Source organism: Puma concolor, chromosome C1 (assembly GCF_028749965.1).
Source record: "Puma concolor isolate L17-30 chromosome C1, mPumCon1.1.hap2, whole genome shotgun sequence".
NCBI lineage: Eukaryota > Metazoa > Chordata > Mammalia > Carnivora > Felidae > Puma > Puma concolor.
The window spans coordinates 52,454,671-52,567,104 of NC_141674.1; the positions used below are offsets into that span (position 1 = coordinate 52,454,671).

At 43.0% G+C, this 112,434-nt stretch overlaps 1 protein-coding gene across 3 annotated transcripts; it reads left to right on the forward strand.

Moving 5' to 3' along the window:
• Nucleotides 1-9,109: 9,109 nt before the first annotated feature.
• On the forward strand, nucleotides 9,110-72,996 carry PGM1 (phosphoglucomutase 1). Of its 3 annotated transcripts, XM_086717190.1 has the most exons (12): nucleotides 37,142-37,288; nucleotides 37,526-37,906; nucleotides 43,286-43,448; nucleotides 43,795-43,941; nucleotides 45,411-45,536; nucleotides 48,851-49,041; nucleotides 50,332-50,486; nucleotides 53,261-53,376; nucleotides 63,204-63,339; nucleotides 66,868-67,051; nucleotides 69,530-69,664; nucleotides 72,356-72,996. In XM_086717190.1, exons 2-12 carry the CDS (start codon nucleotides 37,607-37,609, stop codon nucleotides 72,443-72,445), a joined length of 1,743 nt encoding a protein of 580 aa, XP_086573316.1. In that variant the 5' UTR covers nucleotides 37,142-37,288; nucleotides 37,526-37,606; the 3' UTR covers nucleotides 72,446-72,996. The 3 variants fall into 3 exon arrangements, with proteins under 3 accessions (XP_086573317.1, XP_086573316.1, XP_025788592.1); XM_086717191.1 differs by lacking the exons at nucleotides 37,142-37,288; nucleotides 37,526-37,906 and adding an exon at nucleotides 9,110-9,565; XM_025932807.2 differs by lacking the exon at nucleotides 37,142-37,288 and having other exon boundaries at nucleotides 37,425-37,906.
• The last annotated feature ends 39,438 nt before the right edge of the window (nucleotides 72,997-112,434 follow it).

Genomic DNA, 112,434 nt, shown 5'->3' on the forward strand with positions numbered 1-112,434 from the left:
TGCAACCAATCCCTCAGAGATACAAACAATTATCAGGGAATACTATGAAAAATTATATGCCAACAAATTGGACAACCTGGAAGAAATGGACAAATTCCTGAACACCCACACTCTTCCAAAACTCAATCAGGAGGAAATAGAAAGCTTGAACAGACTGATAACCAGCGAAGAAATTGAATCGGTTATCAAAAATCTCCCAACAAATAAGAGTCCAGGACCAGATGGCTTCCCAGGGGAGTTCTACCAGACGTTTAAAGCAGAGATAATACCTATCCTTCTCAAGCTATTCCAAGAAATAGAAAGGGAAGGAAAACTTCCAGACTCATTCTATGAAGCCAGTATTACTTTGATTCCTAAACCAGACAGAGACCCAGTAAAAAAAGAGAACTACAGGCCAATATCCCTGATGAATATGGATGCCAAAATTCTCAATAAGATACTAGCAAATCGAATTCAACGGCATATAAAAAGAATTATTCACCATGATCAAGTGGGATTCATTCCTGGGATGCAGGGCTGGTTCAACATTCGCAAATCAATCAACGTGATACATCACATTAACAAAAAAAAAGAGAAAAACCATATGATCCTGTCAATTGATGCAGAAAAGGCCTTTGACAAAATCCAGCACCCTTTCTTAATAAAAACCCTTGAGAAAGTCGGGATAGAAGGAACATACTTAAAGATCATAAAAGCCATTTATGAAAAGCCCACAGCTAACATCATCCTCAACAGGGAAAAACTGAGAGCTTTTTCCCTGAGATCAGGAACACGACAGGGATGCCCACTCTCACCGCTGTTGTTTAACATAGTGCTGGAAGTGCTAGCATCAGCAATCAGACAACAAAAGGAAATCAAAGGCATCAAAATTGGCAAAGATGAAGTCAAGCTTTCGCTCTTTGCAGATGACATGATATTATACATGGAAAATCCGATAGACTCCACCAAAAGGCTGCTAGAACTGATACATGAATTCAGCAAAGTTGCAGGATACAAAATCAATGTACAGAAATCAGTTGCATTCTTATACACTAACAATGAAGCAACAGAAAGACAAATAAAGAAACTGATCCCATTCACAATTGCACCAAGAAGCATAAAATACCTAGGAATCAATGTAACCAAAGATGTAAAGGATCTGTATGCTGAAAACTATAGAAAGCTTATGAAGGTAATTGAAGAAGATTTAAAGAAATGGAAAGACATTCCCTGCTCATGGATTGGAAGAATAAATATTGTCAAAATGTCAATACTACCCAAAGCTATCTACACATTCAATGCAATCCCAATCAAAATTGCACCAGCATTCTTCTCGAAACTAGAACAAGCAATCTTAAAATTCATATGGAACCACAAAAGGCCCCGAATAGCCAAAGTAATTTTGAAGAAGAAGACCAAAGCAGGAGGCATCACAATCCCAGACTTTAGCCTCTACTACAAAGCTGTCATCATCAAGACAGCATGGTATTGGCACAAAAACAGACACATAGGCCAATGGAATAGAATAGAAATCCCAGAACTAGACCCACAAACGTATGGCCAACTTATCTTTGACAAAGCAGGAAAGAACATCCAATGGAAAAAAGACAGTCTCTTTAACAAATGGTGCTGGGAGAACTGGACAGCAACATGCAGAAGGTTGAAACTAGACCACTTTCTCACACCATTCACAAAAATAAACTCAAAATGGATAAAGGACCTGAATGTGAGACAGGAAACCATCAAAACCTTAGAGGAGAAAGCAGGAAAAGACCTCTCTGACCTCAGCCGTAGCAATCTCTTACTCGACACATCCCCAAAGGCAAGGGAATTAAAAGCAAAAGTGAATTACTGGGACCTTATGAAGATAAAAAGCTTCTGCACAGCAAAGGAAACAACCAACAAAACTAAAAGGCAACCAACGGAATGGGAAAAGATATTTGCAAATGACATATCGGACAAAGGGCTAGTCTCCAAAATCTATAAAGAGCTCACCAAACTCCACACCCGAAAAGCAAATAACCCAGTGAAGAAATGGGCAGAAAACATGAATAGACACTTCTCTAAAGAAGACATCCGGATGGCCAACAGGCACATGAAAAGATGTTCAGCGTCGCTCCTTATCAGGGAAATACAAATCAAAACCACACTCAGGTATCACCTCACGCCAGTCAGAGTGGCCAAAATGAACAAATCAGGAGACTATAGATGCTGGAGAGGATGTGGAGAAACGGGAACCCTCTTGCACTGTTGGTGGGAATGCAAATTGGTGCAGCCGCTCTGGAAAGCAGTGTGGAGGTTCCTCAGAAAATTAAAAATAGACCTACCCTATGACCCAGCAATAGCACTGCTAGGAATTTATCCAAGGGACACAGGAGTACTGATGCATAGGGGCACTTGTACCCCAATGTTCATAGCGGCACTCTCAACAATGGCCAAATTATGGAAAGAGCCTAAATGTCCATCAACTGATGAATGGATAAAGAAATTGTGGTTTATATACACTATGGAATACTACGTGGCAATGAGAAAAAATGAAATATGGCCTTTTGTAGCAACGTGGATGGATCTGGAGAGTGTGATGCTAAGTGAAATAAGCCCTACAGAGAAAGACAGATACCATATGGTTTCACTCTTACGTGGATCCTGAGAAACTTAACAGGAACCCATGGGGGAGGGGAAGGAAAAAAAAAAAAGAGGTTAGAGTGGGAGAGAGTCAAAGCATAAGAGACTGTTGAGAACTGAGAGCAAACTGAGGGTTGATGGGGGGTGGGGGGGAGGAGAGGGTGGGTGATGGGTATTGAGGAGGGCACCTTTGGGATGAGCACTGGGTGTTGTATGGAAACCAATTTGACAATAAATTTCATATATAAATAAAAAAAATAAAAAATAATATTATGGTTAAAAAAAAAAAAAAAAAAAGAAGCTTTTCATTTTGATGAGGTCCCAGTAGTTCATTTTTGCTTTTGTTTTGCTTGCCTCCAGAGACGTGTTGAGTAAGAAGTTGTTTGGCCAAGATCAAAGAGATTTTTGTCTGCTTTTTCCTCAAGGATTTTGATGGCTTCCTGTCTTACATTGATGTCTTTCATCCATTTTGAGTTTATTTTTGTGTATGGTGTAAGAAAGTGGTCCAGGTTCATTCTTCTGCATGTCACTGTCCAGTTTTCCCAGTACCACTTGCTGAAGAGACTGTCTTTATTCCATTGGATATTCTTTCCTGCTTTGTCAAAGATTAGTTGCCCATACATTTGTGGGTCCATTTCTGGTTCTCTATTCTGTTCCATTGATCTGAGTGTCTGTTCTTGTGCCAGTACCATACTGTCTTGGTGATTACAGCTTTGTAGTATGGCTTGAAGTCCGGGGGTGTTGTTTCTTCTTTAAATGTTTGTTTCAATTTGTCTTTGAGACCATCTGGGTGTGGAGATTTTTTGGAAGTTTTTTAAGTTCAGTTTTCATGGGGCCATTGAATTTACCTATTTCATCTGGTGGGGGAGGATTGGTCGCGTGTGGGTTTTGAGGAATTTGTCCATTTAATCTAAGTTGTCAAATGTATGTGTAGAGAGTTTTATGAAACATTGTTTATGGAGGCTGTAGCGATAATTCCTTTGTCATTCCTGGTATTAGTAAAATGTATCTTCTCTTTTTTTGTCAGCCTTGCTAGAGGTTAATCATTTTATTGATCTATTCCAATAACCAATTTTTAGTTTCATTGATTTTTCTCTATTTTTGTTTTCAATTTAATTGATTTCTGCTCTTTATTATTTTCTTCTGTTTGCCTTGGGTTTATTTGCTCTTTTTCTAGTTTGTTAAGGCAGAAGTTTGGATTATTGATATGAATTTTTTTAATTCTAATACTAGCTTTAAAAATCAATACCTTGGGTTGCCTGGGTGTCTCAGTCAGTTAAGCAACCGACTCTTGGTTTGGGCTCAGGTCATGATCTCACAGTTTGTGAGACTGAGCCCTGCACCTGACTCTGCACTGACAGAATGAGCCTGTTTAGGATTCTCTCTCTGCCTTTCTCTCTCTGCGCCTCTCCTGCTCATGTTTTCTCCCTCTCTCAACATAAATAAATAAACATTAAAAAAATCAATACCTTTGGGGCACCTGAATGGCTCAGTCAGTTAAGTGCCCGACCCTTGATTTTTGCTCATGATTGTGAGATAGAGCCCCGAGTCAGTTCAGTGCTGGGCATGGAGACTGCTTAAGATTCTTTCTCTCCCTCTCTCTCTGCCCCTCCCCTGCTTGTGCTCTCACTCTCTCTCAAAAAAAAAAAAAAAAAAAAAATCAATTACCTTCTTGTGGTTCATACTTTGTTTCTTATATATTAAAAAAACTTTTTTTAATGTTTATTTATTTTTGAGTGACAGAGAGAGAGAGACAGAGCACGAGCAGGGAAGGGCAGAGAAAGAGGGAGACAGAGAATGCAAAGTAGGCTCCAGGCTCTGAGCTGTCAGCACAGAGCCCTATGCAGGGCTTGAACCCATGGACCGTGAGATCTTGACCCAAGCCGACGTCGGGTGCTTAACGGACTGAGCCACCCAGGTGTCCTTGTTTCTTATATTTTATATGTATCTGGACTGCTCTGTTTTTAACTCCTTGAGTACAGGGTCTTAGGTGATTAATCTGAGCCTAAGTGTCTTGTACTACATGTTTAGTGTTTTATAGATGATTTGAATGGAGAGATGTGTGGATAAAAGGAGAGTGAGGGCAATGAATATAAATTATTTCAAGATAGCTTCAGCATTAAGAAAAATATATAACAGGGGCTATAACAGTAAGGTAAAAGGAAGGAATAAAAATTCACTCATCAGGAAGAGTTGGTAACACCAGTCAAAGCTAGTTTTGATAGGGACTATTCAAAACTTCAGGGTGTTGTACAGAATACTCACTATTGCATTCAATTTTACACAGTGAATGAAACAGAATTCTGTTTCCTAGCCAATTCAAGAAAGAAAAAACCTTTTAACTTATTCAGGTAATTTGAGCAAAATAATTTGGAAATAATTATCTCCATGATTTCTTGATTCCCTGTTTTACTTCTGCTATACCTGATATACTTTCCTCTGTTATTTATTCTTTAGTAGAGACTTAGGATATAGCCTACTTTCTCTTACTCCATCTCTTACTGAACACCTGAAGTCACACTGTAGGCCCCTAGGGAATCAGGCAATGAGTTTGAGCTTCCTGGCTTATCCTCCTCCATAAAATGAAAGCATCTGTATTAGTTTCCTATGGTTGCTGTAACAAATTACCACAAACTTGGTAGCTTGAAACATGAATTTTCCCACAGTTCTGCAGGCTGGAAGTCCAAAATCATGTCACTGAGTTAAAATCAAGGTGTCATCAAGGCTGTGCTCTCTTTAGAGGTTCTAGTGGATAGTGCATTTCCTGCTTTTTTCCAGCTTTTGGTGACTGCTGGCATTCCATGGTTTGTGGCTGCATCACTCCAGTCTCTGCTGCTATGGTCCTATTGTCTTTTCTTCTGTAATGAAACCTCCCTCTGTTTCCCTCTTAAAAGAACACTTATGATTGTATTTAGAGCTCAAATAATCCAGGCTAATCTCCTCATCTCAAGATCCTTAATTATGTCTACAAAGTCCTTTTCTTACCCTAATTCACATATTGCAACGATTAAGACATGGGTATCTCCTAGGGAGCCATTATTTAGCCTACCACAGCATCCTGATTCCTTAATCAAGAACATTGGTGAAATGGGATAACAGAAGACATTCATTATCTCTTAAAAAGTGTCCTTCCTAATCTGTATTTTTAAAAATCTTATCTTTTTGCTATTTTAAATATTAATATTTGCATATAAAGTATTCATAGAAATTAATTCAGGCTGATATCCTTTATAGTAGATTCCAAAAATGAATTCTAAGGAAAAAGCCCAATTTATTATATATCAATCTTTTTCACATATAGCTTCATGAATAACCATTTGACACTGAAACATGAGCTCCGAAACTATTATTATTTTGGCACAGGAACAAACTTAATTTCAGAATCAGAGACTCCAGACAGCCATTAACTTTTATTCAAATAAAAGTTTTAAGCACCTGAATAACTTAATGGATACAAATAGAAAAGGCATTAAATGGCTTCATATTGCTTCCATATGTAAGAACTAGTCATTACAGCAAGTTAAAAATAAATCAAAATTTAACATAATGAACAAAATCTGCAGCCAGGAAGATTTAGGTTTAACACATGAACTAATATGACATTTACAGTATTGCTCAGCATTAACTTGTATGGATTCATATGGAATCATCATTTAGTTATTCATCAGCCCCAAATAATTGAAAATTCTTGTAGGAGATTATCTATCATTTACCTATCCTGTCAGAAGTCTCTTAATTGAGACATCACCTTTCAGGCCTTGTAGAACTCTTGGGTAGGACAGAGATTTGGGCGACCATTCTAGGCCTAAACTAGAGACTATCCTAATACAGATTCCTCAGTACAGATTCTTCAAGCATCACTTGACACCACCAGACAGGAAGTTGAGTGTATACAAGTAATAACTGTGTTTTGTTTTTAACAATATAAGTACTTTCTAAGGCTTTATAGATTCCAAAAATGAATTGTAAGGAAAAATACATACATGTTAGTGAATTACTTTTCAAAATTTTTTTTAAATTTTGATAATCAGTTTCTGTATAAGCCATGTTAATGGCTAATACCCCTAGATTACCCACATCACCACCCTGTTTTGTTTCTTTTTTCGTTTTCTTTTTTTTTTAAGGGAGGGGAGGAACAGAGAGAGAGAGAGAGAGAGAATCCCAAGCAGGCTTCATGTCCAACGTGGAGCCCGATGTGGGGCTCAATCTCACAACCATCAGATCATGACCTGAGCTGAAATCAAGACTCAGACGCTTAACCGACTTAGCCACCCAGGTGCCCCTCCAACCGACTGAGCCCTCCAGTGTTTTCATTATAAATTCCATACATGTCTTTTTCATTATCAATTGCATATGCACGCCATTTGTTATTTGTTGCATTCAGCAGAGATTGATATCCTATGATAAACACATTTCTTGAAATCATTATAGTTGGAATGCAAATGATGATTTGTGAAGGGTGAAGTTAAGCTGTCTTCAATGAACACTGTATTTGGAAATGGTATCGATTGACCAAGTCTTGTACATTTATCTAGCCAGTACTTAACCTACCTCCCATTTATCCACATTTGTATATGTAGACAGAGAAATCATTAAAACTTTTCACAGAATTGCAAACCTTTTTTGTTTTTATTTAAACCTAGATCAAACCTAACAAAATTCTGGATAACTTGACCTCTAGGAAGGCTCCTAACTGGCATATTAATAACTTGCTGAAGTAGATCCTCCTTGCCTTTGAATGTAACCTAGTAGATTTGAGCTCAGGATTATGGAAAGCTGGATAGCTTATGGAAGAAACACATCTAAATCTTCCTGCTGGGTTGATGTTCCTAAAGAAATTCTCTTTCAAAGGTAGAAAAGCCTAACTTTTCAACTTCTTTTCCACACTGCAGTTACTGGCCTTTAAATGTTGGGAGTTTCTGAGCTTGGTGTCAGACTCTTTTTTTTTTTTTTTTCCTGCACTCTGTATTCTCTCCTAGTGATCTCATTCATTTTCAAGTTTTCAAATACTATCTATATGCTAATGGATTATAAATTCATATCGCTCTGCCAAGTCTCTTTTCTAAGTTCTAGATCTCTGTAACTAACACTTTTTTCCGTACCTCCTTTTGGATGCATGACAGAAGCCTCAAACTTTACATGTCGCAAACAACTCAGAATCATATTGTACCACCTCCAACCCCACACTTCTTATAATAGGAGTGGTATCTCCTAGCAATTTGAGACTGGAACTATTCTAAGAAGTGTGGGGTTGGAGGGTGGTACAGTATGATCCTGAGTTTGGGACATGTAAAGTTTGAGCTACAATGCTAAATGAGTTACTTACATCACCTGATTATTATTTAATGTTTGGACTGGAGCCTGGGTACTTTCAAAAGTGTCTCAGGTGATTGTATTGTGTATCCATGATTGAGAACTATAGACATACAAAACACCATTAATTCTTGCAGAAACTCTTTAAGGTAGGTTTTCTGTTCATTTTATAGTAAAGAAATGGATGCTCACAGATACTAATTAACTTTCCCCATGTCACACATCTCATAAGCGGGGGCAGGGAGAAGCTGTGGCTTTTCTACAAATGACACATTTTCTGAGCAGAGAAGACAATCACTCTCACCAAATCAAGGGGAATGCTAAACCAAAAGGAAAGAATATTCCTACTTAACAGTCAAGGGTCTTTTGTTCACTCTGTATCCTCCATGAACTCTTTCTGGCCACCTCAGTTCTTCTTGGTCTCTTCACCCAATTTTTATTACACAAATAACTGACTTATTTTGATGATGAATTATGTTATACTCAGCCTTACCTTATATTTGTACCTATATTAAGGCCTCCCTGTACATTTCCTAGTTATGAAATCTGGTGACTTAGCAGGCGAACCAGGTTAAGAGCCCTGGTTTTGCAGCAACACCCACCTGAGTTGGCCTCCTGCATATAGTTATCTCCGTGGCCGTGACAAGCCATTTAATTTTTTAAATCTCGTTTTGTAAGCATAAAATAGGGAAAAATAAAACTTGTACTTCAGCAAGGATTAGAAACATTCTATTCAATAAACTTTAGTTCTTAGTAAAGGCACCCTAACCAATGGGAAGTAAAGGGTTTGGTCCATCAGTAAATACATGGAAAGTAGTAGGTGGAATACGACTTTTGGAACTGACTCCTTTTTCTGACACAAACTAGTATTTGGACAGAGAATATAAAAAAATAAGGAGTCATGAAATCTACCTAAGGCTGCCATTTCTATCTCTCAGGTTTCCAGAAAGCTATTTACATAAGATACTCTGGCCAAACCACAGGAAATTATTATACTCTGCAATTTTCCCACCCTGTCTCCAACACTTGCCCTCTGACCAAGTCCCTACCCCACGTTCTGCCCTTCCCTGTAGGGAAGGAGTTGCGGATTTCATTTTATAGTGGATTGGCTGACGGGGTGGGGTGGGAAGGGGATATCAGAGAGGCTCCACCCATTTCACTGGAGGCCTGGAGGTGGGCGCTCTCCTTTTCTCTACCCGCCCCCCTGTACCTGCAAAGTGGGCTGGCCACGGAGGGAGGGCCCTGTCCCCTGTCCCTTTAAGGAGGAGGGCCGAGCGCAGGCGAGAGAGCTGGCGTTGCCCCTAGCCCGTCCGCACCCTCACCCCAGAGCAGCTGCAGCCACAGCTCCGGCCTCCCCGCGGTTAGCAGAGTCCGCTCCGGCCCCAAGAAGCGAGTCGCCACCATGGTGAAGATTGTGACGGTGAAGACCCAGGCGTACCCGGACCAGAAGCCGGGCACGAGCGGGCTGCGGAAGCGGGTGAAGGTGTTTCAGAGCAGCGCCAACTACGCGGAGAATTTCATCCAGAGTATCATCTCCACGGTGGAGCCGGCGCAGCGGCAGGAGGCCACCCTCGTGGTGGGCGGGGACGGCAGGTTCTACATGAAGGAGGCCATCCAGCTCATCGTGCGCATCGCCGCCGCCAACGGGGTAAGGGACGCGCCGGCTCCTCCGCGGCGTGCGCCAGGAGCGGGGCCGTGCGCGACGTGCCGCTGGAGTCGCCCGCCCGCCCCCTGCCGCGCTCGGCCCGGCCACTTCCGCGTGCCGCCCTAGTCTCCACCCAACTTCTTTGCTCTGGCTTTTCCTGGCCCGGAGGCCCCGCGGAGGTCGCGGGGTGCTGAAGGGTGGCCTCGGGGCTCCGCGGAGCTGCTTTGTCGACTCTCCGGGGACGGGCGAGCAGGGCTTGACCTTGGGAGGCCCGACCCTCCGCCTCTTGCCCCGCCCTTCTCTCGCCTCCTCCCTTCCCCACCCCTCCGGCTGAGGCCTCTGACATTTACATTAACCTTTCCTGTGGTTAAAGATACAGTTACAACTCTGAGTGCAGTCGCCTTCACCCGGAAAGGTTAGACGGCCTCTGCCTTGCTCAGAACCCCCTCCCATCCCTCCCAGTTGCTTGCTATTCTGGTCTGAGACTGGCGCTTCCCACTGGCTGGGAGCCCGACGCCGTGGGGCATGGTTGGCGGGAGCGCCCGCCCAGCTGGTGCGTGAGACCCGCAGGGCTGAGAAGAGGTTGCCAAGTCTTGCTCTCTCTCCACATCCTAGTTTGCGTTGGGACTGAGCTCCCGCCCTTCCACGGCCTGGTTGCTGGGACGCAGGCTTTTGAAAACGCTAGTCTTTGCCAGATGGTGCTTCTAGATCTGTTCGTCGAGGAGTTGGGGCTGAATTTTCATGAGAACAGAAACTGCATACCCAAGGGTGCTCTTATGCAAGCCTTCGTGGCTGGCCAGGAAATTAATGCAACCCCTTGGCTTGCCCCTCGCCGCACCCTCCCCACCAGCTAAGGAACGTTAACTGACTTCAGGGGCAGGTCCACCCGGATAGGTGAAACTCTGAAAGATTTTTTAGTAAACTTTATGAATGAAAAGGTGGATTTATAAAACAGGTAACTTGGAGCTGATTATTCATTCACTTTTATAAAACATCTTCTAACGAGTTTCTCTTTCTGTATTTAAAATAAGATTTGACTTATACCTAGCTTTTCTGGAACTCATTTCTTTTATTATGAATATTTATTATGAATACTTTTATTCATTTTAGTAATACTTTATCTTTAACATATAAGTGTCATTTTGCCACGCACCACGAAAAGCACTAAATGTGCAGTATCTCATTTATGCTGCAGCCTTATGAGGTCGATGCTATTATGGGCATCTTCAAGTTGCCAGTGAGAAAACTGAAGCCTGGGCAGGTTAAAGAGGAACTATAAAAGCAGCACCCAGAATCTAATATAGACCTACCAATTACAACTTCTGTGAAGGAAGGGACCCTTAAATCTATAAGGAACTATTATTCCCTAGTCTGTAAAATCTACACTGGGCCCCAATCTACATCTCCCTCCCTGAGTCAGGCATTTATAAGCATCGAGGAGAGAAAGTCCTCTGAATAGAATATGCTCTTGAGTTTTCAGACAACCACAAATTCCCTTAAGAGCAAAAATAGATGTTACCCAGTAGATCCCTTCATTTCCTTATCACCTGTGTTGAATATGTATTTCATTCATTCATTCATTCATTCATTCAAAAAGACTGAACCTATGCCATATACAGAAAATGTGTGGAATAAAAAGACAATTCAGACACAAGACTCGTACTTAAGGAGCTTACGTCATAGTGGGAATTTTTGAGGAAAGTTGTCCATTTGGGAGTAGTGTAGGATGGGAAAGAAAAATTTAGGCTGAGACCAAAAAAAAAAAAAAAATACATGTATGTTTTTAAAACCTCATCCCCTTTTAGCTACTGCTTTCTTGCGTTTCCCCTTTTTGGCCAATTGCCACCACTGATTTTTCACCCATTCACTTACCATCTCCTTGCAGTCTGGCTCCTTCTTCCTTCACCACTTGCCAAGGTTACTAATGACTTTCTGGTTGCTAAATCCATTGAATACTTTTTTTAAGGCCTTATTTGGCCTTCTTATTGCCTTTGGCATTGCTGGTTTTGCACTTTTTTTAAAAAAATAAGTTTTTATTAAGTTTATTTATTTTGAGAGAGAGAGAGAGAGAATATGCATGAGTTGGGGAGGTGCAGAGAGAAGTGGGGAGAGAGAGAATCCCAAGCAGGCTCCGCACTGTCAGCACAGAGCCTGACGTGGGTCTTGAACTCACAAACCACGAGTTCATGACCTGACCCGAAATCAGGAGCCGGATTCTCAACCGACTGCACCACCTAGGCATCCCTGGTTTTGCACTTTTAAAGTCCTCATTCCCTTGCCTTGATCACTCTCCTGATTCTACTCATACTTTTTGAGAGTTCCTTCATGACCTGCTTGCGCTGTGTACACCCTAGCTATTCCTAAGTTTTTGTCCTCAGCTGCTGCTCTCTGATTTTATTCTCTCTGTCTCTGTCTCTGTCTCTCTCCTCACCAGGGATGTAAATATATTCCTCCTGTCTTCTGGTGTGATTCAATTCAGATAACATCTTCAGAAAACTTTCCCCAACAACCTCTGTCTGCCACTTTCATCCCCCCCTATTAAGTGCTCCTTTCTTATAGATACTTCTAGAATAGATTAATGAAATCCCAGTGAAATTATCTTCACATGTGACACTCCCCTCTAGAGAGTAAACTTCTTTAAGATGGAGTCTGCTTTTATCTGTATCTGCAGATAGTGCAGATTTCAGTGAGTCCTGGTTTCAGTTGCCCTGAATTGTGAACAGTATGGAATATACTTCAAGTTAAGTGTATTCCAGCCCTTAAAGCCAATGTATAGTTGGTGAGCAATAAATTTATTCTCTTCAAACATTTATTATGTGCTTACTTTGTATCAGACATTGTGCTGAGTACTTGGGATAGAAAATATTCCTGTCCTCAGCAAAAACAGTATAAAAGGGGAGGTAGACAAGACTAAACAGAGCACAGTGCATTAGGTGTTACGATGGAGGTGTGTGCCAGGTACTGAAGGGGGAACAGCATGGAGGGCTGTACGGGTGTGCTGTCCTTTCTGAAAGTTCGTGTTAGGCCACTTCACCTGGATGAAAGACCTACCTTAATTACCTGCTTTTGCAAACGGCAAACCCAAAGCAATCTGAAGAGGACTTTTGCTCTTATGAAGAAAGGTGAAAACTGAAAGTAGAGGTCAGCATATGGTGTGCAGGGGGTCATTAGAGAGGTAGCAGGGACCCATCCCCAGCAGCAAGAGTGGCTCCACCAAGCGCTTTCCCCTACACTCAACGTCTGCCGCTATAGCTTTGAACTGTGTGAGCTTCTCTGCTTTATCTTGATTTATTCTGTGTATCCATTAGCAAGATGTGCCCTAAGGTATCAGAAAACACTAAGAGGTTTATTTCTGGAGTCTGAGAACACTGAAAGTGGTAGCTGAATTGAGGCTTAAAGTTGGAATTCCTAAGGTGGGTTTGTCAGGGGAAGAATACTAGACAGAAAAGAATAAAGATATAGGAGTTGGACACTGCTGGGCAAGTTAATTAACTTCTGATCCCCTTCCCCCCACTTTTCTGTAAAGGTTGGAAGCAATGAGACATACCCATAGAGGTTCTTGTGAGGATTAAATGAAATGAGTTTAAAAGTACCTGTAGTGTTGGGGCACCTGGGTGGCTTAGTCGGTTGAGCATCCGATTTTTGGTTCAGGTCATGATCTCGTGGTTCGTGAGTTCCAGCCCTGCATCAGCTCACTGCTGTCAGCACACAGCCCACTTCTGATTCCCTGTCCCCCTCTCTCTCTGCCACTCCCCTACTCACATTCGCTCTCAAAAATAAATAAAACATTTTTAAAAAATTAAAAAAAGTACCTGTAATCTCTTGTCACCTGGAAGCTGATTGACACTTTGGGGAAACCTTACGATGGGCCTGGGACAGGACTTTGTGTTATCAGTGTTCTGTTGATCTGGGGACACTAAGCTAATCAGGCCCAACCTGATGCAGATATTAACATCTCTTCCCCACCTTTCATAAATACTATCATTGTCCCCCACCTTCCTCTACCCTCAGTGGCCCCAACCAATATAGAGGGACTCCATGTTAGAAGCCAGTGGCATGCAAGTGGCAAAGACCTAACTCAGATTAGCACGGTGAGAAAGGAATTTACGGGCCTCTGTAACTGAGACGTCTTAAGAGATACCAGAGCAGACAACTCAGTTCAAACCACTCCTGGTCTCTAAAAATTGCTCTTGGGCCCAATGGTCTGCATGTGACCAGTATTAAGAATTGGGGAGAGTTCAAACTCCCAAGTAAATGAATGTTTGGATATTTTGTAAATTTTTTTTAATGTTTTATTTTTGAGAGAGAGAGAGAGAGAGACAATGCAAGCAGGGAAGGGGCAGAGAGAGAGGGAGACACAGAATCCAAAGCAGGCTCCACGCTCTGAGCTGTCAGCACAGAGCCCGACATGGGGCTTGAACTCACCTACCATGAGATCAGGATCTGAGCCGAAGTCAGATGCTTAACCGACTGAGCCACTCAGGCGCCCCAGAATGTTTGGATATTTTGAACGATACTTCATCATTATCTCCAGCAAAATAAAAAAATAAATAAATGCCTGCGTGGAAACTTGTGAGTAAGCTGGTTTTCTTTCATCAACCCACAGGGGTTCTTGTGTGTTGAATTCCTTTGTTTAATCTCCAGACTCCTTACTAGAATATATCTTTTTTAAAAATAGATAAAACAAAACATACAGGATTACAAAGGAATTATTATATTGAAATTCAATTATCAAAATATTAATCAAATTTGTGATGCAGCAAGATCTGTATGCTTCCTTACTGACACATTAAATAACAATATTTAGTGGGAAGTCTAATACTGTCTTACTTTAGAGTGGTGATAAGTGATATTTTGATACATCTGCAATCTCAGTAATTTTAGATAAGTATAATATGATATGAAAATATCTGTGATTTCTATTGATGATAAAGTCCCTGGTAGTATTTGTAATGGTAATAATAATAATAATTGTATGTTGCCCATATTCATAATTCAAGGAGATGCTAAATTTCATTTAGAGGTTAATGAAAATAAAGCTTTTGTTTGTTTTGCCATTCAAATTCAAGGACACCATTGAATTCTACCCAGGGATTTCTTCTAAGGATCCTGAGTTAAGAACCCCTGCACTAAATAAATGATCCTTTTTATTTTTAATGTTTATTTTTGAGAGAGACAGAGTATGAGAGGGGGAGGGGCAGAGAGAGAGAGGGAGAGACAGAATCCAAAGGAGGCTCCAGGTTCTGAGCTGTCAGCACAGAGCCTGATGCGGGGCTCAAACTCATGAACCGTGAGATCATGACCTGAGCCGAAGTCAGATGCTTAACTGACTGAGCCACCCAGGCGCCCCACAAATGATCTCTTTTTAGGGTCAGGTACTGCTTGCACCAAAATGGGCATCAAATACATGACATAGAGATTAAGGGTCTCAGGTTCTCAGATCAAACCAGTGGGGCTTTGAGAACTTTGTCTTAACTGGAGGAACTCCACTGTCTCCCATTTGGGATGAATCACCCTTTCCCGAACTTTCATGAGACCAGCTGTAAGCACGGGTAAAGGGACATGTTTCTAGATATAGTTCTGAGAAGGAAATGAAAGAATACTGGGGAGGAAGGGGGATGTTTTGGGACTCTGAGGTAACTGGTGTTAGGTACCTTTCCTTAAAATCTGATGTCCTAGGGCAAGGAAGACTTGGCAGAGAACCATCTTTGGGTCAATGTTTAATATGCTATGACTCCCATTAAAAAAAAAAAAAGTCCTTTAATTATGATGGCTTATGAATGATTGTTCTCCCCCTGTTCACACTTTGTTTATTTGAATTGGTATTAAATACCAAGATAAATGAGATACTGTCCTTTTCCATGCAGGAGTGGGGGAAATAAGACACAAGAAATACATATATGTGCAAAGAACAGAATTAGAAAAAGTGCTGAGTGCAGGTAAGGGAGAGAACATTCTGGACTGGGGAAAGAAATGGTGGAACTTGAATTGTGTCTTGAAGAGTGGATAGTGTGCGAACAGAAGAGGGGGGTGCATAGCCGAAAGAGCTAGCTAAGTAGAGGAATGGACAAGACTGTTTTATAGAGCCAGGCGCTTAGCCCTTACACAGCCTTTGTTATGAAAAATATTTTAAGCAATTTGTTCAGGAGCCTCTCTTTCTTGGCTTCACTGATCTAAGTCAGACTCTTTTCCCCTCTCACTCTGTGTTACACTGCACACTCCCACTGCTACTCAGAGTTGCACATTTGAGAAGGAGAGCCATCATAATTCAGCACACGCACTACACAGCATTGTGCCCTGTGGCTTTCTGCTTGGCTCATATCTGAAGTCTCTGTTAGAGTTCCCTATCAAGGCCTGGTGTCCCATCATCGCTCAGTTTTGGAGGCTCTGGAAGATGACATTTAACGGTGCCTTCCAAAGTGAATTTGATGTACACCAGTGGCCTGTATTTTAACTCAAATAATGTGTACAATTACATAGGTTCAACTTGTAACAGAAACTCAAACAGCAGTGGATGAAACAAAATGGAAGTTTCTCTGTCGTGGAATAGTCTAGGTCTAAGCACACCAGGACTAGTATGGTAGAGCCATGGGACCCAACTTCCTTCAATCATATGGCTCTGCCATCTTGAAGGTGTTGCCTTTGCCCACCTGGTTACAGGTGGCCCCCACACCCTTATCCACATTTCAGCCAGTGGGCACAGGAAAAAGGTGGAGCAAAGTGTTTTGTTTTGTTTTTTTTTCCTTCCCTTTAAACAATCTGGAAATTGCACACCTCACTCCTGCTCACAATCCATCGATTAGATTTTTCAGACAGGCCACACTTACCTGCAAGAAGGGCAAAAAGATGCAGACTTTATACTGGGAGCCATGTGGCCAGCTAAAAAGGGGTGGTTCTGTTATCTTAAGAAAGGAAGTTGCAAGTAGAAATCTCTGCCATGGGCCACTTCTTTGGGCATGCAGACAGCCATGCCCACTGTTCTTCCCGCCCATGAAGCACATCACTCTTCCTTGGGTGCGTCACCTCTAATTCCTTCCAATAAATATATAGAGTGATGTAGTTATAGAAGTAGAGCAATCGCCAGCCATAGTATTCACACTTTGCTGCTGGCTGGGAGTGCAGACTCCTTGGTCTGACAATAGAGTAGGTCCATAGGGAGCCCTGATTCTGCACTCCGGGAGGGATTTTCTTCCTTCCTTCCTTCCTTCCTTCTTTCCTTCCTTCCTTCCTTCCTTCCTTCCTTCCTTCCTTCCTTCCTTCCTTCCTTCCTTTTGTTTTTTCTTTCTTTTTCTTTCTTTCTTTCTTTCTTTCTTTCTTTCTTTCTTTCTTTCTTTCTTTCTTTCTTTCTTTCAGTTTATTTATTTATTTTGAGAGAGAGAGAGAGAATGAACAAGCGGGGAGGGATAGAGAGAGAGGGAGAATCCCAAGCAGGCTCTGAACTGTCAGCGTGAAGCCCAATGAGGGGCTTGAACTCATGAACTGTGAGATCATGGCCTGAGCCGAAGTCAAGGGTTGGACGCCTAACCACTGAGTCACCCAGGCGCCCACAGGAGGGACTCTCTTATTCTTTGTCCTCCATGCTCATTTATCCCTAGACCCTAGGCTATAGGTTCTGAGAGTTTGGGATCTGCACAGCTTTTGCATCCTGCTTTCTGCTGATAAAAGTTGGGGGGTGTAGGAAGGCAGGAGTTGCTTTTGCAGACCAAGTTAGTGTGGTTTGTTTCACTATATAATTACTTCAAAAGTTTATTAGGCTTCTTCTGGCCTCTTCTGATCAGTTCCATGTACTGATAACCACAGTGAAAATTCTCACGTAGATAGAATTTTAAGCCTGAAAACTTTGGCTTTTATTTTCTGGCCTCTGTGCTCTGTTCCTCCTCTGATGTCTCCATCATGATAGCCGCCTTGAGACAGGAAAAGCTAGGCTAAATAAGAAGGCGGTATCTTTAATTCAATCTTTGCTGGTGGGCCAGTTTTCATTGTCCAGCAGGGAATCCTGGGAAAGAGTTGAGTCCACAGACCTTTCCTCTACACCTACTGCTTCATGTATAAGCTGCATTAGCTGGGGAACATAGGTAGTGGTCATTTCAACTCTGTAAGGCTACAAATACTGGACTTGGACAACACAGTTTGCAGACCATAGTTAAAGAAAACATCCTTAGCAGAGCTATAACCTCCATTTTTGCCTGTGGACTAGCTAGTCTTTGCCTGAGCTCCTCTCTGTTGTGGCAAGAAGCAGCCAACAAATGCTCCTGTTCTGAATTCTCTCACCTGTTTGCCTGGGTTTGGTTGACCAGTGGTCTGCCTTCCAAGGTAGCAGTGATAATAGTTTTGCCATGGCATAAAAGGTATGCTGATGCTGCATATTTTAGATTCTGTTTTGGTACAGAATATCAGATTTTATCACTAGTTAACATATAGATTTGTCTGTGAAAACAAGTTACTTAAACAAAATAAAAGATCATAGTAATAGAATCCTTTCTGTAATAGACTGAGTGTGGACAGTCCTGGGCTGTTGTGGGTGGCTCTGTTTTGTAAAGGGTCCTCTATTTCTTTTCTTTTATTTCTCAGCCTCCCCTAGTGAATTGCCCTTATCTGCATGATCCAAGATGGCTTCCTACCACCATATGGTCATTCTGGGCAAGAGGAAGGGGAGGAAGTGGGAAGAAGGCACACTTTTTCTTTTTCTTCTTTTTCTTTTTAATTTTTTTTTTTTTTAATTTTTTTTCAACGTTTATTTATTTTTGGGACAGAGAGAGACAGAGCATGAACGGGCGAGGGGCAGAGAGAGAGGGAGACACAGAATCGGAAACAGGCTCCAGGCTCTGAGCCATCAGCCCAGAGCCCGACACGGGGCTCGAACTCCCGGACCGCGAGATCGTGACCTGGCTGAAGTCGGACGCTTAACCGACTGCGCCACCCAGGCGCCCCTCTTTTTAATTTTTAATGTTTATTTATTTTTGAGAGAGAGTCAGAGCATGAGCGGGGGAGGGTCAGAGAGAGAGGGAGACACAGAATCCAAAGCAGGCTCCAGGCTCTGAACTGTCAGCACAGAGCCCAGTGCAGGGCTTGAACCCACGAACTGTGAGGTCATGACCTGAGCTGAAGTCAGATGATTAACTGACTGAGCCACCCAGGTGCCCCAGGAAGGCACACTTTTCAAAGAGACTGCATATCTTCAATTTTATTCATGTCTTCTGCACCAAAACTTAGTCTAAGCCCTCTAACAGCAAGGGGGGCTGGGAAATACCCATGTTATTCTGGGTACTGTGTGTGAGGCTAACCATTGGGGGTGTCAAGCAAAATGAAAGGGATAATTGATATTGGGGGACACTCAATAGTCCTCACTGTCCTAAACATGCTTTCCAAATCTGGTGAAAACCATGCAGTCATTTTCAAGTGATAGAGATATAGAAGAAGACAGAAACTTAATTTTATATAGAGAACTAGATTTTTGGAAGAGAAGCTATCATTTATTCCAACCGCCATATTAGAAAGGAATCAAGGCACAAACATTCCTATCGTGAAGGACTTTTTAAATAAACTACCTTATTGAAATATTATTCACATATCACACAATTCACCCATTTAAAGTGTACAATTCAGTATCTTTTTTTTTGAGAGAGAGAAAGCATGAGCAAGGGAGGGGCAGAGAGAGAGAGAGAACGTGAGCAAGGAAGGGGCAGAGAGAGAGAGGGAGAGAGAATCCCAAGCACACTGCCAGGGCAGAGCCCAATGCAAGGCTCCATATCACAACCGTGAGATCATGACCTGAGCCGAAATCAAGATTTGGATGCTCAACTGACTGAGCTACCTAGGTACCCAAAGTGTACAATTCAATGTCTTTTTAAAATTTTTATTTATTTATTTATTTTTAGCATTTATTCATTTTTGAGAGACAGAGTGCGAGTTGGGGGGGGGGGGGAAGTAGAGAGAGATGGAGACACAGAATCCGAAGTAGGCTCCAGGCTCTGAACTGTTAGCACAGAGCCCGATGTGGGGCTTGAACTCACTGACTGCCAGATCATGACCTGAGCTGAAGTTGGATGCTTAACCGACTGAGCCACCCAGGTGCCCCAATGTCTTTTAATGTGTTTACAGAGTTATGCAACTATCACCATAATCTAATTTTAGACTATTTCCATGACCCTAAATGAAGCCCCTTGTGTTAGTAATCAGTCCCTCTTATTTCCCTATGTTTTTGGCCCTGACCAACCACTAGAAGTTTGGGTGGGTGGATTTTACACAGTCTAGTTTGGGTTGCTAGGCAGAAGAAGTTACATTTAGCAAGTGAAGCTCCAGGAACACAAGAAGCAAAGTCAAAGGATTTGTGTCAAGAATGGTGGAATTAGTGTCTCATGCTTCTGTGTGTGCTGTCCTGAGCACTGGAGACACAGAGTTGAAGAAGTCCCCTTTCTCAAAGAGCCTTTGATTGAATGGGGGAGGACTGATACAAAAAAAAAAGATAATCCTCCATGGATTTTTCTCAGCAGACTCCCTGTCCAAAGCAGACCAGGCTGTCAGTAAAAAGGAGGAGAAATTTCTCCAGGAGAATAGCTTCTTCATTTTCATGAGCGTAAGCAATCAGATTTCTTTTTTTGCAAACATATTTGAACTTATATATCCAAATTAGTATTGTACCCTACCAAATCACCACTCTGGGAACCGTACACTTATTCCAGTGATGCGTCTAGTGCTCAAAGCATTTTGAAACTCCTCTATGGGAATTATTTTTCAGCCAGTCGGTTTATGGGTCACCTAGGAAAACCAGTCACATTATTTTATAGTCATGCCTCATTTTTCACCTAAAGCGATGTAACAAGATTTGATCACCCACTTTATTCATTAGACATGGCTCCAACCAATTTTTGTCTCTTTTCAAAGTTCAAATCTACTCTCAGAGGATTAAATTTGTTATGACTGAAGACTTTCAAAGGAAGTGCCACAGACTGTTAAGACAGTTGCTGAGAGAGTTCCAGAAATGTTAGTGCAATGTGAGCACTGTTTGAATAAATATGTTGCTTCCCAAGATGATTGTTTTGAAGGAGATAACATTAATTTAAATGAAAATACTCTGGCATAACTGTTAAAAATGAGTTCCCATATTTTGTGCTGTTCAAGCATGCTGCCCTGTGGAGAGGGTCTTAGAAGATAGTTCATGCTGAGGAAGATTCTGGCATTATGCTTTCCTTCGGCAGATGCCTGCGGTGGCCTAGGGATATGGTTCTCTTCCATTCTGGTAGGCATCTAAACATGCTTTGGTCAGGCATTTAGAAATTGTGCACAATGAGAAGGTTTGTTAAAACACAAGTAGACCGAATGGCCCTGACCTAGGATGAGAGTCCTGTCAGCTCTAAGCCACAGAAACTAGAGACCTAGATGTTAAGATTGTGCCCGCCTGACTCCAAGAGGTCATCTCATGATTGCAAAGAGGCCAGAAAATGGAGCTGAGATGGCTTGACTGGGTGGGGATGGGGAAGGATCTTTTGCTTTAGTAATGAAACTATTATGTTACACTGCCTCATGGGGATGTTGAGAAATGCATTCTGTGAGCAGAATGAAATGAAGTATGTTTAAAAATGAAGTAAAAGGGAAATGAGTGTAGGAGACCCAAATGGAAATGGGAGTGAGGTTGGCACCTGTTACAAAAGCCAAACCTCCTCTCTGAGCTGGGCCACGTGGTTGGCCATAGTCAAATCTGTGAGAAAAACATGATCACACAGCTCGCCATAACCAGTTCCCCCATGTGTAGATTTGGTATAAAAAGAGTAATAATAATATCTGCCTGGAAACATTTATGTGAGGATGAAGCATAATTTGTGAAGCGCTTACATAGTGCCTGACATTGTCTTTGCTAAACAGAAGACTTGGGTGATTCTAATGATTGTTATGATTATCCCAAACGCTGAGCCCATTTGGGCGCAGAGGGGAGGTCTTCTGTGTCTGCCACCATACCCACCACATAGATGTCTTATTCGCTCTCTATCCATACACTATCCCTTGAGTTTGATCTGTGAGGCAGAGGTTCACAGTGGCTGTGACTCTCCCTCACAGGCTCCACAGGCTCATTGATTTGGGGCCTTTACCTTTTTGAAGTCCTGAGCCAGCAGTGGGTAGTTGAAGATGGTGATCGTAGGGTGGACCTGTGGAATAGTTATCTGGCCCAGGCTAATGTCATGCTGCTGATGAGATGCTGCAAGAAATGTATGCTGGCATTGCTGTGTGCTGCCTATATATGCCGGACTGTATGGATTTGTTCAACAAACATTGTTGAGCCCTCTCTAGGTGTAGGCACTGTGTGAGATGGTTGGGGGTACAAAGGTGAATAAGACAGAGTCTTTATTCTCAGGATACTCATGTAAGTAGAGCAACATCCATAGGTAGTTAACAAAAATATGGTGCAAATGCTAGTATGTTGGTTTCCTATGGCTGCTGACAGTTGACTATAAACTGGGGGGCTGAAAGCAACAGAAATTTATTTTTTTCCTAATTCTGGAGACCAAAAGTGTGAACTCAAGGTGTTGGCTGGTCTTTGCTTTCTCTGAAGGCCCCAGGGGAGGAATACTTCCTTGCCTCTTGCAGCTCTTGGTGGTTCCACGTGTTCTATGCTCATGGCTGCATGAGCCTTCACGTGGCCTTCTCTGTGTCTGTCTTCTCTTCTGTCTCTTTTAAGGGTACTTGTTACTGGATTTAGGGCCAACTCAGATAATCTCTGATGATTTCAAATCTTGATGATTTCATATCGAGATCTTTAATTAATATGCAAAGACCCTTTTATCAAACAAGTTTGCATTCACAGGTTCTGGGTGGACATATCTTTGCAGGGAGAGGGTGGAAGTAGTTACCATTCAACCTGCGTCAGCTGGAGGAGAGAAGTTCGGGAAATCATGAGAGCACAGAGGAGAGCAACCAGCCCCACCTGGAGGGGGACGGGGAGAACCAGGCTGTCTTCTCCCCAATGAGATGATTTTTGGGGCAAGTATGGAAACATGAGGGAGGCCTTATCTGAGAGTAAAGTAAGGGCAGAGGCAGAGAGCAGTCATTGGTTTAGTGGATGTGGCTAATTTGTTGTCCTAGTTTAAAAAGTATACTACTGGGGCGCCTGGGTGGCTCAGTCAGTTAAGCGTCCGACTTCAGCTCAGGTCAAGATCTCGCGGTCTGTGAGTTCGAGCCCCACGTCGGGCTCTGGGCTGATGGCTCAGAGCCTGGAGCCTGCTTCTGATTCTGTGTCTCCCTCTCTCTCTGTCCCTTCCCCGTTCATGCTCTGTCTCTCTCTGTCTCAAAAATAAATAAACATTAAAAAAAATTAAAAAAATAAAAATAAAATGAAAAGTATACTACTGGTAATAGTTGTTGAGAAGATTCCAGAGCTCCATAATCCAAGGTGCTTTGTAGACTTCTGACCTAATGCCAGATGGGAGACAGGCCATGTGGTGGCTCCCAGAATCTTACCAAACAACTTTAGTGCATAGTAGTGGGTTGGAATTGAAAATTTGGGTTCAGATCTCAGTTGTACAACTTACTGTACAATATCATGCAGTCTGCCTAACTACTGTAAAGCTCAGTTTTCTCATTTGTGAAATGGGATTCATTCTAATATCTGTCCTATCGGAGAGTTTTATAAGAATTAAATTAAGTAACAGGCACACAAAGGTTTTGGGAATGGTTAAGATGTGAGCCAAATGTGTGTTATTATGGTTGTTTTGAAATCCACTGTTATTTCAGGAAAGTCACCCCCCTGGACTAATGTAAGCCTCCTGCCAAAACAAATCTCAATATGCAATGTTATCTAGCATCTCTCAAAGTCCAAAACCTAGATGTGCTAAAGGATAACCAGAGAGTAAAGATCTCATGCCATTCTGAGGATCTTAGTGGGATATCAAAATGACCCCTTGTACATTAGAATTTTGTGGCAGTATAGCTTTTCATGTCAGATAGATTGAATTTGATTCTTGGATGTTATTTATTAGCAGTTTAATCTTGGGCAAACTGCTTGAACTTTTTTTTTTTTTTTTTGCTCATGTATAAAATTAAAATAATGTCATAGAGGTGTGTTTAGGAAATAATAAGATATACGTAGGAAGTCACGTAGCATAAAGCCTCACATCATACTCATGATAAGCACATTGCTAGTGGGGATTCTGATCAGAAATACAGATACTTTAAACTTTTCTTTGTTAATGGTCCCCAGCCAGCTCCCACCTTTCAGTTTTACTTCTTAGCTTTGTCGATGACCTATCAAGATGCTCCACACCCGCTGGCCAATAAATTTCAGAACTGAAATGTCTTTTCTTACAGAGAATGTTTCATGCCCAGGGCATGGGGTGGGGGATCTGTTCTACATAACTTTAGGCTTTTAGAAATATGTTATCAGCTTCATACTTAGTTATCTCATATCAAAAGAACACAGAAGCCAGCCCAAATAACACAAATAGCCCGAATAACCCAAGTAACCCCAAATAAGTAAAACTGTCCCTGAGTAGCTTAAGTGCTAGGCTCAGTGTTCGGTGTTTGCACCAGATCTGCTACCCATGAGGGTTTTAGCGTCGCAGTTCTAGTAAGTGGTTGGGTCTGCTTGCTCAAGCAGCCTCTTTTGAATATTTGAGGGGTTGCGTTCTGTCCCTCAGACATTTGCTGAACATTTTGTCGTTGCTCAGTATCCTGCTGTGCATTTGGGACATGCACAGGTGCATTGAGACAGTCTCTGGCACCCCGCAGAGCTCATCATCCAATGGGCATTACCATACAGTGTGACAAGTGCCTCCTCAGGGTGTCATTGGGAGTCCTTGGGAGAGGGGCGCGGAGAAGTGGTCAGAGGAAGCCTCCAAGGGGAGATGTATTCGAGCCAAGTCTTGAAGGATGATGAAAAGGAAGCCAGGAAAAAGTGAAGGCATTCTGCATGGAAGGAGTATGGGCAAAACAAGGAGGCCATTGTGAGAAGTAAGCCCACAGGCTTAGACTTTAAAATAGAAGTCTTTGTGACTCCTGTACTGCAGAAAGGGAGGAGGGTGGCAAGGTGGCCAGTGGTGAATTAAGGACCACATGGATCCTTAACCCCTGATGCTTTCTTTTACACGCTGGCCAACCTAAGATACAGTCTAAGAATTATCTTGTGAGTCTGGTAGGAAGGGAGAATCATGGAGACTTAGGTTAGCAAACCTAAAAAGCTATTTGTTTATTTATTTATTTTAATTTTTTTTAAACGTTCATTCATTTTTAGATAGAGACAGAGTATGAGTGGGGGAGGGGCAGAGAGAGAGAGGGCGACACAGAATCCGAAGCAGGCTCCAGGCTCTGAACTGACAGCACAGAGCCCAACGTGGGGCTTGAACTCACGGACTGTGAGATCATGACCTGAGCTGAAGTTGGACGCTTAACCGACTGAGCCACCCAGGCGCCCCTAAAAAGGTGTTTATGAGGAGGACTGGGCCACAGTATTTGTCCAGTAACACGTCAGAGCTCTGTTTGCTGACTGTCTTTAACCACCAGAATATAAGGCATACAGCAGTCTGTATGTGACCCAATGTTTTCATCAGGGCAAGTCTTTTTTTTTTTTTTCAACGTTTATTTATTTTTGGAACAGAGAGAGACAGAGCATGAACGGGGGAGGGGCAGAGAGAGAGGGAGACACAGAATCAGAAACAGGCTCCAGTCTCCGAGCCATCAGCCCAGAGCCTGACGCGGGGCTCGAACTCACGGACCGCGAGATCGTGACCTGGCTGAAGTCGGACGCTTAACCGACTGTGCCACCCAGGCGCCCCAAGGGCAAGTCTTTTAACTTGGGTTGGTTGATCTAAATCCATATCATAGAATGTATGATGCACAGTTCACTCAGTTAAATCACACATTTACAGACAACAAAAATTTACCAAAGAAATTAGACCTGCACTGTAGCTACACTGTTTCCTATAGATTTCACCCTGATATTAGTGAAGGGGTGGGGTGGGCCATGACCCTCTTTTTCTCTTGTTAGCTTTAGTCTCTGTCTCTCTCTTACCACTTTCCTAGCCTACACTGAAGTTTGCTTCCAGGAATGAGCACCTCTCTTTCTGCCTGTAATTAGACGGGGCTCCTCTTGGAAGAAGCCCAAACATTGGGCCTCAACCACCCAGGCTAACTAGCTCTACTTCCTTCACTATTGCAGTTTCTAGCTCTGTTCCTAATTGTTATTGCACAAGTCTGTGTGCTGTAGAAATTACCTAAGATGCCAGTACGTAGGCAGAGTGTGCTCTGTTGTGGATGCCTTGTGGTTTGGGAAGTTGTCTGATGCTGGGAGTAATTTTATAGTTGAGGTTGGTCTTAGGACAGGAGACCATGTACTGGGTGACTGACTGCCCGGAAAAGCTCACCTCTGTCCTCAGAAACTCTAGTCAGAGAGGTCGCAGGATGCTCTTCCTTTGACAGTTCAGCCAGCAAATATTTAAGCTGCTGTCTGCTCCACTTTATTCCAGGTACCAAAGTTACAAAATGTGCTGTCCTTTTCCTCATCACTGAGCAGGGGAGCAGGCTTATTTGTATATTCCAAGCCATGGTACATACCGTGTTATTTAGTGGTAAGAATCAAACACTTTGGGGCAGTGTGGGGAGAGGTCTCTCCAAGGGCCTCTGGCTCAGACCAGCCGCTCTGATGCAGAGGGATCAGCTGTCCCTGGACCTGGGCTTGCCTTTTTTTGTTTGTTTTTAATTATATTTATTTGTATTTTAAAAAATTTATATTAGTTTCCTCGGGCTGCTGTAACAAAATACCACAAATGGTGTGACTTCAAACAGCAGAAATTTGTTTTCTCACAGTTCTGAAGGCTTACAAGTCCGAAATCAAGGCATCACAAGGCCATGCTCCTTCCAAGAATCCTCTCCTGCCTCTTCCACCTTCTGGTGGTGGCCGCAGTCACTGGTACAACCCAGCTCGTCTCTGCCTCTGTCTTCACGTAGCTTTCTTCCCCCTGTGTCTCTGTCCCCAAATCTCCCTCTTACAGAGATACCAGTCACTGGATTTAGGGCCTACTGTAATCCAGTATGACCTCATTTTAATGTGATCACATCTTCAAAGACCGTTTTTTTTTTTTTTCAAATAAGGTCACATTCACAGGCATCTGGGGTTAGGATTTCAACGTAGCTTTTTTTTTTTGGTGGAGTTTTCAACCTACAACCTACAACCTGTGCTCTGCCTACCAAGTGCAAGTGGGTTGTGCAGTCCACTAAAGCTCATATACTTTGCAGTTGGGCAGTATCCCTTTGACAGTCACCTGGGATCTATTTCCTTTTCATTTTCTACAAGTTCAAATGTGTTTGGTTACCCAAAGGAAACAAACAGCTAAAGCGTCAGCTTTGGCATTAAAGCTGGCATTGAAATCTGCCTTCCCAATTTATTAGTTGCAAGATGTGGAGTAAGTCATTTCACTTCTCCAAGCCTCAGTTTCCTCATCTGTAAAAGGGAAACAGTGAGATTCCCTGCATTGCAAGGTTGTTATTGAGCCTGCATGAGAACCTACATGTAGTGCTCTGCACTGTGCTATAAGCTCTTTGTACGTTCTCATTTAATCTTTTCAACAATTTTTTTTTTAGTTTATTTATTTTGAGAGAGAGAGAGAGAGAGAGAGAGAGCGCTCACGAGCAGGGGAGGGGCAGAGAGAGAGAGAGAGAGTAAAGACAGAGAATTCCAAGCAAGCTCCGCACTGTTAGCACAGAGCCAGACTTGGGACTCGAACTCACGAACAGGGAGATCATGACCTGAGATGAAACCAAGAATCAGATGTCTAACTGACTGAGCCATCCAGTCACCCCAATCTTTTCAATAACTCTTTTTAAAAATTTTTTTTAATGTTTCATTATTATTTATTTTTGAGAGAGTGATAGGCAGAGTGCGAGTTGGGGAGGGGCAGAGAAAGAGGGAGACACAAAATCCGAAACAGAGTCCAGGCTCTGAGCTGGCATCACAGAGCCATCACAGGGTTCAAACCCATGAACTGCTAGATCATGACCTGAGCCAAAGTCCTATGCTCAACTGACTGAGCCACCCAGGTGCCCCCTTTTCAACAACTCTTGGTATTTATATCCCTGTTTCACAGGTGAGGAAATAAAGGATAAGTGATATGCCCAAGATCACTAACATACTAAAAATTATCAAGAGTTGGGATTCAAACCCAGATTTCCACTATGCCATATTCCTCAAGGTAGACATTTAAAAAAAACTTTTATTTATTTTTGAGAGAGAGAGAGAGAGAGAGCAGGGGAGGGGCAGAGAGAGAGCAGGAGACAGAGGATTCAAAGCAGGCTCTGTGCTGACAGCAGAGAGCCCGATGCGGGGCTAGAACCCATGAACGATGAGATCATGATCTGAGCCAAGTTGGACACTTAACTGACTGAGCCACCCAGGCGCCCTGGTAGACATTTTTAATAGAGTTATCTACAGCTGTAGTCTGAGGGTTCCCAAACTTTTTTATGTTGTAGTCCAACTTTTTATTTCTCTGAAGCCTGTTTGCACTTAAGCCATAAGGGCAGGAGAGAGTACCTTGCTGCCCCCTTGAGATGCTGTTCATCCCAGGAATTCCTATAAATGTTCAGAGGGGAGAAAATACCCATAGTTCTTTAGATCGCTGTTTACAAAGCTATTATTTATTGAGTACTTACCATTTACATGGCCACATATTACAGTGAGAGGCAGCACAGCATGATGGTTGAGTGTGGGCTCTAGAGCCAGATTGTCTGGGTTTAAGACCCATCTCCACAATTTCCCAGTTGTTTGGCCTTGGGCAGATGATAAATCTGTGTCCTCTGTGTCCATGTCCGTAAGATACGGGCTGAGAATGACAGCCTTGATCTTACAGTGTTGTTGTGAACATCTCATGAGTTAATGCTTGTAAAGCACTTGGAACACTGCCCAGCACACCGACCTACTGTGATTATTTCCTATATACAACAACCTTTAAAGCAGGTGTCATTGTCTCTATTTTACAAATAAGAAAACTGAGCCCAGAAAGACCATACATAGCCAGAACGTGGCAAAGGCAGGATTCACACCCAGGCCTGTCTGACTCCAAAGCCCTAGAGCAGGGGCTATAAATTCCCCTTCCATCACCTTTTCCCTGGCCCTTATACATATTCACTACCCAGACCCCCCTATAGCATTAATTTTTTCCTGCCTGGTCTCCCTTGCTCTAGATATCAGAGGCTGTATTAGAAGGATGTGATCAGCCCTTATCAATAGGTCTTTCTATTTTTGGTAGCTTAGATAGCATTTATTGAGTGGCTACTGTATTGCCAGGCAATTGTGGTAAACGCTTTACATGCCTTTTCTCACATACTTTGAGAACCTTTAAAGGAAGTTTTACTATCCCCATTTTACAGAAACTTAGGCTCACAAAGATTCCACAGAAAAATTCATCCACTTTTTGTGGTCATCTCCATTTACTTCCTTTACAGCTGGACATCCTCGTTTCGCCAGGCCATGTAATTGGAAAAAACCTTAATGAGACCGAGAACAACCTCACCATACCCTTCTTAAAAGTCCAGAAATTCCACCACGTTTTAGTTATTTCGTAGAGGGCCAACCACTGTCTGCCACAAAACTCCAGGGCGCATGATTCCCATTATATTTGAGGAGAATGGGGTCCCCTAGACTTGTGCGATGCTGCTGGGCCAGCTAGTGCGCCCCCTTGTGAGGTCATGAGAAATCTTGCATGTTTTTCCATTTTCCACCACAAGAGGGAAACACACAACCATGAATGAATTTGAAAATAAAGCAGTTCTTTAGATTGACTTTTTAAATTGATTAATTTTTAATTTTTTTTTTAAACCAAGGGGTTTTCATAAATAGTTTCTGGTAATATCCAGAATATGGAAAGATACTCTTTTAGCTCCAAATGAATACTCTTAAGGGAGTTAAATGAAAATTTTCTTGAGGGTGTTCCAAAAAGGAAATAAAAGATACATATAAAAATTTTATATGAGCCATATAAATGGCCTCTTTTATAGGTCAAAATGGTTGAATACTGGTAATTTCTAATAAAACAGGAGCCCTCTTTACAGTGCAGTATATAGTAAGTAATATGTAGGAAGCCCTGTGCAACTTCAAAGGTTGTTTTTAGGTTTAATCATATGAATTAAGGATGGCATTTGTGGAGGTAGGGAATGCCTTTCTTATATTCTCTTTCTCCTTCAGGAGCTCATAAATCCCTCTTGAGCTCCCAGATTATCACTCATTAGTCCATTTTTTAATTTTAATTTTTTAATTTTTAATTTTTAAAAATATTTATTTTGAGAGAGAGAGAGAGAGAGAGAGAGGGCATGAGCGGGGGAGGGGCAGAGAGAGAAGGGGACAGAGGATCTGAAATGGCCACACGGATAACAGTGAGGCCAATGTGGGGCTCAAGCTCATGAATGGTGAGATCATGACCTGAGCTGAAGTTGGATGCTCAACCGACCAAGCCACGCAGGTGCCCCATCTTACTCCCCTTTTTTTTTTTTAATTTTTTTTCTTAATGTTTTATTTATTTTTGAGACAGAGAGAGACAGAGCATGAGCAGGGAAGGGGCAGAGAGAGAGGGAGACACAGAATCGGAAGCAGGCTCCAGGCTCTGAGCCATCAGCACAGAGCTCGATATGGGGCTCGAACTCACAGACTGTGAGATCATGACCTGAGCCGAAGTTGGACGCTCAATTGACTGAGCCACCCAGGCGCCCCTTACTCCCTTTTTTAAAAAAAAACAATCTGTTGATTTATCTATCTCTCTCTTTAGACCAAAAGTTTTTTAATGACTGGAGTCTGTCCTCCCGTGGTGCACAATGTTTGATAAAATGAATGGAGCAAGTCAGTTTTATAGTAGATATTGGATACGTGGGTGAATAAACGGATGACAGACAGATGCTAAAAGATGTGTACGCTCTGATGCAGTGGTTTTGTTCGTTTTTGATGTCAAAATATGCTTCAGGAGTCTTTTTTGAACCTGAGATTCTGTACAGCTTTGAGCCACATGTCCCTTGGAATTCTTCAGACCTTGTACCTTCTTTATAGTTTAATGTAATTTCTCCATTTCTTTAAAGGACATTTCCTAACTCTGTTAAAACACTATACCCATTGATAGGTATGAAACACTGCTACATAGTTTCAGATGGGTTTGGGGCAGTAAAAAAAGCTAACCCTTATGTAGGGCTCACCACAGCCATGCTAAGTTCTTTACATTTATTAAGTCATTGTATCTTTATGCAAAAACCATGCAGTATATACTAGTTTTTCTTTATTTTTTAAACTCTCTTTAAAGGATGAATTGTTTAAATTTGTTTTAATGTTTATTTATTTTTGAGAGAGAAACAGAGCGTGAGGGAGAGAGGGGCAGAGAGAGAGGGAGACACAGAATCTGAAGCAGGCTCCAAGCTCTGAGCTGTCAGCACAGAGCCCGGTGCAGGGCTTGAACTCATAGACTGCAAGATCATGACCCAAACTGAAGTTGGATGCTTAATTGACTGAGCCACCCAAGTGCCCCAAGGATACATTGTTTAAATTGATGTATAATTCCCAGGTTTTGGCGCGCACACACACACACACACACACACACACACACACACACATTGATGTATAGTTGACCTGTAATATCATATTGCTTGTAGATGTACAAGGTAATGATTCGATATTTGTATATATTGCAAAACGATCACAGTAAGTCTAAGTAAGTACTATTTACAGTCCCTATTTTAAATATGAGAAGGTGGGGCACCAAGAACTTAGGTATTTTGCCCAACGTTCACCCTAATAGTAAATGATATTCTGTCTCCTTACTGTTGACTGAGGTTGCTCAAAGGGAGAAAGAGAGGGGGGCACCTGGGTGGCTCAGTCGGTTGAGCGTCCGACTTCGGCTCAGGTCATGATCTCATGGTTTGTGGGTTTGAGCCCCGCCTCGGGCTCTGCGCTAACAGCTTAGAGCCTGGAGCCTGCTTCAGATTCTGTGGCTCCCTCTCTCTCTTCCCCTTCCCTGCTTGCACTGTGTCTCTCTCTTTCAAAAGTACACTTGATCTTAGCCAAAAGGCCGAGAAGCAATTCTCTCTTTCAAAAATAAATAAACATGAAATTTTTTTTTTAAAAATGAAAGGGAGAAAGAGAAGGACTTTGCTGTCTTCCTCTTCTTGCCTGGATGGGCCAGCCGGTGGAGCCTGCCTCAGAGCTGCCAGGTGGGAGCCAGGCACCACTGAGGCCCACTCAACAGAGTGAAGAGCGGCAAGTAGTAGCACGTGTTAGGAAGCGAGGCCTACTGCAGTGAGTTGCCAAGAGGATGGCTCCATAAGGTTAGAGAGGGGCCTCCTGAAAGCCGGGGGTGGAGTGGACAGTTGGGTCTCACAGGAGCCTGAGGCAGGAGGAAGCCCTGCAGCCATTCTCTGCCTACCCTCTCTGTTTGTCTCAGCACATCTGCTTTGTTTCTTTCTCCTCCGCTGACTCGGTTGTCAGTGTGAGCTGGTGGGTTTTTGTGTGTGTGTGTGCATGTGATCTTAGTTATAAACTCATTTGCTCAAACTCCTATGAACATTTCAAATTTGTAAATCAAATGCATTTATTTACTTTTAACATTCTTTGTCACGGGGCACCTGGGTGGCTCAGTCGGTTAGGTGCCTGACTCTTGATTTCACCTCAAGTCATGGTCTCGTGAACCGTGAGATTGAGCGCCGTGCCGTGTCTGTCTGACAGCTCAGAACCTGCTTGGGATTCTCTCGCTCCCTCTCTCTCTGCCCGTCCCCCGCCTGTGCTTTCTCTCTCTCAAAATAAATAAACTTTAAAAAATAAAATAAATTAAAATTCCTTATTTAACAGGCAAAGCTTGGAAGTATTCAAGTGGAAGTCTTGTACAGGAAGCCAGCTGAGGAACAGCAGGATCCTCAGAGCCACCACAGCTGAGGAAGGAATCCTTTTTTGCGACCTTGGCTAACCTTCCAGTCTCTCCTCTAAGCTATTTGATGTGCCACTGGCAGCCAGCCAACTTTCCAGAAACATATCAGTTTAGATTCCTTTCGCTTAAAAATTTCCATAGCTTCCGGCAGCTACAAAATAAACTTTAGTGTGGTTCATGAGACTTTGTAATCTTGCCCCAACTATTTCTGCAGTCTCACCCCATTCCTGCAACCTCTCAAGAGCCATAGGGCTGTGCGTGCACCTCTGGGGCAGGGCCATGGCTCCCACACTGTGATGGCTTCTCCCTGACATGAACTTGTTAAGAACAAAGGCCCATGCACTTTTTTTCTCTCCTCCTCCACCTCCCAAATATGAAAAAAAAGTTCATTATCTTTACATCGTTTTCTAGTTCACAAAGACTTTCATAGACATTTGATGGGGTCGTTATCACAAAAACCTTGCGAGGCAGGTATTATTATCCCATTTTAGAGACGGGGAGGTTGAGGATGGGAAGGGTGAGGGGTTAACAGTCACTGATAATCTACTAGATGCCAGACACAGCACAAAGTGTTTTCACATATGTAACCTGATTCAGTTCTCAGGACAACCTTGAAAGCTGTCCCCATTTTACAGGCTCAGTTCAGTTAAGGAACTTGCTCAAGATTGAATTTCTCATGCAGTTTAAAGTCAAAGATTTGAGCCCTGGTTGTATCTGGCTCCTAAACCTGTGGTCTTTGCATCGTCCTGCACTGCCTTGCCTGGGGCCGGCATTTACTACATGCTTTCTTACTGTTGGTGGGAGAAATGAATGAGTGTTTCCCATCACTTGGGTCACACACCCCAACCACTCAGGCAGGCACCTGCAGCTGTCACAAGTGCAGGGCTTCAGGCTGGGGGTGTGATGATCCCTGCTGCTTTTAGCCCAATTAGTAGCATTCTTTCTCGTGCTTACACCTAGAGACAGCCTCCACCACTGTGGACAGCCCATCCCCCACGTCCACTACTGTGGCATCAGCTAAAGAAGAGCTCTTGGTGTGAAGAGGTGAACGTGTTCAGGGGCTGGGTCCAGCCCTCGCAGGAAGCCTGGGACATAGTAGTTAGCTACCCAATAAGTACTTAACTGATGGAAAGAAAGAGAGATCGAAGAAACGATTGGCAAGCCAGTCTACAGTCTCTGTTGTGTTCTGCTAGGAAGGTGCCTGCAGATGACAATAGGGGCTGGAGTCTTTGCGAGCCTGGGAGCGAAGGGGTTCATAACTCTGCCGTCGTGAAATTGATTGGACCCAAGACCAGTACGAAAGTTCCTTGTCTGAAGGGAGTAATCCTTAAATCCCCCATATGGTTTAAATGTAATTTGTGTCATTGTGAAGGGAGTACTGGCGATGCAGGCGAATTCATTAGGCCAAATTGGGTTCGCTATGCTCGACAGTAACGTTTCCGAAGATGAAGTTCAACCTTTGCTGGAGAGCTAAAACAAATGAGTTTCTTAATAGCTGCCCCACTTAGTCTGAGCGTCGTAGGAAGCTTCATGTTCTTAATGCCCCTTCTTTTTTTTACCACACTTCACAGTCCATCTAGCATTGCTGCCTCTGGTAATATTTTTATATGGGGTTGAGTTCTACAGTGTCCATAAAATTACGGCTCCGGCCCATTTTTAGAATAGAAGCTTTTCTAGGGCAAGGGCTATGTCTTTTCGCTTTAATTTTGCATATTGACAAACACTGTGCCAGGCATATGTAGTTGCTGACAACATTATTCTCTGTTCTGGGATATAGAACTCTTTCCTCTGGGGGCTTAGCTTCAGCGTACACTTAAATTGCTGGGTATTCGTTGACATGTGCAAGAGCCGTGAGAGAGGGAATCTTCCCCGGTCCATGCCTCGCTGGAAGGCTGGCTCATACACAGGAAGGTAAAAAGGTCCATGTGCCCACATAGATATTTCCATGCAAGAGGGATATAGTGGGTTCACCTAGTGACCGGATTCCACAGGTTCAGCATATATGATCCCCTGGTGCTCAGTCACTTCTGTTTCCTCTGGTGTTAAATATATTTTTTTTAAATATGAAGATGATCTACAGGGGAGGTAGATTTAAAAATCCCAAAATGACATCAACCCTAAGGTGGCGTATCTAGTATGTGGAAGGTTCAGACTGGAAGAACTCCAGCATTACTGGTTTGCAATATTTCTTTCTAAACTACCTTGTAAAAGTTTTTTACTTTTAAGAATCAGAATAGTTACATTTGGAATACTTTCTGTATCAGTTTTTAGATGGTTAGCAACGGGTGCTAGGTGCAAGAGCGGGTTTGATTCTGGAAAAGTGTGGCTTTTAGGACACTTTACAGTGTAAAAAAACATTTTTAGAAACACGTTGTGGTTCCTATGAGAAAACACCTCACTGGTAAGCTGAGGTGTTCTAGCATGTGACGTGGCCATAGCCTTCAAGAAAAAAAAAAACAAGTGATTCCTATCCTTTGAAGCAAGATCTGTTGGATCTCATGCTGTGAACAAACCCACTTTTATGCTTGTAATTTTTGCATTGAACATCTATTTTGAATTTGCATAATTATGCCTTGATTCTTCATAACTTCTCACTTTATGAAATTGATTTGCATTAACCAGAAACGGTAAATAAAATCAATGCGTGGGGAAAAAAAAACCCAGAAGAGTGATACTTTCTTGGTTCCAGTTCAGAAAGAGCTGCACTGAGAGTGGCAGACCACCAGCAGAGAACATGCTGGAATATATGGGCAGAGAAGCTTCAGCTGGGGATGTCGGAGCACCCTTGTGACCAAATGCCCCTAAGTCTACCCTGGGATTTCTTGTTAAGAAAACTACCAATTGTGTGGTTGGTTGCTCTATTATTCCCAATGAAAAGATTATTGGGTTGCTATTTCATAAATCTTGATTTGTTATTAAATATGTCAAGACGCATATGCTGGTATAGTTTGCAAACGTACCTAAAACCAGAAAACTTAGCACCAAACTTTAAAAAAAAAATGAATCAAGCATGCATTTATTTTAAGTTGAAATACAGTAGGTATGTAAACTACTGTTCATACAGCAAGCTTGCCTCATAAATTAATTTCTAGAGAATTTTATTTTTAAAAACTAAGACCCCAAAATAAACTGTAACAAGTGTCTGTTGGCTGACTGGTCTTCAACTAAATAGACACGGTCTTGTGAATTTTTTAATGTTATGTCTCGAGGTCTTCCCTGCACGTGGGCCAGCCCCATTTGTCACGTGAAGGAGACCAGGCTTCCTTGCCAGTGGGCTCCAGCTCCTGGGCCTGTTCATTCTGCTGGCCCTGCACAGAGCAGCCCCTGAACCACAGGGACGTTCTTGCCTTAGGACAGTCTGCTGCTCCCAGTCTTGTTGGCTTTTGGACCTGGCTTGACAAATTAGCAGAAAAATACTCAGATTTTTTTTTTTTATTTTTTTTTCAACGTTTATTTATTTTTGGGACAGAGAGAGACAGAGCATGAACGGGGGAGGGGCAGAGAGAGAGGGAGACACAGAATCGGAAACAGGCTCCAGGCTCTGAGCCATCAGCCCAGAGCCTGACGCGGGGCTCGAACCCACGGACCGCGAGATCGTGACCTGGCTGAAGTCGGACGCTTAACCGACTGCGCCACCCAGGCGCCCCTCAGATTTTTTTTTTAATGTTTATTTTTATTTATTTTTTTTGAGAGGCAGAGAGACAGAGTGTGAGTGGGGGAGGGACAGAGAGAGAGGGAGACACAGAATCCGAAGCAGGCTCCAGGCTCTGAGCTGTCAGCACAGAGCCCGACGCGGGGCTCGAACTCATGAACTGTGAGATCATGACCTGAGCCGAAGTCAGATGCCCAACTAACTGAGCCACCCAGGCACCCCTCGGATTTTGTTTATCAAGGGGTTATTCATGTTTCACTTGAAAACCTGGACTGTAATGCATGTCAGACTCTCCAAACATGTGGCGTAACTGGTGCTGGTTGACTTTTCAAACATCCTTAGCAAGTTCACCAAAACCTTGACAGCGGAGCTCCTTAATTGTCAGCTTCTGCTGAACCAGGTAAAGAACGTGTATGCATTTAAGTAGATTATTAATAAAATCTTAAGGATCAGATGGGGGTTGGATAATAACTTTATTCAGGTAGAATGTTTTCAAACATCTTAGGTTCTTCAAATGCAAAGAAAGGACTTAACCTGCTTCACTGAAAATGTGTTCTTAAAAGCCACGTCTGTGTAAAACTGAGAAAATGAGGACACAAAATGTAATCTTATGTTCATATTATTTTTCCAGATAATAACCTGATCAAACCTCGTGCACTCAGAAAAGTATACGTTTTTCCCCCTCCCTGTTTTGCCCACATTTTCAAGGATTTGGTGCATCTCCATCCCCACATTTCCATAAGGTCAAGGGAATGACCAAGCTGTTGACCATTCAAGGCATAGTTGTAGGTATCTTTTCTTCTTGATAGAAGAGCTGAATACTGTTTTGTTAAATCCTTGGTGGACAATGAATAAATCTGTTTTTCTTCCAATTGGAATTGCATGCAAGACGTAAAAAATTGCTTGGGTATCAAAATGATGCGATGTAAGGAAACCAGAGGTAACCGAGATCCCTCACTTCCATTTTAAGATTGACCTTTAACTTGCTACATGGCATTGAACAACTGTAGCAGCAGATGGCCTTCTCAGTGGTGAGTGCCCAGAGAGACTCTGCTTCAAGGGCTGTAAGGAGCCACACCAGGGTGTCCTGTTCAACAACGAGCCTGCTTCTTGGGACTGGACTTGCTCCATCGCTGCCTGGGCTCTGAAAGTGGAGTCTGGCAGCCATCTGGTGTTTGTGACTGACGTCTGCCACAAGCAGTATCCTTTGGAGCTACCTAATGGGGAAATGAAGCAAAAATAATTGAAGGGTATTTGACGTGGTTATGTGGGCAGAAGTATCCTCACCAAAACAGCTTGGAAGTTGTGCTTTGTGTGTGGGTGTGGGTGGGTGTGTGGCCCTTAACTTTTCTCAAGGGGTGACGACAGCAAGGAATTAACCCAGCTTCCTCATCCAGGCACGACCTCTATTTACTTACTCAGATGACACTGTTGCAGCTTCAGGTTCAGACAGACTATTTTGAGGACCCCTGACTGCTTTCTGGACACTCTCTTTGAGCCAAGTGGTGAAAATGAAAGATGAGTGATTTTGATGAATGGATTTCTGGAAAATACAGAAAAATGGAAGAAGGTCCTCTCCCTCTGTTGACTTTTGCTACTGCTCCCTACTATGACCAGAAACCAGGAACTAGTGGATTACGGAAGAAAACCTATTGTTTTGAGGCGAAGCCATGTTATCTGGAGAATTTCATCCAGAGTCTATTTTTTTCCATAGACCTTAAAGATCGCCAGGGATCCTCACTGGTAGTTGGTGGAGATGGGAGGTATTTTAATAAATCGGCGATAGAAACAATAGTGCAGATGGCGGCCGCTAATGGGGTTGGTATATGATAAGTATTGTTATGTTTCTGGCTCTCCACATATGTTTCTTTCTTCATTTTGCAGAAATATACAAGAGTACACAGATTTGTATGTTATATACACTTCAGTTCTACTAACATCCAGTTAGTGTTTCATTGTGACTGCAGAGAATGTGTTTCGTAATATTACTCCTGAAATTACATTAGTCACATTGGGATATGGGAATGTAAGTTCGGCTCTTTGTTGTACTCTGTGCCTCTTGCTTGAAAAAATACCTGTTGCCTTTTAGACATTTAAAGCACACCCCCAGCCTTAAGCTGTCTTATCTACATTCTAACTAGTCCCGAGGGGTACCCTATCCTATGTTAAGAAAGCTCCAATGAGTAGTAGAGAGAGGAGGATTTTGTTTTCTTTCAATGGCTTCCTTGTTGAAGTTCAGTCACTTGTCAAACAGGAAAACAAAAGCCAGGGCATGCTGTTGTTTGTGGATCCTGGTAGTCATGCAGAAATGCCAGGAGGGGATTGGAAAATGTTAGGTATAAGCCTACCAAGAGGACCTGTTACAGGGGAACCTGCTTATAATGACCTTGGACACAAAGAAGCCCTGTGTGCAGTGAATTTGTGCAGCAGGGTAGAGTTAATAACTCCTGTAAGACTATAATATAAGGAGGCTCTGCTAACAGCTCTGCATTGTGAAAAACTGCCTTGCCTGAATTAACCAAATCAGAAGGAATCTTGTGCCAGAAAGCATTGATCTTGATAATCTAACAATTTGCACAGTCTCACTGATTTGCTGTAAGGTGGGCATCAGGACATTGCTGTTTTTGCTCTGCAGATTCCTCTGTGGGACCAAAAATATATTTTTAGTGTTTTAGGTTATACTTAGCAATAATTTGGAGCACACAGCCCCTCAGAACTCATAAATTTTAAAAATCTGTTGTATTTCCTTTCTGGGAGTGATTCTGGTTCTGAGAACATAAAAATTTAGCATGGCAACCAAATATGTTAGACATTCATCGTCAGTCTGTTTCAATAATACGCCGAGCAGGTATGATTGCAAAACCCAAATTAAAAACAAAAACACACCACCAAATGAAATTTAAAAATGATTGTAGTTATAATGCAAAGTTTCCTTCATACCCACTTTCAGAATCTGAATGCCTGTCATGTAAAAATTGCTGATAAAGCACTCAAATATGAAATTATTATGAAGCATACACATTTTTAAGATAAAATGTGACATGCTATAAATTTCACCTTTGAGGAGAGCTGTGGAGGGAACGGTATTAAGATGCTTTTAATCTTTAGAGAAAGAATGAAAGGAACATTATTTCTCCGCATATATCTAGATTGTTGAGTGGATCTGGTACACTGTCCCCTTTGCTGTGATATATTTGGCTTCATTTCATTTTTGTGTGGAGCTGAAGGATGTGGAAGAGGTGGTAGGAATGTGTAATTCAGGCAGACCCTATAGACTTGCTCAGATTTACGATCTGAAGGTTTGCTAAATAATGCATTTAAGTGATAATAATTGACTAAATATGGCAACTGCCTATTTGTTAGAGCTGTGGCAGCCCAAGCAATATTTTCAAATCTTCTCAAGGGCATTCTTTATTTAAAATAGTATTGCATTTAAAGCACTCATGCAACTGAACTGGATTACTTAAAACATGAGTGGACCAATAAAGCACTTTGATCTGATAAAACCTATCAAATCCTAGATAGTTCGATTTCTTCTTTTTCTAACATATCCTCATTTCTGACTATTTTAATGTCCCTTTGATTGTGGACAGAGCGTTAGGGGGGAAATGTAAAGGAAAGATAATGTATTGCCACAGATTTTGGTAGGAGTCAGTGTGCCTTCCTCACCTCTGTCGATACCCACTTCCCCCTTGGGCTGATTCTCGGAAGACTTTTCAGCCTTGTGAGCTAAAATGGAAATCATATCATTTTTTTCTCTTTATTACACTTTCATTTTGTGCATTTATGGATTGTAAAATATAATTTGCCTTTGTTAGAAGTTTCCTTTTGTTTTTATTTACATAGAGCTGTCTGCATTTACAAGAGAGTTTTTTTTTTTTTTCCATGATGCTTCTGGGAGCTAAGAAGTATAGGAAATTTTAATGTATAAAATAAGACATTGGTGGGGCCCCATTTACAATACTGATATCTCATTTGGCTTCCAGAGCTTTAAACTTAGAGATATGTTTAGAAATAAGAATATGTGTATATGACTAGCAGGGCAAAGAAAATGGAACTTGTTTTTGTTTTTGTTTTGTGAAACATAGGAAAACACCAGGCCCTATTTTAATTGCAAGGAAAATTAAGTTTGCTCCTGTTATGTTTGACTATCAAATGCTGGGCAAACAGTGAGGTATCCAGCCTGGCAGTGTGAGTTCTGTTATTCAGGGAGAGAGTAGCAAGAAGGGGAAGGAAGGGCAGGAAAAGCTGTTTGATGGGGGACTTTCAGTACCGGGTAGACGGAGTGATCTCTAAGTTGGTAGACACTGGGAGCCAGGGAAGATTTTTTCTGTTTTTAAAATTTTTTATTTTTTGTGGTAAAGTATACATAACACAGAATTTAGTGTATCAACCATTTTTAAGTGCATACTTCAGTGGTATTAATTACACTCACAATATTCTGCAACCGTCACCATTATCCTTTTCCAGAACTTTTTTCTCATCCCATCTGAAACACTATACCCACTAAACAATAACTTCCCATTTCCCCTCCCTCAGCCCCTGGCAACCTCTGTTCTACTTTCTGCCTATGAGTTTGCCTCGTCTAAGTACCTCATGTAAATCGAATCATCCAATACTTGTCTATATGTGTCTGGCCTATTTTACTTAGTATATAGTGTTTTCAAGGTTCATCCATATTGTGGCATGTGTCAGAATTTCTTTCCTTTTTCAGGCTGAAATATTCCATTATATGTATATACCATATTTTGTATATGCATATACCATCATTTGTTGATGGGCCTTTGGCTATTGTGATTAATCCTGCAATGAACATGGGTGTGCAAGTTGTCTGTTTCAGTCCTTGCTTTCTTTTGTGTCAATAGTTAGAATTGGAATTTCTGGATTGTATTCTACAGGGAAGGTTTTTGAGTAGAGGCAGGACATAGTAAGAACTATGGTTTAAAACAGATGAACTAGGTGGTCCTGAGTTGGAAGGATGGATTCAGCCAGAGCAGAGTAAGGGAGGTACAGGTGGGAGAGAGAAAGGGGGGATTGAGTCAGGAGCTGTTGCAATGCTCTAGACATTGTTAAAGGAAGGTGGGTAATATCTCCTCAGTATCAGGTTGAGGATTAATATTCCTGAGGGTGATTCACAGGAGAGGGTCTTCTCTGGAAGGAGAGACTTTGACCAGCCCTACCTCTTCTTGGGCTCAAGAGAAAGAAGGTACTGCAGACCTCCTTTCTGTCTCTTGACTTTCCTACTCTTACCCCTGGTATTATCCCCTCAGTCTTGGACCATTACTGACTGCAGATCTTACCATACAGAATGGTAGAATAAGGGGTGACCTGGGTGGTACAGCTTAAGATTCATTTATCAGTCTCCCTTTCCACACAAAATACATATAAACCCCTAGTAAAAGTCAGTATGCTTGATGCGCAAGTACAATTTCTAGATAACTCCACCAGCCACTCTGACTGATTAAATTGCCTTTCTTAATTAAGGCCCTCCTGTTAAAATTACACAACTACTCCACCATAAACTCTCACTTTATCAGAACCACACCTGGAAAGTGCTAGAAGGGTGAGTTGTTACTCTTCTCTCTGTATTGAGGCAGGTTTCAGTGCTTCTCCCAGCTATGGCCACTAATTTGCCATGTGACCGTGTCCTGTCGTCTATCCCAGTGCCTCCCATACCACCTTTCCATAAGCACTTGTTATGATTGCTTTTGGATGGATGGAAGAATCGACAAATGGGCAGCATCATAACTCTGGATCTCAGCTTCTTCATCTACACAACAGTACTAGGGAACATATATGGGAATTAATTGAAAATGCCATGGGTTTTTAGAAAGCACTCTGCGCCCAGTGATAAACATTAATATTGATTTCACACCATCTGCTGGTCCCTCTAGTCTATGGAGGAGACTAGTTATAGCACCTACCCTGGTCATTACCACTTCCTGAGGGAGGCAGGGCATAACAAATGTATTAGTGTAACAAAAACTGTTCTGAGATGGACAAATGAGAGCCAGGCTACTTCCTGGGAGGTGGTTGACAGTGGAGGGGTTGGTGATAAGGCAGTCAAGTTTTCAGTAACTTATAGTGTGGCAAAGGTAACAGTCCCAGACAAACTTTACCAGGGATTCCAGGTATCATCAGACACATCTTCCACCATAAGTCATTTCTTCAAGCATGTTTATTTAGGTGGGGCCAAAAGAAATAACAAATGGAAAATTCAAAAACATTCCTGTCCCTTCTCTCAGAAGGGAGAATGGAAGGAGGGCACAGACTCCTCATTTTATAAATCTATTTATGTAGTGGCTGCATTTTCTCCAAGTATGTTCAAGGAACTGATAGAACTTCTTCCTTCTTTCCCAACGTGGGTCATGTTGAAACAAATATAAATTACATTTTAGTGAAGGAAGATTTAGGAGCCATGCTGATAGCATCTGTGAGAGATAAGGGAAGGCAAGTTAAGAATGCAGTGAAGTGCCACCTGTAGCCCTTCCCTGTGGGTGGTTCTGGCCGGTTTACTCAGTAATAACCCCCAGCACCTTCTGCCTTAGGGTCAGCAGGCAATCCACATACACCCTCACATAGGTAGGTGTATCCTGCTTTGGGGAGACCACCATATCAAAATCAAGTCTTGACAGGAAAGATAATTTATGAGACAGATTTTGTAAAACTCTTCAATGTAAAGCTTGCCCTTTTTACTTAAAATTTTTTTTTTTTTTTTTTTTTTTAGTTTACAAAAAAGGCTTCTCTTTGGGTAGGATTTCTTTAACTAGCTAAATTTATATCCTCCCCCAGTGTGGTTTGAAAGTATGATTGAACTGGATAAAAATGTGGGTTTTCTAACAATGTTTCAGGGAAAATTATGAACCTGGTCTGGAAAGACTGTGTTTCAAATACTCTGTGTTTTCTTGCCAGAGCCTTATAGCTCCCCCAGACCATATACTATTTTAAAACTATAAAGTCCCCAAAAACTATCTGAAGGGATGGTCTTGTTCAGCAATGCTGATTCTACTTCAATAATAATGTTATTCAACACGGTATTCTACTTTGTAATAAAATAATAGTAATCCAAGCTGTGGATGTTGATTAAAGAACATCTTTTCTGGTTCACTTCTTTGTTCCTCTGCCTATTCTGTTGTTTCTGTGCAGTAGTTCTGGGTTTATTGGTGTTAAAGTGTGTGTCTGGATTTCTTCTCTTAGATTGGTCGCTTGGTTATTGGGCAGAATGGGATCCTCTCTACCCCTGCTGTATCCTGCATCATTAGAAAGATCAAAGCCATTGGTGGGATCATTCTGACAGCCAGCCACAACCCGGGAGGGCCCAATGGAGATTTTGGAATCAAATTTAATATTTCCAATGGAGGTGAGTTTGCTGTCATTTTGAAGGATAGTCCATTTATGTTCATTAGGATAAACCAATAACCAAGGCCTTGGAAGGGCAGTGTTCTGGTTCTGATCCTTAACAAGGGGGTTCTTTGTTTCATTTTGGTGAAAGTGGAATGCTTCTCATCCTGTCGTCCCTGAATATGAGAAGCCATGAACAAATCATCATTAACATGGTATTTTTCTTTTAGACAATTTTGATACTTTGCTGTCTAAATGATGAAATGGCAAATGTGTGAGTGAAAAAGAGTTGACGAGCTCTGTGTTCTTTGTATTTTCATGTCAGTCCCACAAAATGACCCTATGGTTCGCTGTTTGATTTCCAGGTCCTGCTCCAGAAGCAATAACTGATAAAATCTTCCAAATCAGCAAGACAATTGAAGAATATGCAATTTGCCCTGACCTGAAAATAGACCTTGGAGTTCTGGGAAAGCAGCAGTTTGACCTGGAAAACAAGTTCAAACCATTCACAGGCATGTTGACTTTCCTCCCCTCTTGCCCCCCTATTTCCACCTTGAGCAGTTGGACTTTCCAAGTTTTAATAAAGTAGATCTTCAGTTTTGGAAAGACTGTGGTCACTAAGCTTTGCATGCATTGTTTAGCAGGTCTGGAATTGGGTCTAGGAGCCTAGAGACCTGGGCTCTCTGGGCCCTGCCAGGAATCAGCCGTGTGACTTTGGGTGCAGCATTTCCAACTTTCGAGGCCTTGCCTTCCATACCTATTAAATGAATAGCCTTGACTAGAAGACCTGTAAGATTACATTCATAGCTAACTTTTATTGAGCTTTTGTTACATGCCAAACTCTCAACAAGCATTATCCCACTTTGTTCTTAGAGAGCCCTGTGAAGGCAGCACTATCTGTATTCACTTTTTCCATATGAGGAAACAAAAGTTGAGAAGAGCTTACATCTCAGGCTCAAGGTCCTATAGTGAGTGAGTGGCAAACCAGATTCAGACTCAGGTGTGAAGGATTCCAAAGCCTGGGCTTTGATTCTTCATTTTTCCTGCCTTAATATTCAGTGAAATCAAAGTAAGCCATTCAGGGGGCTAAATTGAAACTCCCTGCATAGGCAGCAGGGGTAGAATGCCAAGGTATTAATAATTGTTGGAGTAAAGGTTTGTAACATTGTTCATATCAACACAACAAGGGTGAGGTGGTTAGTAATGCGACTTACGTTTTGACTGTTCCAACATGTACTCTCTCCTCTGGATTGCCATTTTATGGCAAACATTTCTTTGTTTGAACCTACCCATCGAGAGCTGGCAGTCGCGTCCTAACAAAGATAAAACGGTGCCTTGGAACATCTTGAAGACATTCTTAGGGCTTGGAAAACACCAGTAGGAAATTTCTTAAACTCTTAATATTTTGAAAATGTTCAGATGTGCCGTGACATCCAACGAGGGCAGCAAGACTAAGTTCTTATATTTGTCTTACTCCTTTAGCAGTGCGTGTGAAAAGTGGTTTGTTAAAAAAATTTTTTTCTGCTTTTTACCATTAATAAGTCTTATGGCAGTGGGCCTAGAAAAAGGAAAGAAAAGTGGGCCTTACATTTTCTGTTATTTATGACACCAAAATACACTTCTCATGGTGATGGGCAAAGAGTCAATGTGGCAGCATAGCTGAGCTTCTAGCCAGGCAAACCCCTGTCCAAATCTCTTGTGTGCCCCATCCCAGCTGTGTGGGCAAGTTACTCAGCCTTTCAGAGTTTAAGCTTTCTCATCTTCTTGTCTATAAAATAGAACTAATAACATTTACCTCTCAGGAAAATGCTTGGTACTGAGTAAGAGATCATGTGACAGCCCGGGCACATTGGAACACATTCCTCGATAATTGTCCTTTTAACATAGCTATTGTGGGTTTACAGCAGTAGAATCATTTCAGAGGATACTATTTCTTCATGTGTTTGGCTCCCCCATCTTTTAATGTTGTTTGTTCTCACAGTGGAAATTGTGGACTCTGTGGAAGCTTATGCTACAATGCTGAGAAACATCTTTGATTTCAACGCACTGAAGGAACTGCTTTCTGGTCCAAACCGACTAAAGATTCGTATAGATGCCATGCATGGAGGTAAGGAGCCAGTTTTCTTCCCTTCCCTTCTCTCAAAGATATGGAGCTGCTTTTTACCTTGCATATCGTGATGTTTTAACAAGCCTTTTCTTGACTGTTTCACGGTTTTTATTGATTTTCTTTAATGTTTATTTATTCTTTTTTTTTTCAACTTTTTTTAAATTTATTTTTGGGACAGAGAGAGACAGAGCATGAACGGGGGAGGGGCAGAGAGAGAGGGAGACACAGAATCGGAAACAGGCTCCAGGCTCCGAGCCATCAGCCCAGAGCCTGACGCGGGGCTCGAACTCACGGACCGCGAGATCATGACCTGGCTGAAGTCGGACGCTTAACCGACTGCGCCACCCAGGCGCCCCAATGTTTATTTATTCTTGAGAGAGAGAGAGAGAGAGAGACAGAGTGTGAGCAAGGGAGGGGCAGAGAGAGGGAGACACAGAATCCAAAGCAGGCTTCAGGCTGTGAGCTGTCAGCACAGGACTTGACGCAGGGCTCGAACTCATGAACTGTGAGATCATGACCTGAACTGAAGTTGGACACTTAACCAACTGAGCCGCCCCTGTTTCATGGTTTTTAAATAGTGATTTTGCAACCATTTCAGAGCATTATTCACATAGATGAAAATCTAACTGTACACAGCAAAAATAGGAGAGACATTCCTCATGGTAAGGTAGTGCGAAGGTCAGAGTTTCCACATTAAGTATCAGGCCTTGAATAACATGCAACTGTTTTTGTGGACTCTTCCTTCCCCTCAGAAGATACCTTACATTCTTCCTGCACACCCCCATCTATTCTGAGGGGGAGGTATCATTTGCTAGATGAAGTAAACATGCTTGTGAGTCCCATACCCCACTCAGCTGCCCCCACATGTACCTTTTCTTAGAAGAGCAGAGCCTACAAGAGCAAGCTGAGGATTAAATTCCAGAACAACAGTTGGGTATCTCTCCCTCTTCTTCCTCCCTGGGTGCATGGCCAGGTCAGCAGAGATAGCAGCCATCATTGTGAATCAGAACCATGAAACTGTCTCACATGTTGGAATATGGGAATTCCAAGCACTTAGGTTGTATATTTGTTTTGTAATAAATTTAGAATTTTAGAATCTTTGAGTGGGAAGGATTTTCCCTAGTGGGGAAAACTTTCTGTCTGTGATTGAACCCTCTCAATGATGTTGTTCAGGGCCTCCTGTTACCCTGTAAAACCACAGAAAACCTTCTTCTGTGGCAGTCAGTTGAGCATCCAACTCTTGATTCCTGCTCAGATCACGAGATCAAGCCTGGCATTGGGCTCTGTGCTGGACATGGAGCCTGCCTAAGATTCTCTTTCCCTTTCCCCCCGCCCCTCCCCCACTCACTCTCCTTCCCCCTTTCTCTGTAAAACAAAAACAAAAAACCTTCTTTCAGTGGGCTGAAATCTTCTATCCCTGGAACTTTACTGTTGAGTTCTAGCTTGCCTCTGGAGTGTCACAAATGGGTCTACTTCCTTATTTAGACAAAAGCTATTCTGTCATTTCAAAGTATTCAACAAGTATGTATTGAGTACCTACTACATGTGTGCATAGGGGGGTGGTGGGCTGGGACTCAGCAGAAGACTTCCTTCAAAGAGCTTGCAATGCCTGGGGAGATGGGATGGGTCAAAAACTACCGCCAGGCCAACAAAATGAGGGTTAGATAAAATTTCAAGTATTCTCTTTGGGGTGTGGAAGAAGGCATAACTTGACTAGCCGTATCAAGAAAGGTTTCCTGGAAGAAGTTGGCAACCAACTCTTTCATAAAAGAAGGATCTAGGGTAGTCATTTCCAGCTGAGGCAATGGCTGTAGCAAAGACATGAAGGCTTAAAAGATGATATGTTAGAAAAATGAGGAGAATGGCTTAAGAATAGGCTTTATATGTTAACTAACTGAAGCTTGAATAAAAACTTGAAATAAAAAAAATAAATAAAAAGAAAGGGCTTGTGCTGGTAGATGGGGTAGGAAAAGCTGGTCATGAAGTATACTTCATTCTCCTGGCCATTCAGGTATTCCTTTAACGCCTCAGTTTCTATATCCTTCACCTCCCTTTATGCCTTGACCTTTTTCTGTGGTGTGTCCATAGTATCCTTAACATGTGGCCCCAATCACTGGAGAAGCATATTCTCCACTGTTCTGACCTCTGTGGCTTCTATGGGTGTCAGTACCTTCCTTGATGAAAACACATTCTTAGCATATTAGAGATGAAGGTTCTTGGTAGTTGTATAAAATGTCACCATAAAAGTATGTGACCGTTTTTTTCCTGTGGTTGGTAGTTCTGTTTTTCTTTCTTCTTCATTTTTTTAAATGTTTTATTTATTTTTGAGACAGAGAGAGATACAGCATGAGTGGGGGAGAGGCAGAGAGAGAGACACACACACACACACAGAATCTGAAACAGGCTCCAGGCTTTGAGGTGTCAGCACAGAGCCCAATGCAGGGCTCGAACTCGGGAACAACGAGATCATGATCATGACCTAGGCTGAAATCGGATGCTTAACCAACTGAGCCACCCAGGCACCCCTCTTTTTGTTGTTGTTGTTGTTGTTGTTGTTTTGGTTTGTTGTTTTGGCTTATTGTTTTGGTTTGTTGTTTGTGTTTTTAACCAGTTTGTCCTATAGCTGGATACAGTTAAGAGATTAGGGCTCTGAATCCCAGATCCTACTAGATATGTAAGTTTGGGCAAATGGCTTCATCTCAGACCAGTTTTCTTATCTATAAAGTAGAGGTGATAATCATAATGCAAACATTTATAACCTACGTGCCAGGTACTGTTCTCAGGGCTTCATATTTATTAACTCATTGAATCCTCACACCAGCCCTGTTAGGTAGCTACTGTTATTATCCTCATTTTGCAGATAGGGTAGATGGAGACACACAGAGATTAAATAACTTTACCAAAGTTGTACAGTCAGTGATTAACTGAGCTGGGAGTTGAATCCACGCATTCTGATTCCAGAGTCCAAGCTCTTAAGCACTAAGCTCTACCACATTGTGAGCTTTTTTTGTTTTTGAAAGAGTGAGAAAATGGTTGCAAAGGGTTATAGTAGGGCCTTCATAGAAGTTAACTTCCCTCCCTTGCCCCATTCTCCTTCATCAACTAGCCCCACCTTTTCCAACTGAATCTCTCATTATTTCTTTTTGCAAAACCTTCTATCCTAGTGAGTCTTACCGTTCCACTGGCCCCTGAATATAGTTTTCATGTTCTCATTGTCCATGCCATTCTCCTTAGAACACCTCCACCTCCTCCCCCAGTCTTCTAATACTTTAATAAGTTCTATTTTCTGATTCTTCATTTCACATTTTACGTAGTCGTGGGACCGTATGTGAAGAAGATCCTCTGCGAAGAACTCGGTGCCCCTGCGAACTCAGCAGTTAACTGTGTTCCTCTGGAAGACTTTGGAGGCCACCACCCTGACCCCAACCTCACTTACGCTGCTGACCTGGTGGAGACCATGAAGACAGGAGAGCACGACTTTGGGGCTGCTTTTGATGGAGATGGGGTGGGTACAAGTGCATTGAAGTGAACTCTGGTATAGGCCAGTACCCTTTGTTCCTACAAAGGAGGAAGAAGCAGGCTGCTTCTGTCAGGTCTTGTGGGCTCAGTGAATGAGTGATAGTCGAGGAGTCCTTATTGCACCACAGGGTCAGTGCTAAATTGTTAGAAGACCCTCTTGAACATAAATGAGTCCTTGAAATGTAACCCATGTGCTTAATTTTAGACATTCAGATTTTCTAAGAGTGGCAGGGTGATCAGGGCTCAGTTACGATGGAATGGTGCTTCATGAGCTGGTCTGGTTCTAGAAACCCATCCTAGGTTTATTCAACCCCTGGAAAGCATTTTGGTCTTATAATATATCCATTTGTTCATTCTCACAGGTTGAATGATAAAACTATAATGAGAGAATAAACCTTTTATTCCTCCTCTACAATTAATACTTTTACTAAGCAGGCTGTTTTATTTACATTGGTGAATACATAGCAGACAAAGGATAGATGTGATTTAAGTGGTTTTGTATTCTTGGTATCTCAGAGAGAGGCACTACATGTATTTCCTTAGCTGAAAAAATATTTTTACTGCTCTTGTCCTTTAAATTCAGCTAGAATCCATTACTTCCTAAAAATCAAATTTCTCCATATCAAAATTTTGAAAAATGAAAAGGATCCCTGGAGAGACTATTTTGCAATGCATCTTTCTGCAGCAGTGTGTGATGAGAGTTTTTTCCTCCATATGCTGAGTTACTTGAGTATTTCCTGCATACCAGGCATCAAGGAAGCAGTGAAGGTGGCAGCATGTTTTGCTGGGTCCTGTATCCAATGGCGGGACCGTGATTTAGGTGCCCTTTCCTGAAGAAGTCTGCTTTGTTCCTCAAAAGATGTCTGGTAGACCCACCAAACTATGTGAATAGCCAACATTTTCTCTCTTGTTTCGATCTCCTCTCTCCTCTGGGAGAGAGGTGATGGATTCCAGAGTTTGGAAGAGGTCTGGGAGGTTAAAGTCAGCTGGCCTCTGGAGGAAGAACAGAGTTTTTGTTCAGAAGGAGTTTGTGCATACACTTAATTGAAAACAGTTTTAGTTTTTTGGCATGGGGATGCCTTTGGTGCAGTGGCACTGTATAGATCCGTTAGAAACAAAGTCCAGTGTTTAGAACCCAGTAGGAATAAAGGTATCGGTTTTAAGTTTTATAAATTAGAGTTTTATTACCCTTCCCCATTCCCTCCCTCCCCATGTAAGATTGTTTTTCCAGCAGTTTGATTAAAAGCTCTTCCTTTGAATCCCCCATCTCTCAAAGGATCGAAACATGATTCTGGGCAAGCACGGGTTCTTTGTCAACCCTTCAGACTCCGTGGCTGTCATTGCTGCCAACATCTTCAGCATTCCGTATTTCCAGCAAACTGGGGTCCGAGGCTTTGCCCGCAGCATGCCCACCAGTGGGGCACTGGACCGGTAGGTCTCTCCAGTCCCTTGGCCCTCACCAGGCTCTTCTGTGTCTGGAACTGTCTTCCTTCCCTTGCATCCTGGGCATCTGATGCATAGTATGTGCTAAATGTTTGTTTTATTAAATTTTTTAAAATTGAAGTATAATTAGTATGCAATGTTTTGTTAGTTTCAGGTGGGCAACACATTGATAGAACAGTTTTGTATATTACTCAATGCTCACCGCAACAAGTGTCATCCCCATCTGTCACCATGCAGTGTTATTATAGTAGTACTGACTATAGTCCCTATGCTGTACTTTTCATCTCTGTGACTTGTACCTCTTAATCCCCTTTACCTCTTTTACCATCCCCCCACCACCCTCCCCTATGGGAACCGCCAATTTGTTCTCTCTATTTAAGAGTCTCTTTGTTTTGTTTTTATATTCCAGATATAAGTGTTTGTTTTATGAAGGAATGGGTGGGCTTTTTCTGGATTAGATATCCCCCTCTCTGTGCTTCCTTACTACACTGCACTTCTTCCATTCCAGCACTTACCACCCTGTTCTGATAGCTTGTTTGCTTGACTGTCTGCCCTGCTAGACTGTAAACTTCTACAGAGAAAAGACTGTCTTATTCTCTGTCCTAAACTTTGCCTGTCCATGGTATGCCTGGCACATAGTAGACCACACACGCCCCCATACAGACACCTTTTTAGGAAATGAACCACTGAATGTTAATGAAGAAATGCACAGATGGCAGCCCCGTTGTACCAAAGACATCGTTCTGGAGAATCATCACTGTCCTTTAGCAGGTGTGCACACAGTTAGAGTGAGAGAGCAATCTGAAATAAGATCAGTGTATAAAGAAACATTCCCCATCCATCCCTGGCTGGATGCCCATCCATGCACAAACACAACAAATGTTCATTTATCCCAAATCCAAATAGATAGAAAGCTCAAATAGTTAAAGAAAATCAAAGAAAATTCAGTTTTTATGAGAAAGAAAGGACCCAGTGACAATAAACACTTGATATCTCTGATTTGCTTATTTGTTTATCTATTTATTACATATCCCCTCATTTACAAAGGCTTTGAGGTGGCTTGTGAGATCACATCTAAAACAATTGAAAAATATAAGAAATAATAAATGAGGACTAGGAAGAATGTTAATTAGAACATGTTAGATGCCCAGCAAATGTTTGCAGAATGAATGGATAAGGAATGAGTGATTGAATGAAAGGTCAAGGCCAGAGAAGAAAGCAGAATGGATACATCTAGGTTCTTATAGTAATAACTAGTATTTATTGAACATTGCCTTGTGTGAGACACTAAGTATTTTATGTTTGAAGTCATTTAATTCTCAGAACAACCTCACGAGGTCAATTTTATCTATAGCCCTGCTTTACAGGTGGGAAAACAAAAGGACAAAGAAATTAAGTAACTTGATCAAAGTCACCCAGCTAGTAAATGGCCGAGTGAGGATTTGAACCCAGAACCGTGGCTCCTAATTGGCCCAGCTGGGCCATGTAGTAGTTTCCCACTGTGTGTGTGTGTGTGTATGTATGTGTGCGTGCACGCATATGTGTGTGTTACAGAATTAGTGCTGACTTCCCTTCAGCTAAGAAGAAGGTAATGACTAATATTCATAGAGTGATTTCTAGTCTGCACAGAGCCACAGCAATCCTTACCCTAAAGAAGAGGGACCTGAAGGTCAGAGAGGTTAGCTGTCTTGTCGAGGACCCCACAGCTAAATCAGAGCTAGAATTAGAGGCTGGTGCTTCTGCCTCCACATCCTGCATCTGAAGTTGTGAGCTGATCTCGGCCAGGCTGTTGTAATTAGACCTAGCAGATCCTGAAATCACGTCTGTGTCATCCAAGAGCAGCTTAATTCTAATTTTTGGAAAAAATCAATAATACACATAGAACCACAATGGAAATATCTCATTACCCAGGTAAAGGTTTATTGTACTTTCACTTTCAAAATTATGGATTTAATTTTCCTCAGATGTTAGAATCTAAACATGACATTACTTTGCTAGTAATAAGGCAAGCGTTCTGGAAGGCAGAACTTATTAAAACAGTGAATGAAATGTAGATTAGTCTTCCTTTTCAGAGGGAAAGGGATCTTTTAAAAAGAGATCGCTTAAAGGTTTTAAATAGTCTACAGGTATATAGGAGTAAAAGATGTGTTAGAGGCGAGAGAGGACCAAGGAACAGTGTGGGAAAGTCACTACAAATGGGAGACCTACTGCACCCTGTCCTTTCTGGGCCTCTGGTGAAATGAAAGGAGCATTGACGGGGCACCTGAATAGCAGGCCATTGGTCATCCTGGCTGTGTGACCTTGGGCTGGTCACATAACATCCTAGACCCTGTTTCCTTTTCTGTAAGATGGTGACCCCCTAAACTCAATATTCTATGATTCTGTGATTATAAGTGCATCAAAACGTCATTCTTTTGTTCTTTATGGAATGGGTATAGATGCAGTCTCTAACCAAAACATTAAATAGCCTAAAAAAATAGCCTTGCACATTTCGCTACTGTTGCTTCTTCTAAAATATTAAACTTAGTGACCTGAATTAATTCTTTCTCCTTCCTCTTTTACTCCCTCCTCTGATTCCACATATAATAGTCCATTGTGCACAAGTTTTCTCCTACAATTTTCCACCAATCTTAGAATTATGTGTACCTCTGAGCAATGCTAAATGGGACCCTTGATTACAATAACGGTTGCTATTTTCCATCCCTCACGTGGCTAAGCTAACAGTCCTGCTGTGATGTAACTTTGATTTCATGCCTTTGAAGGGTGGCTAATGCTACAAAGATCGCTTTGTATGAGACCCCAACTGGCTGGAAGTTTTTTGGGAATTTGATGGATGCGAGCAAACTGTCCCTTTGTGGGGAGGAGAGCTTTGGGACCGGTAAGTGCGTGGCCCTGTGCTACCATTTTCTTTCCTGTAAACATTACTTGCAGGGAAAGCACAGACTTGCTAAGGCAGGACTGAAATAGCAACGGTAGCTGATGTGTCCTAAATCAAGATGCAATTTATTTATAACAACCCTGGTGAAGTGTACACATTGGAAAAGCAGTGAGCATGCTTAGCTGAGGAGGGCTAATTTTACTTTCAGAGGATCACATCCACCGTGACAGGAAGTTTGGGGGCCTCCCCGGCAGCATGGTCACTGAGTCTGTAGAGATTAAACAGAGTGATAAACATGTGTTTCTCCCCTCCGTGGTCAAGGAAACTTTTATAAATGTTTTCATTTCTGGGAAGAAATATGGTGCAGCGAGTCAGTTTTTCGTCTTTCTGTAAGAGGAGGTGTCAGCATGGCATTAAATCTTTCTCTTTAATGGGCCCGAGTTTTCTATAGCAACAAGTTATGATTTATTAAGGTTAAATGAGAGGAGATCATTAGGGTGGAACTAAGTTGCTAGGTGATCAAGAAATTAAAAATATGTCCTTGTCCATGAAGATGTCTGCATAAATTGTAGTATGTTGGAAAAGGGGAGCGTGGTAGGCTGGGGGATGTTTCAAGACCCTTAGACCCCACTTTTTGTGCTCTCCCTCCTCCTCTTTGTCTGTCCAAATATTATCCTGAAGTCCCACTTACATGACCTTCTCTACTACCTCATCCAACCTACATCAATTTCTCACCTTTCTAAACACCATTCAGGCCTATGGCCCTTTTCCAAGTGTTGGTCTCCAGTCAGGTTACAAGGTACTTCACTGGCTGCATTTCTTCTCCTCTCCGTCTCTTTATGCAACATTGTGAAACAAAAGGACTAATCTTCTTGGTCCTTCAGTACCAAAACAAAGCAAAGATCAAAATCTGGCATTCTATAAGCCTTCCAATTGAGTTGCAATTCATACTGGGTTAAAGAGAATAAATTGCTGATTTTATTTCTTTTCCTACAAGTCCTGGGGTAAGTAGATAGAATGAGCTGGTAAATTTGAGACACCTATTTACAAAGATCTAAGAAATTTAATATCCTTGAGTGAGTGGTAATGCTCCTTGGTAATGAATTGACTTGATAGAATTGGAGGGTATTAAGAAAGATGGATGAGTCTTGGGGTTGAACAGCCGTCCACAGAGAAGACTTGATGGTTTACTATGTTCTACATCTTTGGTCAGAGAAATCAAGGCCACTGGCCTAGTTTTTTCCTACTTCATAAATATGGACGATGCCACATTACTCCATGGGATACAGAGGAATGCCCATGAACCTGTGAGGTGGTCTTATTCTATGAAATTCCCACCCAGTGTTATCAAGTGCAGGCTTGCTTTCAGCCATTCTTCTTTATGGTTAAAGGTGTCTTTGAAGGCAGGGACCACATCTTAACCTTTGGTTTCCTAACACCCTGTACCTATACCAGTGCTGAGCATTGTGAGAGTGAGAAAAGTTTAGAACAAGGGTTTCCAGGGTGTTGGGCTATGTGGAAGGTTACTAATTTCATGAGAGGGCTCTGAGTTCAACAGAGATTGGAAAACTTGGAATGCAGCTCTGTCTTGGATATTCATAATGATATTAACATTTGAAGATTCCAAAACATTTTACTATAAGGAATCCTGTTTGTACAGTTTTATCTAAACATAGTTAGCTGCATCTCTCTCTCCCTCTCTCTCTCTCTCTCTCTGTGGTATATCCAGTAACATCTTGCCCCACAGACCCATGTGGGAAGCACTGGGCAAGGTAGGTCTGAGCCCTGGACCCACGTAGGAGTCCCTGATATAGAGTGGCTGGGAACAAACCTGGAGACAGCATGGCACAAGTGGCTTTTCTCATGTGACAGGGCTGCACGTACTGGAAGGCAGCTTGCTGGTCCTTTCCTCTCCAAGTCACCCATCCTCAGTTCCCCTGGTCGTTCCTCACTTCACATTGTTTACATACCCAGCACCAGCTTCTAGATGCTTCCAAGTTCACGAGTGCCTCTCTTACATCATGTCCAGAACTGAGCCCAAATCCATGTGTGACCTAACTGACAAATAAAGATTAGAGTAGGATGATTATTTCTAGAGAACTGGGCCCTGGCCTTTTTTTTTGGAAACAACTTTCATTTATATTAGCTTTCAGGTCATTTCATAATACTATTTAGCTCATATAATGTAGATAATTCAACCTCTTTAAGTTTTTACTCAGGAGAATTTGTCAAGAAAATTCGTCTTTCATGTTACCTTTGAGGGATTGATTTCTTTGAACACATTAGACTGTAAATGATTTCTTGCTAAAGCTTGTTCGTTTATTTATTTATTAACCCATTCAAATGCCAAGGGCCAACTGTGATTTTATCTTCTCTTTGATATCTTTTTTTTGCAAAGAGAGAATGCATCATGAAGATAATCCACAAACTCTCTTTCTCTTTGAAATAAAGAAAATTGTAATGTTTCTGAGATAAACGTTTTAAAAACCAACCTGCATAGCTATGGGTCTCCACTGCTGTGAATGAGTGGCAGCTAAAGTTATTTCACTGAACTTCTGATCTCCTTGTTTATAAAGGAGTTAATTTCCACCTGCTAGTCCCTCTCTGGTGAATGCTTCCAGCAGTTTCTTTACAGAGTTTCTTAGGGCGGACATTAGTGATTATACAAGCTTTGCAGTGTTTAAATTCTGTAGCCTCATTGAGTACAGGGTCATTTATTTTTGTTTTTCCAGGCGAGAGCAGAGGCAATTTCTTAGGAAAGCCTCCCTAACCTTCCATTGTGGGTCACAACCCCTTCTTCTTGGCTCTCATGGCGCTACACATTTCTCTCCTTTGTTGCACATATTGCAGCTGTAATCTTTAAAAATATTTACAATTACTTGATTAATATCTAGTCTCCACTAGACTGTAAGTTCCATGAAGACAGGAATTACATGTGTCTTATTGTCCATCATATCCCCAGAGCCTTCTATAAAGGCTAGCATGGAATAGGCACTCAGCAAACACTTGTTGAATAAATGAGTGACTGAGCACATAATTCACTTGGCATCCTCCATTTAGACAAACAGAATCCTGGAGGTGAACATGAAAAGACTTCAAAAGCCATCCGATGTGATTTCCTATCTGTTGGAATCATAACTGGCAGTCGGTTCTCTTCTGCTTTAACACCCACCTCAGTGGGGAATCTTCACCTTACCTATTGAAGCAGTCTGTCACTCTTGTGGGAACTTAACACCATTCCCACTCCATAGTCCAGAGTCGGGGACCCAAGGTCTTTGTGAGAACAGATGAGCTCTTATAAAAGAAAAGAGGTTTGCTTGCAAAGAGGCACGAAGGAGTTCAGAAGAACTGGCTCACCAAATAAAACAAGCCACCAGCATTTCAGAGCACAAGCCATAATATTACTAATGTTACCAAGCATATATTAGCCTGTCCATGGTGGAGAAACAGCAGCTGTCTCACACGATTATCATAGCCACAGAGGCTAGAACACTTCCTCAGTCATCAGCATTACAAATGCCTGGGATAAAGGGACTCAGAAATGGGCACCAGCGGAAGACAGCATCAACCTATTGTTTTTGGTTGATCTCATGATGCAAAGTTGTTTTTCCTCCTAACTGAGGATGATGATATGCACGTTTATACACAATGGCAGAGGGCAGAGTGGTCAGTTCTGTCCCACCTTGAATTTGTTCGGAAACTGGGAAGGAAATAGAAAGTGAAATCACCAAATAGAATAGAATGTCACTGCTTTTGAAACTCTTCTTCAGGAAAATGGGGGGCTTGGGAAACAGGGATAGGAAACCAGCTGAAGATGAACCTGGTATCATAAGGAAATATGCCAGTCAATTATGATCTGGCCAGGTCTAGAGATTAGACATATTTTTTTCCTCTTTCATCTTTAAAAGGTTCTAGCAAAAAATAAATAAATAAATAAATAAATAAATAAATAAATAAATAAATAAATAAATAAATAAAAGGTTCTAGCAATGATGCATCCTATGGGAGTGATAACTAGAAGTACAACATTGTACTTTGCTTTGCAAATTTCTTTTAATTTTAATTTCTTATGAAGAGTTTTTCATGTTTGTGCTTCTTTTCATCAACTCATTCCTCAGATGTTTATTGATCTTTGTGAACCAGATACTGAGTTAGGCTAAAGGGTCACAATGCCGAGCACGACCTTGTACAGGGCTCTGAAAAGTCTGCATTTGGGGAAGGAAGTCAGACTCTGGCCACGTACTTACAAGTGTGCAGAGTGATCAGAGGTGAAGTACAGGGTGCCCTGGGAGCTTTTAGTCAGGGCACCAACCTGTGGTAAAGGAGATCTGATTTTCTGTCTGGTTCTCAGCATATTCTAATTTGCATAGCTCTGGAGTACATTTTCCTGTAGGTGAAGTCCCCGTGGGAAGGTTAGAACATCCCGTCTCTGGAGATTTGCCAGATCAAGTACCCTACTAAAACTAGGCTGATGCCCTAATTATAAGTAACTCAGTTACACTATTACCTGCATGTCTATTTCCCTCACCTGTATGTCTGTGCTTATTTGTGAGGGCAGGTAACATGTCTTATGCATCTTGGTATTTTCCTTGGACTTGGAACATGATAGGCACTGATTCATATTCGTTGAGCATAAAATGGAGTTTGGGTTAAGACACAGTTCCTGCCTATCAGGCACATTCCCCCAAAGGAAATAGTTCCAGGGACAGTCACAAGGCAGAGAGGGTTACTTGCTAAATGGAAAGTCTGTGGGCTGCTGGAGGAGAGCCCCCACAGGCTCAAGCAATCTGGAAGTGGCTTCCTGAGCAGCTTAGCAGCCCTTTCAGAGTAAATTCATTTGTGCCATAAAAAAGACAAGATGGAGCAGGTCTGCTGAACCTCCCATCCAGTCAACGGGGGTCTGAGCATTCTTTGGGCAAACCCTTACTGAGAACTGGCTATGTACCAGGCACCAGCTACGGATACAACTCATAGTCCAGGTAGGGTAAGAACAGACAAGGTATGATAGACTAGAGGTGAGCCTGAAGGGCAACAAGAAGGGCATCCTGGTTTTGGGGGAAGTTGAAAGTCATTGCAGGCGATGTTAGCCAAGCTGATAGGTATGTTTGGAGTGGAGATTTTCAGGCAGAGAAAATAGCGTGTTTAGAAGACCAAAGGGGAGATAAAGATGGGCAGAGAGAGATAAAGAGAGACATGAGACAGATGCATGTGTTTTCAGACAACTCCACGTAGCTCTTTTTTATTTGCCGCTTCCCCGTCCTCAGACCCATCACCAGCCAGAAGCAGGAGGAGCCCAGCACTCCTGAGATGCCTATACTGGTAGATGGAACCTAATCCCTAAACTGTTAGCTTTTGGCTCCCTCGGCAAGGGTTGACATTTTTCTTGGCCGAAACCTGGAGTCTGCTCTGACTGAGCTGAATTTATACTTATCACAAGGTGCTGATTAGGCCGAAGTTAAGTGACAGGTGTTTGAAGATGCTGAAGGGGCAGAATTCCCATGCACTCAGTTGGTCTCTGAGCTGGACCAAATACAAAGAGACCCACCACTGCTTTTGTGTCAGCGAGGACTAGTGGTGCTTGCCGGTGGTGTTTCCCTTGTCTCACAATTGTGGGAGCTTGGCTTCATTTACTTTTTTAAAAATGAAACAAATGATACCAGTAACTCACATTCATAATCGGAAAATTAGATAAGGAAGAAGAGAAAAACACTGTGATCCCATTGCCCAGAGAAAAAAGCATATTGGGTTCTATTCCATTTTCTTCACCAGTATGTAGTTAAGAGACATTTTTGAAAACTTAATAAGGTAGTGGAAAGCATTCATTTTCCCCAAAAGTTTTTTATATTTCCCTTATCCATGATGGTATTTTGCATTTATTTATATAGTATTCAACAGTTCATAGACCAGTGCTACTTTCTGTCACACTAAAGTCTTACAATTGTGTGAGAAAGGTGACATTATCCCCATTGTACAAAGAAACTGAGGCTCAGAAATGTTATGTGACTTGTTCAAATGCAAACAGCTAATAAGTAGCAGTGTTTCAGATTCTGGTTTTGTGACTCTTAAATATAAAGCATTTTCCATTGAAATATAACCTCCATGACTGCAAAAGCAACAGCTTTAGAAACACACACACCTGCATACCCACCCACACATCATTGTCTTTTTTTTCACTAGGAGCTTGTCATCATTCATTAGAACCCTAAAGAAAATGAATGTGCCCAGATTTTCTGAGCATTAGAGTTACTTAGAGTTATGTATTTAAAAAAAAAATTTTTTTAACATGTATTTATTTTTGAGAGACAGAGAGACAGATTGCCAGAGGGGGAGGGGCAGAGAGAGAGAGGGAGACATAGAATCTGAATCAGGCTCCAGGCTCTGAGCTGTCAGCACAGAGTTCGATGTGGGGCTTGAACTCACGGACTGTGAGATCATGACCTGAGCTGAAGTTGGACACTTAACCGACTGAGCCACCCAGGCACCCCATAGAGTTACCTAGAGTTTTGATTAGATAAATATGATTAATGAGAGTAGTCAGAATTTCCAGAAAGACCAGGGAGCGTGCAAATGAAATACAATAATTGTGTATGTTATCAAAGGCAGATCTTTTGTTGATAATGTTAGGTATGTCATTTAGTTATCTCCAAATAACTAAAGAGTTGGGTAAGATTTTTAGATTTTATTTTATTTACTTAGAACAGGAAAAGCACAAAGGAACCCTATGCTTTTAGGCTAGCCTAAATAAATAACTAAATAAATAAGGAAAAGAAAAGGAAGGAAGAAAAATACCCCCTGGAAGCATAGACAAATAATTGCAAAGCTGTATACTTTTGTCATGAATTCTAAATGTATAGGGGAAGCTGCCAAAATCTTGCTGCTCAGGGTGAGCAATTACCATAACATCATTTGCAAATGCTGTGAGGGCCAGAGAGCTAATTTCTGTTCCTTGAAATAGCAATACAGGTGAATAAAAGTCCATAGATAATAAAATTAGGTAAACGAAAAATTTGTTACATAAAGCGCTAAAAGTATTGCCTAGTGTCTCTGGTTTTGTCAGCATCCAGCTTCTGAGAACTATTGTTTCTAAAAGTGGTTATCTTATTGAAGAGAAGATCTTTTGGGAAAAAAAAAAAAGTTGTGTGTTTTTATGATCCAAAAAGAGAAAGAGAAAGTATTGGAGTAGATTAATTAATTAACTCATTCATGCACTCCTTCACAGTTATTTACCTATTCCATGTGCTGTGCTAGTCACCAGACTTAGTTTTAAGGGTAAATAAGAGATGTCTCTAGGATATACAGGAAAAGTGGGGTGAAAGGCTCATAAATAGATTAGCAAGGAGTATGTCCCACAGCAGAGGTTTTGAGCAGGTCGCTATAGGAGAAGAAAGAGAAAGTAGCTCATAACTGCCTAGGGAAGCTGGGAACTAGTCCCAGAGAGGAGAGGACATTTGAGTTGAGTCTAAAAGGATGAAAAGGGGAAGGATATTCATGCCTACTACATAGTTAGCATTGTGAGATACTCTTTTTAAGAATAAGTCTCAGTGGGAAATCAAGGACAGACAGGCACATAAAGAATTCAAGGCATGATAATATGCAAAGCACCATCAGAGAGGGATTGTATTGAGTCCTATTCAGAAGTCAGAAAGTAGCACTTAATATCTGTGAGTGGTGTTTTGTTTTGTTTTGGTTTGTTTCATTTTATTTTATTTATTTTATTTTTTTTTTAAATTTTTTTTTAACGTTTTTTATTTATTTTTGGGACAGAGAGAGACAGAGCATGAACGGGGGAGGGGCAGAGAGAGAGGGAGACACAGAATCGGAAACAGGCTCCAGGCTCTGAGCCATCAGCCCAGAGCCCGAGGCGGGGCTCGAACTCACGGACCGCGAGATCGTGACCTGGCTGAAGTCGGACGCTTAACCGACTGCGCCACCCAGGCGCCCCTTGGTTTGTTTCATTTTAGAATAAGGAAGTTAAAGGCTAAAAAGGAGACTTGTGTCCCACATCGGGCTCTTGGAAAGGGTCTCCAGAACACATGCAGAGGAAACAACTTGTTGGTTTCAGAAAGATTTTAGCAAGTACCTCAGAAGGGGACAGATGTGCCACAGTTGATTTAACCAAATCTCTGTTGGTTAAAGAAAGATGTCCTAGATTGGAGTTGCTGGATCCACAAGTAGGTCCATTTTTAAGGCTTTCATACTTTTTGCCAAATTGCTCTCCAGAAGATTGTACCTTTCCCTGTAGCAGCATGCTGGAATCCCATTTCCCTTAAACGTCCCCTGATACTAGGTATTCTCATTTTGAAATCTGTGGCATTTGCCAAGCAAGCAGCAGTTTCTCATTGTGGTTTTAACTTTAATTTATTTTTTTAAAAAATTAATGCTAGCTTCTTATGTGATTGGGTACCTGTATTTATTCTTTGGTGAATTGTTTATTTATATCCTTGGTCTGTATTTCTATTGAGGTTTTACTTTTTTCTTGTTAATATATAATTTTTTTTCTATATTGAATGTATTAAACATCTATTTTATATTGCAAATGTGTTTTTTTTTTAAGTTTGCCAATGGCCTTTTGCTTTTATCTGTAGTGATTTTGCTGATAGAAATGGCAACTTTAAAAACTGTATGTATGTATGTATGTATTTTCAGAGAGAGAGAGAGGGAGGGAGCATGCATGCGTGCACACACGAGCTGGGGAGGGGCAGAGAGAGAGGGAGAGAGAGAATCCCAAGGAGGCTCTGGGCTGTCAGTGCAAAACCCTGTGTGAGGCTTGATCTCACAAACTGTGAGATCAAGACCTGAGCCAAAATCAAGAGTCGGACACTTAACTGACTGAGCCACCCAGGTGCCCCTGAAATGGTAATTTTTTTTAGTAGACACATACGTAGATTTTTTTTTTCCTTTATGAATTCTGAATTTACCTGTATTTGCTATCCCTAAGACTTTAAAATATATTATATATATTTTATATTATTTACATTATATATTTATATCTATATCTCTATGTATCTTTATATATATATATATATATATATATATATATATATATATATATGTATCTTCTAGGATTTAAAGGTTTTCAAGTTTTTTTGAGAGAGAGCATGAGTGGGGGAGAGGGGCAGAGGGAGGGAGAGAATCTTAAGCAGGCTCCATGCTTAAGTGTGGAACCTCATGCGGGCTTAATCCCATGACCCTGGGATCATGACCTGAGCTGAAACTAAGAGTTGGACGCTTAACTGACCTAGCCCCCCAAGCACCCCTAAAGCTTTTCCAATTTTGTATTTGAGTATCTAATCCATTTGGAAATCTTTTTGGTATAGTGTTTTATAGGGAAAAAAGCTGAATTTTTCCCCAACTGTTTAGTTACCGAAATATTATTTAAAAAGTAATCCATTCTTTTCCTACAGACTTGAAGTGATACCTTTATCATATATTCAAGTTGCATATGTGTATGGGTCTCTTTCTAAATACTCTCTTTTGTTCCATTAAGCTACCAGACTTTTAATTATTGAATATCTATAATGGCCATGTTCTTCCATTATTTGTTTAAGATTTTTTTTTCTGCTCACATTCATACTTTATAAATGATATCTCAAATTCTACCAACTATTCCGCTGACATATTTATTGGCATTTGCTGTAAATATCTAAATTACTTTGGGAAGCATCAACTTCTTTTCAATATTATGTTACTTTGTTCAGTATGTATTCAAGTTCCTCAGTAAAGTTGTGTGACTGTTTTGGTTCGGTCTACATGTTTATTATTGAGTTCGTTCCCAAATGTTTTAGAGAAATCACGTTTCTCACAGCTGTTTGCTGTCCTCCCACCAGGTTCTGACCACATCCGTGAGAAAGATGGACTCTGGGCTGTCCTCGCTTGGCTCTCCATTCTAGCCACCCGCAAACAGAGTGTGGAGGACATTCTCAAAGATCACTGGCAAAAGTATGGCCGGAATTTCTTCACCAGGTAAGTCACAGCCTGGCTGGAGTACAGAGGTAGGGTGGGGAAGTGGGTGGAGAGAATTCTCATGTGTACACATTTTTTCCTGTCTCAAGTGATAATAAAACCCAAGTTCATCCAGCCTCTGCAAATTGAAAGGACTTTAAAATAATTCAGAGTCCAAAGAAATTACATCTTTTATGTTAGCCATAAAGAATGAGACTTAAAAAATTTAATTAACATATTCAAAAGAATGTTTTCTAAGCCTTTTAAATGTACCTGCAGGTATGGGGTGCCTGGGTGGCCCAGACGGTTGAGCGTCTGACTCTTGATTTTGGCTCAGGTCATGTTCCCAGTGTTATAGGATTGAGGCCTGTGTCAGACTGTGTGCTGAGTGTGGAGCCTGCTTAAGTTTCTCTTTCTCCCCCTCTGCCCCTCTCCCCCACTCATGCATGCTCTCTCTCTCTAAAGAGTTTTTAAAAATTATTTTAAATTGGGGCGCCTGGGTGGCGCAGTCGGTTAAGCGTCCGACTTCAGCCAGGTCACGATCTCGCGGTCCGTGAGTTCGAGCCCCGCGTCGGGCTCTGGGCTGATGGCTCGGAGCCTGGAGCCTGTTTCCGATTCTGTGTCTCCCTCTCTCTCTGCCCCTCCCCCGTTCATGCTCTGTCTCTCTCTGTCCCAAAAATAAATAAAAAAAAAAACGTTGAAAAAAAAAATTTAAAAATTTTTTTAAATTAAAAAAAATTTTAAATGTACCTGCAGGTAGACATGACAATTGCATTGAATTTGAATTCAGAAGAACGGATTAGAATTTTATTTCTGCCCCTTAGTGCACTGGGAAGTCACTTAGCCTCTCTCTAACAGAATACTGTACTCATTTCTTTCGTTTGTAGAAATGGAAATAACAGTCTGCCATTGAGTAGGTTAAATGAAATAGGAGTCAGAAAGTGTTTTATAAACTCTGGGGCACTCAAAGTATGGCAACTTTATTTTTCTGAAATTATGGAAACAATTATGCCTAGTCTAAATCAACTTTTCTGACTCATTAAAATAGGTCCCCAAAGGTTGCATACCTGTCAATACTTCTTTCATTGATTCAATAAATATTGACTGTGTACCTACTTTCCTCCAGGCACTGGGGATTCAGCAGTGAACAAAATACTTTGAATACTTAGTAATTCCTCTTTGCCATGCACACTTCTGTTTTTAAAAAGCATTAATTTTTTTTTTTTTTTTTGAGTAGTGCTTTTCACTAATTCCAATTTGCCTTCCCCTGGTAAGTGTAAAAATCTAACAAAATTTTTCCTAGAATTTCTCATATTTCCTACATAGGAAATATGAGAAAAAGGAGAGTAGATGAATTGTTTATGTAAGAAATGCAAAGATGTAGTTTCTTTGGACCTCAGTTGCCTTTTCTATAAAATAGGTGAGTTAAATTGGAGAATTTAAAAAATATGTCACGGATTGAATAGTCCACGATCTCTGGATAGTCAGTAAGAATTTAACCTTAAGCAATTCAGCGTCCTTAATCAGAATCCTTTATCAACTTTGGAGAAGTTCATTGCTGTCTTCCTAAAGTTATTTGTTTGAGGAAGGTATAAGCAATAGCTGTCACGTGGTACTGGAACAGTACCTGGAAACCAAGGCAAGAATCTCTACTTTCTAACAACCAGAAAAACGTGGTAATTCAGAATGGCAGTCATGAACTCTGTAGAGCCTAGAGTGTCATGTAGACAGGACCATCTCTGTTTTTGTTCTTCATGGTATCACCAAACACCTCACTTGTAGTGACACTGTCAATACGCTTTGAGTTTTTTTTTAATGTTTATTTATTTTTGAGAGAGACAGAGTACGAGCAGGGGAAGGGCAGAGAGAAAGGCAGACACAGAATCCAAAGCAGGCTCCAGGCTCTGAGCTGTCAGCACAGAGCCCGATGCAGGGCTCGAACCTATGAACTGCAAGATCATGACCTGAGCCACAGTTGGACACTTAATGGCCTGAGCCACCCGGGTGCCCCTGTAAATATGCTTTGAATAAATAAATGGATGAGTTAACAAGTGAATAGTAGCCAGAGTGGAATAAGATTAGGAGGGTTTGTTTGGAGAAGGAAGGGGTCACTCTTGAACCAGTTAAAAGTCTCCATCTAAAAACCATTTTAACATATTTTTATCAATGTCAAATAATTGCTATATAAGTATTTCAAATAAAGTCCCTAGAACCTACATTTATGGCTAATTAAGACTCTACTGTACCCTCATTTATTTAACAAAAGTGCCAGGCACCTCAGCTGCATTGTTTCGTATCAGTCTCAAAGCAGTTCTTGATAAGGCAACTGAGATTCTCAGGGATGAAGCAACTTGCCCATAGCTGTACAGTTAGTAACCGATAGGGGCTAGATTCATCGCATGCTCTATGGCCAAAGCCCAGATTCTTTCCATTATACCCCTCTGTGCCTAGGATTTATAGAACACTTCCCTCAAACGCCCAAAGGTCACAGATGTAAAGCACAAACACCTGGCTGTAATTTCTTGCTGTTTATCATTTTAACTAGGGGAAAGAGCTGACTTCAAGATTAAGGAGACTCTTGTCCTTGATTCATAGAATCTGGAGCCAGAACAGGTTGGCCTTAATTCCCCAGTATTTCTCATGTCTCAGAGGTGTCATCTTACACATATCATATTTGTTTCACTATCACAAATAAATATAGACTCTGCTGTCTTGAGCCTCTAAAAAATAACTCTCTCAAGAGGGTGTGTGCTACTAGGTCAAGAAAATCCACCTGTAAGAGTCTTTAACCTCATAAGAAAGAAGTCCAGAACAATTCTTGGAGTAATAATAACAGTTATAGAATTTCTTTTGTGATTTTTTTTTTTTTTTTTTTTTTTGCTTTGACCCTTTTGTGTCCACACCAGGCCTCCTCTGTGGGGATGAAGCCAAAGCACTTTGGACCAGAATCCACCTTCACTGAAAGGACAGAGGTGTTTCAGATGTAAAGAGTTAGGGTTTGACTCCTTCCATCTGGTCAGTGAAAACTTGGCCTTACTTTAGGAAGCTCCTGTGGAGACTGGAACTCTCCTTGGCCAAAATCTCAACAGCCTCAGGCAGGTCCCAGACTGGGAGCTGGCCCAGCATTTATCCCAAAGAAGCTCTAGGAGTTTGGAAGGGAAGTGCCTGAGTCATATGCTCCTTGATGCAGAGTTCTCTAGAGATAACATTGCATTTAATTCTACCTCCTCAGGATGTGGTGATTAAATGTTAGATAGAATCTCTCAAAAGCCTTTCTTTGAAGCTTCTGAGAGCTTATTCTGTACAAAAGCCAAGATGGGAGTCTTCTGCTTATTCAGAAGCTCCTAACCCTTTCCTGAAATCCTGCAAAGCCTTCCTTTCATCCCCGACCTGGTCCCTCCCCAGAGACGAACAAGGTCAGCCTTTTGCCAGCTTCTTCTGAAGTTAGGTGGTTTTGGGGGGACAGCCAAACAAATGATGAAGAAAGTGGTAATCTACTTAGTGTGATCTGAAGTCAGCCTGGGGCCCCGCCTTTGTGACTTCTTGCAGGTATGACTATGAGGAGGTGGAAGCTGAGGGTGCCAACAAAATGATGAAGGACTTGGAGGCCCTGATATCTGATCGCTCCTTCGTGGGGAAACAGTTCCCAGTGGGTGATAAAGTTTACACTGTGGAGAAAATTGACAACTTTGAATACAGTGATCCAGTGGATGGAAGCATTTCAAGGAATCAGGTAGGAGCAGATTTATGTGAATTGGGAGAGAGGCCTCAGAGCTCATCTATGAAATCTCATGAGAAAAAGGAAAAAAGCCCCTCGATCATTTCTCCTTTGCTGCCTTGTTTTCCTGGGGTTGACAGTTCTCTGCTGGGTCACACACAACATGCAAACATACTCGTAGGGAAATGGGTTTTGCCCTGGTTCTATGCACTTCCCTATGCCCTCCTCCTGGGATTCTTAGCCTCAGCTCCAGAGGGATTTTTACAGCCTCCAGAATCCCACGTAAGGCATTGTGTTGAAGGCGTGTGCAGAAAGAAGCTCTAGAATCTAAAGGTGAAAAGGTGAACAACTGCCTTAGGTATCAATCCCTTTTTCTCTCAAGAGATGATAGCACAATGCCAGCCGCAAGAGTGTCGTTATCGTAGACGTTCCTATGGTATGTTCTAGTTTCTAAAAAAAGAAAAAAAAATGACGAGGCATTCCAGACTTAGAAATGTTAACTATTACTACCCATAGCATGTGACATGCAGCCAATCCTAACACAGCAGCGCTCATCTAGATAATCACAGTTGAGAGCCTGGGCTGTGTCTGGATGGAGACAGAGCTGTTAGGGTTTCCCTCAGTGGGTGCCAGGGACCCAAGGCTGCAGGCTAGGTCAGCCCTTCTCAAGGCTTCTCACAAACACTTAGGGCATGGGGTCCTGTTTCCTCTGGTTCTATTGTCACAGGATGGACTTCCCACTAATAATTGAGAAACAGAGATAATAAAGGAGGTGAACATTCTGTTACAGCTCCCCAGTTTGCTTTTTCCTGACAGACCCAGATTTTTGGCCTGGTCCTTGTCAAGGCATCTGACAGCTTTGAAGGAGATGCACTGCAGGATTGATTTAGTGCCTTTCTGGAGACCAGATAGTGGATGAGTGGATGGAGCATGGTCACAGTGGCCCTCAGTGCCAGGAGTCTCCCATCCTCAAAATATGAGCACAGTGGGCTTTCTTCCCTATGCCTTTTCAGCCCCTGTGAGAACTCTGGGTCCAGTGTGGATGGTTGTAAGTGATGTCTGGGATAATTAGAAAGAGAGGCCCAGGGTGGAGTAGAGGGTGGCTGTGGAAAGGGAGAGGGTGGGGTCCAGAGGATGGCCGAGCAGAGCAGAAGATTTTATAGAGAAGCCTTCAGAGAGAAAGTGGGCATTTAGAGAAAGTAAACCCCAACTCTGCCATGTACCCAGCACCTGCGAGGAGGGAGGAGGGGAACTTAAGGGTGTCAGCATGAGTGCGCGTGCTGCTCTGCACTCTGTGAGGAGGAACTCAGCAGCTTTGCATTCTATAATCAGAAAGTCTGGGCATTTAGATCAAAGACCAGGTAGGAGGGAGAATCTTGTGGAGTAGATATAGCATCTGCCATCAAGTGAAAAGAATTTAGAAGCTTCACGTTGAAGGTCTGGATGGGGTAGACCAACCCGATATGTTTCTAGAAAGCAAGATATGGTAAACGGGAGTTAGCTGTATCCCCCCTGTGACGACAGAGTCAGGAATGTACTGTGCATTTCATCTACTGTCTTCACTGCTAAATGGCACATTTAAGCCCTCGATGGGGTTGGGTGACCAGTAGCAGGTGAGGAGCCGTGTCTTTCCCTCTGGCTGGTCTTTGGCTTTATGCAAAGTTCTTCTTTGTATGGGAGAATGACAGGCTCACAAAGACTAGAGAGTTCTCAGATAACTGTCTTGCCAAACCTTCCTACCTGTCGCCACAGAGTATCTACCCGAGTCTTCAACCTCAGGTCCCCTGAAGCAAGAAGATTGTTGAGGACGAGAGACACTGCCAGGGCGGGGAAAGAGGGCAGCAGGGGGTCAGGGACATGGCTCTGGCATGGCGCCAACATGGACCAGGGTTTGAGTCCTTAGTCATGGGTGGGGAGATTGATCACAGGATCCTGCTTGATAGGTTGGGAAGAGCCGGCTTCTGCCATCTGGGCCTCCTGTTCTCTCTTTGAGATTCTCCATCAGTATTTTGCAAAGAGTTCTTCCTCTCATCTGTCTGGAATCTCATCTGCTCTGGTTTCAGCCCATTCTGTCCATGTTTTCCTCCTAATCCGGGGATCAGATTTCTGCATCTAGTGGCTTATTTGTTTACTTATTTATCAGGCTTCAAACTGGAATGGTTAGTCCATAAATTACAGGGAAGTGGGGAGAGGTGGGGAGGGCAGGCCTGTGTCATCCAGCATCCCTGTGCCCCGGGTCAGATCCCCCACTGACCCTGGGAATGCTTCTACCCCCCCCACCCCTGATGAGCTCAGCTCCCTTTGGCTGGATGCAGTGACCGGCTGACCAAGGCAGACTCATGGGGCTTAACTGCTGCCATTTATCAAGAATCTAATCCTCCAATTGATCACGTATGGGTGAAATTAGATCTCCAAAACGAACCCCTTGTAATTTGCCAGCCTTCAGTTTCCCTTCCAGCATGTGGGGAAGACATCTCTGCTTTTCTTCTCCAGGGCTTGCGGCTCATTTTTGCAGATGGTTCTCGCATCATCTTTCGACTGAGCGGCACTGGGAGTGCAGGGGCCACCGTTCGACTATATATCGACAGCTATGAGAAGGACATTGCCAAGATCTACCAGGACCCCCAGGTAATGCCCAAGCCTTGTGCCCAGGCTACTTCTTTCTGTTGGAGGGAATGATAGAGGTTACACTGAGTCTGTGTCATCACAACCCATTTCTCAAATGGCCAAACACGTGTGCTCACTTTTCTCCATGTCTCCTTCAGTACATCCTAACAGCAGTCCTAGCTAACAATTACGTCAGTACTTTCTATTTGCCATGCTCTGTTCTAAACCCATTACCCAACTGGATTGATTCATTTAAGTCTCAAATGAGGTAGACGCTATTATTATCCCTACTACAGATAAAGAAACAGGCAGAGAAAGGTTAAGTGGCAGTTAATAGGGTTACATGCCCAGTAAGCAGCAGATTCAGGACAACTAATCTTCAAATCAGCCCCTCCTCCAATGTTCTGATCTGTCACTGGTCATTTGCCACTTTGCTTGGTCTCATTGCCTGTTCTGGCAGAGCACATGCTAGGTGGTGGGGCAGACAGTTTCATGACCCAGAAATAAAGGTCTTTATGGAAGAACCTGCAGACTTGCAGCCTGGTGGTTTGGGCTCCCAGCCCTACCTGAAGAGTCTCCAGAAGTATGTCAGAGTGAGGAGGGACTCTGGGGCCAGGGGTGGGGCAGAGAACTTGGAGGACAGCCACCCAAGGGGAGGAGCCAAGGGGGGGGGGGCACTGGCACACAGGGGACTTTCACCTCATTTGTTCCTCATGCGCTGGTCTTGATAAATGCTCCCCCAACCAGAGTTCCATAGCCAAAATTTTTAGGAAGTGCTATGGTACATTAAGCCCTTCCTCACATAATACACAGTGTGCCTTAAGGGCTCTGAGAAAGCTTATGGTGAAGACACCTGTTTAAGTGGCATCTCACCATGCTTATTTTTCCACAAAGCCTTTTTTCCTCTGACACCTAATTAAAATCCTAGGAAGCTCATTTGGAAAGCCTTGGCATAGCGGTTTTGAGCATAAGTTTTGGAGTTAGAAAGATCTTGTTTTAAATTCAGTTCCTGCCGCCTGAGTAGCTGTGTGTCTGTGGGCAAGTCATTTCAGTGCTCTGAGCTTTGGTTTCCTGGTAGAAGCCTACCTGCCTCATAGGGTCATTATAGTGATTTAAGGAGGTGAGGGATGCAAAATTATAAATACTGTGCCTGGCACATAGGATGAGCTTTTGAGAAACCGTGGCTCTGATAGTTGTTGTTATTACAAAAGGAGGGAGGTGAGAGGATGCTTCACTTTTATATTTTTTACAGTGGCCAGACTCCAGTTTCAATCACTGCCAGATCTCTGTTGTGCTATAGGTATCCCTAAAACTTAACAGAGGCAATGGTGTCTGTATTGTAGACCCACAGAATGACAGAGCAAAAGGAAAGGAAGAAGGAAATTGTTTTCTTTGTCTTAATACCTGGCACATGGTCGATACAAAGAATGAATGAAAGATCAGTTTCTTTGAACCATAGTCTTCAGGGGGTAGGAGGGAAGTGGGAGGGAGGTGGGAGGCTCTGAAGGGTATAAGGTGCTCACAATACCTAGGTGTACCACTGTTCCAGCCAGGAGATGCCTTCCTTAATCTGGAGCTGCTGGGCATCAGCCTCAACACTTTCTGGGACTGTGGGAGCCCCAGGGGGAATGGCAAGTAGTGTGGTCAGCATGTGAAGTTGCTTCTGTTGCCTTCACCCAGGAATAATGAGTTGGTGGAAATTAAGATTAGGGAAAGCAACAGTAGGCAGTAGGAAATGAACTACTGTTGGCTCTGCCGTTGAATCATTTGATGAAATCGCTTCATCTTTTTGGATATCAGTTTCCTCATCTGTAAAATGGGCAGTTTAGCTAGATAAATATATTTTTTAATTTAAAAAATATTGAATAATATTTATATTTATAAATAATATTTATAAGATATTTATATTATTCTGTAACAGTAAAATTCTCTTCTCCCTCTGCCACCCCCCCCCCCACAAGTGAGAGGTAGATGGGAGGGTAGTGTTGTTGCATTTTGAAAAGATCTCTTTGGGGGCGCCTGGGTGGCGCAGTCGGTTAAGCGTCCGACTTCAGCCAGGTCACGATCTCGCAGTCCGTGAGTTCGAGCCCCGCGTCAGGCTCTGGGCTGATGGCTCAGAGCCTGGAACCTGTTTCCGATTCTGTGTCTCCCTCTCTCTCTGCCCCTCCCCCGTTCATGCTCTGTCTCTCTCTGTCGCAAAAATAAATAAACGTTGAAAAAAAAATTAAAAAAAAAAAAAAGAAAAGATCTCTTTGGGTACAGTGTAGGAAACAAATTAGAGGATGCAGAAATGGAAGCAGAAGCACCATTGTTCCAGGTAAGAAAGAGAACATTGATTTAGAAAGATCTGTGGCCCTGGGAGAGGTGGAGAGAAATGGCGGCCATTGAAAGATACTTAGAAGGTAAAAGTCACGTAGGCTTCCTGATAGATTGGAGAAGGGGAATGTGGGAGAAGAAGGGGTCAAGAGTAACTCTTAGCTGTTCATTGGCTTTATTTGATGGACTGTGGTGTTAAGTCATTGAGATAGGGATGCTGGAAGCAGGTTTTAGGGGAAAGACACATCTTTGTGCTTAGACTTGCAGAGTCTTTGGGATGTGGGAGTAGGGAGTAGGCCGTCAGACTTGTGGGTCTTGGAGGGAATCTGAGGGCTGGAGCTACGGATCTGTGTCTAGAGAAAGTAATGGAAAAGGTTCTCCTTGTGTCTCCCTCAGGTCATGTTGGCTCCCCTTATTTCCATTGCTCTGAAGGTGTCCCAACTCCAAGAAAGGACGGGACGCACTGCACCCACTGTTATCACCTAAGAAGACAGGCCAGATGCGGTACGTCCCTCCACCCCGGACCCTCCAAGTCATCTGATTGAAGAGCATGGACAGAAGCAAAGCGTATTCACCCAGGCTTTTTAGGATTCGTTTTTTCCACTAACCAGTTGTTGATGAATGGCACATTAGTGCGACACTGCCATTTGTGGGAAAGAGGAAAAGAGGACCCAGGGGCTTATGCTAATGCCACCTCCTTTTTGTGCCCTTAGGCCCTGCTGCTGTGTGGGTATTTGTCTCCCTAGCACCAGCTTCTGTTGACTACAATGTGAGATGGAGGTTGAGCATCAGCTAGTGAGGCCATTTCTCATCCTTAGGATGTACCAACGACAGGACACTGCAGCTTTTGTTCTCTTCCGTGAATTCTTTCCCCATTAACTGTTTACATGTGATCCAGCAAAATGCAATTTCTGGTGCCTTCTCTCCAGTCAGTTCTTTCCTCAGAGTGAGACGTACTTGTCTACAGATTTCTGCCGTGGTTTGCAACATAGTCCCAGTCACACAAATATTTTGGGATATTAAAGCAAAATAAGCTACTCTTTCTTGATGTCTTTTTTTTTCTTAACAGCAAAATGCTCTTTCAATTTCAGAAAGAAAATAGAAAATTTTTTTAAAGTTTTTTTTTTAATGTTTGTTTATTTTTGAGAGAGAGCCAGAATGCCAACGGGGGAGGGGCAGAGACAGAGGGAGACACAGAATCCGAAGCAGGCTCCAGGCTCTGAGCTGTCAGGACAGAGCCCGAGGCAGGGGTCGAACTCACAAGCTGCGAGATCATGACCTGAGCCAAAGTCGGACGCTCAACTGACTGAGCCACCCAGGTGCCCCAATAGATTTCTTTTTTAAAGGAAGGTGTTGTATTTTGTTTTGATGTCCTAGCTAGAAAACAAAATATTCTGTGTGCTAAGTTTGAAATCCTTGAAATGCTCGAAAACTGGAATTTCAGATCTTAGGGTCAACTGAGCCCTGGATCCATCGGAAGTGGGTAAAATAAACTTGACATGGTTAATTTGGATGAAGGAAAGCAAGATTTTCAGGAGATCTTAAATTTTTTTTTTTTTAACGTTTTATTTATTTTTGAGACAGGGAGAGACAGAGCATGAAGAGGGGAGCGTCAGAGAGAGGGAGACACAAAATCTGAAACAGGCTCCAGGCTCTGAGCCGTCAGCACAGAGCCTGACGCGAGGCTCGAACTCACGGACCAAGAGATCACGACTTGAGGTGAAGTCGGCCACTCAACCGACTGAGCCACCCAGGCGCCCCTTCAGGAGATCTTAAATAGCAAAGCACTGCCATGTGCTTTATGGTGTTGAGATGCCATAATGCTATTGAGGGGCTAGAAGTAGAGCTCTCAGAATACATCAGTAGGATTATTGGCATTTAGCTGGATATTTTAAGCCCACTGGCATCCTCCTCATCTTAAAACACATATATTTAATCCATAAGTAAAATGGGATAGTTAAAAGCATAGGCTTGGGGGGCGCCTGGGTGGCTCAGTTGGTTAAGCGTCCGACTTCACCCGGGTCACGATCTCGCGGTCCGTGAGTTTGAGCCCCGCATCAGGCTCTGGGCTGATGGCTCAGAGCCTGGAGCCTGCTTCCGATTCTGTGTCTCCCTCTTTCCCTGCCCTTCCCCCGTTCATGCTCTGTCTCTCTCTGTCTCAAAAATAAACGTTAAAAAAAAAAAAAAATTAAAAAAAAAAAAAAAGCATAGGCTTGGGAGCCAGCAGACCTGAGTTTGAATCCCACTGGAGACTTTGAGTCACTTTTGAATATCATTCTCCATATCTTTAACATTAGGATGAAGGGGCGCCTGGCTGGCTCAGTTGGTAGAGTTGCGACTTCTGATCTCAGTGTGGTGAGTTCAAGCTGCACATTGGGTGTCGAACCTACTTAAAAAAAATTATTAAAAAAAAATTGTTGAGATGAAAGTAGTTCCAACTTTATAGGGTCATTGAGAACATTCAGTGAGTGGACCTGGGAAAAGCAGTGGGCACTTTATCTAGTTCATGGTAAGTTGTCCAGCAAGTGGGAACTGGGATTACGCTTATACTATTGTTTCTAGATTATTAAGTATCAGAAAAACAAAAGTTGTAACACTAATACTTGTGATGCATTTATGCTTTGCAGGGCATATCCACAAAGTCACCTTACCATACAAACTATTCCAGAGAGGCAGCCCAGCTCTGCACCCCTCCCTGACCCAGAGTGGACTCCCCCCGTTCCAGGTGACAGGGTCTCCATCTGGGGTGAGATTTCCAGTGTTGCCATTTAGCAACAGGGTCTAGTCCAGCAGATGGAACTGAGGTTTCACCCAGATGTGAGGAAGAGGAGTATTTGTCGAACAAATGCCAGCCATTATTCTGAGTGTTTTGTGTATATTTTTTTACATGCTCTCAATCACTCTATGAGGTAGATGCTCTGGATATCCCCATTTTACAGATGAAGTCTAGTTACTTGCCCACTGTCTCACTGCTGGATGGCAGTGACAGGCCCCCAGTCCGTGAAGCTCAGCCCTGCCTGGTTTGCCAGTGTTTTGTATTGCCCCTTCTATTGACTCGCTGCTTCTAACAGGTGAAAGAAAGGTTTTTTGCACTTGCACAAATGCCCCTGTATTTTTTTTATTAAAGGGTCATACCGTGAGCGTTCAGTGCCAGAAAGTTCGTTTTGCCATTGTTGTCTTCGCCCTCCCTTTGGCCCTGGGATCTTGATACTTGGGTATATTAGTCAGCCAGGAGATATGTATTGACCCACATTGAGTGTGAGATGCCATGGGAAGGGAGGAATGTGTGACACACAGTTGCTATGCTCCAGCTGCCTGTGACACTAGCAAAGGGAATGAAGTCAGCACAAATAGAAGACTGAACAGGATAAATGCCTTACGAGTTGTGTAGGCAATACCTGATGTTAGACTCCAGATTTTCTGAGCACCTGTTCAGTTTCAGATGCTGGGCTACAAGCTTTCCAGTAACCCTGCAAGCAAGATGTTATTATTCCGGTTCTAGAATTCAGATAACTGAAGCAGAACAGAAGCTCAAGTCATTTGCCCCTGGTTTCCAGCTACATGCGATGGAAGTGGAATTTTGACCGGGAATCTCATTTACTTTCTATGACCTTTTTTCTGCCTCTCCATCTGTTGAATCAGCTGCAGACACTCCCAGGTCTGTGGCCCCTAGAATGGCTTTATAAATTTCCTCCTCATCCCTGATCATAATTCAGCTGTTTTCCCTGACCCCACGTGGCTACGGGTTTGGGAGTTAAAAGCTCAGGGGAGGAAGAAGGAGGTGACTGGAGCCATGGAGCAGTGGGGGTGAGCATGGGTGAGGGCCACCTTTCCTCCCTCTGTGGCTTCCAGAGAGACACCCCAACACATGTGCCCACCAGGAATGCTGGGGGATGGGACCCTGAGAGGCTGGCCAGCGGCCTGCTGCCAAGCTTCCCCGCCTGCCAGGATTGATGTGGTCTGTGAGTCAGGCCTGTTTTCTCTGGGGTGTGGTGAGGATTACAGTGAGAAAATTGGGTTGGAACTGTTTGGGGCTGAACTCTGAAATTTCACTTTCCCCCTCCCTCTTGACATTTCTGCTTTCACTTTGGAGAAGCAGATTCCAGGTCAGGGATGTTCCCCAGGTCCAGAAAATAGCCAGGCATACAGGGGATGGGCCTTGCCCCAGAGAATGAAAACAAAGGCTAAGCTCACTGTGTTTTGGGGGAGGCCAGGCCTTGGGGCCTTGGTCCTTCTGCTTCCTCTCCCTCGGAGTTCATCCATGCTGCATTCTTCTGCGTTTCTTGTTCATCTACTAGACAAATATTGGCCTTACTGTGTAAGAATCCTTTAGAAAACATATTACAAATTGTAGGAGACATACCCCTCATGTTTTCGTGTTCTGAACTCCCAGCAAGAGTAATGATGTGAGTAATGTCAACCGTTATGCTTGGAGTCACTGCATCTTGCCTGAATTACAGCAGAGATTCCCTCATGGCCTCTGGCCTTCATTCTTGCCCCTTCTGATCCATTCCCCTCGTCATCAGCTAAGTGCTCTCTCAAATGTAAAGTCCAAGTGCCTGTGTGTGTCACCAATAAGGCCAGGCGTCCTGCCTGTGGCCTACCCCACCAACTCCTTGTCCTCTGCTCTCGGCTTTATGGCTGGTACTTCAGCCGTATAGAACCACCCGTGGTTCTCTGGAAGTCCTGTGCTCTGATGGCTCCATGTCTCTGTAGCTGCTCTTCGGTCTGCCTGCCTCCCTTTTCCCCTCCATCCCACCCTCCACGATATCCCCCCAATTCCTGCTTGTTCCTTAGATACTGTCTTCTCCAAGAACCTTTCCCTGAGCCTCCAAAGTCTGGTTTGAGCACTTTTTCAGGTATTCCTATAGAACCCTCCTCACAGCACTTACCATGCCCTATATTAATAACCTATTTACTTTCCATTTCTCCCACTGCCCTGCGAGCTCCTGGGGATTGGCTTTTCGTCAGTATTAACCCAGGATCTTGCCCTATGCCCACCACATAGTAAAAGTCCAATGAACAGTTTCTGGAAAGAGTGAATGGAATCTAGTCGCGTGGCAGAATGCGACTTTTGCTGTGACCCCCCTGTGTCCACCCAGCCCATGGAGTACGAGTAGCTTCATTTTGCAGGTGACAAGTTAGTTGACCAACTTTCCCAGCTTGTGAATGTTCTTCTAACTAAGAAATCTTTCATAATAAAGCATTAGAGGTTGAAAGGGAGACAGCACCCAGGACAGAGGGTCAGGGTGGCTGCTGGCAGCAGATGGGAGATACACATGTCATGGTCACTTTGAGTAAAACTTAATTTGAATGTTAAAAAGTATTTTATCTCTCCTTGCTACAAACGTTAATTGGGGGTATAGTTGGGGAAGAGTTCTACCAAATAAGCCTGAATATAGAAAGGAGTTATTTTTCTTCAAGGAGTAGAGTCAACAAAGGCAGCCCCAGGCCCTGAAGACCGCCTCTGAGCAGATTCACGGAAAGAAAGCCATGACAGGCAAGGTGGGTACACCAGCCCCGGGCCTCACGCTATTGGCACACACAGCATGTACTTGGGGAAGAGTGAGAGGCTCTTCTTGGTTCCTATTATGAGAGCAAGACACATTCTTACGGTTTGGCATGTCATTACACAAAAGGAGTGAGGTCACTGCCAGCAAGACTGTGTCTCATGTCTGTCTGCTTGTCCTGGGGACCTTTTGAGGGCTTTGGTTTGGTTTTTCACCACATGTAGACTCTACCTAGATCTATTAAGCTGGATTTGTGGGTGTGGGCTAATAACTATTTTCCAAAAAGCATGTCTTCTGTGATTCAGAGGGCTGCTGTCCAGCCGACAGAAAAGCCAGTTAAGAGTAGCGATCTGTTTGCTTTTCACGACAGTGTTATTTTGTAAAAGTTCTGTCTCCGTTCCTTTCTGACTTCATTTTTCGTACTGTGATTAAAAGGGCTATTATTATCCCAGATAAAAAGATGGAAACTCTGGGAGCTTACAGGGCCTTACAGAGTCTCACAAACACGACGAGGGAGAAGGCAGACCTGCCATGTCCATCCTTTGGGTGTTTGGGATTCTTTTTCCAGTTTACCATTGTTGTATAACAAAGCACCCCAAAATCAAGTGGCGGTAAACTTTTGCACGATCTTACTATGCTCATGGATTCTGTGGGTCAGGAAATCAGGGCACTGTGGAAAAAGCTTGTCTGATCTGCAGTGTCTGGACCCTCACTGAGAAGACTGGAACAGCTGGGGAATAACTCACATGCCCAGGGGATGGCATCATCTGGAGGCTCCCAGACACTGGGAACTATTGACTGCTTCTCTGGCTCATGACTTCTTTAACCATGAGTTTCTCACAGCACGGCGCTAGCTTCTAAAAGGGAGCTTCCCAAGAGCAAGTGTACTGAGAAAGTCAGGCAGAAGCTATATTTTCCTTTCCCACCTGGCTGTGGAAGACATGTAGCATCACTTCTGCTATATCCTACTGGTTGTGACCAACTCGGGCCAGCCCAGATTCAAGGGCAGGGGAGTTACATCCTACCTATTCTTGCAGGGGGTGGGGGTGGCAAGGTCATTTACAGCAGAACATGTGCAACAGGAGCTCTTGTAGGCATCTTTGGAAAATACAATCTGTCACAATTTTCAGATTTTCTTCTAGTGAATATACCATTCTGAGTCATGTGAGTATGAAAATGAATTTAATTTAGAAATTACTATCACCAGGAGCATCCATCACTTACCTGAGTATAGACACGTGTTACCATCTCACATTCTGATACCCATGGAAGACATGACAAATTGATTGCAGCACCGTTCCTACTAAACTCAGGGCTCCAGATACCATCTCACGTTCCCATACCCATGACAGACATGACAAATTGATTGCAGCACTGATTCTACTAAGCTCAGGGCTCCAGAAAACTCAACACAATACACTAGACAAGAAATAGTAGTCAGAAACCACAATTGCACTGTGTGTTAACTAAAATTTAAATTTAAAGGGGGAAAATTACCGAAAAATATTAATCACTGCAATGGGGGTATGAATGAAAACTTATTTGCTACTTGGGAATCTTCTTACTTTCTTACCTTTACAATGTTTAACAAACACTTCACCTAGGGTGTGGAAGCCTACAGAACAGCCGGTCTGTAAATTGATGGAAAGTATGTTCACAATATGGAGAAAATTAGTGATTACTGTTAAATGAGATGAATCACAATTGATTTCAGAAACAGCCTAAACCATACTAATAAAATAATTTTAGTGGTATTTTTAAACTGAGAAGTAGACTAGAGGTTGATTTCACTATCTTAAGGTCATGGTCCCAGCTTTTTTCTACATTTTGACTCTTCCCATCTGCCACTTTGCTGCCTTGGCTGTAACAATCCCCCATATGTGACTTCATGAATTCTAAAGTTTGTATAGCACTTTTCCAAACACTTCAACTCACTGTCTCATTTAATCTTCACAGCTGTGCTGTGTAACAGATTTGCAGTGAACACGACATTTAGCAATCAGATTCTTTGTCCCAAATCATACAGATTACTACTACAAATAACGTATATTGATCACCTTTTAGGTACCAGATACCTTTAATCACTTTATATACACCTTGTCATTTAATCCTTATCCCAACCTGAAAGATGGGAATTATTAGCTCTGTCTTACAAATGAGCAAATGGAGACTGTATGAGATTAAGTAATTTGCCTGAGTTTGAAATTAGCAAGTGGTAGAACTGAGATTTGAACCTGGGTTGATCAGACTATAAGGTCCAGGTAAAACCTAGAGCTAGAACCAAGGCCTTGGTTATTTCCATTGAAAAATAAATTTATTTTTTCAGATTATTATATTTTTTTAATGATGGTTTGGGCAAGATAAACTGATAATAAAATTTTATTACACTTTGATAATAATGTTTTCTACTGATCGATGGTAGTGGTAGAGACACATATATGCACAACTTATAGTTGGGAAGAGGTCAATGCCCAAGTTCAGGGGTCCTAAGTGTCCTCAGTAGATCACCCCTTGCAATGTGGTTGATTTATGGAAGAAAGACTCGGGAGCTTGCCACATCTCCGCATCTCCCTGAATCAGTCTGGTACTGGTTATTCTGTGGGGAAAGTGCTTGGCATCCTAAGAACAGCTCCTCTCAGAACCCCTGAATTCAGGTTTATGTTCCTGTCTGTATACTCAAGGCAGATTTTCTTTTCTATCGTTTAGCAATTTCCAGAGAAAAAAGGCTTACCTTCAAAATGACTCTTTGTGGGGGGGCGGGGGAATGGGTGGGAAGAGGACCTCTGACAACAGTGACCAGGGATTCCCGCTCCTGGGTCCAGTATGACTCTGAACCAGAGTGGCCCATGGTGAGCATTTGTGGGATAATGATTCTCACCACCCTCACTCCTGTCCTGCAGTGAAAGAATGTCCTGACTTCCATAGCAAGGGGACAAATGTTCAGCCCAGCTAGCTCCTCCCCAGCCTCCCTTTCCAGGTTTATCTCCAATTACAATCCACTTCTTCATCCTCCCATCTTCATACTTTCCCAAATATCTCATATTTTTCCACATTGGCCCGACTTTGCACACGCTGTTACATCTGTTGGAAAATTTTTCCTTATTGTACCCCAGTGTGGTCGGCTGTGCCCCATTCCTCTTCTAAGAGAAACCAGCTTCTGATGGGGGAGAGGGTACGACCACACTTTGTACCATGAGCCACCATCACATTTCCTGGCCACAGCTGATTAGACCAGGGGTGAGCACCTGACTCAAGGGCAGCCAATCCTCGAGTCAGCAACCTATCACATGACCTGTGGCTTGGTTCGAAAGGATGAGCTAGAGTAACCAGGATTTCTACTGAGAATTTGAGGTAAGACAAGAACAAATTTGCTTGATCTGCCTAGCCAGGAGTAAGTCTCTTCTGGGTGACCACAATACTTCATACCTCCTTACAGTAATGTCTCAGGGAGAAAAATGGTGTCTTGCATTGTATTCCCAAAGTCTGGTTCAATGCCTGGTGCATGGAAGAGACTCAGTAAATATGTAGTGAGTCCATAAACTCAAGCAAGAAAAATTCACATTTCTTTATTAATTCAGTGCAATTTAAATCTGGCTCTGACCCTTATTTCAGTAGGCTGCCAGGATTTTTTTTTTTAATTGCACACTTTTCATGTAATTTTTATTCCCTTTTTCTACATGAAAAAGCAGAGGTGCAGAGAGTTTAGGTAATTTGCTTGAGGTCACAGCTGTAATAAGTGACAGATCTCAGCTAACACATAGTAAGTCAAGTCCTTGCTTTTCATCACTACCTCTCAGATTTCATCTCCATCATTGTGATGCACCGATGAATGAATAAAATGCTCTGTGGACCTAAGACTCCTTGCCACCATCAGTTGGTCCTTCTCTTTCTCATATTTCTTCAGCACTTATTTTATTCATATTTAATCTATCCACACCTTTTGCAGAGAACTTCCTGCAGTGTAATAATTAGAGCTAACAATGGGTACTTGCCTTATGCTACCTTCTGTCCCAGGGAATATAAGAGAAAAATTGACTAAATATGGTTGAAAATTTCATATTTTGAAATACTAATTCAAGGTGCTGTTAGTTCAAGAAGGCATTATTTTTTAAAGCCCAGATGCTTTCCTCCTTTTGAAAAATTTAACTTCAGAGTAAAATTTTCCAATTTTCTTTGGAAGTTAGAGCTTAAGTTATGGAGTGGTATAGGTTTCAAAAGCTCTGGATATTTCCCATTAGATCACGTTAAGTGCGATGTGACATACCTAAGCAATATGTTTATAAAAGTTTTTTTTTTTCTTTAAATGGATCTTACTCTTGTCATTCTCTGCTTGGCGATTTGGAAGTTTTTTGTAATACAGCACATTAAAATCACACTGGTAAAGAGTCTTCTGGTCCCAAATGGTGATGTAAGAAGACCCTGGGGGGACAGGAAAAAAAAAACATGGTTTAAAATGGCAACTAGAATATAAAGGTACCATCCTTAGAACCCAAAAGCCAAGGAGCTGCTAGAACTCTCTCTTGGTCAGAGGGGCTGGCAAGTGCCATGGTTTACATTCCCTTTGACCTTGATAGATGGGAGTAGGGACTGGGCACCATTGCCAGCCTGCTTCCTCAGGATACCTCTTTAGCGTATAGCTCTAGCCATCTTGCCAAAGTGACACAGGTGCAAAGAACCTTGAACATGCCAGACCAACACCATTTCAGCTCCAGACAGCTTTCTAGGGTGTCCCTGGAGTGGAGTGCTCCAGTACCTCCTGGTTCATGCTTGCTTCAACTCCAGCTGCCTCACCAGGGCACCCCCTGTGTAGAGTACCCTGGGAACCCCCAGCCATTCCTGGCTCAGTTCCAGCGGTCCTGTTAGGTGCCCCCTGCATGGAACCCCCTGGGGTATCTCACTGCACTTACTTAAGCTTCAGCTCTCCTGCCAAGACACTCTTTCTACTGAAAGCCCTGAGACCACTTCAGGCCCACCCCCACTAAAGCCCCAGCTATCCCACCATGGCAGCCCCACGTGGAGTGTCCTAGAACTCCCAGCCCACTCCAGCCACAGCTCCAGCCACCAGGCTTACACAGTCTACACTGGGGATGACCGTACACAAGACCATTCATTCAAGGTTATGAGAAGTAGCAGTTCTGCCTAATTCATAGAAACAAACACAGAAAGTCAAGCAAAATGAGGAGACAGAGGAATATATTCCAAAGAACAAGACAAAACCTCAGAAAAGAAAAAGAACTAGATGAAACTGAGATAAGCAATATACCTGATGAAGAGTTTAAAGTAATGATCATAGGGGCGCCTGGGTGGCGCAGTCGGTTAAGCGTCCGGCTTCAGCCAGGTCACGATCTCGCGGTCCATGAGTTCGAGCCCCGCGTCAGGCTCTGGGCTGATGGCTCGGAGCCTGGAGCCTGTTTCCGATTCTGTGTCTCCCTCTCTCTCTGCCCCTCCCCCGTTCATGCTCTGTCTCTCTCTGTCCCAAAAAAAATAAATAAAAACGTTGAAAAAAAAATTAAAAAAAAAAAAATAAAGTAATGATCATAAAGATACTCATTGGGCTGGAGAGAGGAGTGGAAGAACCCAATGAGAACTTCAACAAAGATAAAATATAAAAAAACATCAATCAGAGTTAAAGAATACAATAACTGAAATGAGAAGTACACTAGAGGGAATCAGTAGTAGATTATGGATACAGAAGCATGGATCAGTGATGTGGAAGACAGGGTCGGTGGAAAGTACACAACCTGAGCAGCAAACGAATAAAGGAATTTTTGAAAATGAGGATGGGTCAGGGATCTCTTGGACAATGTTGAGCAAACAAACATTCATATTATAGGGGTCCCAGAAGGAGAAGAGAAAGAGAAAGGGGCAGAAAACATATTTGAAGACATAATAGCTGAAAACTTCCCTAAGCTGGGGAAGGAAACAGACATCCAGATGAACCCATGGAGGCTCACACCATGACACCCAATAATTAAAGTGTCAAAGGTTAAAGATAAAGAGAGAATTTTTTTTTTTTAAATTTTTTTTTCCAACGTTTATTTATTTTTGGGACAGAGAGAGACAGAGCATGAACGGGGGAGGGGCAGAGAGAGAGGGAGACACAGAATCGGAAACAGGCTCCAGGTTCCGAGCCATCAGCCCAGAGCCTGACGCGGGGCTCGAACTCCCGGACCGCGAGATCGTGACCTGGCTGAAGTCGGACGCTCAACCGACTGCGCCACCCAGGCGCCCCAAAGAGAGAATTTTAAAAGCAGAACGGGAGAAGTGAACAGTTATGTACAAGGGAACCCCCATGAGATTATCATTTGATGTCTCAGCAGAAATTTTGCAGGCCAGAAGGGAGTAGCATGATATATTCAACCAAGAATACTCCACCTGGCCAGGCTATCTTTCAGATTTGAAGGAGAAGTTTCCAGACAAAAGTTAAAGGAGTTCATCATCACTAACCTGGCCTTACATGAAATGTAAAGGGACTTCTTTAAGTGGGAAATGAAAAGCCATAATTAGAAGTATGAAAATTATCAATTAAAAGATGTAAAATACGACAATATATACATAAAATGTGGAGGAGGGTAATAAAAAAAGTTCTTTTAGAATGTGTTCACACTTAAGTGGCCATCAGCTTAATATAGATGTAAGCTGTATGCTTAGGATGTTATATAAACCTCATGGTCACTATTAGCCCCAAGCTTATAACAGATACACGGTAAGTAAAGAGAATGAAAGCCAAACATAACACTAGAAAGTCATCAGTCATAAGGAAGAGAGCAAGAGAAGAAAGGAACAGAGAAGAACTACAAAAACAACCAGAAAACAATGAACACAATGGCAATAAGTACATACCTGTTAATAATTGCTTTAAATTTTTTTTTTTTTTTTCAACGTTTATTTATTTTTGGGACAGAGAGAGACAGAGCATGAACGGGGGAGGGGCAGAGAGAGAGGGAGACACAGAATCGGAAACAGGCTCCAGGCTCTGAGCCATCAGCCCAGAGCCTGACGCGGGGCTCGAACTCACGGACCGCGAGATCGTGACCTGGCTGAAGTCGGACGCTTAACCGACTGCGCCACCCAGGCGCCCCAATAATTGCTTTAAATGTAAATGGTCTAAATGCTCCTAAGTGACACAGGGTGGCAGAATGGATAAAAACCCAAGATCTATTTACATGCTGCCTGTAGGAGACTCACTTCAGATGTAAAGAAACATACAGACTAGACGAGAAAGGATGGGGAGAGATCTCCCATTCCAGGGGAAGTAATAAAATTGCACCGATAAAGTCAGCATGGTGAGTGAGTTATTTTCCTCAGTGTTCCATTAGATGATATTATTATCCCCTTTTTTACTGATGAGGAAACCGAGGCCCAGAGAGGTTGTATAACTTGTCCAAGGTCCAGTAGCTTCAAGCGGCAGGCAGTCAGATTCTAGAGTGTTGTTTTTAAAAATTGAGTTATAATTCACATTCCATGAAATTCACTCTTTCAGAGTGTATAATTCATTGGTTTCCAGTGTGTTCATAAGGTTGTGCAGAGGGTGCAACTGTTACCATTGTCCAATTGTAGAACACCTTCTTTCCCTCTAAAACAACCTGGTAACTACTAGCAGTCTCACTCCATTCCCTCCAGCCCCTAGCAACCACAAATCTACTTTCTGTTTCAATGGATTTGCCTGATCTAAGAATTTCACATAAATAGAATTGTATGATATGTGGCCTTTTGTGTTCTTAGAGCTCTTAACACAAAGCAAATGCCCCTAGACCACAAGATCCTCCAGTATGAAGGCTATTTTGTTCATTTATGTTGCTATGGTGCTCTGAATCCACTTTGCTTTTAAATGAATGATTGAATGCACAAATGAATTATGAAATAAATATATGTAAATGCTAAAAAAAACTCAGAGTCTGATGTTTGCCAAGTTCCCACTATGGGCCTGGCACAATGCTAAGTGCTTTGCAAAGATGACCTCACTTCACTCTTACAAACATCCTCATGAGGTAAGTACTGTAATATGCCCATTTTACATATGGGAAACATAAGGAGGTTAAATAACTTGCTTCAAGTCCTAGATACTGGATGGTGGAGCCAGACTTTGAACTCTTGTTGCTGGTATTTGAGTCTGCATTCCTAAATTGTATGCAAAAGAATATCCTTTAGAGAGAGGGTCTAACCTCCTCTGTCTGCAGCAAGAAAATGAAGGTCTCGAATGCATTTGCGGCTACTTATGGAGCCTATGCTATGTGCCCAGTCACTGCACTACATTGGAAGCCATATACTACTCAAGAACAAAGGTAAAACAAACAATGGCAATTCCCTGCAACAGGCAGGGGGTCAGATGTATGTGTGCAGTGAGGGCTGAAGGAATGGAGTGCCCAAGGCATCTATATAAGGTGCATAGCCCAGGGCCTGAACCAACCTTTCTGCCCTCTGCTGTTATCAAAGCACATCTCCATGTGTGAGCTCATGGAGCTCATTGTCACCACCCTCAACACTCTCAACATGCCTGGGATGGGTGCCTCGGCATGGTTATTTTCCTGGCCTTTTGGAGCCCAGGTAGAGAATCCTGACCTGGCAATGGCTGTGAAGGCTTGGCCTTTGTCTCTCAGGAAAACAGGCAGGCGGCCCTTTGTTCCCCACTGCAGGGCAGGGTGGAGCCGCCAACCAACTCCCTTAGTGTTTCTGGCCTGCTCTGTGGCTTTTCTCTTCTCACAAAGACTGGTGTGTTGGACCTGTTTTTCTAAGTCAGATAGTTATTTGGTTTCCACCTCAGAAGTCAGTGCCAGCATTCCGTATAGCAGGCCTCACTGCCACAGGCTGTGGTGTAAGAAGAAAGTGGGTTCCCAGAGCACGGTCAGAGATTACACTCCTCAATTCAGGTGGGTAGAGTCAGGAGTGGCTTCTCACACCCACTGTCTAACATTTGCCAGACTCGGGCTTGGCCAGGAATAGGGCTCTGGTGCCAGGAGAAGCCCAGGCTCCACCAGGCCACACCACCTCCATGAGATGTCACAAACTGGGATGAAGACCAGCCTAGAGCATGCCCCTGATTGTCATGTCTTTCTCCCTTGTTCCCTCTGTAATGGTCCAGCGTGTAGGGCAGGGCAAAATGACTGGGGCATCACGCATGCGGGGTCACACCAGGATGTAGCATCCTAACGCCAGGCTAGGTCTAAGAGGCAGAGAAAAATTGCCCCCTGGGGACAGCCGGAGGCTTCCTAACTAATAGAACTATGTTCCATAGCTATGTTGAGAGGGAGGTAGCTGTTCCCAGCTCGAGAACTGATGTAAATATCAGGGCTATAGCTGGCTCCGTTCAGGCCATGGTAGGAAGAGGAATCTTGAGGTCAGAAACTAGGAAGGTCAGAAACAGGTTGGGAAGGGGTCAGGAATGCCCTAGTGGCCTGCAGCCGGTTGAAGATCATGGGGGAAAGGGACAGCTAAAAACCTCAGCATGGGATTGTGAGCATATGCTCTGGGATTTCCCTCTGGGTGCATCCTGGATTGAGGGTCCCCAGAGAAGCTCTGTGTTTGTTTCTCCCAGGTACCACAAGGGTGTGACAAGTCTGGAGCCTTTTCTAAAGTTGAAGACTCTAGGACCATGCAAATGGAATGAATTTCAACCCCAAACCCATGAGAAAACTCATATTTATAAAGTCTCAAAGGGGATGGCTTTTTCCATCCACAGACCAGGCCAAGACGCAAATGCTACTATCTCTCTGTGACAATGGGTGCATTTTTTATCCTGGTCCATTATTTTATCATGTCCAGCTTTATGTGTGGTATGGGTATAGGGGGAAGAAGGTTCTCAGATCTAATACCCATCCATGCAGGCCCAAGACTTTCTCCTTTCACCACATGACTGTTAAAATATAAGTCTCTTGGTTACCTAAGATTGGAAGAACTTTCCTGGGGAGCTGTTGCTCCAGCTACTCACTTAACCCTGTTTTTCAGCTTCCTCTTTGTCTTTACCCCATGAGGATTCTCATACTTTCTGGCAAGTTCTGTTGTGCATTTAAAATGATCTCTGCTATTGTTTGTTGAGCTTTTCTAGATAACTTCTAGGTAGTTGGGAAGTGTTTCAGTTTGCCTAGAATCTGAAGTCCTTTCTGCTTCCACTCTTGTCCCTTCCATTTTAACCTTACAATAGCCAGTGTGGTCTTTCAAACAAACAAACAAACAAACAAACAAACAAACAAACAAAAACAACGTTATCTTGTTTTTCACTTGTATACAGCCCTTCAGTGGTTTCTCATAGTTTTCTGCCAATTATGATATTGTTTTGTCAGTGTTTTGATATATCCCGCCGTTTTTCCCATTTCTCTTCTGCAATCAAGCACCACTTTCCCATGGGAGAAACTCCTCCTACATTCCATATGGCCCTGGGGAGGTCAGGCATGGTGGCCTCCCTTTTCCTTTCTTCACCTCCCACCTCCATTCTAGCTACAGTGGAAGGAATACAGCCCATGTTAAGCCAATCATTGTGACACATCCCCATGAACATAGTGATTGGTCTAATGGGTAGCCATGTGACCTAAGCTGGGCGAATCAGAGTCTTGCCCTGATTTTATTTTCCAAATGGAGATAGAGGAGTAACTTTCATTTTCTTTTGGACCATTGGGTTGTGAAGATGTAGGCCTGGTGAATATCAGTTACTATTTTCCTACAGGATTGACAGAATTTGTCAGTGCAGAAGAAAATTAGGCCTACTTAATAAGAAATGCAGAAACAAACAGAGACAATTAATTAGTTGAAAAGAAAGTCTTTTTTTTTTTAATTTATTTATTTTTTGAGAGAGAGAGAGACAGAGTGCAAGTAGGGGAGGGGCAGAGAGAAAGGGAGACACAGAATCCGAAGCAGGCTCCAGGCTCTGGGCTGTCAGCATACAGCCCAATGCAGGGCTCCAACTCATGGTCTACGAGATCATGACCTGACTTGAAGTTAAATGCTTAACTGACTGAGCCCCCCAGGTTCCCCGAAAAGAAAGTCTTAATGATACCATTTGAGCTCCTGGATTCAGTCCTACCTGATGCTTTAACTCCAGACTTCCCAACTTAACGAACCAATAAATTGCCTTTTCACTTAAATTAGTTTGCATTGGGTCTTTGTCATATGTTAACAGAGAGACTTGACCAACATGGGGCCAAACCTTTTACAAGGCATTCTAAGACCCTGTGTGATCTGGTCACTGCCTATTTCTCCTCACATACACTTTTTCTCTATCTTGATGGCCCATCAATATAGAACTCTCAGTTTTTCTTTTTTTTTTTTTAATTTTTTTTAACGTTTATTTTTATTTTTGAGACAGAGAGAGACAGAACATGAATGGGGGAGGGTCAAAGAGAGAGGGATACACAGAATCTGAAACAGGCTCCAGGCTCTGAGCTGTCAGCACAGAGCCCGACGCGGGGCTCGAACTCACGGACCGCGAGATCATGACCTGAGCCGAAGTCGGCTGCTTAACTGACTGAGCCACCCAGGCGCCCCACTCTTAGTTTTTCAAATGTTCCAGGCTCCTTCCTGTCTTAGGCCTTCACACATGTTGTTTTCCTAGATCATTTTGCTTCTCATATTTCTATACATCCTTCAGGTGTCTGCATATAGATCATGTCCTTAGGGAAGGATTTCCTGACTGATTGACTAGACCAGAGTCCTTGTCTCCCCTTCAGCATTAAGTACTCCTGCTCACCCTGTGCTCTTCCTTCTAAACTCATCACAGTAATAATGAACACATTCCTTGTTTACAACAAGATTGTTTCTTATTTACAGTTCATCTTCTTTGTTGGAATATAAGCTTCACGAAGTTATGGACCATTTGTCTTGATCATTTTTGTGTATTCAGTGCCTAGCACAGTGTTTGGCATAAAATAGGTGCTCAGTAAATATTTGCCAAGTGAGAAGAACCTGGGTGGTTCAGTAGGTTAAAGGTCCGACTCTTGATTTCAGCTCAGGTCAAGATCTCATGGTTCGTGAGATCGAGCCCCATGTCGGGCCCTGTGCTGATTGATGGCACAGAGCCTGCTTGGGATTCTCTTTTGCTCTCTCTGCCCCTCCCCCACTCCTGCTCCATCTCTCTCTCAAAATAAAAAACATTAAAAAATATATTTGCCAAAGGAAAAAAATGAACAGTTCAGTGTTTGACTTGAAAGCCTATGTTTTCAGTCTCTGTGGGCTTTGGTAACTAACGAAAAAAGGGGGGTCCTGATTCATAATGGGACTATAAAAGGCTCCTTGGGGGAAGATTGATTTAATCAGGTATTTTGAGCCAGATTTCTACCTGGCCAGGCCAGAGTGGGCCTTGCTCCCAGGAGATGGCAGTGTTGTACAGTCTGTGGCTCATCAAGCCTCTAAAGTCGCTTCTCTGAGGCATGGGAGCTACCTTGCTGGACATTGACCCTCCTGTCCTGGAAGCCAAAGTCCATGGCCCTTTGAAAGGGCTGTTGTTGACAGCAGCTCTGCAGCACAGCTTTGTTTCAGAGACTGGCAGTGCCCCGGTCCGAGATAAACAAGCTCCTGATGCACCGATGGATCGATCTGGGATGCCGCTCTGTTCAGGAGCTCCACCTTCCCCAGGGTGTCAGCCTTTGTGCCCTACAACCTCCTCGGAGAGAAGGCTCAGGACACTGCGTCTGTGCCTCCTGAGGCTGTGGGACAGCGACCTTACAGTTTCTCTCAAATCCAAAGGCTGCTACTGAGGGTGCAAAATAGCCCAGCGACCAGCATGGACCCACAGGTGGACAGTCCTCAGTTCAAATTCATATCGCTTACTGGGTAGCCCAGAATAAACACCTCAGCTTCTCTCAATAGAGGGTAGTGATGTCTACTTCTCAGGCTTGTGCAGAGTGGTGGAGCCAGCAGAATCCAGACCACCTGGCACCCTGCCTGGAGCATGGTAGGTGCTTAGGAAACATCAGTTCCCTTCCCCCTCCCACTCCCCACCCACTGCCATCATTGTGGGACCACATGCACCTGGGGGAAATGCGAGAGCACCTCAACCGTTTTTCACTGGCAGATGTCTAAAAACAACAACCTTCTTCACTTCCCCCAAGCACTTTCCTATCCCCAGTGTGACTGTAAAGTCAGATTAAAAAGTGCCCATAGTCATTGGAACACACCCCAGTCAGATAATCCACATCACCAGTCCCGTCCACGTGAGCCTTGCTGCTGCTGCTCCTGCTGTGGGGAACCAGGTCTCCCAGGAATCCTGAGATCTCCCCGGGCCCAGAGGCCTTGGCTCCTTTTCAGTTCATTTCTTTCTTTTGTGGTGGAGCATCTGGGCCGTAGTGCTGGAAGTGTTTGGCCCTGGTGCTGGGGCCCTTATCTCTGTGCTGCGTGAGCCCCACTCCTGCCGTGTCAGAACCCATTAGAGGCCACTCTGCTGAGGCTTTTGAAGGAGTAATCGGTTTGTAGAGGGAAGGGGCTGTGCCAAGCCAGGCCAGATGGAGTAAGTAATGAAGGCCCCAGATTAATCTCACTTGTCTCTTTTTTCCAATATGAAGGCTCAACCCAAGAGCTTGGCAGTCTCAAGACAAATTATACTTGTCAGCTTCAAAGCACAAGTTCCCTTCCAAGTCAGAATGTTTGTGCTTTCTCTTTCCTTCTCGCCATCTCCTTCCCCCTCTCTCTTGAAATAAAAAAAAACTGGAGTAAAAAAATGGGGTGCATGTGAAATGTGGTGACATTTTTGCATCATTCTAATACTAAGAGCTTCCACTGGGCATTTGCTATGTACTAGGCAACATATGGAGTCCTCAACATGCATTTATTTCTCACCCTAACCTCACAAAACAGGAATATGCCAGAACTCCCATTTTACAGATTGGGAAACCAAGGTTCAGAGAGGATGACTGACTCAAAGTCGTACTGTTAGTAAATATGGAGCAAGGATTAAGACGCAGGTCTGTATCACTCCAGCCACCGCACTGTACACATTCTCCAGTCTTCAGAGCGTTAACCTCTCTGACTTAAGTCTCTGCCTTGAAGGAAGAGTCTGGCTCTGAAGCCACGAACACAGTCTCCTGTTCATTCCTGTTGTTAAACATTCCCCCCTGGCATCTTGAGCCAAAAGCAAGGGGTAAGGAATGTGTTCCCAGAGAAGCATTTCCAGGGGTATACTTTATAACATCCTAGTCTTTGAGATGTATGGGGACAAAGACGCTGTGGTTAAATAAATTTGGGAACCACTGCATATAATTGATCCCCACTGGCAGCACCAGGCATGTAGGCAGGCAAGGAGTCCTGAAAATGGGGACCTTGATGAACTTTTCTTTACCCACTGTTTCCCCAAATTATTGGATCTAGTTATGTTTTTCAAGGCACACCTACAAACATCCGTGGAACTGAGTCCTCAGAAACCAATCTGCCCCAGAGCCCTGCTACTTAAGTGCTCAGACCAGCACAGCAGCATCAGCTGGGAGCTCATTAGAAATGCAGACTCTTTGCCCCAGTCCCACTGGATCCCCAGGTGATCTTGGAAGCTCTATGTTGGAGTATAGCCAAGCTGAGGTCAGTAGACCAGGAAGCTCACTAAGTAGACTGGCCTCATTCAGCCACCCAATTTTTTAGTGATGTCAACACAAGTGTTGTTCATTTGGAAAGCTGAACCAAAAAGATCAGTTTCTCCCTTGTCCAAATAGCTGTAGCCCCACAACTGAACATAAACATGACATGGAGGAAGAATCCCATATTTAATGAGGGCTCTGGCCCACCTCTAAGTTTCTGGTAATTCCTCATTAGGAAGAGTTAGTTCTTTGAGGATCATTTTCTCCTTCTGTATACACATGCTGCCTCAGAACCAAGTTCCTATTGTTTTGGTTAAAAATTTCCAGACGTTTGAGCTGAGCCAGATCTGGCAACCCCATCCTCTGCCTCGCACAGTCCATAGCCCCTGAGGGAGAGATATGTGCTCCAGTGACCCACCATCCGTTCATCTTCCATCTCTGTCAGGCCAGGGACACTCGCCACAGAGGGGCACTTGACTTAAGGGCACAGCCAACCTCTCCACTGTCCAGCAAACTGATGTGCCCTGGGGCAAAATGTGAACCACAAAGAGCGGTGAAAAAAGCCATGGCTGTCTAAGCTAGAAGATTCTAATACAGACAGGAATGGGAGAGACATGGATGGGCTAAGTGTAAGCCTGTGCTGTGAGGGAGCAGGAATTGTGAGCAGACAGGGATGATGGAGACAAGACACAGCAGAAGACCACAATGACAGTGAGCCATCAGAGCAACTGTGCAGAGCTGTGGTATGCTTTGGGCCGAGCACTGGGCAATGAGTCATACAGTGTATTATTTCCTGGGGCTGCTGTAACAAATCACCATTAACCTGTGGTTTAAAGCCACGGAAATGTATTCTCTCAATAGTCGGGGAGGGCAGAAATCTGAAATCAAGGTGTCTGTGGGGCCGCACTCCCTCTAGAGGCTCCAGGGAAGAAACCTTCCTCACCTTGCCGGTTTCTGAGGCCTGCCATCTCTCCTTGGCTTGTGGCCACATCACTCCAGTCTCTGTGGTCACAATGCCTTCTCCTCTGTGTCAAATACCCTTCTTGTGATTGCATTTAGGGCTCACTTGTATAATCCAGAATAATCTCTCCATCTCAAGATCTTTAATCTAGTTATATCTGCATAGCTGAGGCAGCCATTGCTGTTTCCATGCTTTGCTACAGCAACCCCACAAAACTAATGTATATAGAGTATGGGGGAGTGCCCAGGGCTCTCTGTCTTACACTTTTTTTTTTTAAGTGTATTCATTTTTGAAAGACAGAGAGAAACAGCACGAGCAGGGAATGGGCAGAGAGAGAGGCAGACACAGAATCTGAAGCAGGCTCCAGGCTCTGAGCTTTCAGCACAGAGCCCGAAGTGAGGTTCGAAATCACACACTGGGGGACTATGACCTGAGCCTAAGTTGGACACTTAACTGACTGAGCCACTCAGGCACCCCTCTGTCTTAGACTCTTCCTCTTCTCTAAGTGGTATTGTCCACTTCCGTGGCTTCAAACTGTCTGTAAACCAGTGAATTCCAAATTCACATCTCCTGCCCAAGCCTCTACCCAGAACTATAAGTTTCTATATCCCACTGTCCATTTGTCATTTACTTGAGTGTTTCTTAGGCATTTCATATTATGTGGTACAGACCGAAATCTTGATCCTTTATACTATGGTGACCCGATTATTTCTTCCCTGGTATGATGGTTAATTTTATGTGTCAACTTGACTAGGCCACTGGGTGCCCAGATATTTGGTCCTGACATTACGTCTGGGTGTGTCTATAAGGGTGTTTCTGGAGGAGACAAACATTTTAATCAGTCAACTGAATAAAGCAGATTGCCCTCTCCAGTGTGGGTGGGCCTCATTCAGTCTGGAGTCTGGGTAAGGCACCTGGGTGGCTCAGTCAGTTGGGCATCTGATTTTGGCTTAGGTTGTGATCTCATGGTTTGTGGGTTCGAGCCTCACATCAGGCTTGCTGCTGTCAATGTAGAGCCCACTTCACATCCTCTGTCCCCCTCTCTCTCTGCCCATCCCCTGCTGACTCTGTCTCTCTCTCTCTCTCTCTCTCTAAACAAAAATAAATAAAACATTTAAAAATGTCTGGGTAAGAAAGAATTCCTTCTCTTTTGACTTGTTGCAACCCTGAAAGCAAGATGCTATCACCCACCCAGTCCAGCTGTACTGGACTCATCTGTGAGAATGTGGCTAGAATTCTTATTCTTGCTGCTCCTGCCCAAACTGGCATGGTCAGATCCAGAAATACGGTTTCAGTGTGTGCCACTGGTGTTTCCATCAGGACGAGAGAGATACCATTTTTTTTAATGTTTATTTATTTTTGAGAGAGAGAGAGAGAGAGAGAGCATAAACAGAGGAGGGGCAGAGAGAGAGGGAGACACAGAATCTGAGGCAGGCTCCAGGCTCTGAGCTGTCAGCACAGAGCCTGATGCAGGGCTTGAACCTGAGATCATGACCTGAGCTGAAGTCTGATGCTAAACCAACTGAGCCACCCAGGTGCCCCAAGAAAGATACCGATTTTATCAGGTTAGACTAAGTGATCTTCTTTGAGTGGAACATCTAAGACATTGACCTGATACAAGAAACAATGCTAGCTCCTCAAAAACAAACAACAAAAAACAAAACAAAAAAAGTAGAAATAGTTTATTTGTTATAGATATGTCCTTTGTAAAGTTTAGTGATATTTTCTTCAAAATATGTGGCTTATTTTCCCTCGTTTATAGAAAAGTATTCATCCTGGAAAAAAAGAGAGAATTCTTTCTTTCTGCTTGACTATCTTCCAAAAGAGACATCAGTCTTCTCTTGCCTTTGGACTTGGACTCAGACTGGAACCACACCATCAGCTCTCCGGGGTCTCCAGCTTGCCAGCTGCAGATATTGGACTTCTCAGTCTCCATAATCGTGTGAGCCAATTCCTTATAGTAATTTGCTCTCTCTCTCTCTCTCTCTCTCTCTGGTTATTTCAGTCTATCTATCATCTCATCTCTGTCTGTGTCTATCTATATAGACACGTATCTATATCTTCTCTGGAGAACCCATACTAGTACACTTGGTTTTTCCCATCTCACTAAATAATCCCCAGGCCTCCATATGCCCAGGCCAAAAATCTAGGCATTATCCTTCAGTTTTTCCTATCTGATGGATCTAAGAGTGCTATCACCTTGGCCTCAGAAACACATTCTAAACTCTCCACTTTTCTCTTCTCTATGAGCACCTCCACAACCCAAGGCCCCATCCCCCATCCAGATTACAACAATGGCTTCCATATAACGGTGCTGCTGCTTCTGCCTCAGCTCGCTTCTTCACAAGGCAGCCAAAGTGAACTCTTAAAGACAAAGTCACCACACGTTACTCCCCTGTTTAAACCCTCCAAAGGCTTCACAACATATTGAGAATAAACTCCAAACATCTAGCCCTACCCACTAAACTTCACATGGTCTCTTCCTGACTGCCCCTTCAACTTCCCACCCTGACCTCTCTTTTTTTTTTTCCTGATGAGATTTTATTTTTAAACTAATTTTTTAATTTATTTTTTATTTATTTATTATTATTTTTTTCAATATATGAAATTTATTGTCAAATTGGTTTCCATACAACAGCCAGTGCTCATCCCAAAAGGTGCCCTCCTCAATACCCATCACCCACCTTCCCGTCCCTCCCATCCCCCATCAACCCTCAGTTTGTTCTCAGTTTTTAAGAGTCTCTTATGCTTTGGCTCTCTCCCACTCTAACCTCTTTTTTTTTTTCTTCCCCTCCCCCATGGGTTTCTGTTAAGTTTCTCAGGATCCACATAAGAGTGAAAACATATGGTATCTGTCTTTCTCTGTATGGCTTATTTCACTTAGCCTAACACTCTCCAGTTCTATCCACGTTGCTACAAAAGGCCATATTTCATTCTTTCTCATTGCCACGTAGTACTCCATTGTGTATATAAACCACAATTTCTTTATCCATTCATCAGTTGCTGGACATTTAGGCTCTTTCCATAATTTGGCTATTGTTGAGAGTGCTACTATAAACATTGGGGTACAAGTGCCCCTATGCATCAGTACTCCTGTATCCCTTGCCACCCTGACCTCTCTTGATTCCTCACACATCTAACTTCCTTTTGAACTAAGTCTTTGCACTAGCTGTTTCCTCTTTCCAGAATCCCCTCCCTCCCTGGCCCCCTTGCCAATAATTCTCTTGAGACAAATGTTGCCTCCTCAGAGAAGCTTTCCCTGACCAATCATTCTGAAGTAGCTAGTCATATCCCATTACCATCTTGCAATTGTCAGCATGAAGAGTACTTGTTACTAGCAAATAATTTTACTGTGTTTTTGTTTATTCATTTCTTTCTTTATCCCCTTCCCTTCACCAGAGTATAAACTTCATGAAAAAGAGACAAATCTGTCTTGTTCACCACTCTATATCCATTTCCTAAAACAATACTGGGACCATGGTGGGCATGGGACAAACATTTATTAAATGACTGATTCATGGCTTTGAGATGTATGTTCGTGCCTCTTTGGAACATGTGGATAGGTCAGCCTGGTTAAAACAAATATTCGGTTAGACAAACAATGGCTGCTGGAAATAGTTGCTATGTGTAGAAACACTTCCAGTGCCCCATGCCACATATCCTTAGTTTGCTTCTGATTCAGCTGCTGCTATGGTGGGCAGTTCTGTGGTGGGCAAAGCTGAGTTTTTCTTAGGGCTTTTGTGAAGAACAGGAAGGGAAAGGGAAAGGAAGCAAAGGAAAGAAAAGGAAGGGAAAAGAAAGGGGAGAAGAGAGGAAAAAGAAAAAGGTACAGGCAGAACCCAAAAGAGCTAGGAAGGTCATGCTTCTGGGGCAAACTTCAACACAGGGAGTGGGAATTGATGGATAAGAGGCCTTTGATCTTCTGGGGGCGCCTGGCTGGCTCAGTGGGTAGAGCATGTGATTCTCAATCTCAGGGTTGTAAATTCAAGCCCCATGTTGGGTGTAGGATATTAGTTAAAAATTTGAAAAATATATAAAATAAAATTAAAGGGGCGCCTGGGTGGCTCAGTTGGTTGAGCGTCCGACTTCAGCTCAGGTCATGATCTCACACTCCATGAGTTCGAGCCCTGCGTCGGGCTCTGTGCTGACAGCTCAGAGCCTGGAGCCCGCTTCAGATTCTGTGTCTCCCCCTCTCTCTGCCCCTCCCCTGCTCATGCTCTGTCTCTCTCTATCTCAAAAAATAAATAAAAACATTAAAATAAAATTTAAAAAAGTCCTTCAATCTTCTAGTGGGACTATCCTGAGGTGTATTCTCTAAACTTCCTCAGGGAGTCCCCAGCAGAAGTTTCTGCCCATAGCAGAAAGTAGCTCACACCCTCCATTAGCGTTACCTCCTCCTCTGTCTTCCTCCCCACTTCTCTCACTGCCTCCTGCTCTCTTTCTCACCTCCCAAATAAACTTCCTGCATCAAACTCCTTGCCCTGGGCTCTCTTTCAGGGGTTCCCAAATTAAGTTAGTGCTTCACAGTTCTTGTGTGCATGAATGGTTCCATGCAACTAAAGAAGGGTTCCCCATCACAGTCTTGAAAAATATTATTAAAAGGTATTCTCAATTGCCTGCATAGCCTATAGGTTTATATATTTTTGCTATGCTTCTCCCTTTTGTGAAAAAAAAATAGGTAGTGATTTGTATGAAAAATATCCATTTATAAAAGGTTAACAGATTGGCATACTTAATTTTCCAAGGTGCAGTCTCTCTCATGGAACTCATTTGATTGTTAGACTCTAATTATTCCAGTCTGTGTGACCTTGACCAAAACACTTTACTTTTGTCTCCCCATATGTAAAATGAATGGGCTAGATAGCTACTTTCTGAGGTAATATTTCAGTTCTAAGGCTCTGTAGGTCTATATCCAAACTAGATAATATTTACTGAGGGCAAACACAGTCCCACTTAGAGGCAGGGCACACCTCCTACAGCCAGAGGCAGAGGCGCCACAAGGCTAATGGAGCTTAAACTTCAGACTCCCTCACTTGCACTGGCTCCCCCCACCCCCCGCCCCAGGCCCTGGAAAGAACCCTTACCATGTGTTGATGGGATCATGTGCTTTTTTAAAATGTGTAATAGTTATATAGTTTCTTCTTGTTTTTCTTTTTTTTTTTTTTTTTTTAATTTTTTTTTTTTTTCAACGTTTATTTTTATTTTTGGGACAGAGAGAGACAGAGCATGAACGGGGGAGGGGCAGAGAGAGAGGGAGACACAGAATCCGAAACAGGCTCCAGGCTCTGAGCCATCAGCCCAGAGCCCGACGCGGGGCTCGAACTCACGGACCGCGAGATCGTGGCCTGGCTGAAGTCGGACGCTTAACCGACTGCGCCACCCAGGCGCCCCTCTTCTTGTTTTTCTTGAAGAAGATCTCCCCAATTTATAAGCTTCAAGCTGTACAACCCTAAATCTGTCCATGGCCACGTCCTGTACTTTGGGTAATTCTATTGTGGCTCCACACTGGGACCACCCTCTGGCTGCCATGGCCTGTTGGGCTGTGTAGAGTGATATGATTCTTTCCCACTCATAAGCCATGGATTTGTCATGAAAGTAAATAATGGGTGACTTCCCATTTCAAAATGGCTGTACCTTAGAAGTCTCTGAATGTGAAGTCCCTGCTCTGCTGAACTGTCTTTTGGATTTTAGAAGCTGAATGGCCTGCAGTTTTGTTTTCTGGCCTGTTGTGTGTTTGTTTAGAAGCCTTAATTAGCATACTGTAAACTACTTCTGCCTCCCTGAAAATGGTTTCAACAAATGATAGGCTTTGCTTATTAGGTAGGCCTCTGGCCACAAAAAGTTCCCAGGTTAATCAGATTCACAGTATGTATTTATTTTTAAAATTTATTTATCATTTATTAAATGCCAGGTGCTATATTAAGAGCCTTATATGCATTGGTTCATTTATCCCTCAAAGAATGCTATAAGGTATCTTCCTCATTAAACAGAGGAAGAAACCAAGGGCCAGAGAGATTAAGAAAATTGCTCAAAGTCATAAAGCTAGGAAATAGTGAAATATAAATTCAAATCAAAGTCTTTAATCTTAACTACCGCACCACCTTAACTCTAAAGGCAGTCGGAACCCTCCGGGGAATATGTCCACAGACTCTTTGAGGTGACACATTTGAGGGACGACATTGGTTTTCAAGTTGAGATATTGATAATGCCCACCCACCTACTCATCCATTCACCCCTCCCTCTATCCATCCACTACTCACCCATCTGTCTGTCCATCTATCTACCCATTCATCTGTCCAGCCAGCCAACTAGCCATCTATCCATCCATCTTACAGTCCTCCATGTACCAGGCCCTCTTCTAGGTGCTAATGTCTCATGACACATTGCCTCTCTTATTGTTTCTTCCCCTTCCTCTCTGCCCATCCAAATCCTACCCAGCTCTCACATTCAGTTCAAGTCCCTCATCTTCCTTGAAGTCTTCTCTCACTACAAATCCAAATGAGCTCAGTGCAACTCTGGATTGGATGTAACATTAAAGAACACAAGACTTGGGATTCAACAGACATGGGCTTAAATCCCAGATCTGCCGCCTCCATAACTATGTGAAAAAATTGTTCCCTCTGAGTCTCTGGCTCCCTCATTTGTAAATTGGAAATAATAACAATAATGAGAATAGTGATAATGATAATATCTACCTCATAAGGTGGTTGGAAGATTAAATGAGAAACTGAATGTAAGTTACATAGCAGGTGGTACATGCTTAATACAAGTGATTTCCTCTCCTCTCCCATTGCCCCTTCCTTTCTAAAAAATTGGACAAAAAGTCTGTACTACACCTGACTCAGATTCAGGCTGTTAATGAATAGTTTAATGTGTATAAATCAGTCATTTCCCTGGTAAGAAGCCTATTAATTCCTCAAATATATAGAGCACATCTTACACTCGTCCCCCCTGCATGGGGTTTCAATACAGTGCTAAGGGCATAGTGAACACTCCACAGTTGTCAGATCTAATTCAAGTCAATCTTTCTCCCACTTCTCTCAGTTGTCAAGAAGAAAGAAGCCAGAAATCTGCTCAGAAGTTTCTTGAGACCCCTGCCTCAGGCCAGGGCTCCCACATGCATGCTTGTTTTGAATCCCCGTGTTCATGTCCTGGGGTTCTTGCCGTCATTGTGGCCCTTGCCAGATTGTTTTGACAGCGGTAAAGCTCCCACCCAGCATCTAAGGAAGAGATAGGGGTGGGGTGGAGAGAAAGGCAGATGCTGAAGCCATGTCCTACGTCTGATTGATGTGCAGGACTTACCTTGACCTCTGGCCCTGGAGATCCAGAGCTCCTGCTGATCAGACTCTCTTAATGCCAGAGCTAAGGACACCAAAGGAAGGCAGAGAACCACGAGGGCAGATGGAGTTGAATCAAGGAGTAGGCCAGGCAGTGGCCAGTCAGGATGCTGATCTTCACAAGGGACTAAATTAGCAAAATGTAAGTTGCTTCTGCTTCTACTAAGAGAGATGACATCACCAGGAATGAAAAATGCTCCTTGCTCTCCCCTACCAATTACTGTTGAGTTTTTGTGAGACTCATAATCTAATGAGGTTCTGAAAACTATAGAATTGTTAGTGTTGTGTATTGGGAACTTATGACTTATTTTTTTATCTAAATTTAAAAATCCTTTATGGGGCACCTTGGTGGTTCAGTCTGTTATGCATCTGACTTCAGCTCAGGTCATGATCTCCCAGCTTGTGGGTTCAAGCCCCATGTCGGGGTCTGTGCTGACAGCTCAGAGCTTGGGGCCTGCTTCGGATTCTGTGTCTCCCTCTCTCTCTCTACCCCTTCCCCACTCACTCTTTGTCTCTCTGTCTCTCTCTCTCTCTCTCAAAAATAAACATTAAAACATTTTTTAAAATATCCTTTAAAGTCCCTCTTTAAGAAGTCCACTTCAGGAAGTCAACAAAGAAAACTGAAGAGAGAATCACAAATTCTGAAAGGGGGACACAATTTTGTCAAATTTCCCTGAACATTGATTCTGCTTCAGTCCTAGTAATTGAGTTATTTCTGTAAATAGTATTTATTCATAGGAAATCCATAATTTTTCATAATATTTATCCATAGGAAATTGCAACCCCCATTTAATAACTGGGAATAAAACCAGAGAATAATAATCTGAAAGGCATAACAAGTGTTTGCTGCCTGAGCGGGCAAGGGTGTGAGTTTCATGCAGTTTGTCTTTTCTTTTTTAATTTTTTTTTTAATGTTTATTTTTGAGACAGAGAGAGAGCATGAATGGGGGAGGGAGCATGAATGTTTATTTTTGAGACAGAGAGAGAGGGAGACACAGAATCGGAAGCAGGCTCCAGGCTCCGAGCCATCAGCCCAGAGCCTGACGCGGGGCTCGAACTCACAAACCGTGAGATCGTGACCTGAGCTGAAGTCGGACGCTCAACCGACTGAGCCACCCAGGTGCCCCGTCGTGCAGTTTGTCTTGATTGGCTTTTTCCCAGAGGCCATCTTCAACACCAGGAAAATGTAGACAGTTTACTGAGGAGGTGATCCCAGCACCAGTAGGGGAGTGGGGAGGCTGGACAGGAAAAGGAAGGAAGCAAATGAAGAATGCGTTTTCAATCACCTCACCATCGTGGGAAGCTAGAGCCTGACTCCAATGAGGAACACTGGGAGCTAACGTAGAATACCTGGCTTAGATTCATCCTGCTCTAGGAGCCTAGTAGCTGAGTATTTATACGCCATCTCCCACAAATCATTGGTACAGGGCTTCCGCAGGGGGTGTTGATTCCAGGATGTGTCTGTGTTGCCTTGAATATAGGCAGAGCAAATTCCCTTTGTTAAAAAAAAAAAAAAATTAAAAAACCCTAAAGCATGGGTGTCTGTTGGATCAGCTCACTCTGAAATGGGAAGGCCTGAGGGAATAAAAGCAGGTACCAACAGCATCTGCTACCTTGCAGTATTGTCAGCCCCAGCACAGTGACCGGCCACAGCTGGCACTCAGTATTTTTCCACCAGCTGAATGAATCCACAAATGCGTCTGTTTTGGAAAGGCCACAGTGAAGGCTGACGATGTAACCCATGGGTGCAACGTGAAATGGCAGGGTACCCGGGTGTGGTAACTCTTCATGCTCCAGGCTTTTGGATACAACTTTGCCTGGGGGTCTTGGGACTCCATTGTGTTGGAAATAAAGAAAAGACTTGAAAATTCTTAAAGCATCTGAAGCTGGAGAGGCAAAAAGATACTCAGGGAGGTCTACAACACTTTGCACAGATCTCCAGGAAATCCCTCCAGACTGATGTTGTGTTTGCATCCTTGTCCCAGAATTACAAGTTGTCCCTGTCCAGTCCCCAAGCCATTTGATGTGGGAGGCAATGTTTTATCAAATTGGAATTGGATGTCAGGAGAGGCAAAGGGATTGAGAGAGAAGATGTCAAAGCTCTCAAGAAAGCTTCCAATCCACCATGGTGACGTACTGTAGCAGTTGAGCTCAATGGTTAGCTAACCGTGTCTGGATTCTAAATGTAGTTTTATCACCTCCTGGCTGTTGGCCTTGGACATTTGTTAAACTCTCAGCCTTAGTTCTCATGTACACACGGAGCTAATTCCCACCTCGTGGATGAGAACGAAATGAGAGAATGTATGTAAGCGACTTTCCACTGTTGCATGAATATATGGCTGAATATATGTCTGGTGTCTTTCTCTCCTAGGGACCCTGGCTGTTGGGGGTCCTCAGTATCCTGAGCAACTGGCAGAATGACTGGCACAGAGCAGGTGCATGAGAAATAATGTTGAATTAAAATAATCATTTGCTTTCACCCTATGTCAATTAACTCATCAACTTATCCCTTTCTATCCAAGAATTGTCAGAGTTTACTTCCAATGTCCTGAGTGTGTGAAACATGAATTGAAAAAATTCTGCCAGAACTCAGGCTGGGGACATATTTCCTGGTCTTACCAGCACTGTGGTAAGCACTTTCTATGGATAATTTTATTTAATCCTAAGAGCAGGGTATTAGATTGAACCATGTAAAACTGTCATTTCTTTAGGTCAAAATGGTTAAATACCAAAATTTCATATGTTTCTACTTTATACATGAGTTAGGTCTTATTGATTGTTATTCTCATTATATAGATGAGAAATCTGAGGCTTGAGAGGGCAAGTCACTTAATCATGATCTCAGATCGGTGTTTCTCAAGTTGTATTTTGTGTATGAATCACTGGGGGCCTGGTTACAGGCAGCTTCTGGTTCAGTAGGTTTGGAGAGGGGTGGATTCCACATTTCTACAAGTTTCCAGGTGGCTCCTGTTGGTCTGTGGACCACACACTTTTGAGTAGCAAGGGCTAGTTAATAGTTGACTTGAGTTTCCCTGCCCCTAAAAGACCCCTAGAACTGAGATGGGGATTGAGTTAGGAGACTACCAAACAAACATCTTCTACTACATTAATTTTTTATAAAGGGACTTTCCTTGCATCCAACTTTATTGAGTACTTACTATGCCTTGAGCATGTGCTACACACCCATTTGCTGATCAGAGGACTTCCCTCCTTCCTTCCTTCCTTCCTTCCTTCCTTCCTTCCTTCCTTCCTTCCTTTTCTCTCTTGTTCTATTTCTTTCTCCCTTTTGATTTCTCTTTTCCCTTTGATTACTATTGTATTAGTTAAAATTTTTTTCAGATGCTAGTAACAGAAACTGACTCTTGTTTCATTGAGTCAAAAGAGAAATTGATTGGAAGACTATATGGGCTCACAGATTTCTCAGAAAGTCTGGAGGACCATGCTTGGAAGAGAGGCTAGAAGCCAGACAGCTCCAGAGGGCCAAGAAGCCAGAACCCTAACCCCCGTTGTTTATCAAGAGCTGGGACTCTTTCACTGCCTCCTGATGCAGACATGGCCACGGTGGCCAAAGATACCCCTCTGCTCCCCACAAGAGCTGCTACTACAAAAGGATTTTAATGACCATTCCTTTTGCACCATCCCTTCAGGAGTCCAAATCAAGGGCAAGAATGATAAATTGGCTGATATTGGGCTATATACTAGGACCATGGCTGCCAGGGGACCGGGGGAAGGCAGGGCACTGCCCCTCACAGGCTACTCCAGCAGGCAGTCCCCTAATAGACAGGGGTCTGATGCTGGACACCAGACCTGCAAATGTCCACCACAGCTATGCAGGGCTAGTGTCCTCTTCCTTCTGGAAAAGAGAAAATGCCTCGGCTGCCGTGCAATTACTGAAAGCCTCAAGGAAAAAAGTGAAAAGTACAGCCTGTGACCCTGAGAGTCTAATGACCACAATTTGAGTAACACCAAGCTTTTGATTCTGCTCAACTACAGGAGAAAGGGAAACAGGAAAAACACAGTTTTACCCTAATTTTAGAACCTGCTGATGAAAATTCTGAAGCACTTGTTGATAACTAAATGATTCTGTAAACCAAACGTGGCTCTCTGTAGTTCACACAGAACTGAGAGGCTTAGAAAATGCTCAGGGCGCCTGGGTGGCTCAGTTGGTTAAGTGTCAGACTCTTGATTTTAGCTCAGGTCATGATCTCATGGTTTGTGAGATAGAGTTCCAGGTCTGGCTCTGCACTGGCAGTGTGGAGCCTGCTTGGGATTTTCATTCCCGCCCCCCCCCCCTTCCTTCCCCTCTCCTGCTCTCTCTCTCTCAAAAATAAATAAACTTAAAAAAATATTTTTAAAAATTCCCTTCCTTCTTCCCCTGTCTCCCTTCCAACTTCCCTCCCTTCTTTTCTGCACTGCCAGTGAGGAGCCTGCTTGGAATTCTCTCTCTCCCTTGCTCTCTCTGTCCCTCCCCTGGACTCTCTCTCTCAAAAATAAATAAACTTAAACAAAGTCTTTAAAAAATGCCCTTCCTTTTTCCCTCTCTCCCACCTTCCTCCCTCCCTCATCCTTCCCTCCCTCCTTTTTGTGCTTTCATTTGGTTATGCATACACGTGTGTAACAAAATTTTATTGAATACTTTATATGGCTCAGGTCCTGTGCTAGTTGCAGAGGAAACAAAGATGAACAAAATGGAATTCTTCAGAAGGAGCTCTGAGCAATGAGAATATAGGATATGATCACAATAAACTGAAAGGAGTTATTGTACAGTTAGTGCTGGAGGGCTCTGAGAATGGGGGAAAACTTTAGGTGATGCACGTTTGCCTCTGACTGGCAGATTTACTATCAAAACCAAAATGTTCTTAGCTGCAAAGGCATCCGGACTCCAGGCAAGAAGCTCCAAGCCCTAACCTTACAGAGCAAGTCACCCTCCATTTGTCACCAGTAGGGGGCGACAACACGATGGATTAAGGCTTGTCCTGGAGAAGGAACCCTACAGGAAACATCTAACCTCATGGAGAAGCTGGAAAAACAAAGTCTGGCAATAAAATATATATACATTTTTTTTCTCATAGAAAGCTGTTTCAAAACTTTACAGTCTGTTCTCAGGGAGTACGTCTTTATGTTAGTGAGGAAGGAAATTCACATAAAGAAATCAGGTCCAGTGTGAAAGCAGTGGGATTTAGGCTATAATAACGAGTCCAGGGGACCAAAAACCTAATAAAAACCTAATATATTCCTCAGTGTTAAGATATAATCTGTCCTTATGTACCAATTGATCAACGATATTTATTTTTTTAAAAATGTTTTTAAAGTTTATTTGTTTTTTGAGAGAGAGAGAGAGTGACAGAGCATGAGTGGGGGAGGGGCAGAGAAGGGGGAGACACATAATCTGAAGCAGGCTCTAGGCTCTAAGCTGTCAGCACAGAGCCCGATGTGGGGCTCGAACTCTTGAACTATGAGATCATGACACTAAGTCAGATGCTTAACCGAGGGAGCCACCCAGGGGCCCCTGATCAGCAGTATTTAGAGAGCAACTACTTGGTGGTGTTCTAGCAACTATGGTGTGGCATTCAAAGAAGACAATCCACCTTCAAAGGAAATAGAAATTTTAAGATTTTTACAAACTGAGCACATCACAATAAGCTGAACGTTTTTGTTCTGGGATCTGCTTTATAGGGTATGGAAAGTAAATGGGATAGGCAACCACTGTTTCTGCAGTATAGCTTTGGGGTGCTGCCTTCCACAAACCTCTCCATACTCAAGAAGGTGCAAGATTTATTTCCATCACTGAGTTGTCTCATTAGTCGATCAATTGACCAATAGGGCATAAGCTCCCATGTGTTGGTGACAATTTGTTGGGGGTCCTGAGGGATAATGAGATCTCCAAGGCATATTCTCTATCCAGAAGTCACTTGCAATCCAGCTAGAGTAAAACATGGGAACAGACATGCTATTTAATAACAATGGAAAGAGCCACATGGGTGCTTCGGGTGGATAGTTGGGACACGGAAGACTGGCTAGCACAGGGGATGCAGTGTGAGCTTTCAGGTCAGTGGGCACCTTGGCTCTGCTGAGTTGGGGGCTGGCCCTGCATAAGTCCTAACCTCACTGGGAAGCCAACAGGGCTATAGAGACAGAATACGGGGTTTGATCCTGGAACCAGCTCCTCATCTCTGGCAACTTGGACAAGCTCACCTCTCTGAGCCTCAGTTTTCTAATCAGTTAAGTGGAAATTATAATAACAGTGCTGACTTAATGGGGTTGTTATATGGATAACGCAGGCAATCCATGAAAGGTATTTAGTCCAGCTTCTGGTACATAATTAGCTTTTATTATCTTGATTGTGCCTCAGTTTCCTTTTCTGTAAACTGCAGATAACAATAATCCATATTTCATAGGGTTCTTGTAAGGATTAAGTGTAATAAAGGGTGTAGATTGCCGAGCATGATTCTTGGCACATAATAAATATTCAAGAACTACTGCTAGTGGAAGAGAAGATTACTTCATGCCAAGGTAGTCAGGGAAGTCTTCCTGGAGGAAAAGAGCCTTGAAGGATAGTCTTTGGAAAGAATAGAAAAGGAGGCATTCTAGGCAGGGCACAGACATCTAAGCAAGGCATGGAGTAGAAATATAAAAGGTATGCTTAACAGAGGGTAAGGTCCCCGAATGGAGAACCTCTCAAGTCAGAAACTTACAGGGGTGCCTGGGTGGCTCAGTCAGTTGAGCATCTGACTCTTGGTTTTGGCTCAGGTTATGATCTCATGGTTTGTGAGTTTGAGCCCGACATTGGGCTCTGTGATGACAGCATGAGACCTGCTTGGGATTCTCTCTCTCTCTCTCTCTCTCTCTGAGAATAAATAAATAAACTTTAAAAAAAGAAAGAAATTCAGAAAGATCATTAGACTCAGGGACAGCCAACCAAAACTGTGACTGGCTCATGAGACAAATCACTTCAATAAACCACTTCCCTCTCTGGGCCTCAGCTTCTGAGCTGGAAGGGTTGGACAGGAACAATTCTTCATTAGGGACTCTTCTAGTGCTAACATTCTCCATCTGAGTCCAAGTTTGTTCCACAGTGGATTAAAATAAATACATGAGCGTACATGTTTACACAACCCCAGAGGACTTTGAAATTCACATGGAATGTCAGTGCTTACACCAGGAGGCAAAGTTGGGTTTCCTTAGAGTTGCTCATTCATTCTTTCATTCCTCCATCCATCTATTCATCCATCAAATGTTTATTGCACACCACTGTGTGCAAAACATGGTTTTAGGTGCTAGGCTTTCTTTCTAAAACCAGGATCTGATTATGTCACAGCCCTGCTTAGATACTTTCAATGACTTCCCGTTGCCAAGTACAAACTCCAACTCACACATACCAAGTAACTGCCCACCTGCATGCTTTTGTTTATGCAGTTTTCCCTCTCTGGATTGGCCCTCCTAGTGATCCAAATGCTTGTGAAATGTCCCCTGATCTTCAAAGGTGCCAGCAAAGCTGCCTCGGTGCCGATCTTTCCCCAGGCTGGCATCATGCACTCTCCTCTTTGTTCACACAACACTTTGTACCACCTCTGTTATAGCACTTGTTACTTTTTACTTTAATTCATTGTTTGTGTGCCTTTCTCTTCTGCTGGATTTTTAATTCCAGGAGGCAGGAACAGTGTTTTGTTCCTTTGTAACTTGAGCACCTAGCATACTGTTTGGCACAGTGGATGTAATTAAGTCTTTGATGAGTTTGCTTATTGAGACTTTGGAGGTGGTTGAGAATGGTGATAGGAATAGTAATGACAATGATACTAAGTCTCTTATATAATGTATTCCTCACATGCCAACTCCGAGCCAAGAGCTTTAGATCTGTGACCAATTTAGTTTTCATCTCTGCAACGCCCTGTGAGGTCAATGACAGAGGACACTGTTAGGGTCACTGCATCTCTGGAGTCAGAGAGGCCAGGGGTATGAGGGTCACCTCCATGAGTGCCTGGCACAGTCCTGCACTTTGGGCCCTGTGTGTGGGGACTTCGCTAAGGAGGCAACTGGGGCTAAATGCCCTCTGTGTTTGCCAAACTAAGCTCTCTGGATCGGGGTTGCATCTGCCCAGAGGAAGGGGGGCTCCTTTTTCAAATGTGGAGAAAAGACACCTATGGGCAGGAACTGAGCTCGTCTGGTTCCATCTCCAGTGGCCTTGCACAAGTTCCTTAATTCAGCTTTTTGCCTTGATTCCTCATTTGTAGAATGGGGTTACAGCACCCCAACCTCAGAGGGTGCTTGCTAGGATGTGTAGGATAACACATGTGATATGCTGGCACCTGTCTGACATTTGTATTCAATAAATGCTAGTTATTATTACTATTATTAGTGGTAATAGCCCTATTTTCCAACCAAGAGGATCTTGAGAGAAAATAGTTGGCAGAGGGAAGAACATAAGGGCATTCCTCCATTTAGGGGCATCAGAAGGAACCAGGAGAGAGAAGAGTTGAAAATGTTGGACAAGAGTGAGTTAGAAGAGAGGCTGGTCAGGTGTCAAGTGCTTTTGAGAGATTAAGCGGGAAGAGGCAGAGAAAAATTCCCCGGAGTTGACAGTTAGAGGTCATTAGTGACCTTTGCATGAAAGTATCAGGATAACAGCAAGAGAGGAAGCCAGATTGCTGCAGGTTAAGGCATCAATGGCCGATAAGGTAGAAATAGTAACTCTGGCATATTCACCAGAAATCAGGTCGTGAAGGGTTGGAGACATAGGTCAGTTGTCTTAGTGAGATACATGATGGATAAACAGCCCTCTCTTACAAACATTATCTAGGGAAAGAACCGTCTCCTTCAAAGGGCCAGATGAATGGGGCTTTCAAAGAACATTGGCCCTAAGTCTATTTGGAGAATTTGGTAATCTGTCCCAACTTCTGGGATGACAAGGAGGATGACTTGCCTCAACTACTCAGCTTCTAGGTGGGACTCTCTTTTTTTTAAGGAGAGAGGAGGGTTCAATGCATTGGGGGGGGGGGGGGCAGAGGACAGTTAACAAGATGTAGGTGCAAAGCAGATGAGGGAATGGAATCAAGCCCCTGGGTTGATGGATCCATCCTCTGGGGTGGTGCAGATGGGGAAAACAAGGGTAAAGACACATAGACAAGTCAAGGATGTAGCAGAAGGAAGTTAAGGAACTCTCTGGATGGCCTGTCTTTCTTGGAACAAAAAGAGGCCAAGTCCTCTGAGAAAGTGATGAGTATAATGTGAAAGGCAGTGCATCAGTCAGGATAGATTAAAACTGTAACAAACCATCCCTCAGTTTTAGTGGCTTAGGAGAGGCCTCTGTTTTGTGCAGTGATCAGGAAATTAGTCTCCATACGTTTTATGGCTTTCCTCATTTTATGGCTCTGCAGGATCTCTGAGTCCCATTCTGGACCTTCTGCATCTGCTGGCAAACACAAGACAAAAGACAGTGGAGGATTGTGGAGAAGACTTCATAGGCCATTCTTGGAAGTGTTGCACATCACTTTTGCCCACATTCCATTGACTTAACCTCAATCATATGGCCACTCTTAGCTGCAAGGGAGGCTGGGAAATATCAAATGGTGTGCACAATACTGTATTGTCTGTATTCTCAGTGCCTAGCACACTTTCTAGAATAGGCTGGATGCTCAGTAAGCACCACTGAATAAATGCAGAGATGAACTTTATCTCATTTGCTTGCCATCACTTTTCTACCTGTGCCTTGCTTGAGGTTCAAAGATAATAGAGACCCAATTTCCTAAATATGAGCTAAAGGTTGGGCTTGTACTTGGAGTGGTTCCTCCTGTCATGCTGATGTGTTTCAGGGATCCATTCATACTCAGCCCCAGGATGTTTGCTACTGGGGGTTAGTCCTGAGGTATGTGGTTAATGAACCTAGTGGAGTGGTGCTGACTTATTCTCAGAGAGATAAAGATCAGACTCTTTCTTCCAAAGCCCAGTGTTATAGAAACTTGAGTTAATCAGCTAGAAAAATACATTAACTAACCCCTGAGCTGTAATTTCCAATCCAAATATGAGCTAACCAGTCCAAGATTTTGCTAACCAGATTTCAGCTGAGCAATCCAGCGCCTTGCTAAACTAGCCAGTCCCAAGATGTGTAGACAGGTCACTAAGATAACCAACCTCCAGTTAAGCTAACTAGTTCCAAATCAAAGTAGTTGTCCTGAAGTTACTGTTGTCCTGAAGAGAATATTTAAAAGCCAGGACTGGGATTAATCTTCTCCATGACCTTTATAGTGGCCCCTTTTATGGATAACATGAGCTCTAGAAAGGGAAGGAAAGCTGGTGATCTGAGTCATAACTTCCCTAAAGGGCAAATAAAGGGCTCCTTATCAAGCTGGCAAAGCTGCCTGCAAGTAGAGCATGACATGGAACCATGTCGGGCAGGGAATGCCAGGGATATTTTTATAAACGACTCCAGAGATATCAACAATGTAGGGCTGGCGCAGAGATTCCCATATTTGCAGATGATATTCCATTAACAAGGGTGCCCGCAAATGGGAGTGAGTGCCAACAAGCCCAAGAAGGAAGAAGGAAGCAGAGGCAGATGGTTATAAAACAAGTCAGTGTTTCAGACAGGGGGAGACACAAAAGTTAGGCCAACATCTCTGAGTCAGCCAGCTGGGCTGGCTGGGTAGCTGGGTGCTGGGTCGATGTGAAGGGGAATAGGTGCCCAGTGCCGGAAGCCCTGCCCAGACTAAAGGGACACCAAGGATGAGGGCTCTGATGGTAAAGAGATGGGCATCCCCTTTAAAGGGCCAGATCAACAGAGCCCTTAGGGAACATGGACCCTTCTCCTCTATTGAACCCTAAATCTGTCCAGAGAATATGGCCACTGGGATGGCAAGGAGGAGGATTTGCCTCAACTATCCATCTCCAGACAGGTCTTTGCCGAACTGCTCATGATAAAGTCATTCATTTCAAAGCAATTTTGTGGTGTCCTGCCTGGAAAGAGGCCAATCTTTGGAGTCAGTGAATTCTAATCCCCCAATTACCTTGTGATAACTATGTGGCCTTGGGCAATTCATCCAGCCTCTCTGGACCTCACTTTTCTCTTCCATAAACTAGTAATGTGATTCTATTTTGCAGGTTAGTGAGGATTTAATGAGATTGTGCATGAAAACAGCCTAACCCACTGCCTAGAAGCGGTAGGTACTTAGTAAAAATATTCCTTTCCCTTCCCTCCAAGCCCTACTCAGTGATCCTTGGACCAGGTCTAATCCTTCCCTCATCACAGTGGAGCCCTGGGCTGGCCTGTTGCATCACTCCTACGGGGCCCACCCTGGCCAGCCCACCCCGGCCCATGCATGCCTGCTGATGACTCCCCTCTACCTGCTAGGGATTCCAACTGCTCCCAGGCTATGATCAAGACTCAGGCCCAATATACTTCTCTGATTCTTGGGAAGTACAGACAGGCAAGATACTGGCAGGCAAGGGATCAAAACTGGGAACCTCTGCCAGATTTCACACAAAGAACCAGAGCCTGTCTCATGAAAAAAGGCAGAAGTGGCTCAGTCCCTCGTGCCTATATCTAACAATGTCCAAATTAATGTCAAGTTCTGCAGATGAACTGCAGATTCTAAGACACAGCGTCCATATCTAAAGAAGGGCTAAAATTCATACCATGTAATTTACATGAGCTGAGGTAGTGTGACTAGGAACATGTTCATTAGTGACTAGGAAGTGCTTTACTTTTTGAGTCAGGTTGGGATGGTGTTGATTGTGGTCTAGGGAATCCTTTGCACATGCAAGATTCTGGGCCATGTTTATTACAAAGGCGGGGGGTGTGTGGAATCTCAGACAACCTTTCCCAGTGCCCCCAGGGATGCTTATATATATTAAATTTGGGGAGCCCCAACCTTTCCCCTTGACCCCATCTGCTATCCCTCTCCACTCTCTCACTCTGCTCTAGCAACCTTTGTCTTCCTACTTGAACACTCCAAGCATTGCCACTGGATCCTTGTTCTCACTCTTCCTCCTGCCTGAGATTCTCTTCCCTCACTTCCTTCAGGACTTGCCTTATCAGAGAGCCTCTTACTGACCACCCTTTATAAAATGGCACCCCACCCCATCATCCTCTGTTTCCTTATCATGATGATTTTTCCTCTTAGAGCTTAGCATCAGACCTATTCCTTAGGTTATGTTTATCATCTGTCTGCCCCACACTGAG

Bases quoted from the DNA above. Each gene is read 5' to 3' on its own strand.
- PGM1 (XM_086717190.1), top strand. From the start codon at position 37,607: ATGAGTGATTTTGATGAATGGATTTCTGGAAAATACAGAAAAATGGAA. The intron at 43,449-43,794 runs GTGAGTTTGCTG...TTTGATTTCCAG, and splicing joins ATTTAATATTTCCAATGGAG to GTCCTGCTCCAGAAGCAATA. The intron at 43,942-45,410 runs GCATGTTGACTT...TTGTTCTCACAG, and splicing joins CAAGTTCAAACCATTCACAG to TGGAAATTGTGGACTCTGTG.